This window comes from Phaethon aethereus (genome assembly GCF_964289735.1).
Source record: "Phaethon aethereus genome assembly, chromosome: Z".
Taxonomy (NCBI): Eukaryota; Metazoa; Chordata; class Aves; order Phaethontiformes; family Phaethontidae; genus Phaethon; species Phaethon aethereus.
This window is the reverse complement of record NC_138577.1, coordinates 32,908,108-33,052,286: the sequence shown is the minus strand read 5'-3', so window position 1 is coordinate 33,052,286 and position 144,179 is coordinate 32,908,108. Positions and strand designations below refer to the sequence as shown.

Genomic DNA, 144,179 nt, shown 5'->3' with positions numbered 1-144,179 from the left:
AGCTCCCTGCCACATAATGCTATGGATACTAAAATTTACATGGAAATATTAGATAAATCTGTGCTGTACAAAACTACTGAGGATTACTGTCCTGGTTTCAGCTGGGATAGTGTTAATTTTCTTCCTAATAGCTGGCATAGTGCTGTGTTTTGGATTTAGTATGAGATAATGTTGATAACACACTCATGTATTTAGTTGTTGCTAAGTAGTTATAGTGCTCATACTCAGTCAAAGACTTCTCAGCTCCCCATGCCCTGCCAGTGGGGAGGTACACAAGAATCGGGGAAGGGGCACAGCCAGGACAGCTGACCCAGCCTGGCCAAAGGGATATTCCCTACCGTATGATGTCATGCTCAGTGAATAAAATTGGAGTTGGCTGGAGGGCAGGAATCATGGCTCAGGTACTGGCCACTAGTCGACAATTGTTGAGCAATTGTTGCGTTGTACATCACTTGTTTGTGTATTCCTAGTAGTAGCAGTGGTAGTAGTAGTATTTCCTTTGCTGTCCTATCAAACTGTTTTTGTCTTAACCTGTGAGGTATTTTTTTCTGGTTCTCTCCCCCATCCCACCTTGTGGTTGAGGGGGGTGAGCGAACGGCTGCGTGGTGCTTAGTTGCCAGCTGGGTCTAAACCATGACAATTACCAAATGCTTAAAAATGGTCCCTTGCTCACGAAGTTACCAAGCTGCATCTAGTCAGAAACTGAGAATCACTTTATGCCTAATCTATTCTTAATCTTCAACATCCCCTTTTGGCCTGAGCCAATATAGCTATTTTTGTAGTGTGAGTAACTTTCAAGGAACACTGCGTAAGAATTTTAGGGTCCTCAACATCTGAGCATTTATAAACATTCACGGCTCCAGCACTGCAGGCATTTTTGCCAAAATGGGGCACATGCTTCCTTGTGAAGCCATCTTAACAGGCAAGTATATCTTATTAAAGCATATTTCCCCTTAGAAGTTTTGTGACAAACTTGGAGTAATCATGCAGTGCATGGAGGACATAGAATCTGGCTGAGGGAGGGAAACATTCCTAACCTTTTTCTTGTTTTTTCTTGTTTTTTCATGAACACTAAATTCTGAGCAGGCACGTTGTACAAAATGCAGAAGACCAAAAAAAAAATGACACAGGAAGCAGTTTTGTTCTAAGAGGGAAAATGTGAGCTAAAGATAGCTAAAGATGTATTATACTTACATTTATCTTCCCTGTGCACAGCTGGGAAAGATGAGGTTTAATGGAACCCAGACCACTAGAAGCCATCCAGTACAAAGCAGCAGTCACTAGTCCCGTGATTTGCCCCAGTGTGGTACATGATGTCAGGAAGACCTAAAAGACTGCAGGCAGGTGGGGGAAAGAAGCTGTCAGAGCCTTGTAAAGATCAGAAGCAAAATCATTCTGCTGCCCTGTGTCTGGCTCAAACTTCAGACTAACATGTGGCACTGGACACATTTGCATGACAGACATAGCTAGACAGATTAATCAGTTGCACAAGGTCTCAGACAACATCCTGAAAATCTTAAAACTCAGCCACCAGAGAGGGAGGAATGCCTTGTGGCTGAGGTCTGTATGAAGGAATCTGGTTTTCATTCCCACCGTTTCTGGGTGACCTTGAGCAAGTTGCTTGATCTTGCTGTGCCCCTGTTTTCTCAGTTGTCAAAAGCAGCCAATACTTTCAAAGGTCATGAATTTTGTGAGGTTGAAGACATTAATACTTGTATTAGCACTCAGATACTATAAGAAAATACAGAAACTAGATCAAGCTGTAGCCATGTCTTCTTATGTTGCTGGGCTCAAGTGGCATGGTCATAATTTGTTTTGAGGCACTGAAGAACACAAGAAAGGATGCAACACTCAGGCTAAATAAGCCTGCCTAGACAGACTGATACTGATATTACTGCACTCTGCATGGACATGCCTGGGCAAGGGATTATGATTTCTGCCACAAGACAGATGATAGAAGAAATCCTGCTACTTACCAGGCAGCACCCAGACTAAAACAGGCATGATAAAATCTACTACTTCCTGACACCACCCAGCACCCTTCACCTTCATTAGGCAAACTCTGCCCCAGGAGGAGTATAAATCAGGCCCTACTGCTCACACGACTTAAATGAACAGTCTTTTCCCTGACCACAAATACATCTTTTATGTCACAGCTGAGGATTAAGCCTCCAGTCTCTTTTAATGGTCACAGTGTTACATGCAACTCCAAAATGAAGTCACTATTTCACTTGTGTGATTAATTAATAAGGTAGTTACCTCCAGGAGCCCTACAAATTTGAAATCAGTGCAGCTACATACTATAGGGGATTGCTGGGGTGCCTGAACAGAGTAGAAGAAAGCGTAGACGTTGCAAAGGGTGGGCATGTTGTTTCTGACAATATGCTCAGCTTTCTTCTCTCCTTCCCTTGCAAGTGAAAGTTTACTACAAGCATGTAATGAGAAAAAACTAAGCTACAAAACCACCCAGGATCTCTTTTTCTCCTCACTATTGAGTCCGGGTAAATGGTAAGGTTTTCATGTCGTCACTTTCCCCCCTTGCCCCTGAAACTAACCTTGTAAAAGAAGGGATGAAAAACCTGTAGGGCCCTTTCTGTTGCGCCTGGCCACACACAAGATCCCTCAGAGAATGTAAAGCCATGACTGGAAGCATTAGGATTCTGCCTAGCGGCCCACTGCCTCCTACCTCCAACCTTTCCCATGGCAGCTGCAATGGATGCCCTGTGAGACAGGGACTTCAATCACAAAAGCCACAACGCTGTCATCTTTGCTTGGTGCGTGCATCAGCAAGAGCAGACAGCTCTGCCAGTAGTATCATCCCCCTTACGGTGAAATTTGCCAGCAAGAACATGCAGGCAAGAGTGAAACCTTTATCTTTGCAGCCAGATAGCTACAAAGGCACTTTCTGTGCACTGGGGGTGTTCCTCTATTCAAGCTCTACAAGTTCTCCAAGCTATTTCTGCTTTTATTCATGTCAAGGATTCAGAATATTTATCAGACAATAATAAAAATAAATTATATAAACCTTGTCTGACCGCTGGCATTTTAGGGTGCCATATAAACTTGTGAAGACTGATACTTGTGTTACTTGGCTTTCTTGTGTTCCATGCTCCAATCTGCTTTTTATAATGAGTTTATTATCTTAATTTGCTGCACATTGCAGAACAACTTGGTGATGGAACTAAGAAAAGTCTGTTGCTGCCATGAATACTAGTCTTCTTGTTTTCATGCACTCGTACATAAACCTCCCCAGATAACTGTATTCACTCTCTATTAGAGGCTGGGTGGACTCCCTGTGAGCTGGTGATACTTAGCACTTTGCAGAAACAGGTTCCCCAAGAAGACAAAAAAGGCAAGTATTAAGTTTTTCCATGCTTAGATAAAGAAGCGTGACTTGTTAGTGGGGGTTTGGTTTGGCTTTCCAGTACAAGCATGGTACTTTACCTTGGATTTGGACTTAGCAAAAAAAAAAAAAAAAAAAAAAAAACCACCACAAAAAACCACAAGAAGAAAAACACACTTGATATACACAAATACTTTGGCAAAACTACTTTTACCAAAGGCTGATATTGAGACAGGACCACCAACTAGACTACCTCGAAGTAGGAACTATTCAGCAAAATCAACTACATAAAACTAAATACAAAGTAGATCTTTAATAAATTGACAACAGATTAACTAGTATAATCTTGATTTGATTGTTGTATTAGAAGAAAGATGGAAAAAAACACAGAAATAAATTGGAATTTATGCTGAAACTTCCTTCACACAAGTGCCTTTGTACACAGCCAGGGAACAGGTACTTACTATGTTTGTCACACTTCTGGTCTTCATCTAACACTCAGACTGGCTCTGCTGATGCTCTCATGCTGCCACAGTTTCAAATACAAAGAGCCATGCTAATTTCTGCTGTTCAGACACAAATTCAAGAGGACGTCTTAATAAAATTCTCCCTTCTAACTTCATTAACATCATTTTAACAAAAGCCAGTCTAATGAATATGATCTATAACACGTTACAGACAAAGCGTATCAGGCTGGAAAAGAGGTGCTGAATGCTCTGAGCAGACAGTTTGAAGTAACAAAAATGAAGTATAGCATAAACAAATTACCTTATTCAGGTAATCCAGGCTTGTATGGGATATGAAACTCTTCCTTCACCTTCCAGTTCTATGTAAGTTCTTGAGTTGTGCTGCAAACCACCAGGTCATCTTACTCATTGTTCCTCGTATGCACAGTCTATCTGAACAAACCAATCTGTCTCAGTCAGGATGTGTAAGCTGTCAGATTTTATAAGAATACCCTCCTCTCCTCCCCAGAAGTCATTTGACTCCACCTACACTCAGAAAAACAAAGTTCTGTCCGGATTACAGATCAAAGAAAGCAAAATCAGGGATGGGTAGAGAGAAAGAGAGAAAGGAAGGGAAATTTGATAAGAAGTTAGCACTGTACTTGTACTAGAATTGGACTGCTGTCCACAGTTTTTATTGAACTCAACTACTGGGCCAGCAAGACAGTTCAGATGTTACAGACGACCACAGATTCCCTGGTGCTCTGGGGCAGTTATTGCCAATGTTTTTTCAAATACGAAATCCATTTGTGGCTTCTCTATGATTGTGCTGTTGGGCAGATGTTGGCTACAGCTGAGCATCGCATAGCCTGCAGCAACTACAGAAACAATAGGAAGCTTGAAAATGCTCTCCTGGTCCTGAGCCTGCAACATCGATGGTCAGAACTTTTCGCCATATCAGAGCAGTCCCTTTGTTGTGTGATTTGTTTTTTTAAGGGCCCTCAATTCCTTACATACTGCTGGATCTCGTAAAGCTTCTACCTCCCAGCTTCCACTGGCAGTTTATTGTAACTGATCCTGTGTTTACTAACAATTTGCCTTGCACTAAGCTTGCGGTGGCTATAACCTGCTATTGTAATAGTTGGAGGGAGGGTGGGTTGTTGCAGTAGCTTGTTGCTTTTTGTAACCTTTTCTATTTACGTGCTCGTATGCTTACCTTATGACTTGATCAGTAGTAGTAGTTTGTTTGTGCTAAGGGGAAGTATGGACACACGGGTTGGTCAGTTGACTTGCATAACTGAGAAAGAGACATATTTCATACTCTTCGGCATTTTTGAGGTGGGAAGTCAGCAAGTTTGTGTGGTTACATTCTAATTTCCTTTCACTGGGAGGATTCTCTAGGACTGTTCTGTAGGGCTGGAGAAGTCAAATGCATGGCAAAGAAAAATTATGAGGTAGTTTTTGAGGTGTATTTAAGTGTGCACTGCTGATAGAAAAGTTGCTACCATTCCTTCTTCACTTTCTTGCTACTCTATGGGCTTTTTATGCAGTGAACAAGACCAGTGAGCTGATCCAGCTGGGCAAAACACTACGCTGGGGCAGCTCCTCAAGTCAGAGAAATACGTTGTGTGCCTTCACAACGTAGAAGGCAGAAAAAAGTGGCGAGGAACAGAACTTGGCAGATGGGGCTGCTTAACCCAGAGGAGAATTTCACATGGCAATTGTAGCACAATCAGTATATTCACACACCCTGTGGAGCTGTGAGTCTAGAAACTCTGCCTTATAGACAAGGAAAGACAGGTGACTCCACTGGTGCCAACAAAGAACAATAACTGAACTGTGGACTTACTTTAAGACAAAGCATCATAGTAACTTGTCGGCAGCAACACTGCTCATGTCCCTCTTCTTCCTTCCTCCCCACGCTGGAGGGAGTTATGTGCTATGTTGCTGCACAGCTTCTGACTTGAGAAACCTGGGAGGCTGTGAGCTGAAAGATGTCTTTATGCCAGATTTTCTTACACCCTGATACATATAAACTGGATTGGTAGGTCTAGTTCTTTCAGAGGCTCATTGTCCCTCCTAACTCTGTAAGCCTGCATTGCCTTCCAGAGACCCACTGTGAAAAAAACAAACCGCGTAGCAATTTTATATGCATAGATGGATGACACTAAGCTATATTGTCCAGACAGATACACATATGACAGTGACTGTGATAAACAAGACTACACTTCTTACCCAGTCAGAGCTGTAATCCAGATGGAGACAAACAGCAATCCAAATGGATTTTGTTGATCATAGCAGCAATGGACAAGAAGACTCTCTGGACAACCTGTGCCAGTGTTGTACCACTCTTACTGTGATTTTTATGCCCTGATACCTAATTTGAATCTTCCTCGCTGTAGCTTATGGCTTTGGCCTTTTGCCCTTTTCCTGTGCCACTCAATGGAAAGCAAAAGACAATTCTTCATACGACCATTGCAGGTCTACAGAGGGTTTTTTAAGTCTGTCTTGTCAGTTGCACTAAATTTCCATTCAGGCCATTAGAAAACATGGAAATGTAGAAAATGAGGTATAATGGATAGCTTAGTGAATGAAGAATAGCTGCTTGAAACTGCCAAGCCTATGAACTGCTAAATAAGGATACACCATGTAATCAAAATCAGAAGATTTCCATTAATAGTTTGTATCTGCTTTTTTGTATCCATTTTAAATGCATGAGATGTGTTAGTACTTAGGAATCAGACCGTAACTCAGCAGTCAATGAGAAGCAGCCTTTAAAGATTAACAAACTCAAAGGGTTTTCTTGTATCTGGTAAAATATATGGAACAAGAGCAAGATTCTTTGTAGAAGAGTCTTGGAAAAACTTCCTTGCTATTTTTAGTTTGTTTTTCATGAAGAATTTTTCATTATTCCCGTACTGTGTTATTTTTTAGTCATGGAGGTTCAAATATATATACAAAATAATGATCTCTGGAATAGTTTGTTGGTCAGTTTTTTATTTTTTAATAAAAATTAACTGAAATTATTGGAGATTATGTGCAAAGGAATATTGTCATGTCCTCTCATGACTGTGGCTTAAAAAACGAATGGTCTTATTGATAGTACACTGAATGTTCACTTTCTACAGTACTTCTTACTACATATATTTAATCTTTAGTCATATCATTTAGTTCCTGTTATCTAGAACTACTATTATGAGTTACTACCATAGCAGCTTTTGCTCAGCTGATCTGGCCAAAATATTATTTTCACAATTTTCTGTCAATATATGGAATCTTTATCCCATACCTGAAGATTTGTACAGTACCTCTCCCTAATCGTGTCTTGTTTTTCTTCACATTTTCCATTTCAAAATTAAATCTAAGCCTCTCTCAATTCTCCTTAAGAAATAAGAAAAAAATGCAGATTGCACTTCTATACTTCTATACTATACTTCTATATTCTATACTACTTACATTGTTTCTTGTTTAGCATTGAAGCATTGTGGAACACTCTTAAGAGATTGTTCAGGCTTCCATTCAGACATTGGAGGAAAGAGTTTATTCCAGGTGGCAGGAAGAGTCACTTCTGTTCAGATCTAGTTTGTCAGCTCAGCTTTCACTAAGTCCAAGGGCTAGCTTGCACTTTAAGTGCTTGAGTAAGCACAAAATATGTTCATAGGTGGACTGCTACATGAAGTATTTGGTGTGAAGTGAGCCTGGAACATCTGTACTTCAGAGAATAACAGTGATTCATGATTAGGAAGAGATTATGCTTAAATTCCGTCCAATGAAGTCATAAAGAATTATTTAACTATTCAGGAGTTAGCTGTGTATTGGCATTTACTATTAGGCTATTACAAAATTGGCAATGGCTTAAACAGAGGCTGGCTATATAGGCTTTTTGAAATGCCTTTTTCTCAATAATCTCAAAACTACAATTAGTGACTGTGTTCTCTGCCACTGTACATGGTTTCAGCTCCATTGATTTCAAAGTTATTTTACCCCTTTTGCCACCAGAGAGTTGCGTCACTGATTTCTCAGTTGGAACAGGGCTGCTTTTGAAGACGATACACTATCTCTATCTACTGGCTTTTTATTATTATTGTAGTACATATAAGATGTGAGAAACAAGTCTCTGGAGTGTAGTTCTTTTTTAAATAAATGGCACAAATGTAAAAGGCCAGCCTGACATAAATACACAAAGAGCCTGGCAAAGTCTCCTAGCAGTCAGCTGCGCTTAGGTGGAAGAACAGACAGCTTATGAAACCATGACTCCTGCATTCAGCAGTCCTTGGTGGTGCTCATGCTTGTCCCTCTACCTGGAACTACCAGCTCTTATCAATGCACACTCTTTTTTACTGACCAAAGCTTTCTGAGAGCATTGTAGAAACAGATATTAAGCCAAGACAAAGTATTGCCATGTCACCTGATTTCTCACTTAAGAGAATATTTATCAAAATGACTGAAGCAAAATTACTTTATGTTTGGTTTGTGGTGTTAAATATTGCTGATGTAATATGGGTAGCCTGAACATGAATTGTCTGAGGACTGTGTGTAGGAGAGATGTTAGCATGGGAAAGGATTGGGAAACTATTATGGAAGAAATAAACAGGTTGACATTACTGCCAAAACAGCTGGTATGGGATGTTAAACCAAACTGCGTAAGAAATGTAGGTGAGTGTGGAGAGACTTGAGGTTTTGAAGGAAAAAAAAGAGATTAATCTTGACATGATTGGAGAAGGAGAACCAGGGAGGCGATTCAGTTGCATAATGTTGTTAGGCTGATGAAGGAAGTAATTTCTGTGCTTGTGTTTTGTGGAAATAGGATAGCTGGCAGTGATAGCTGGTAGATATCAGAGGGGCTAAAGAGCAGAAAGAGGTAGCAATCAAGCAATTAAGTGATGAGGGTTTGGCAGAAGCTGTCAGACTGTACAAGGTGACGTATTTAATAGATAAAGGGAGAATAAATGGCTTATATTTGAACTGGGTTCCAGTTATTCTATTATCACTTAACAAATTATTATTAAAGACTGACTTGACTGAACCTTTCCAGGCTGGGAGCAAAAGGAGGAAAAGCCTTCTGGCCTGAAATCACAGCAGGGGGTGCTGACCGGCCCCCTCCCCTCTCTCCAGGGTAACATCAAGCCCTGCCCTCCCTTTAATAGCAAAGGGAATGCTGAGCTTGCATGGAAAAGGGAGCAGAGTATCCACAGGAAAGAGGGTGACATACAGCCTGAATTGGCTGCAAAGGGAGGGTACATCTATCTGAAGAAAGGTGGTTTGTTTTTCAACAAGCAATAATCAGTTCATTTACTCTATGTAATTATTGGTTGTGATTACAGCTCCCATTACAAAATAATGGGAGGGTAATTAGGGTAAGAGAGGGAGCACAGAAAATGAGTACTGCTAAACAGGGAAGAGGCAAAAGCACTGCTTAAGCTTATCAAAAGAAAATGGTTAAGTACAGTGCTGATGCAAACAACAGACTATCTGCACCCTATCAATATAGAATCTGTAGGTGGTTCTTCCACTTGCAGTTCTGACATGAGTGACCAGGGTTTAATCATTCTGCTTTAATTATAGGATGATGGTGGAAATGCCCAATTCTTGGGTATGTCTGGAGTGTTGATGAGGCATCTTCTGTCCTTGTATCTTGCGAAAGAGATGGATGTGTTTGGCTAAAGGAGCCCAAGTGTCCTCTGGTTGATGTCTGAGAAAGTTTTTTTACAAGGATTCAGTTGAGAGCACAGACATTGAGGGATATAAGCACATTAGGCTCCCTGTGCTATTTTCTTAAACTAGACTACCATGCACAACGTCATCCATGGCTAGATGCTGTATTGTGGAGCTACATGATAAAGTGAGGCAATAAAGACCCAGAAGAAGAAATGCAAATTTCCTTGACAGCATGAAGTCTGCCTGCGTACAAGAGTTCTCAAAGTTAACAGCTGCTTATATCTGAGCTGAGTACAAGCTAAACAAGTCTGCCCTGTATTTTTACAAGGGTGGATTCTTGCACTGAGTTTTTACAACATTCTTCCTGGTTTCATTTTTAAGACTAGGAGATAGCTACAGATAATGAAGAAGGAACACCTGTTGATTCAGAACAATACTGAATGCTTATACCAAGTTTGCAAGGCAAATGTTTTTAAGCTTGCAGTATACAGGATCAGAGGCAGGTCATAGTTAAGGCATAGGGACTGGACTATGGGTAGTAATGACCAAAAAAACCCCTTGAAGACAGAGTAGAAAACTGATTCAGTATGAGCTTCCAGTTACAACACTGTGGCTGCAGGAGTGAGGTGATTGGTGAGTATGTGATCGAAGAGAGGATAGATCCAATGCCTGAGGGAGGAGTGAAGATCCAGCTCCATTGCAGCAGGAGGGCTCAGACGCTCAGTGGTCCAACACTGGCTTCAGTGCAGGGAAGCAAGATTTTTTCAAACCCACAGATGTCACCAGGGAAGGCTGACACAATAGCCCCTGGAAACTCGGGATGTAAAATTTGGTTTCTCTTTCTCATAGGGTTTCCTGCTGAGTTCCAACTTCAGTGAAAGCTGGTATGGAAGATCCTGCCTGTCAGAGAAGCTATGGGACACTAAGTGGATGGCTGGAACATGCTGTAGTGACAGAAACATATTCCCAAGACAGTTGGACAGAGCTGACACTTCAGAGCTGCGGCAGCATGCTTGTGTGAAAGCAAACAAACAGCTCTGCCCCCCTGCAGGGTAGCGATTATTTTACCTTTGTATTCAGCACTGGTATCAGCAGTGGAATACTACTTCTCCTTTTGGTTCAGCAATGCAGGAAAGTTACTGAAAAAAATGGAAATCACTAGAGAACAGTTAGGAGGAGGATGAAAGAACTGGAAAATTAATGGCTTATGAAGTTTGAGCTTGAAGGCAAATGTAAGAGGAGTCTTGATCATGATGTATTAATACCCACAGTGGGCCAGAAATCTTGTAACAAAGAGATTTTCAATTTATTGCTCAATGATATAACACAATCCAGTGGATGGAAAACTGAAGGTAAAACATTAGTACCACAAATAAGTTACATTTGAATAAGAAAGATGACTGACTATGGGAAAAATTTACCAATTATTTGATAGATGCTTCATCATTATTTACTTTTAATCAAAAATAATTGCTTTTCTGAAGGCAGTGTTTTAGCTCTCTTACCCTAAATAGCTAATGGTGGCCTTAACTTATAAAACATTCATATTTGTATTTATTTGTTAAGCAAGAATGTCACCTTCCTATCATTTAACTTAGTTTTGCTACTAAGTTAGACTACAAAGCAGGCCCATAGTCCCTGTGGATGAGAAACTGGATTTTTCCTTCCTCTGCTTAAAACATAGTTTACAAGTATAATTCATGCTCAGTGAACAAGGGATTTCCCTCTGTTGTGAACTGACAAAATGAAGCAGCGTGGACTGCAAGATACTAGGTTAAGCATCAGCCTTCTTGACATAAAGTCAAACTGAATCTATGCTGAATCATTTGTTTGGAAATTAGATCCAATTATCATAAATTGATCATTCCAGACTAACAGAGCAATAAAGGGCACTGTATTTGTTGATGTATTTGACCCTGACATTCCAGTCAAGTCAAAACGTGTATGCATTATACTTCCAGCTTAATTCACATTGCACAGTGCCCTCCCAAGTTCTGTGCTCAGAACAGATGATAAAAGGGCTGTCGGTATTCCAAACATCAGAAGTCTTTCTGATCTAAAGCAGAAAGTTGCTTCTGAATTTCGAATTGAGAGAATACTAAAAATTGTTCTGACCTGTAGAGTACAACTGTCACCCCAAAATCAGCACAGTCAGGTCTTTTTCTTAACTGAGGGCTTTTGAAAGCTCAAATGAACGAATGAAAGGGAAAAGACCGTTAAGAAAATAATTAAATTCTTTTACAGCTCTAAACCTCAAGTAAGCATACAGCCAAAATAAATGAATGATGTGTAGCGCGTATTTTCTCAAATTGTGTATTACCCTCCAGATCAAGAATGTAGGGCCTGTTCTAACATAGTGAAATTGAAATGCAGCAAAATGTGTTGGTGGGTAAGAACTGCCCCTGCATAAAGCTGCTTAGGTGAGTTTTTCGGGAGTGGTGGCTCCCAGTACTTTAGCACTGATGGTATTATACATGAAATCAAAATAAAAGATGAAAGTCCATACTTGATTCCTTGCTTGACTTCTCTGTACAACTTTAAGACCTACTTAGGAATTTCAAAGGAGAAATGCAGATTTACACTGAGTATCTGGCCACATCTTTCTTTATTATGTATATTAGTAACACTACTTTACCATCATACAGATTATTAATATGACGTTTTCAAAGGGCAGCTTCCTTTCTATCATATGGGGGGTGGGACTTACATTTAATTAGCTTTTGTTACTTGTGTTGCAAGCATTTCACTGGACTAAATATGCACTTATATTTTTAAGAAAACATTTACATTGGAATTTTTCATAGTAGAGCTGTTTCTAATATAAAATCTACTTTTGAGAACAAAATCTGGGGGTATGTTTGTCTACTTGTGAAGAGGGAGGTAACACGGGTAACTGAAACAAAAGCAGGAAGGAAGAAAAATTGAACAAAACAATAAAACAAACCTCTCAGCCTATAACTATATTACCAAGTCTTAAATGTAGTAGCATGATCTGGAGTTCTAAGTCATAAACTGCAAGCAATAATCTTGTCTGTATTGGGGGTGCAGTGAATCAAATGAGAAAACTCACTAAGCCAGAATATGGAAATTTACTAAAGCACATCTGAGGTATGCAGAAGGCATAGTCATCCCGTTTTAGTGCACCACTGCTTCAGACTTTTTCATCCCAAAGGGTATTGCAACTGCTGTTAGAAAACTTCCCTGCAGCAACACAGAGGCAGGGTAGAAAGCAGCAATGCCCAGTGTTCATCTGCAACACTAGGTATGTTGAAACAGCCATTTCTCTGGATCATGTCACTGCATATTTTGTTTCCAGGTTATGTCACAGAGCACAAGAGAAAAGTATCTTTTAGAGTATCTTCAGGAGTAGCCCGTTGCGAAGCAGTATGACAAAGACAGGAAAAACGACCATCGAAGAGCTCTGCCCTGTCACTCAAAGGCACTGCCAGTGCAGGTGGAAGCGTGCTGCCCTGCAGAGAAGGAAGTGGAGCGCTGCAGGGGTGACGGCCTGTGTCACAGCTCAGGCCCCCATCCCCACGGGTGTTCCTCTTGGCGTGGCTTCACTGGAAGCCACTAGTCACTAGCATCTGCAAGAATTACTGCACTTCACCACGGGCTACCGGAGCTCCAGGCAGGGCAGTACCACAGCTATGAAATGCCAAAAATATAATGCAGTGAGGGGAAAAAAAAAAGAATAATAAAGCAACCCCGGGCACCGCCGGTGCTGTGACTCCATGCTTGCGAGGCTTCACCACCCTGCTGTCTGTGTGGTGGTTCGTGGCACTCTTTACTGCTCCCCACCGACACCACGGTTACTTCTGCACACCGTCCTTTGTGTTTCAGTAGTAACAAAAAAAGGAAAATAAAACCGCCGTGAAAACACGACGACTTGTACATCTCTGTGAGTGAGGCGACGCTATCCACAAAGGACGGGGTGACCCTCGGTCAGGAGGGTCGCCTGTGGCGGGACAGAGGGCTGCACCGCTACCGGGCCGCTGCCCTCCACCGGCAACCGCCGCCGAGGGCTGCCCGGCCTCGCTGGTGTGGCCGAACGCACGCCCGGCCCGGCAAGGCGAGAAGCGACCGTTAGCGCCACGAAGGACAAACGCGCAGCGCGTACGACTGTTCCCAGCGGGCGGGTAAGCGCGCGGGCGCTGAAGGGGCCCTGCCCTCGCCCCGTCATTCACCGGGGACACGCCCCCGCCCTCTGGCTCCGCCGTATCCGGGCGCGGGCGGGGGGGAGGAGGGGGCGCAGGTTTTTTGATCCTCGTCCGTTTCCGTATCGTTTGTCTGCGCGGCGGAGCTCGCGCCGGCAGCGGGTGCTGAGCGGGCGGCCCATGGAGAGGAGTGCGGCGGCGCCTCTGTGGCGGCTCCGCGCGACCGGCGGCCACCGGGACCGGGACCGATGCCACCCGCCGCCGCGGGAGGACAGCGACCGCGACATGGGCGGGAAAAAGCGGGGCGGGCCGCCGCGGCGGAGGGTGCTGCCGCTGCCCGAGGCGCAGGGGGCGTCGCTGGTGCTGCTGTACCTGCTGGGGCTGCGGGCGCTGGTGTACATCTCGCACCGGCAGCTGCTGAGCCAGCCGTCCCCCGCCGGGCCCCGCGACTTCAGCGCCCCCCGCGCCAGGTACGGCGGGCGGGGCAGGGCGGGGCGGGGGCTGCCCCTCGTGCCCGGGCCGTGGCGGTGGAGCCGTGAGACCTTCCCGGGTCACGCCAGCCGCCGGGCAGAGTCCGCCCGGCCTCGCCCCGAGGGCGGCGGTAGCTGCAATTGCTGTTTGCTTTCCGCAGGGGCCGCGGCGGGAGAGCCTGGCCCCGCCGCCGAGCGGGCGCACGGACGAGCCCGCCCCTGCGGCGTCCAGTTGGTAGGGTGTGGGCAGCGGGGGTTGCGCTCTGGGCGCCCCGCCGGCTGGCTGCGCCGGTGGGGCCTCTCCCGTCAGTGCGTGGGTCAGCGCCCCTTGCAGAGTGCTTGGGTCTTCCCCGGCCCTGGCAAGAGCTCAGAGCACGCCCGGACGCTTGCGGAAAGTAGGTAAAAACAGTGCAAGGGCTCCGGATCTGGTAGTGGCTGCCTCTTGAAGGTGCTGTTTCGGGCTGTTAAAAGACTGCATCTTCCATAGTTTAATTCTCGTAGTATTATAAAGTACTTACTGTCTGGGAATGTTTCTTTGCAAATACTTAGTTGGTGTAAATCTTGTTTCTTCAGACATTCACAGAAGAGCATGTATACATATACAGAACCTTGCTGAAGAGAAAATCTTTAGCTTCTCCATTCACCCTTTTGTTTCTTTTTGGATTGAGATGTTCAAAACAAAACGAAAGTAGTTTGGTTTAGTATCATCATAGATGGGATGAGGAGCCCTGAGTAAAGATCAGTACTATATGCCCATTGCCATAATGATTTTCGGCATCTTGACTACAGTTACGATCTAGTTGGCTTTAGTCTGTTCCACTTACTGTGGATTTTGAAGTAGAACAACGTACAAAAATGTTATGGTTGTAAGTTGCATACCAAATGTTGAATGCGTTGATGCTGAATGTGTAATTTATCTCTTACAGGGTATATCTTGACAACATAACAGCAATTGGGCCCAGAACAGTTGGAAGTCCAGAAAATGAAGTTCTTGCAGTTAACTACCTCTTAGAGCAAATTAGGGCAATAGAAAAAGAAAGCACAGATGCTCACAAGATATCTGTAGACATACAGAGGCCCACGGGCTCCTTCAGCATTGACTTTTTAGGAGGCTTTACTAGTTACTATGCAAACATAACCAATGTCGTAGTGAAGCTGGAACCCCGAAATGGAGCTGAGCATGCAGTGTTATCCAATTGTCACTTTGATTCTGTACCAAATACCCCGGGTAGGTCCATGTGTTCATTCTGTGTTTCTATATATTATATGAACCACAGAGCTTGGCTTGCTGTCTTTTCATACCAAACAGGCTTATAGCCACATGCTAGAATACTGCATATGTCATCTAGTCAGCTTGATTTCAGTGAGATTCAGTATTTAGAGTGACAGGTTGGTCCTATTCAAGTCAGGATTTCACTCTCACTTTCTGGTAGTCAGCAAATTACAGATACTATATTTAGATCTCTAGAAAGTTTGGTTATATCTGCCTTTCTTATAATTCTCTGCTTATACGTGTAGCTCATGTGCTGCTTCCACCTGTTGTTCAGGTCTTTCCATATTCTGTACTGATTCAATCCTGGCTTGCCCTTCACAGGATGCTTTGTGCCAGAGACTGTTCCCACCTCCACTAACTAGTCTGTGTTTTCCCCTCCCTTGCTGGTATGCTACTTCAACGCAAATTTTTAGTGTGATATCCTTAAGCTATGCCAATTTTTTTTTTCTTTCTCCATTCAAAGCTTCTCAAAAGACTGTAGTGATCAAAGGTTAAGGACCGTTGTTGCCTTGGTAGTGTGTGCATTTCTCTTACTGCTACTTTCACTGTCACTGTTGCGCACTCTGTTATTCTTGTCCCTCTGCATTTTTGTAAGTCTTATCATGTTAGATAATTATTGCAGCGAGGGTGTAAACAGCTTTGTAAATATATGGTTTTAACAGTGCCAGGAAGGTAGGGAACTGAAACCGCACGAAAACATTTGTTGTAACACTCAGCCACAGGTGTGTACTTGTTATTGCAGTTGAAAAATACCTACAGATTTCAGTTGCCAACAGCACAGCTTTTACTGAAGTGTCTTCATTCACTCCTTACACGATATTTTATTTTGGGGGTTAAACTTTCTGTTCTTCAGCGCATGCAAATAGTCTTCATTGTTAAGAAAAGGCTGAGTATTAGCTAGAGAAACAAAGCACTTGCTGTACTCTTTGTGCCTTTTTCTGTCAATCAGTAGTATACAGAACTTCTCAATCATATTTAGGCAAGATGAGTTTCCAAATTAAGCTTAATAATTTCATGATTATTACACATGCTCTGTGATTTAGGTACTGCAGAGATGCTAATTGCTGTATTTATAGTCTAAATATGGCTGCCTAGACTTAGAAAGAATACTTTCCAAGCATAATACAGTGATTATTGAAAACTGTCTTTAAATTGGTGCCCTATGTGCATTGTGTCTCCACATCTATGGCTTGTAACACAGGATTATGTCTACATAATTTATTTTCTTTACAGTTTACTCAGTAACATATTTTGCTGACTTTGCATAGAGGTGCCAAAAATATTAGTAATTTTTATAGGATTGTACAGAAATTTATGGAGGAGCTAGAAATCATCCTGTATGCTTGCCTTTAATCACGAAGCAGCCTAACCCTTTACTGCATTTTCATTTTCTTAGTGTGAAACTTGCACATAGCCTAACCAAGAACCTTTTGTTTTCTAGTCCCCTGTATTTCTGTCAGTTACTTGCTTACAGCTTTTTTTCATTACGAGAAATGTGTTATTTAATCAGAATCAGCAGGACTCAGTGACCAGTGAGTAATGTATTTGAAAATCAGATAATAAAACATAATTGCTTATGCATACAAAATGAGTAAAGCAAAACTGTAAACCACTAGAGCTTCAGTGTTAGAAAGCTTGAGTTACTTGCGAAGGAAAAACATAAACTGTAAACTCTTAAAACATGCCTCTTCTTCTAATGTTACTAATTTTCAGTTTATGTGGCCTGTTTGATTCTTTTCTAATAAACCTGAAGGGCAGAAACATCCTTGAACTTATCATCACAGACATAGCTGATAATGTGGTTTTCTTAGGTTACTGATATTTGCCATAAAATCATCAGTTTTGCTGTAGATGAAGTATTTGAGGATGCTACTTTCTCTGTGAGCTTGTATTGTAGTCTATGGCTACATGGCTGGTTTAATCAGATGTAAATCTGTATGTCTGTTGAACCCAAACTTTTATTTTTCTTAGCTTCACAGTGAGGCAGACGAGTGATTAATCTCACTGAAAACTGTAATCACTTCTCTGAGTTTTCAACACAGCATGAGTTAGATAAAAGAACTCAGTGTGGCTAGGAGTAGACTACTGATACATTCAGGTAGCAATGTAAACAGAGCTTTAAATCAGATATTGGGGAGGGCTTTTTAGAAAACTTTTGGCAGAACAAGGCATTAATTTCTCAGAAATATAGTAGAGAACAATGGATTGCAAAAGTTTTTGTTTTATTTATTCTGAAGTACAGAAGCTAAGGCTAAAATTTAGGCTGATATTTGTGTTTGTATCAGGAATATGCCCTTTTTACGGAAGGAGCAAATATGTCTGAATCTTTCTAAGTTACAAGCTTTGGAAAAGCTGCTTTTTTTAATGTGTGAATTAAAACAGTTTTAGCAGCTAATGAGACTGCCCTAATGGCATGCTGAGGCCTGACCACACGTTATCTCAGTGCATGTCAGCATCATATATGCAGCTCGGGCCTAAAGGAATAAGGATGAATTTTTCTGTGTTTGCTTCCAAATGGTATTGTTCAAAATGGGGTAGGGAGATGCTACAGCTTGCACCAAAGTGAGGGAAATGCGGCAATGGGAGACCTTGGCTAAAAGATGGATGCTTAATCAAGATTAAAAAAATGGCAGGGTGTGGGAGGAGGTGTGAGGAAGTGAGAGTAAGTCTAGAATAGTGTTGGATGATGAACTCAATGGAAAAGACTGCCAAGCTCAGAGCAAAGGGGTTTTCAGCAAAGAAGGGTTGTGCAAAGCATCTGATCATGAAACTACTGTATTATAATGTATACTTTCACTTTAAGAATGTTTTAGAGGTGTGAATTCTGGTGATTCCTTTGCTTTATTTTGCAGTCTTGGCCTTATGTTAGTTTGAGGTTTTGTCCACTTAACTTGAATGCATTGTAGCAGTGTAGAATGCTTTAGGGTGACTTGTGTGGGAATGTTTGTTATTAAAAATTTGAGTATGCTGTAAGTGAAAATTTCGTTCTTTTTTATTTGTATTGTTCTTGGAAAAATACATAATGATCACTTGCCTGCTTAGTAACATCATTAGTCTACTTTCCTTGAACAGTACTATTTGATCTGGTACGTTGTACTTCACTTCCTCAATTTTTGAGCATTATTTTTCTTTTGGTCCTTGCTTTTAACTAGTAGAGACACAGGGTACAAGCAGTAGCAGAAAATATACCACAGCTTGACATAACCTCAGTCAGATTAAGTGACTGAAATAGAATAAAGCTTTTTTTGTTCTCTGGTCTTTGTTGCAATTCTATGTGTTTGTTGTAAGACATACTATTCTGCTGATTATTTTAAGGTGCCAGTGATGATGCTGTTAGCTGTGCAGTGATGCTTGAAATACTTAACACACTTTCAAAATCATCAGAGCCCCTGCAGCATGCTGTCATATTCTTATTTAATGGTGCGGAAGAAAATATTTTGCAGGTGAGAATGTGCCAGAATTAAAAAATACACATCAAAGACTCTGATGAAGGAAAGAATAACTGCAGATACGGCTTGTATTTAATCTGTTGCAATATTAGTTAAATGTCAGTCTTAACATTCTGAGGAAAATGTATTTGACTTCAAAGAGAAAAATACACTTAGATTAAGAATATTGTCTGTATTTTGATTAGAAGACTTAGATTTTCTGCATCTGTGTTGTGATCTGACTGCCTAGTCTGGTCTTGAGTTATGATCATACGTGATGGAAAATAACATTGAGGCTGGTTTGGAAGATGTTTGACCTATTTTTTTAAATTTTTTTTTTTTATTTCCCATCAAGGCTAGTCACGGCTTCATTACACAACATGAGTGGGCCAAGTCAATTAGAGCTTTTATTAACCTGGAGGCAGCAGGTGTAGGAGGAAAAGAACTTGTTTTTCAAACAGGTATGAGCTTGCATTGTGTCCAGTTTCTACACTAGGGTAATTTGATAAAAAACAATGTAGACTTGAAGGAATATCTAAAGTGACTCATAAGCAAAAGACAGGAGAACCTTTATGCCTCTTTCCCAACTGTGTGCTGCAAGTAGGTTGCTCTCCATCTTTAGATACATGCAGGCTAAAGCACTGCCACAGAAGTTGACTTGTAGGTGGGAAGCCTGTGTAGAACAGAATTTAAAAAGCTGTATTTCCTTTTTACATCAAGGTAATAAGGAGAAAAACAGATTTTGGTATCTCACGTATCTTGCATACTCATACTGTCATATGCTTTATCTAATTTTCAGAGCAGTTCCTTCAAAATCTTTGCAGGGAGATGTTGGCATTAGAACTTCATCTCCTGCTCAGGAAGCAGCAAAACTTCTGTGTTTTGCAGGCTACAGTTAAACTTCTGCTCCATCCTAGTTGGACTGCAGACTTCCTTCTACTTCTGGAGCTGCTTAATTGTTTACTTGCATTGAATGTTTTAGTGGAGAGACTTTCCTCTAAACAACAATTTTCAGGTGTGATGGGTAGATGATAAATTGGAAACTCTGTTAAAGGTTGTGACTTCTTCATTAGTGTTGCGTCTTTTTTGGGAGATGGCTTACCTACTCTGCCACTGAATGCTCAAGGCATCAGTGGTGTTTTTTTTTTTTCTTGCAAGTGTAACCAAATCTTTTTCTCAAGTGTGAGGCATTCCACCAACACAAATGCACTTGTATATACCCTGTGGGGCAACAGCGTTAAAACTCTAGTGAGTTCCTTTGCGTTATTTGTTACTATAAGGATACGTATCTTAACTGAAGTTCAAAAAGTATTTGTTGTGAACTTTCTGCTCATTTTTTTGTTAGGACCTGAGAATCCATGGTTGGTACAAGCATATGTAGTTGCAGCCAAACATCCGTTTGCCTCTGTGGTGGCACAGGAAATATTTCAGAGTGGTATTATCCCAGCAGATACAGACTTCCGTATCTACAGGGACTTTGGCAATGTTCCAGGTATGCTATCAGAAGACATGTCAATGTGCATTATGCAGCCATTTATCTTAAGTTTATAATTCAGTGAGTGTTCTGCGATTTACTACGTGAAAGTCCTCAAATTTGGTTTGTCTTTCAGTTTGGGAGCAAATTTTCCTGCTTTTTTTCTAAGGCAAGAGCCTTTAGATTTAGTTTGTCATGTAGGTTGTTAAGGATGTTAGACAGACTGCTGTTCCCCAGAAAGAAACTACATGGTATAAAAGTTTCCTGAAAATCAGGAAAACACTCCAGTAATTAACAGTACACTATTAAATATTCTGTTTTGAAACATTTTGGTAATGATGCTGATAAACTGCTTGCAGGAATTAAATGTCTGTACCTAATGGATAAACCAAAAATCACCTTTTTTAAAGACAGTGACTTAGTAACTAATGCAATTTCATTAACCTTTTTTTTTGTTGTTGTTATAATCAAGCACAGGACAACAGTTTTTGATTTTGCTAATCTGTTTACAGTTTGATATCCATTCTGCAGGCCATGACCAGTGGATACACATTTTTGTGGAACACACAATGCAAACACAATTCAAAGGAATATAAACTTCTGTGAAATCCTTGCTGTCTGGCACACGTTGTCATTGGAGTCACTTTCAAGAAAAGTGATGTTTCTGAATTGATTCTTGGAACAAAACATGTTGACATATTGTGAATTGTTCCAAAGTATGCTTCTAGCCTGAAAATAAAGTAGCTGATTTTGTATAATCTGTTCTTTATTTGTTCATAATTGTTCCTGAATCCTAAATGGTAAATGAATTTTCACTGACCTCTGTTTTTTCTAAACAAAGAGAAATGAAATAATTGAGTTAAAGAACTAGTTTGTTCTTCTTTGTCCACTGGTAGAATTTAGGTCTGATTTGTTTAACCTTTGCAAAATTGTGAGGATTCAAATTGCAGACATCAGCTTTTTGCATATGCAGCTGAGGGGGTGTGTGTTTGGGATACAGTGAATGTATAATTAATCTTGCAGAAAACCTTTTTTTTGTTAATATTTTTTGTTTATTTTTACAAATTATTTGGACTTTAAGAATTTTCAGACTGGCTATTTGAAAAGCTGTTTACAAATTACAGGTAAAAAGAACAAGCCTAGTATTTCTAGAAGCTGTTTCTAAAGCTCCACGGTGCTGCTTTTTATTTTCAATGTGGATCTCTGTTTTACTAGTAAGTGTTTAGAAAGCACCTTGTTCATTCTTTCTGAAGCTGACATGATTAAGAATTTTCATGTGTTTCTTCAGTAGAGATCAGTTTGTGTATAGATGTCACGCAAATCAATACATAGGACAGATACTATAAAATGTTTTTAAAGTATCCTTTTTCAACTACACGTGGAATCCCAGTTAGTGTTCCTTCTACAAAGCAGACTATTTTGTTCATCTTTAAGGACAGTGAGTGGGATACATAGTAGAGCAATGTTTTGTGTGAAATACATCTGAGGCTTTCAAATTGTGTTTTGAGGTTTTAGATTCACATAATTTCAAACATGCTTTTTCTCTCTCTGTAGGAATAGATTTGGCTTTTATTGAAAATGGCTACATTTATCATACAGAATATGACACATCAGACAGAATTTTAACAGATTCCATTCAGAGAGCAGGTTGGTATTTCAAGAATATGGTAATTTACTCAAGAGTAGTGTTGTAGCTGCTCTTTCATTTTGCTGTAAGACTAGCATGGCAAGAAATTAATAATTTTAATAACATATTTAGAACATGCTAGACTTGTTCTAAAGAACAAAGAATTAACTGAATGCCTTTAAAATACAAAGGAAATATGTTTGGTCAACTTGGGAAGATAAACTTTATCAGCATCCAGTGATGTTAATTTGAAAGTAACTGTGGAATCTGATTAAGGTTATAATCTAGCCATTGATACCTGATTGTTCAGCGTTCTGCTTTGCTTTTTTCTCAGTAAGTCCCCTTATTGATTCATATTCATCATGAGAGGCTTATGGTTAAGTTGGCAGTACAGAGACTGATCTGCCAACAGCGGTTTTTATTTCAGAGTGTTTCTCAGACAAACTTATGTGGTAGCACACAGGCTGTGGATAAACAGGATTTATTTTCAACTAACAGTCTGTGCTCACAGCAGGCTATTTGACATACTGCAGTAAAGAAAATTACGGTAAGACCTTTAGTTTCCCAGGAAAAACTAATATAATCCTAAGTGCCTCCAGGATTTTGGCCATTTTCCTCTTTAAGCTTGTACAGAAGCCAGTTTAGATGACCAGCATGAATAAGAGTTTTAAACATTTTCTTGTACCAGTGCAGTTGCAAAACAAAGTCTTCTAAATTCCCATTGGAAAGATGATTTTATCGGTCATGGTGATTACATAGAACCTCTCTTGCTAAATGTATCACGGCTTAAAAAAAAAAACCCAACAAACTTTTCAGCTGGTAAGCACTTTTACAGGTCAAGTAAAAGCAAAATGAAAGTTGAGAACAATCATTCTCATTTGATTACATGTGTTTTGGCTGTACTGTGGGAAAGGAAAAGGTGGCTGGTACCTGTGGACTACGAAGGAAAATAGCCTCCTTGTCTCTTACCTTACAGTCATCTTGGGAAGGAAAGGCAGGTAATTCGTAGTCATTTGAAACATGCAGGTGTTAACTAGTGGAAAGGAGAAGAGGAGGAAGATTAGGAAACCCTAACCCAGTAAAGTCCTGTTCTTTAATATCATACCTGAAGAAGGGCTTACGGGCTGAAAGCTTGACTACTCCCTTCATTGCAACAGTGTTTAAATACATGAAGCTTCTCAAGTATGCTTATTTTAGTGGCAGCTGTATAGATTAACTCATGAAAATACTATGCTGTGCATACCATCAAATACCTATTTCAGAATAATCAATTGTATATTCATATCTTTGAGGACATTTTAATACTATTTTAATTTTAGGAACACTGATATTTGAAAGAATGCTGTGTGTCAATTCATCAACCCTGATGTAGTTGCTTTGTGTATGTGCTTCTTTAATAGGTGACAATATTCTAGCTATCCTAAAATACCTAGCAACATCAGATAAGTTGGCTAATTCCTTTGAGTATCGACATGGAAATGTTGTGTTCTTTGATGTACTTGGTTTATTTGTCCTGGCTTATCCTGCTCGTGTTGGCACCATCATGAACTACATGACAGCAGCAGTCGCTTTTCTTTATTTAAGCAAGAAACAATTACAGCCCAAAACCAGAGGTAAGTCTAGCTCTTAAAAAAAAAAAAAAAATCAATCTCATTACTCTTTAACAAATAGCAATTAGTAAGTGAAGAAGTGTTCAGGCATTAAGGCATCTTTTTAGATAAACTTCAGAAATAAATTTTAGGTGTGCAGCATGCCGTAGGAGTTGCTTTGTGTTTAAATCTCTTAACTGTGAATAATTATGTTGAAGAAAGACTATGGTAGGCCTAGATGTCCAGCATTTATGAATCCAAATTACCTCTCTTATCTTTTCATGAAGATTAAAATTAAATCTTTTAAAGATCTGAAAATGGGGAAAAAAATTAAATTTGCTTAGTATCTATATAAGTTCTTTGTTCTGCTAGCACAAGTAGGGCTTCGCAGTCACGTTTCTTTAACACCTGTCCATAGGCAGGCTCAAATAAGAAAACAACAAAGGGGGAAAAAGATAACAAAGATTAATAAAGGTGTAATAAAATATTAACAAAGCTTAATAAAGGCTGTAAACCGACTTAAATCTTCTAGTTAGACCTTTTCAGGTATGTGTAGGAACATACTTGTTTGCTTTTTAAAAAAAAAAAATCAAACCAAAACAAACACTCCTACCCTGACCCCTCCCAATCCAGGAAACATTTTTGGAACACGAAAAAGTTACAAGAAAAGCAACTCTGTTTTCTCTTTTGGTTTGGGGGTTTTTTGAGACTTCATGGATAGTAGAGTGGCTCCCCAGGTTCCCTAGAGAAATATTCACTATTGGTAACATGGTAATCTGCAAAATGTACTGTGGGAATAAATCTTGCAATGGGGAAGACTGCACAAAGACTTGCAAAGAAATAAGCTAAGCGGTTTAGACCATGCTGTTAAGAATCTTCAGAGTGGACTCCTCATGCAGTTTTATTTTGGTTATTACTGTGGGGTAATTACAGTCTGGATGATAGTCTAGTCTGCAGTAGAATACATGACTGTTGAATTAAACTTCTTTTTTCTTCATAGCTGTTCATAACCTGAAGGAATTCTTTACTGCGTTAGGCTTAACGCTGTTAAGTTGGGTCTGCGCACTGGTGACAGTCCTTGTAGTGGCAGTGTTCATCTCTGTCATTGGACGGTCTCTTTCTTGGTACACCCATTTCTATGTTTCTGTGTTTCTGTATGGCACTGCAGCTGCTGCTAAGCTCATTCTTGTGCATACGCTAGCCAAGAAGTTCTTCTACAAGGTAAGCTTGACTTCGTTGATGATGTTGACTGGTAATGTAGTGTTTAATCTGTGGAAGACTTAATTTTTGAGTTGATTAAAAAGATGCAAAAAGTTTTCTGTATTGGACAGAAGTATTTAAAATGCTTTAAAAACTGCTTCATTTAAGCATAGGGATTGCTCTACTAAATCAGGGAGTGAAGAACTTCGTGATTTAGGGCTTTCTCCTTGCGAATGACCTTTAGCAGCTGCTTCAGTAAAACAAGGCAAAAGCCTAGTAGAATACGGTATAAGGTACTGTTTCTTTTCCTCTCTACACCTTTCTTTCTGGCCATCACTTCAGTGATAAGAGAGCAGAGCAACAGCTGGAGAATTGAGGCTTTTGATACCTTTCAATGTTCTCTATAACTACAGAATCTACATATATGTTTGAATGTCCTTCGAATCTTGCCAGGTTCTTGCCTGTGAATGTACTCATATGGCAGGTTCCCTAAATTTAATATTTTATTTTGGTATGGTACCTTCTTATGTATTTTTTTATATTTTTGTTCTTTATTTAATCTAATTTATCATTCACATTTTATTGTAAAACTTGGAATTCCAGTTCTCTCTTTTTTTTTTTCTGTCCTTTCATTATGCATGTTGTTTTGGTGATGTCGTTTGTATTCATAACCTTGTAAGCAAGTACTGTGATTTTTTTTTTTTTCAGGTGGTTCATGCGAGAGCTTTTTTCTTACATCTGTCAGAATTTCTAGTTCTGTCATGCCTGTTCTAATAGAGAAACCTGTGCGTACAAAGCTTTCTAAATGAAGCTGTTGTAAAAATTTCATTAGTCACCCTTCCCTCGTATGATTATCCTGATTGTTAGTTGTTTTGACAACAGCTGGAGATGGAACAGAGCTCTTGATAGTCCATCTTCTTTTGTGCAATAGGTAAAGGTCATTTAGGCCCCTGCAAGGCTTGGTGAGGATTTGGTGTGTGTTACCTTTCCATTGATGTCATTTGTCGTGATTACTGTCTACATTTTTTGCTTAGAATTCTTTTTCATGGATTATCCAAGATGATTTAACTTGCCTAATAATGTCATAACTATAGCTCATAACAATCCCATGTGTTTAGATGATAGTTTTATAGCTTTGTATTAAAAACAAATAGGGCCTTGAGGTGGTGCCTTGAGGTATCTGACAGATGATGCTGTTCCAGGGCAGAAGTCAGCTACTTGAGCCTCTTAGGCTTAGGCTTTAGGCACAGTAATATTCAGTCATTCAGCTTCCTGTTACTTACCTTCTCGGCCATTTGTACAAGCTTTGGGCAAGGGAGTTCAGGAAACCTAAGTTGTTAGCCAAATCCAGCTTCATCCAAGTGTTTGAAGAAGCGTTAAGAACTTACTGAAATTTGATTTTTATGGCAAGTTCTGAGTGGATCCATCATGTCTTTATCTGGGAGTGGATTTTTTAATAGTTTGGGGAAGAAGAGTGTTAACTGGTACATGTATGTTAACAAATACATGTTTGTGATGTAGTCCTTTTGTGGAAAAGATGAGCCATTTATAAAACAGATGCGATGTTAGCTTTTCTAGTCTTCTGGAAGAGCTGACCCGAGAGCGTACTTTCACTAACTGTTCAGTTGTTCCAGGTTCTGGATCTACTTCTTGCTTGCTGATTGTCTGATCAGCAGATCAACCAACTCGATATCATGAGTCTCTTAATTATCTTTCATGCTGTAGCTTGCCAACCCATACAGTTTATGCTGCCTCTGTAACTTATATTGTACTTAGAGTTGCATAAAACTTTTGGAAGCTGATCTCTCACTTGGCTATCGTGGGCAATACCTGGGTGTTTTCTGTTAGTAGCTCAAGAACTTGTGAATTAATAAGCTTTATGTTTTTTGAAACGGGTTTGTCAACTCATGCTTCTTTAACCCCTATTTGTTTGTTTTTTTTTTTTCTTCTCAGCCTGACACTGTACTAGGTGCTTTCTGATAGCCATTGTTCATGTAAGCAGTCCTTCTTGCGACTAGCAGGATTCACAATTAAGAATCTTGCACTACAAGCAGCTTTGCCCATGTAACTTCAAAAAAACCCACAAAAACAAATAGCATTTTTGCTGGTTAAACTTCCTTCTTTATTGAAAATATGTCAGATATTAGCTGACCCATGCAAGTCTTTTTTTTCAAAACAAATAATACATTTAAAAAAGCAGACTTCTGAAGAGACAGCTGTTGCATGACATATAAAGGCACCAGTATAATATTTGTATGCTAGTAACAGTGCTTGTATAAGAAGTGTGTTAACAGCTGCTGTTCAAAAACAGGTTTAGATTCTCAGGAGGTATACATAACTTTTTTTCTATGCTTCACAAATACCAATGCCTTTTATAAAAAGGCCCTATTCGCCTGTGTACCTGAAACATTAGCTTTCTATCTTCCTGGTATTATCATTTGTACATTGTTCCTCCCTCTACCTCAGTCCACGTAATCTCTTTTCCAAGCTATGTCAGAGCAGATTTAAAAAATAAAAGTATACTGTCATGGATGAGAATGGTGAGATGATGCTTGTCAAATTTGTTTTGTCCAAGGAAAACAATTATATACAAGAAATAACGATTCTTCTGTATGTTCTCATGGGATGTGATACATGGAATATGCTCAGTAACTACTGTGTTTGGGTTTTTTTTTTTACAGAATGTGAATGAGCAGTACCTGGGAGACACTTTTTTTGATGCCTCGTTGATGATTTGGTCTCTAGCATTAACTATGATTACTCTGATGGGCCTTTGTTCAGCATTCATTTGTACATTATGGGTAGCATTTCCTTTAATCACTAAGCTGATGATCCATAAAGAATTCAGCCAAAAAGGTATGAGTTTTGAGATGGGGAGGCTGTATTTTGAAACATCTGCCCCTATTATTGTATATTGAGTGTTTTCCTCAAAACTATTATTTAAGCAGAAAACATCCCAAACTTCGAATTTGAATAGTCAAAGTAACCATGTGACATTCTTGTAACAAGAAAAAGTGTTTTGAACTAAAGGCAGTTTGAAAGTATGGAGACGCTCTTTAAAAAAATATTACACTGAAAAACTTCCTGTGCCTCAGGCTAAAAAGAACAATACTATGCAAGGTTATTAATAAGTGACCAGATACTTTGATGGACAGTAAACATTGTTAAAAATACTGTAATATTTAAACAGTGTTTGGAACAGAACACATGTTTAATTTTTTTTTCTTTAATACAAGAGTAGTTTTGTGGTATTTTTGAAAGAGTTAATATTGGCATTGGCTATGCAAAATAAGATCCCCTTTCCATATCCATGTTAGGGATGAGGACCAGTATTGTGTATTGGGCCTTGCAACAGTACATGGATATATTAGTAAAGCTGTGGGTTTATGTCCTTTTAAGTTTTTATGGTTTTTATCATTTGTTTTTTTCTGTCCCCTGTAGGTGCCACAATGAAATTTGTCATGATGTACATGCTGGGAATGTTTGTTCCCTATCTATATATGATGTATCTTAGTTGGACGGTATTTGAAATGTTTACACCTATCATGGGACGAAGTGGTTCAGAAATTCTACCAGATGCAGTGTTGGCAGGATTTATTGTGGTCGCTACTGTGATTCTGTCATCCTATTTTGTAAGTAGAATTTGTAAATGTTGTTTAAAACTTTTAAACTTTCTCTAGAGTTTATAATCAATGTTTTTCTAAATTAGTATTTGAAATGAATGATAATTTGACAATATCTTAAATGTTACAGGAAATTTCTAGGAAACATGTCAAAGTTTCCATGCTTTCTGTTAGTCAAAGAAAAGCCATTGAAGCAGGGGTTAAGAAAATATATCTGCTCTATGATGATGTAGTAAAGATTTGTGTAAAATATGCAATTTAATGCTGATGTTTGAACAGCCATTCATTGTAGGTGAAGTATAGTGTGTAGCTGAACAATATATATACTACACTTCAAAACAAATTCTCAGTCTTTTTTTTCCTGCTGCCTTTGCTACAAAGGTTCTAGGTTTGTGTTGGCAGAACTTTTTAATAATAGGAAATTTTTCAAGCTCTGGGAAGTACTCGCTTTATTCCTTCGGGTTTTAAATGCTGAGATTAGAGAGAAGTGTCTTGTGTCAGATAGTACTTGCAATGATATCTTTTTAATGTACTTTCAATTCCATAATTGGATTTTAGAGTTACAGGAATAGTGTCTTATTTCTTAAGTCTTGCAGTTTTATAACTGGGCTGTCTTTTTATTCTCTAGATTAACTTCATTTACCTCGTCAAAAGTACAAAAACAACGCTACTAACATTAACTACTGTGTGTATAGTCACTCTGATTCTCGTTTGTAGTGGAACCTTCTTTCCTTACAGTTCTGATGCAGCTAATCCAAAGCCTAAGCGAGTCTTTCTCCAGGTAAGAAAAGCCTTGCATATGGTATTGCCTTTGTTGGCTGCAAGAGTGTTTGGATTTTTCAAAACTTAACACCTGCCTCCTGCCCCAAAAAGAGTAACCTTCCCTCTCTTGCTTTATTTAAAAGCTGTAATGATTATTCCTGGTTTGGGAAGAATTGCTCATGTTTCCCTTGTTCAGTCTCTGTGTTCAGTTCATCTGTGTCAGAAGAGCAGGGTTTTTTTAGGGGGTTGTAAGTGTGAGAATTGAGTAAGCAATGATAATTTAAAAACTGAACATTATGGGAGATGAGCAAATACTTACAGGCATAGTCATCTTCTGAATGTAGGTGTTTGTGGTATGTTTCTTTTATCAGAGTAATGTATTATATATATTCATACTCAGGTATGTGTTCAGTGCATTCTAAAAATGCAGTAGACCTTAAGAATTGACGTGGAGGATATTTCAGAATCACTTATGACTCTTGTGAACTGCACAGGCTCCATCATCTTTCTGTGTATCTTTCCTCCCCCCCGCCTTTTCTAGCACACGAGCAGAAGATTTCATGATCTAGGTGGAAATGTGGTTAAAAGTGACTCTGGTATATGGATTAATGGATTTGATTATAATGGAATATCTCACATAACTTCCCATGTACCTGAAATAAATGACACCATTAGAACTCCATGTGAGGAGCAGGCTCCTTTCTGTGGCCTTCCTTGGATTCTGCCAGTGCACTTCATGTTCCGGTTGGTGTGAACGCCGCTTCACTTGAGCGCTTACTGCCAAAGCACGTTGGTCATTTATGCAATCTTGCTTATGTAAGGGAAGAAAAAGTAAGGCTAATCTTGGTCTAAAAGTAAATAATCCTTCCAATTCAGAAGACACTTAAAACTTCTGTCTAGATGCAATGTCTTCTGCCAGAATCTCTGGAAGAGATTGCTGGGTCTGCTGCGGGAGCTGTAGAGGTTATGTGTGGAAAATCAGTGTTGGCACCAGTGGAGAAAAAGGTGAATGAGGGAGCTTGTAAATGGCAGTTCAGAGCAGCACTGTGTATGTTCCCTTCTTCCCCCGCTCACCCCAGCTGACAGCAGAGGAAGTCTAGAGTAGCAGTTCCCCACAGAAGAAAACTAGCTGCTGTGACTATTATACCCCAAAGAGTCTTGTGAGCAAAAGGGTAGCAGTTTAAACATGCAAATATTCTTACTTATTTTATTGTTTTGTAAATCAAGGCAGATGAAGGTAATGAATGAACACACTGGTGACTATTTTCCTATTAATATGGCCTTTAAATATTTGTCTGGCCACAAGCTGCTGATTTTACCTGCTTTCTGCTAGAATCGGTAGTAGCTTTTGAATATTTATTTAGTAGCAGCACAGTCAGCTATATGATACAAAAATGTCTTCTTGGCTTCTCATATTTAGTGTTGCATGGACAATAAGTTAAGACTTTCCTTTTTTTTTTTTTAAATACAGGAAAAACTGGTATCTTCCTGCTCCAGAAATTTTTCCAAGAAGCCCCATTCACTTTAAAGTTCTGTCCAAGGAGCTGATGCCCTGGAACTCTGTGAGGTTAAGCTTTGAAGTATCTGGTGAGTGACTGAAACTTCTGGTTTGTGATTTGTATTTATTTTTATACCCATAATAAATCAGGTTTTGACTTCAGCACTGCAGGTTCTAGTACCATTCCCAAGATAGTGGGCTTTAAGATTAGTGAATTAATTGAGTTTCATAACACATTAGAAGCTGTGGGTGTTGTGTTGCAGTTATTTGGGGGACTGGTAACCTTGTCTATTTTGAGTAAGACTTGGTTGTTTTATGGCAAGTCCTTTCTTAAAGTCCATTTTATAGCTCTGTGCCTCTCCTGCGTGATTACCTCATTTATCTCACTGCTTGGAAATAACTGAAGCTTCTTCTGTAGAGAAAACAGTTGCATCATGTTTTGGAAGACACGAATAGCAATAGACAGATAACATGCTACTACATAGGAAGATAGATGGTTATTCTACCTACACCTGTTGACTAAATCTAGATACATATCCTTGTCTCGCAGGTCCAAGTCACATGTCTCTCTACGTTCGGCCACGTGAAGGGTCAACTCTGTCCACCTGGTCTCTCGGGGATGGTGTGCCAGTTCCTAGCTTAGGGGGAGACTACTTTGTGTTTTACTCCCATGGTCTGCAGGCTACACCGTGGCACTTCTGGGTGGAACTGACAGTGAGTATGCCACTGCTGAAAACCCGGTGATCCCTGGGTCTGCCCTGTTGTCACCAGTTGTGCATTCTTATGTGAAAAATGTCATAATAACTTTCTTAAGCTTTGCTTTATTTGATAGATCCTAATTTATAATAAATAATGTAGCTTCACTCTTTTAGTTTGTTCGCCAGCTTTATATATCAGCTCACATATATTTTTGATGCTTAGTCCATTAACTGGCCAAACAGACAAAGGAAGAATATTTTCCATGTCTCCATGGTCCTAGGTTGTAAGTTTGGATTTCTCTGAACTTAACCTCATAGTTCTTGAAGTTTTATCTTTATTACTGCTATTTCAGACTTCTTTTTCCTGTTCTGAGTAGTTTTCTTTTCATGTATTTTGTTTGCTTAGTTTTAGGAAATTACAGGGAATCCTTGGTGGGAAACTTACCTGTCTTGAAGCTGAAGAGAATTGTAAAAGCTTTGGTTTCTAAATTTTCTTTTACAGTATTTTCAGCTGGAAGCAAGGTTTCCAGCATTGCTGTTCCAGTGGGATTTATGATCCAGCCATCCCACCCCCATTAACTTGCCAATGAACTTTTTGCAGATCTATGTTTTCTATAGGTTTAAAAGTGTTTATAGGTTTAACTCAAACATTCTTTGAGTAAATATTACAAGAACCTTTGAAAGTTCAGAAAGTCCCCTATTCCTTCCTGGATCAGTCAGTCTAAACACTTGATCCTCTAAAGGTACTTGATGAAGGCAGACAGGAATCTGTAGTGTGACAAGCTTTGCAAGAGTGATAGTGGCAAAGCTAGGCAGAAAAGTCTTTTCATCCTAAGGATTCATAATAGAAGGATCAATATAAATACTCTGTTGGAGTCCATGTCTTGGTTTGTCAGCAAAACCAACAGATAGAAACATTGAAGTTAGAGTATGTGCAAGCTATGTAACGTCAGACGCACAAGTTCAATACAAATTGAACTCAAAATGTAATCAGGTTGACATTTTTGAAGATAGGGTGTGTTTTAACATATAGGACAAACAGCTGCAGGATGAAGTTTCTTGCATACATGTTAAGTCTGTAGAAAAGTACATCTGTATTGACCTTACTTTTAAAAGCCATAAACAGTCATAAAGACTGTGTTGCCCTTTTCTCACTTTCAGGCCCCAGAAAAGCACGCTGATGGAATAGTCTCCCTTGCCGTAGCAGCACATTACTTTTTTGGGGAAGATCAAAAGTCACCTCAACTCTATGCCTTACTGGAGAGGTTTCCAAACTGGACGTTTTCTTCTGGTTGGTCCTGCACTTATGACCTTTTTGTCTTTTAACGTTGAAAGTAATGCAGCGCTAATAGGGTAATCTCTCTGACACAGAATGCTGTTGTAGCAAACACTTTCCAACACTATGCCATGCCCGATGCCAGAGACTTTCATGGGAATTTATAGTATTTTGGCAACAAATAGTGGTTCTTTGGCAGTTTGGCTATTATAAAGACTACTGCTTTCTTGGGGATATAGTGATACTTTGTGTCAATGTGAATACAGTTCACCTTCCACTGAAATGGCAGTTCGACTAGTGCATTTCCTAAAATTAAAACTGCATTTGAACTAATGTTAGCACAATATGATGGCAATTGTAATGAAATGGCCTCATGAAATTATTTTGATGTTATGTAAAATATGACTGTACTTCGCAGACATGTGGGGATTATCACCTGCCGATCGTATCCGTCCTATTAAAGTAAGACCTTCAGCTAAAAGATGCTTGTTCACTTGGGGGGCGGGGCAGAGGTGGCAAAGTCCTAAACATTTTGTCACTGGTTGAGGTGACTGAAAGCTATGATGCTTGTGTAGGTTGCATTCCCAGTCCTTGGCAAATGCACAATGCAGAAAAATTGATATTATGATGCAATGTGGTAATTACTTATCTAGATTGTCTTTTCCAAATAATATGTTTCTGTTAAAAACTCATTTCCTACCCTTTTGCCTGTCTCTTCAGTGTTAAAACTTGAGTGGGTAAGTCTGACATTTTTTTGTTCCTGTTGGGATCTTTGAGTATCAGCGTATAAGCGTGTGACTTGCTCTTACGTATATGAGAGTGCTAAGTCCCCACTCCTTTATGTAGATGTCTTATAATTAATCTACTCTAAATTTCAAGTATCTTCTAATTTATTAGAATTGGCTAACTTTTGGTATCTCCTCTGGAGAAACTTTTGGTAATGTGACACTATTGCACTTTGCTAATGTATTTAACAGTTTCTTAAAATATGGCTTTCCATAAGGAAAAATACCAAGAAGAGTCATCTTTAAAAAGATATCTAATATCTCTGGATTCCTCTTGTTTTATTTCCACAGGATGGGTTTTATAAATGACTTGTGAGTGATTTAGAATATCTTCCAGTTTTCATTGACAAGCTTTGAGTTCAGAATCCACTGACCTCTTTGGATTTTTTCAGTGCAATGTGTAATAGTTGCTGTTAGTTTCTGAAATTCGAAGAACTCTGTGTACCTGAAGAAGCTTCCTCATGCTTTTTTCCAAACTGTATGTAAAACATTCTGTGACATAATACCATGCTACAGATTGTACAGATTAGTATTTTGTTCATCTCATTGCTTGCAAAGCAGATTTTGTGAATGCTTCATCATTTTAAGTAAAAACATTCTAGTATTGGGAAGTTTGCAGGGCATGTGAAAGAAAATTTTGTGACACTTTAATTTGTGTGAGCTGTGATGACAGCAACTCACCGATCGTGTGGTTTTTACTTCAAATTGTTCTATAGTTTTGTATGATAGTGGCAAGAACCAGTTTCATTTGTTGCAAGGTACATTTGTGAAAATTGTCACCTGACTCATGGACTAGGGTGAGAGGTTTAATTACTGTAATCGTAATGAACTGGCCATCAGTATCATAAAAACCAGTGAGTCCTCCTACATTAACATGTGCATTAATCATCAGTCACTTGATTGCATCTGATTTGAAACTACAATCTCTTGTAGCGTACAATATTACGCATCTAATGTTTCTTTAAAAAGTGGTATTAATGATTTGGAGAACAGAGTTTTAGTTCATAACTCTGTGTCTTGAATCTCAACAAATGTTTTGTACTGTACTCTAGCTGATGCACAGCTAGTTAACTAAAGCTGCACTGACATTTACAGTCTTCCTTAGTTTTGATTTTTATTTTGTTTTGCCTCTAATTTAAAGCTTTGAAGAAGTGCTCTGTGGAGACTTTGTACTGGGAGCCAAAAATATAAAAATGCTTGTTAGCAATATCTGAAACTTCAGTGAAGCAATAACTCTCACCAACTCAGGATTTAACCTTTATTAAATTTAATTATGAGGGATGTCTAGTTTGTTGTAAATTTCTGTCTCTGTAAATAAAAGCAAAACTTAATTAGTGAAAGTTGATTTTCAGCATGATTAAAGGCATATTTGTTGTTTTTATTCACTGCACTAATGTTTTATTTAATCTGTGGGTAGAAATACTGCTAAGTAATGCTGGAGTTAGACAGCTAGAGTTAGAGCTATGTGGGAGATACACATGGCCAAAGAATGTAGAAATTATCTGAACTGAGAAATGTTAAAATGAGGGCCCTGGCTGGGTGCCTGGAAAGGAAGGTTCTTCTTGAAGCAAGATGTGGTATGGAAGAGTCACTGGTAGCAAAACTGATAGTTGAGAGCAAATTTACTGTTGATCACAGGCAGAAGAACAGGATGGAAGATTTTGCCAACTCTTTCAGTGTCCATCTGCTTCCCCATTCAGTGCAAGCCCATTAGTCTTCTGCTACTGTGGTTTATTTCTCCTAAAAAGTATTGTGAGTCCTATTCTGTGAAATACACAAAAAGCAAGCAGCTGCTAATTTTAAGGATAGAAGGGCATGGGAGTAGAAAAAGTGTATTCCTAGTGGGGTAGTGAGCAGCTGGTTGATGTTAATCTGAAACAATTTACATGCACAGCCTTTTCTAAATTGCTTTACTCTTCCTTAATGCTAGAGTTCTTCCCTGACTTTTGGTGGCTTTGAGAACCTGTTATGCTCTCTATGAACATACGTAGTACTCTGTTACTTATCTTGTAATGATGAAAGAGCTTTAGAAGTATTTTATCAATTTAAGCAGGTGATTGCAAAGGAGGCCTGTACATGTTGTAGTTAGTCTAATGCAGCATTAGAGTGTGTCACCATACCTTCAGATGCCTGTCAAGTAGAAGTATGCATCTGAAGAAAGTAAGTGTTGGGATAGGTGCAATGAACAGGAGAATTTCAGCAATCATACACAAAGTGACAGACTGTTGAGCTGAGTGGAGCTTTTCTGTGTTAGCAAGACCTGTCTTTTAACACCTGTTCAATCTAGGTTGGGCTGCAAGCCTGTTGGAAAAAAACTAATCAAATAGACAAGATCTAACAAGTCTATACAGAGCTAATTGTAGCATATGGGACATAGCTGCTGAAGAGTTTGCCTTGGCATGGTAATGCTGTTCAGTACTTTTTTGCCTTGAGGGCTAAATCTCATCTGGTTCCTGATGAAAATCTGGAAGGAGCCTGCAGGATGACCCACCTTAACCACCCTTCAACCACATATCAAGTTCTAAAAAGTCATGCAAGATCAGTAACCCCTGCTGTCACAAAACTGTGTGGTTAGACAATGTGAAGTTGCATAAGTAAGCATGACTTGTTTTGAAGACAGAGTTTATAATGAGTTAATAGTTCAGCGATTTTGTTAATGGTATTTTCCTAGGGAACATCTGCTGTAGCAGGAGGTGCAAATCTTACCAAAGAGGTGTCCCTGCTTTGGGAGGAGAGAGGTCCAGGCCCATCAACCTGTCTGGTAGTTGGAGTTCTTGTCCATAAAATGCCAGGTTTATAGTCTTAGTCACACCTCGTGAAGTCAGTCAATTATTATACACTGATCAGCTCTTAGCAAGGGTTTGTCAGTTTTGGAGGGTTGGTGGTGCCTGATGAGTCAGCAGGGGCAGGGGAAGTGGGTGCAGATGTACAGAGGTCTTTGTGGCCTTGCTGTAGCAACATCAGGTGCTGAGACCTTTGCCTCACCTCAGGCATCACTTGACAACAACCAATCAGTTGCAAGACCACTGCCTGCAATGCATCAATGTTGTTGTTGAAGATAAGCAGTTGCTTATCTTCACTAGCTACTGACTCACAGTGCTTTGCAAGTCCAGCATCCCACAGTAGGCAAAACAAACTGGCTTTGGGGAAAATTAATTTATTTCCAATTAAAAATAAAGTAGGCTAGCAACAAACAAAAAGAAAAATAAAAACATCTTTCCCCAACCTCCCCTTTTTTTTACTCTTTGACCTCCTCTTCCACAATGGTGTAGAGATACTGGGAATGGTCAGTTCATAACAGTTCTCTCTGCTGCTCCTTCCTCCTTGCACTGTTCCCCTGCTCCAGTGTGGGGTCCTGCGCCTGGTATATATATATTCATTCATGAACAGTTCCAGTGTGGATCCTCTTGATGGGTAGTCCTTCAGGAACAGATGGTTCCAGCATGGGTCTCCCATAGGCTGCAGTTCCTGCCAGAAAACTTGCCCCTGCACAGAATCTCCATGGGCTGCAGGTTCCTTCAGGGCTCATCCACCTGCTCTGGTGTGGGGTCCTCTGTAGGCTTACAGCATGGATATCTGCTACAATGCGCTCCACAATGCAATTCAGGGGGACAGCCTGCTTCACCATGGTCTAAAAAGATTAAACTGCTAAACAACAGTAGCACAGTAGTAGGATACTAATGAGAATGTTTGTGTATCAGTTAATGTATGTGTTCACTTGTATGGATCCACAGGCTGCAGGGGACCTCTGCTCCAATGCCTGGAGCATCTCCTCCTCCTCCTCCATGGGCCTGGCTGGCTCACATGTTTTGGTTGGTTTTTTTTGCTCACTCATCTCTCTCTTAGCTGCTGCACAGCATTTTTTTATTCCTTGTTAAATATACTTCAGAGGAGGCACCCTGCTTGGCTTATGGGCTGTGCTGTGTCCTGTGTTTGGGGCTGTTGGAACTCGCTGTGTCTGACACAGGGGCAGCTGCTAGACTACTCACCAAGGCCACCCCTGCTGCTGCATCCTTCCTGCCTAAACCCAACATACATCTTTTCAAAACAATAGGTGGGTAACTTCAAAGATGGACTAATAAGGTAATGTTTAACCTAGAAGCTTGATACCTTCCTCCTGTAAAACAGGCCATAGGTGTATGATGTGTCAAATAAAAACAAGCTTCATGGGATAGTTTCTTTGAGAACTTTTTCTGACACAACATACTTGAATTCCACTAATTTACTGTCAATGGCTTGAAGTCAGACATAGTTACTTTGCACAGGAGTAACTTCAAGTAAAGTTGAATACATTTGTCTTTTAATAACAGGTATAACAGCAGTGAAATTGAAATACAAAATTATCACATAAGATTTGCATAGAGATAATTACTACTAAAGAAGTACAAATTCTAAAATTTCACAACGAAAAAGATTTAACTGCTAAACAACAGTAGCACAGTAGTAAGATACTAATATTAAGAATGTTACTATATCAGTTAATGTCCGTTTTTGTCTGTACAAATCCAAAACCTGAACAGCAGAAAGCAGATCAGGATGGGCTTGGCTTACATCATTACCACAGAACCACAGAAAAAGTATTAACTTGAAGCACAGTTTTTATTTCTTTTAACATAGATTAAGCAGTTTTTTAATCATAAAAAAAGCTTTAAGTATCCCCTTATAACAATAATGGATTTCAACATCAGATCACAACAGGCTTGTAGGTATGATAGACATTATCTGTAACCAGTAGCTACAATGCAGACTAAGCTTAATGCTGGGACTCTTGAATTGGATTTCCTTCCTGTAACTTCAGTATTCATTTCAACTCTTAAATGGAAATTCAACCTGCATTCACCAAAGTTTCCAGCTTTCCAAGTAAAACTCACAATTATTGCACTTGTACTGGTTGTATTGGCTTAGTAAAGCCATTCTAAAGCAACAGTTTAGTATTTGTACATTTTAAAAGCACTTCATCTTATCTACAAAGGAAATAAAGATGATAAAACCACAATTTATTTCAACTTAATTGTGAATATTCTTAATTTTTAGAGTTTAAATGGATGTGCATTTAGTAACTACACTAGAAAAGTGACAGATGCTGTAACTACCCTATGATGACTAGTTTGGTCCATGTCAGTAACCAAGTGATGTTATAAAAAATAAACTAGTTTATTTTGTATAAAATGAGTAATGTTGCATTTTTGTTCAGATTGCACAGTACAAACAAGCTAATATCTAAATTAATACTGTTACAGGTAGTTATTACATAGGGATAGCAGCTAGAAAAAATAAGTACCTCAAAAGCAACAGACTTCTGCAGCAAGCTTTCCATAACATTGTATGAAAGTTAAATATGTCTGAGTTACAAGTATGCATATTATAAAATGTTTGAAAAATGTTTAAGTGTGAGCTGTTAAACTAATTTTCCATAGCAAGAGTATTATGATGATTATTTACATTTTAAAAATCCATTTGTCAGAAAAGAATTTACAATGAAATAAATAACCTTCAGCCATCCCTTAAACCCAACTACAAGATTGGTAAGTGGCAGTAAAAAACAGGTAAGCCACCTTGTGTCAATGTTAGGTCAGTAAAGTATGCCTCATCCAGAAAGAAGTGCAACTCTGCTTTAACTTTACTAGTCATCTAGAAACATGCACATACATATAGGTACCTTCAAATATGGTACAACCTGGAGTATTTGTACAAGAGTATTCACAAAAACATACAATATATTTTACAGTCCTTTAATACAAAATATTGATATCAAACCAATTTGAACTGCATTGATTAGACATTTCTTAGGCAGGCAAGCTGCAAAGGATAACAGTTTTTAAATTTAATCCCCTCTTCACCTTTCAAACTCAAGGAAGAGATAAGTAGTTTCTTCAGAACATGTATTGTTGATGTATAGCTACTGATGAACATTAGCTGAACGTCTGTCCATGTCTCTCAGCACTATTAAGTATCAAACCCTAAAGCTGCAGTCTGAAGATTGCATAAAAAAAAAAAGAAATCATGCCTCCTTTTGAAATTATTAGATGAAACTGCTGCGTAGTTATCCCCACTAAAGATTTCAAAGGTTGAAATATATAAAAAAAAAGTTCAAATCCAAAACATGGAAGCAAGTCTAAGAGCTGGTTTGCTTCCTTTCACACCTGATGTTTGGGAAGTTGTGCATCTTCCTTTTAAGACACAATACAGTCATAACTGCCTTCTTGGAATGAATCCTCATCCTCTGTCTTAGACTTGTCCTCTTCATGCCTGCTTGCAGTACTGTTGCCAGCATCACTCTGAGGATTAGTGCCATGGCTAGATGAAGTCCTGCTTTCCTCAGCTCTCGGGTTTGCTTGTTCAGTTACCTTAGAAGGATTCACTGGCTGAAAAGCTTCAGGCTGTACTTGCTCTTCTGCTATTTCACTTAGTTTCTGGATCTGTGGTTTGATGATATTTAGAAATGGCTTGTACCCAGGGCTAGGAAAATAACGGTATAGAACACCATGAGTGAATTAAAAAAATAGTACTTCTGTCATATGCCTGAAAAGCAGCATTTCTTGGGAGATGTTTAATCCAAATTAAATTCTAAAAAGTCCCAGCATTAAATCCTAAATCCAGACACTTTTTTTTCTTAAATGGAGGGGAAAAAGGCAACCATAATCAAACAATAAAAGTTGGGGGGGGTTGGTTGTTTTGAATTTGATTTGTTTGGCTCTTTTTCTCCAGTTTGATCACAAGTGTATTACGTGACTCTCCTGAAATTTTCTGCGAAGTGCTCTTAAATAATTGTTTCAGCTAGGGCCGAGATAATCAGTTACCTAAAAAATATTTCTGAGTTATCTACTACTGGAATGAAAACAAAGGTGGAAAATAACACTTACCAATCTGTAGAAGCCCATTTGTCAACGGCATATAGGCCAGTCTTGATATTCTGACAGATTTCTCCATCAATATCAGAGGATTGCATTATACTGAAAACCTGGCTGATTACTGAAGATTCTCTGAGGATAAGGCCTATGATAATACACCAATCCAGACATCCTGCTTCCATGAAGATATGTAGCAAGTACCTATATGGAAAAACAGTCTACTTATTTTTCTACTCTGAAGACAAAATCCCACTGTGCTTCTGTAGACAGTGTTTCTTTCTCCTACTGCTACATACTAGTCATTTTAAGGTTCAAATGCAAAATTGCGTTACTTACCGCAGCTGGACCTGTGACTTGTGCGGCCCTTTAGTAGCCAGTTCTAGAGAGATATGTTCAAGCTCTGACTGAGTTAAACTTGGACTGGAGAAGTTTTCATCTACCATGGTCCAGTCACCATCCACCATAGAACTTGTTTCAGTCAGGTCTGTTGCTGAACCAATGCTGCATTCATCACCTATCAAAAACACCCAGAAACATAAGGGAAAAAGAAACTACTTGCTTGAGTAAGACTTGGAATTTCTGAACTACTTTCTATAGAAATTGACAAATTACACAGTAATGCTTTGTGGTGTATCACAGTGCCAAGAAGTTACTTCAGGCATACTGTCCATCCCACTTCAACATTCTTCTTGTCACACTATACGGTAAACTATTATTGCAGGAATGCAGTGGTTTTTCTGTCAAATAAAAATAATTCTGCAGAATAATAATCAATAAGGGATCCTAAAGATGTGTTGGCAATCTTTGTAAGAGCACAGTGACAGCCTCTTACATACTATAATCCTAGAATTAAGTCTGTAGGAAGGGTAGCAGTCTGTCTATAGATACTTTCTTAACCTTTAACTTTGTTAAAAATTAAGATGCAATAGCAAGTTCTTTTCTCCATACCAAGCATTCAGAATCTTCAGGGGTTTGTAATGTAAATATTTACCTGCACAAACTACATAAAGAAATAAGTGTTTCTAATAAAAATATGAAGAGTAGACATAGCTGCAGAATTTTCACAGCAACAGTAACAGCAAAGCTAAAACCATTATAGTGGTGAGTCATGAAGGCACCCACCCTCCAGAACACGTTTCATATTAGAAGTAGATGCATCTTTTCTGTGGAAAATGTTTAGGAAATCAGAAAGTTATTTTATTAGCTTCTTGCCCATAAATACCACTGCTGGATTAGTTATTTATGAAATTATTATTATTCGAATTCAGCTCACAATGCTTTAAAGACTATTAATTTACTTTCACTTTAGAAATAAACTGTTTCAAAATGCCTACCAAAGTTCATTAAGCTCAAAGGTCTTCATCCATCTCAGAAAAAAATGTGATACTTGTTTACAGAAACAGCGGTAATTGCAGACAGAAGCACAAGATAGTGCAATGCGAAGAGTAATAAATTCTCCCCATTTAAATTATGCTTTTTTTGAGAGTTCTATAACAAACTTACTTAAACCTAATGCATTCTTGCAGTCTCCAGAAGTAATAAACAAGAGAAACAGGAGCAAAAATGGAAAAAAGCAGTGCCCAAGCAGACAGAGAGAACGTCACTCTTTTTAAATTTTTTTAAAGACTGTTAACTTGTTGAATAGCAGCTCCAAGTACCCTGAATCTCACAGGAGGCCCTAGCATCTTGGGGAGAATGTCGTTCAAACTTAGGTGCTTAGGCCTTTCCCTAATGAAGTGGAAATCACATGATGTCGACACCGTTGAAAACGTTGCTGTATGCTTGAGGGCAAGGGGGAATTAAAAAAGAGAGATGAATGGTCAGACAAACATTTCCTGTCTCTGACTGTGTTCCAAAAAGATCCATAGCGAATAAAATTTCCCTTTGTATTTTTATAAGCTGATCATACATTTGAGCTTTTAGAAAAGCAATCTAAACAAAGACATAGGAAAAAAAAGAGCTATATGGGACTATAATTTCCTCAACTTCCTCAATAAAGAATGTATTTAATATCTTTCTCAAGAAATCCAAAAGCACAAAGTTCATGCAGTAAAACAGTGTCAACCTGCACAAGAGGCTGACCTGTGCAAGAGACAAACACAAAAACAACCCACTTAGAACACTTTTCCCAGCCAGACTGCAAAAATATTAAATTCCAAGTTACCACCACAGACAGGAACTTCAACAAAGATAAATTTCATATTCTACTGCAATTACTTAAACATGTAAGATACATACTTAAAGATGTATGATGTGGGCATTATCTGTCTGTTGCAAAAATTTCAGATCAATTTTCAACAAGCCTCCTTTTTGTTTTTCTGAGTTACAGTTATCTGCAGTTGAGAAGCAGCAATACAGCAGTAGCATGCAGATATCAAAATATAAGTGCATACTTCCAGGTGCATTTTTCCAACGAGCAGGCAGAAGGAAGAGTGACTAACCTTTACTTAGCAAAGGAGAAAGGAATGCATCTTGCATGTGTGGTCCATGGGATGAAACGGTGTCAATCTCTCTCTGGGAGGAGTTGATAGTGCCAAGCCAGCTGCGACTCCGAGGTGTGTTTGAAACCCCTGTGTCCATTTCCATGTTTACAAAGGTGTCTGCAGACTGAGATTTTAGCAGCTGCTCCCCCACAGCTAAAATAAAGAATCCATCAAAGGAAAGTCATGCAACCATCAAAAAGGAAATTTGCAAAGTTCTCTCCAGTTATTTCAGGAAGCTAAAACTTGTATCTAAGTCAACATTCAATTAGTTTGCTGAGGGACCACCAAAAGCAAGAGGATGCAGCAAGTTTAGGTATTTGAAGAATTTCTGATCAGCTTTTCATGTCAGTGCTAGCATAAAAGAAATATCAGCTGATAAAGTGATCAATAGCACTAAATAATGGTGCTGCTACTACCAAAAAGAGCAAGACTTGCAGTTAGTATCAACTTTACCCTAAGAAGAAAAACTAGTGAACTGAGATTAACAATACAAAGGAGGTTTATATCAAGTCCTCAAAATTCTTACCCTTTAACATAAAGCAAATTTCAAATATTAGGAACATAACTTTTTTTAAATATAAAAAAGCTAATCAAATCCTCATCTAAAGACTATGTAAGAATGTTGATTTTAGTAAATTTCTGTAGCAGAATTTACATCAAAGAGCAATATCCATGTTCAACTCAACATCTGCACAAGCGATACCTGGTTCAGTGCACCTGGGAAAGCAAGAAACCTCAACTGAAACAGCAGCGTAACCAGACTACACAAGAGATGCCATCTCCGCTAAACAGAATCCCACCAAAAAACACACCCTGTGTGAGAAAGCTGTGCAGGTGGCAAGCCTCAGCCTGTCCTTTGCTTGGTTGAACTGAGGAGGGACAGATTCAGACTGATGGGTGTAGGACTGCAGGAGAGAAACCTAGTCCAAATCAACTCAGATGTTACAGCACCTGTCTTGTACTTTCCATTCTTGAAAGGTGAATTAATGGACGAAGCTGGTATGACTGGAAATGGCCAGAGGAAATCCTTGTGTAACTTTTTCAAAGCGAACACAAAATCCTCCACACGGGCAGCTCTGGCTCGCTCCTTGCACAGCCAGCCGATCAGCTCAAAGCCTAACTGTGCAGCAAAGCAGCCAAGGTCTTTCAGCTTGATTTCTTCTAGCAGACGTCGAGCATGCCTCCAGAGCATCATGTCAATGTACATGTTCTCGGCACAGTCACTGTCTTTACTCCACCTATAGACAGACCAGAGAACCGTGACATTAAGACTGATAAAACAGAATTGCAAAGGCTGCTGGCCACAACCACAATACATCAAGTGATCAGAGTAGTAGTGGGAGCTTTCTATATACCAACAAAAGCTGTTTCCACCATTCCTTGCTATTTCTCTAAAAGATCCCACTGCCTCAACAGGTAAGTGAATTAAGGGAAGGAAGTTACAACAGCAGCAGTGTCCATAGAGTATTAAACTATTAGCAATGCAGAAAAAAAGGAGAAATGAAAGGCCACTGCAAAGTGACTTCTGAGAAAGAGGTTTAGAGAACAAGTCAAGTATTAGTCTAGGACCCTTCCTATCAAAACTCTTAAGACAGTATTCTCTATGAAAAATTACTAAATAAAAGCATTTGAATTTGTAATAAGATTGTTTTGAAGGCCTTATATAGGAAAAAAAAGATAATAATGAATCTCAGCTCAGTGTTTCTTCTGAACATTAATACTGATCAGCATGAATTCTGTACACAGCAGTTTAAGAGGGATTCACCCCAAGGTGTAAAAAGGCTCTGTTTACAGCCTAGCAACACACTACTAGGTAAGATGTGCACAGTAAGATGTGCACAGTATCACAATGCAACGTATACTATGATGCTGCAATACTGTGAGCTGTTCAAGACATATCTTTCAGTGAACCAGAACTTTCAAATATAAGGCATGGGATCTCAGTAGATATTCACACTACTACATACGCATCCAGTGGATTCAGAGGCTTTTGGTCAGCAATATGCATGTAAAGGTATCTGTCTATATATACACACACACACACATATTTACACGTGTGCAAATACATTCCACCAAGAACATACGACAGAGGCAGAGACATTACAAGAGTCAGGAAAAGACAAATGCAGAAGGATGTGGAGGGAGACTATGACAAATCTAACTCCATCATATAATGTACTTCTATAACTTAAATTGGTAAGAGTTAGTGGGGTACTTAAAGTGGGGAAGGAGAAGACATTACTACTAATTACCTTTTTCCAGATGGGCCAGAGGGCATACTCAGTGTTTTTGTCAAGTTAAATTTGCTATGGAGATTCTCTGCTGATTGGGATAAACTAATGCTGCGATGTCTGAAGAACTCAAAGCCACTACTTGAACTAGGTTCCTAAAACGAAGAAAACCCAAACATACAGTCAAAGGAGCAAACACACTGTGTAATAGCAAGATTAATCATATGAGGTTTGATGCACAAGATTTACTCTTTTCATCGCAAACCTGAGTTGTTGGTGTAGCTGGAGGTGTCTCTGTTTCTCCAGAGCCAATGGCTTTAAGAAATCTGATCATATGACGACAAAGATCCCACTTTCCCTGCTCTAAGGCAGTATTAAATAGGAGAGTAGCATGTTGTCTGCTAACTGCTGGAACTTCCATATTCTGCAAGTAACAAAGCATACTTAAGTCATTTGCTTTTGCCGTCGAGCAACAAAAGTCCTATTAAGGCAAGCCACATCGTGTCACCAGTATACCAGAGATCAGAAGAAGCAAATTTCATGCTATTATTTTCCTTTTTGAAACAGTAAACTACCTACCTAAATTGCATGATATTCCCCCCCCTTCATAACTGGACATAATCTCAACTGAAAATTATTGAATTAAAAATTTAACATGCATAACTTTGTTATGACAGTATTTTTAAAATACTACAACATTGGTAAACATCGCCTCTCTTGCAATTTATGAGGTAACATTACCTGCAGAATAATAAGATAAGAGGCAGCTGTGTCCAAGTCCTGGGCCATTAAGCACTCCTCAAATAAGTCCTTTGGGTTTCCAACAGCAGCAAAAAGGTAATTCCACAGGGCATATTCGGTCTTCCTAGCACAATGAACAACTGTCTGCAGGAAGAGGGGGAACTCCGTAATGAACTTCGCCACAGTGGGAAGCAGAGGGTCGGGAATGGGTTCCCGCGAGGTAGCTTCTTCTTCCAGCACTTCATGAAGCATCAGTTCTAGTACGTGAGGAAAGTATGGTAATGTGGCACAGGAGTGGGCCAAAAGCAAGGCTTGTTCACCGAGGTTCCTAACCAACAGCTGGCGTAAAATGTGATGGAGGTAGATCTGAGAGGTTCTCTCAACAATGCAGAAAGGAAAGAGAACCTCTAAGTGTTCTCTAGCACTGGTTTGAGTGTATAAACAGTCATAGAGCACAGTGTCATTAACAGCACCAAGAACCAAGGCATCTTCAAACAAAACAGCCAATGGGTATATGTTGATGTGGAAAGGCAGCATGATCCGTCTTGACAGAAAGGAATGTGGTTTTCGATGATCTCTTGGAAACAAGGGAAGCCAGACTTTCATACCAGCCCCACCACAGCTGAGCCACAGAGCCTCCAATAAGTGGCGTTTCTGTTTGTTGATCCTGCACGTAGTCCATACATTTTCAACAGATTGGGCTAGGACAACTGGAGCACAAAAAGGCAGCTATTTAAAAAAAAAAAATAAATCAGAATTCATTATTCCTTTTTTTTTTAACCCTCTTCACATGAACTCTTTTTTTTTTTTAGCTAAGAACCACTCTCTTCAAAACACATTATTCTCCTAACAAAGAAGAAACAATTCTGCTTATTATCCTTTAATTGCACCCTAGCACCCTGGAAAACACCAGTTATTACTTACATTAACTTAAAAGGCATTTCTTTCCTTTTTTTAACCTCCTTATACTTAGTCAGGAAGCCAGAGGGGTGAGAATAAGGTAGGAAAACAAAAAGCTGGTCCCTGCTTCTTCAGTTAGCCCAAGAGACCAACCTAGAACTGACAAAATTACTACAAACATCAAATTTGCTAGTGTTTGATTGAGCTGTAAACAACTCTTCATCTAAACTTTTCAGATTTCACTCTCCCAAAGTGCTTTTTTCATGTATAAGTGTTTTTCATCAGCACAGATAAATTGAAAAGTTCGGTCACTGATTTCTATTATTGTTGTTTTTAGGAACTTTGTAAACATACTCTGCAAAAAAGACAGCATTCCACAAATATACAGAAGGGTTTTAGATAAGACTGGAGATTTTGTCATTAGAGATACCAAATTTTTCACAGGACCTTTATTCTTAAAACTCCTGTCTTTCACTGCAATACAAGTACTAAACACAAGTAGTAAATACTTTAGTTAAACATTCACACAATTAAGTAGTAATGTTTCACAGATTCTTAAGAGGAAAAAAAACAAAACATGAGTGTTTACTTCCAGCTAACAATCCAGCCTGTAAGTGCCTTGCACTATAGACCTCTTTTCCTTATGCCTGGACCACTCCCTTACACAGCTTCTTCAGTCACTGACATCTTCAAAGCCATATACAATATTCCACATATATTTACTCACATGCTTCCTTTGATTAGGATTATTATCCTTATCTCGTATCTGGGGTCCAGATCGATCCCTTTGCAACATAATGAGTTGTCCCGCTAAGTTTAGCATAATACTTTCAGCTTCACAAGCCTACAGATAAAAAAGTATCATGCAAATTATTCAAGCTTTTTGATTGCATCATTTTACCCATAACCACAGTATCAACCCAGAATAAAAAGAGTAAATTAACTACACTGCCATACAGAGATGACTAACAACCAAATTCAATGCAGAAGGACTCGGAAAAATCAAGCAGAACTGAGTACCTAGAGATTGATTCATTTATGTAGTTCTTGTGCAAAGAAGTAAATACTGGATTTTTTTTTTGTTCACTAGACTCATTCCACATGTTTATTTGATATGGGCTTTTTCCAAATATGTCTGTTGGCATGAGCAAGCCACCAGTATTTAAAGAAAAATAAAGCTCTGTATTCTTATCAGTATCACCATGATATGATTGCCAGCATCTGACTGCAAAGACTAACAACTGGTACACTAGCCAAAAAGAGTTGAGCCAAAAAGAGTTTAGCCACACTTGTACAGAATCTTGAACTTATAGAAGCTGCAGTTAGAGAAAAATCTTTCTAGTTATGTATATCAAGAAAGCAAAGTATTCTTTCTAAAAATTTATTTCAGAACCGTTTCATTTTAATTTTAAACCAAGTCACTGGAGCTAATACCATGCTACGCATGAAATTCAGTTTTAAAATACACAGGTAGAGAGCCTGTACAGTAAGTCTGCAGCATCAGGGGTTAAAGTCATCAACAGGCAACAACACTGAAAAGGCTGACACACTGCTAAGTCAGACATATTGCTTTGTCTACAGTGCACTGTCATATTCAGTGCTAACATTAATACTTTTGTTTTGATCAGGACGATTGACAAAGTTTGAAGGTATGGGCTCTTACTTAGAAAGAAAAGGTGTAATATTTGTTCAGTCTGAAGCTAAGTTTAAAATATTACTAGTACTCTAAAAAGTTCAGTAGTTTTTTTCTCAAAATTAGGAAACACCGTAGGTCAGGTAGTTCAGGAATAAGGATGCTGTCTCACAGCAACAGGAAACTAGAAAACCACAAGCATGTTGCCTTTTAAGCCCTTGTCTAAGATCGTATCAAAGTCTCAGCTCACATGTTCAGCATTGTGGGACATTAAATTAGAATGAACTGAAGGAAGTAAGCACAAACCTGCAGGTTTTACATCTGTGCCATTGCTTTCATATCTGCCAGGGACTTTGGTATGTGGAGAAAAATACTCACCTTCACATGTCTACCGGCCTGCTTCACAGACAATGCAACTTCTGAACTATCTTAAGTTAGCTGCTCCAATGAGAAAATACGCTTCATACTGCAGCTACTCAAATAGTTAAGCTTAATTTGTTTACACCACAGACTACAAAAATCCAAGTTCTCTTTGCACAGTGCTTTCAGTGGCCTGAATCATTTCCTGGAGTTAAGAGAGGGCTTCACCTTCACACCTTAGTAATTGGCTGTTGGCCTGTCTCCTGATTTAACTAGTGGGAGAGATTATCCTACTTTATTTTAGAGCAGTAGGAAATGGACGAAAAGTAACCTCATAGAGTCATATGCCATCTTTTCCTTTTTTCTGTTTATTCCTTGAGTAATGGACCTGTTGCTGGAAGAAAAGTGCTTCCTAATGCCATGGACTGGCTCTGGTATTCAACTTTTAATACACAATAGAGAAACATACCCTTGACATAGTTACGTTTAATGTGTCCTCCAAGATTTGGCCCCACACTCAACAAGACAAGAGAAGATACGGAACAGAAGTAAGAGTTTGGAGTTTATTTCCACTGCCCCCCAATTTACACATAAAATGTCTATATAACAAGCATGAGAAAAAACATGTTCTGCATTTCAGCACATAGAAGAACCACTGATTTATGACTCATTTATCAGCCAGGTAACACTTGATGATTAAGCTAACAAATCCAGGCACCTATTTTTTTAAACTTTGAGCACTATAGACCTATTACCTGCTGAGGCATCTTCAAGGTGATGCCAGTCTCTGTCCTCACTGATGTCAATGTAACAGACACTACAAGAAAAGGATGAGGAATGTACCGAGACATGGACACTTCTTGAAGAACTTGGATACTGGCAGTAGGGTTAAGACTGAAAGGAAAGATGACTACATTTAGCAATTTTAGAATAATGTTTAATATAAAATTAGTATCTTGAAGTAAACCTAATGAAAATAAGCAACTTAACTTCAGCAAACGGCTTACTCTACAGACCAAAATTCCTTTCTTTTAACCAGGAATCCCACAGGTCCACATATCTACTCTACATAATGTTACCAAATAAACCTAAGCCTGGTTACTTTATCTTGATATTTAGGGGGAATACAGCTATGAGTGGATAAAAAAACCATCATCAGATACTTCAGATTAAGACTCTATTCACACTTCAGTAAGACAATTACAGGGTTTGGATTTTGTTGGGAGTTTTCTTTGGAAAGCATTGAAAATATTTTCCTCTGAAGTGGATCAACAGCTTGCTTTCTGCTAAAAAAAGGTCCCTTTTTGCTGAAACCAAGATACCATAACTTTCAGAAAAATCACCTGCTTAGGCACTTCAGAAACTATCTGGGAGTCTTCATCCACTTCTTTGGCTCACTGATCTTAACTGCCTGAAAGTATCTGGCTCTTATGCTGCTACTTCTTTTACACCAAAATAGCTCCCCACAACTACACCACAGAATAAACTTTTTCTCTCCATCTTTGCTACTCCACCACCACCCCCACCAATTCCTACTTCTAATGTCAGAAACATATTTTATTACATATATTCAGATATGTGGGTGCCTTTTAGTACCTTTTTCTTCTCTTTACAGTCAGTTTTCAAGTTCCTGTCAGCTACAACATGTTTGCACAGACAGCTGGAAACGCACATATCTCACTACCTCCACACCTAATATGCGTATCTGTGCACATGCAAGTGACAACACTCATGAACTATCACTTGTGCATACAGATAACACTTACCCATCTGTATTTTAAAAATCTGGCTCCACAAGTTATCAAACAACTTTATATTATCATAAGAATTTACTCAGACTGAGAACAGATTTACAAGTACATTACTGCAAAAGCATTTAAATACTGATACTCACCCTTCAGGCTTTCTCTCAATACTGTAAAGGCAAATGGAACAATCTGCTCTGAACAATATTACAATGTCCCGGAAGACACTTAGTAATAATGTGTCTGCTTGCACTTTGGTGATGTGTGCAAATGCATTGTCAAGATTAGACGTTCGCAGGTAGATTCTTAGCTACAAGGAAAAGGAGTAGTTTGTATACAGGTTCTGTTTACCAACAAACTAATAGTAATTCCATGTTCAATTATTTTCTTTTTTGTGGAATGGCTGTCAAGGATTTCTAGCAAGACACATTACTGGCTTTTTGCTTCATCAAATGTTTTATCCATTGCATGTTGCATCCAGAGTGGTTAAAGAACAGTACAGCCAAGTCTGAAGTATTGAACAACAAACATAAGGAAGGCATTTTATTCATTGGTTTTAAAAAGCAAAGAGTAAAGCTTTTCTGCCCATCTAATTTAAAACCTTACAAAAGCGTCCCAAAATACTGTAACTAGATACCTTAAAATAGGCTTCATGCTAACATGAAAAAATGCCACGAAGTTCTCAGAACAATGAGTAGATTCATGGTAGTCAGCAGAAAATAGTTTTCAATAGCAATAATAAACTTTTCTGCAAAGAATTATTTACATATTAATAAACAATTTCTGAACATGACCAAGCCACCTATGTATCAAACAGATCAGATATTCTAAACATGGTTTATTTACTTTCAAGAAAAATACCTCACCTCTTCCTGATGATCATTTAAATTATAACATGCAAGAACAATGAAGTCATTCCACCATGCTAAGCCACCTGTTACCATCATATTTTGCTCCTGAAAAGAAAAGAAAGAAGCAAATGACATATATATGTATTTTTATATACATACATACACACACACACGTACATTCTATGGGTAATTTCTGAAAACCATACATGACCTCTATAAGCTTTACTACTAGTGGCACAACAACCTATGTACATGAAGTTTTTGTTGTTTATAAAAAATGAAGTACTGAAGAGTAACATGTGAAGGACAAACATCATCCTACAAAATACAGCTCCACAGTTTCTTATGCTACTGGCATCCCTGCACTCTCTCAAATTAGCTTTCTGCTTCTGGACAGAATTCACAAGTTTGGCATCTAAAGTGACGTTTCACACAAACTCTCAGATAAGACATATGGGAGTAAGTGACTATATGCACTCAGATTTGGAAACCTTTTCATGATCAGACACAAATTATTGTGCCAAAGCCAAAAGATAAGTGTTTCAGCCATTTTTATTTCAGCATCCCTAATTCCTAGCGTGTCTACAAGTTGTTTATTTGAAAAACATATTTTTTAACTTTCTCCAAGAGTCACATTCCAACAAATACAACCTCCCCAGTATACCTAAATAAAATACCATAATCTCTCACCTGGGTAACGTTTCCAAACAGCTTCCATTTTTTGGTGAGTAAAGAATAATGTGCAAAACCAAACTTGCCAGCAACAGCTACATTCTGTCCAAGCTTGTCAATAGCTGAAAACTGTGCAAAGAGAAAAAACCCAGAACCTCAGGAGGGAACTTATTTAATTTATATATCCTATCCAAGTACGTCGCTACAAGGCAATATAATGTCAGAGTCAAAACTTGTAAAGTATCTTCATGTTTTCTACTTCACTGCCCAACACATATTCTTCATTCTGTAATTTAAAACAATGATTTCATCTCCCAGAGCTCATCCAACCCTAAGGCATAGTCATAAAAACCAATACTTTTAAAGCAGCAAGAACATATTCTGAAAATAACTCACCCTTATAGGCCAGTTGCTCTCTAGATATGTACTATGGATCTAAAAAAAAAAAAAAGAGAAAACCAAAACCACATAACTAAGCACCATCAAAGCAGTAATTAATTATAAAGTTCTAAAGGAATTTGTACAATGTCCATGTTTTTCCAAAACACTGGCTTAAAGGGTTTTAATAGTGGGAATTCTTTTTTAAATACAATTACTTTTTTTTCCTCCTCAAGAAAGTTACTGAAGCCTAAGTGTTAGCATGTTTTTAATACAAGAAATATAGAAACGCATTAACAACATAAACCAGCTAATACTACATTACGGATTAATAGTTAAAATTTGCTCTTCTCCCCCCTAAGTATTTCCATCAGAACCTTTCATGGGAACATACAAATTTTGATACACACAACATTCAGGAGGGACTTTCAGTGTTGGGATGAAATTTCTAATCCCATCAGAAATACACACCAGCACATCCAAAAGCCTTGTTACGAGAGCAACTGACTGGAACATGTCAAATTAAATCTTGATCCTGGATTTTTCATGTCACATGGGATGATACAAATCCAGGTTCAAATGCCAGTCCTTGGTCTGATACAAGGCAGTAAGTGCCCTCATTGCCCAGCCATTGGCTGTTCTCATGGGTATGTTGCTCCCCAAAATAATTCCAGTTGTGTAAGTTTTACTCCTACACAGAACGAGGACTTCCCCCTCCTATGCCAGTTTCAGAAGACAGACGAGTTACCTGCCCAGCTAAAGTGGAAATTCAACAGTATCTAGAACCTGACATAGACACCAAGAGTCAAACGCTCTTTAATAATGCCAATTCACGCACTATGTTAAAAACAAAATCTTGGGGACCTTTTAAAAACCCTTATTTAGAAAAATATCTACCAATTCAAGCATGGAAGATTAAAAGTTATTTAATTTTTCCTCTATATTACAGAGAAAACAGATGCGATTACCACCCCTGGAAATAACTCCCATTGCAAGCTTGATCTTGTGAAGTTTTAGTTACATGGTTAAATAGATTCCACCCAAGACTGCTTAAAAATACAGCCAAGGTCCGAAGGTGGTATTCATCAGTTGAATATGCTTAAAGAAATTTGCATAAATAACAGAACAAATGCCTAAAGGATTTCTTGCATGTGGCACTTATTCTCCCTTTCAAGGCATGGGAAGGTAATTTAACTCCTCCTTTCTGAAGTCAAAAAGACATTCAGATTTTTTTATTGCCTAGGATGCAAACTCATAGCCACCAGGTTGAGATGGCCAACATTCCTTTACCATTTGGCAGTAAGAAAAACCTGCACCAGGGGAAACCCAAGAGGGAATAAAAAGGCAATGATCTCATACTAGAGGAACAGGGTATGGCAGAGAGTGATGAGATCAGCTGCAAATTCCAGTCCTGTAAACTCCTGCAAGCTCAGAGCACATACATGCAACCAGCAATAATTACCTGTACAACATGCCAATGCCTGTGTCCTAGTAAAGTGCTTAAACCCTGAGAATCCAAACTGCCATCTGAAAATGGGCCTCTTTCCCTGGTAGGCTTATGTTCAGAGTGTGCTGAAGTATTTCTGGGACTCTGAGCCTGTGTTGCATCTCCACAGTTCAAATACAAGCGATCTTCTCCTTGAAGGAGGACTTGTTCCTGGTTACTCTACATTAAAAACAAAACAAAAAGCAACCTGCAACTCCATGTACAGAAAAAAAAGGAAAACACATGATCAACATATTAACAGGTTCTACATAAACAATAAGAAAAATAAGCATTAAGGCAGTTCTCAGGTTTTGTATCACTATGTGCTAGTAGGTTCTAATGTTACAGTACTGCATAGCAATATTTTCAAAGTTCCATTTTGAAGGCTCTGTGATAAAAAAGAAAGACCAATCTAGTGGCTGCAAAACCAAGTTAAAACCTGTTAAGAGAACAACTCAGAGGCCACCTGAAAACTGGAAATATGCTCTAAAATAAGAGTATTTATCAATTAAAAAAAACTTACCATACAAGGATTAACAGTGAGTGCACTCTTGATGAAATGAAACTGCAGAATACCAAATTGGCGAGCCACATTATTTGCATCTCTTTCAGGCTTCATGTTTGAAGAAGAATTCCCATCAATAACCCACAGATTATATCCTTCTGATCCCCAGGTCTGAATGTAAAAGAATAATAATAAATACCCCAAAAGAACACTATATATTCTCAGAAAACATGACTTACAGAAACTTACTTTAACTGATTTTATGATAGACATGAGCCTGGTAAAAAAAAACAGTTTGGTGTTCTAAAATATATTGTCATATGAATCATAAGTAACCCACAGGAGTAAAATCCCCAAGGAACAGTAAGAATCTAGCTTAAATTCTTTTCTTTTTCATGTAAAAAATGTTAATTAAATGAAATGTAACTATGCAAGACATCCACATAAGTAATGAACACTGTTTAGTTTGCAGCATAAAGCAGCTAACAAAAAAGCCACAGAATCAGGTATGAAAAAAATCAGCATCCCCAAAATTACATTGGTGGTTGTTCACTAAATTCAATGGTATCAGAATTTCAATCTTCAGGGTTTTTTAAAAGGTACATTGTACTGTCCTTGCAAATATGTACATCCAGTAGGGATGCATGTTTAAAATTGTCAATCTTCACAGCAACTAGGCTATACATAAATAAAATCACATTTTAAAGTATGGTTTGTAATTCATCATGGTTTGTAAAATAGGCCGCGAAAACTGTGCTTGATATTTATCAGCATCTACTGATTTGACAGACTAGCAGGATTTCATGTTAGTTAGTTTGTATTAAAACAACAGCAGTTAAGTTTCTCTTGAGTTCACATTCTGAGTTAAGGTATTTCAACAGCCAAAGGTAAGCTAGCAATTTTAGGGAAATAAGTAAGTGTACTGGGTTTGCATGGCAAGGTTCAGGTAGCAGGGGTGCTGCAGGGGTGGCTTCTGTGAGAAGCTGCTAGAAGCTTCCCCTGTGTCCAACACAGCCAGTGCCAGCCAGCTCCAAGACAGACCTGCTTCTGGTCAAGGCCGAGCCCATCAGCGACGATGGTTGTGCCTTTGGGAGAACATATTTAAGAAGGGGAAAAAACCTGCTGTGCAACAGCAGCTGGAAGACAGGAGTGAGAATGCGTAAAAGCAACAACTCTGCAGACACCCAGGTCAGTGCAGAAGGAGGGGGAGGAGGTGCTCCAGGCACTGGTGCGGATCTCCACCTGCAGCCCATGCAGGACCCCATGCCAGAGCAGGTGGATGTGCCTGAAGGAGGCTGCGACCCTGTGGGAAGCCTGCTCTGGAGCAAGCTCCTGGCAGGACCTGTGGAGAGAGGAGACCACACTGGAGCAAGTTTGCTGGCAGGACTTGTGACCCTGTGGGGGACACTGGAGCAGTCTGTTCCTGAAGGACGACACCCCACAGAAGGAACCCAGGCTGGAGCAGTTCATGAAGAACTGCAGACTGGGGGAAGGACTCATGTTGGAGAAGTTTGTGGAGGACTGTCTCCTGTGGGAGGGACCCCAGGCTGGAGCAGGGGAAGAGTGTGAGGAGTCCTCCCCCTGAGGGGGAAGGAGCAGCAGAGACAACGTGTGATGAACTGACCACAGCCCCCATTCCCCATCTCCCTGCACCCATTGGGGGAAGGAGGTAGAGAAAATTTGAGCATAATTGAGCCTGGGAAGAAGGGATGGGTGGGAGAAGGTGTTTTAAGATTTGGTTTTAGTTCTTACTATCCTACTTTGATTTGATTTGTAATAAAATTAAATAAATTTTCCCTGAGACAAGTCCGTTTTGCCCATGACTGTAACTGCTGAGTGATCTCTCCCTGTCCTTATCTCAACCCACCAGCCTTTCATTATACTCCCTCTCCCCTGTCCAGCTGAGGAGGGGAGTGATAGAGCATCTTTGGTGGGCACCTGGCGACCAGCCAGGGTAAACCCACCAGCCAAGTTTACAATTAGTGTTGTTATGCGTCTCATTGTACTCTGAAATACAGCACGAGATTAAAAAAAAAAAAAAGTTATATTAACGAAAATCAAAAGTGTTCATTCTTAATACTAAAACCAAAGCCAACAAAAAGCATGTCATACACACTTCATGATCAGGCATATACATGAAAAAAAAAAAATCATCAACTCTCCCCTTTTCCCTCCTCCTTCAATACACCACTGGTGTTAGGAAGCGTAGTAAAGGCATCTTACTCTTTAAAAGTAATAAAGCTATAAAAAGTCAGTTTGATTTTCTGAAAACCTGTTTTACTAAAAATAATTTAAAAAATTAACAGTCATCTTATCACAGTATTTTTACATTCATATTTACCATAGAACTGATCTTTAGAGGGTCCTTTTTGGCACCATCAGATTGATACCTTAAAAACAGAACAGAACGAGTTTGGAAATAACTTCAAAATAAGAAATTATCTTACTACCTTTGTATTGTCATATGGTTCTATATTGAACTTCACCTCAAACTATAAATCTTGTTTGATCCATGACACTGGCTAAAAGGCAAAGCAATTATCAGATCTCTAGCATAAACTGTTAGAACTGTGATTTCTGGATGTCAGCACATTTTCAGCAAATATAACCAGGCACTGAGGGAATTTTAATATTTGCCTGATAAAGCCTGCCTTTAGGGTAATTTGCCTTCGTGGCCAAAAGACCACTACAAAAAGAAATTAATGCATTTTAATTTATATTAAATGATCCTCTCCTAAATAATATTCAATGATTCCCGTATCTAAGGAATTATAATGGAAAAAGATTTGAAAAGCTAGGTCAGTGATTTAGTTTCTAATTAAATTATTTTAATTAGAAAAAGAAAAGTTTCTAATAAAACATTTTACAATTTCATCAAAGATACTCACGCAAAATCACCTCCTAAAGTACAGATAAGCTGAGCCCCAAAAACACTCCATAAGGACAAGCCTCCACATTCCCAGGTCACCATCACAACACAGCTATCAGGTGACCATCTGATTAGTTTAACAGGTCCTGTTTTATTCCAAATATCTGTTTAAAAAACAGACAATAAAATACCATGTGGAAAAACATCAAACGTCCTTCAACTGCTTTCACAATAGTAGAAGCAAAAATATATGGAAATAAATACTTGATTTTTTAATTAACTTCTTTGTTGCATTCATCAAACTGACCATCTCAAAAAGAATAAGCAGCAAATGAAGAATTCACTTTTTCTCTCCAATACATGTTTAGTTTCATAGGAAGCTAAGAATACATGAAAACAGGCCAGAAATACACTGTGCTATAACACAACCATAGAACTGCAATTTTGGTAAAATGATTTTTAGGACAAAAGAAGACTTTATAGTCACCCTTGAAACACCTTCCTTTGGCACTTAGCACAACTGTAAAACTCTGTTATTTACAGATACGATTTTTTTTCGTTGCTGAAACCCAATAGGAACACCTATTTTCAGTTGAGGATTTACCCATTTTATATGTTCCTTGCTCTCAAGCCCGCAATACTCATTACTGCTACATGAAAAATTCCACTAAGCTTTTGTTCACTGCAGTTCAGGCAGGGTGCTGGATTACTCAATTTTTTTTCTGTACCCTCCATGTCATTTTTTTCAAGTTAATTCACACCTCTATTATATTCATTATCAGTTTTAACAATAATCTCTCATTCTCAAGTGAGTAATGGAAAAGTAATCTCAGGACTACATGTGGGAATTACTAAGATCTGCAGCATCTAGAAAGGAACAAACAGTAGTTTGCAGAGATGCTGCTTCTAACTCAGGTTCAGAATTATTAAAAAACAAAACAAAAAAACCAGACCATCACATATGAAACATATCCAAAAGTCGGTTACAAGCAAGCAGCTGAAAGAACAAATGTGCAAGAGTAAATCACTACAAACATTCAAGAGTAAATACTAATCCCACCAGTGATAATGCAAACACCAAATAGTTGTTAACTAGCCAAGGATAAAAATTTTCTTAACACCTTAAAAGCAACTAGAAAATTCTAGCAATAAAAGTAGCTCACCAGGATATTGTTTTGGTGTCAGCTCCAATTTATGAGAAAACTGCATGGCGCCAGTGGTGGTATCTATCGTATAAACCTGCACAGAGCCGCTGGGAGAGATTACACATGCTTTAGACTACCGACAAACCATTTGGATTTCTCATCAGTTTCAAGTGGTTAATAAAAGCCGCTTTTTTTCTCACTAATAGCAAATTTATCTAGAACAAAACATTCAGCCAAGCAACACTCAAAGAACTTTGTAACACAAATTTATAAGATACTTTCCAGAAGGCAATGGAGGACCCAAAACACCAGTCCTGCAATAACCAATGCACTAAGACTATTTCTTTCTCTCAAAATACACATGCACACACAATCCACATATATTTACAGCTTCCAACTGCAAGACAATCCATAAGGGAAGTCAGTATTCACTCAGTGCTAAAGTTTCATCAGGAGTGTAGTAATGTATACCAGTATCAATTACAGTAACCATTCCTGTTTCAGAGGCAAACACCAACACTCTGCATTGTTACTACAACGCAGAATACTACTTAAGAAGATAGCTGAAGACTAAACCACCATCGAGTTTAAACATATTATAATAAATACATTATATATATTAAATATGTAAATATATAAAATATTTAATATATAGATATAGAAAATACACCTTAAAAAAAAGCTGCATTCTAGACCAGCTAAAGTGGTATCATATAGAAGGAACTGTCTTGTAAGTGAAACACCACAACTAAAAGGATTTTTACAACATTTAATTTATAAATATTCACTGTTAGTCAAACAGGCAACATTTTTCCTGACCAAATCAACACTTCACAAAGCATTTTCTCTGTTGGGTATAAGTGATGATTCTTGTCCAATATTACTACAATTAACTGCTTAAAACTGACTTTATAATCCTGCTTGGGAGATTAATTTGGACAGCAGCACTTTCCAAGGTCCAGCCACCTTTTTTTTTTTTTCCTCCCCAGAGCTGAAGAGCAAGCAACAATTTCAATTGCAGTTCAACCAGCAATAAATTTTTTCCTCTTCTCTCCTACCTTCTTGAGACAGCAGATTACACCACCTCTAGGAAGACTCACCATGTTCATCTTCACAGCTCTTGCAACACAACTTGGTAAGACGAAACTAGTACTTAAGATTTATAATGAAATCATTTCCCCCTCCTCATTGAACCAGCCTTACAAAACTTACTTGGCACATCCAAATGCTATTAGCCTGTATTTGTTATTTACTGCCACACAAGTTCCATCAATCACATCTTGAGCCCAAACACCATGGAGCTGCTGTAAAAGAGGAATTCACGGAGTTTTTGGTTAAACAGTGCTTTTATTGGTGATAAGTCAGCTTCTAACCATGTGCTACCCATGTACGCCATTACACATCTGCGAGTTGACCTTCATCACCTCAGGGAAATTTCAATTGCAAATGTCAAGATTAACTGATGCGGCTCAGATAAGTAAAACCCAGGACATGTAAAGCTGGTTTCATTGTTCTTAATAAAAACTACAAAAATATGCCAGTATGTCAGGCAATGGTTTATCAGAGCTCTGAATAACCAAAGTCAGTCAGTATCTACAAGGCAAGAATATCCTTGATACTGAATAAAAACCTGTAGATGGTACTATGGATAAAGACAAAACACAAACCAAGAAAATAAATTCCCATCTGCAACAGCTGAAATTGCAGCTATTGTAAATGTGAAGGTGTTTGGTACAGACTACCCAAATTCTTCTGGGTTTTCTGTAATTAAAATAGGGAGATCAAATGACATAATGCAGTACAGTTTGTAGGCTGAATTACAGGTAAGAAAACACCTAACTTTGAAAAGATTCCTTTAAAACAAATTCTGAATCTATTTTATGGTCCTTTGCCATACGAGAAACCACCTGTTATTACCCACTTAAAACTAGCAACATGAAGTCTGTTGCAGAGACAGTAAGAACACCTCAGAATGAAAATGACATTCTGAAGCAATAAACAAAAATTAAATCTACTATCAATTATGCCCCTCCCCCATAGACAGATACTAGCCCTAGAACAATCTAGTTCAAATTATGGTATGAAATATAGTCTTGTTCTTATGTTATCTGTTAAGCAGTTGCTAAATTTTAATTTCTTTGCAGCTGAACAGAATTTAAAGTAGAAAGCTAACTGAAATGAAGAGACCCTAACACATTTATTGTAGAGTGCATGGTAGAAATACTGAAGGAAATATACCTCAGCAGTGAATCTACTTGACATTGGTGTAATGAAACCCACTCTGCCATCGTTAAACACAACAGCAAAACCATCAAGTGTGGCACAGTATTCCATATCTCTGATGTAAACATCTTCAAAACCCAAAAATGAACCTGCTGAGAAAATATCAGTAATTTAAAAATATGTCAACACAGTGATATTGCAAGCTAACGGACTTTTCATTTTTCTCTGTGAAGTTGTAAGTAAACAACTAATTTAAATAGGCTATTTTGTTCATATTTACAAAAGGCACATTTTTCTCATCTCTTCTTGAGGACAGAGATAATATTTTACATTAGACAGTATTTTGCCAATGGTTAACTGTCATAAGCTATAAAAAAACCGCAAACCTACCCCGAGAAGACTGCAGATCCACAGAAAATGGAACTGTACATAGGTTGATGGCCTTCCTTCCATTGGTCATACCATCCCAGTGAACAAGATGGAGAAATCCATCAGCAGTAGCAACAAGTAGATCCTCTAACATGGACTGCAAACTAACAAATGTATTTGTCATTCTCTAAAAAACTGCATCTCAAATCAATGTCACAGAAAAATCAAATAATGTAACCAACACAGTAGTATTGCCTCTTGTATAAGCAACTATGTTGAGAAGTTAAATCAAGTAAGTTACAAACTAAGTGCCTAAGTCCTCTAGACAGTGAGGATACCAAGCTGACAAATATGGTTTATGTCTCTATTTTTTCCCAGGAATAAGAGTTCATGAACAGGTCTGCATTGTTAGAGTAATTGTTTAACTGTTGTATGAACTGCTGAAGATCATTTTAATACTTTTGACTACACATGAGACTGCTGTCAACAATCAACTACTCATCTATCCTAGATAATTACCAATATTGCCTATATATTCAAATAATCCACAACACTTTCTAACCTGTGGTCTAAGCAGAAATTAGAATTCTCCTAAATCCTTCCCCAAACACCTCCAAAATTCTGAAAACTAATCTAATTTAATCTATTAAATGTTAATCTATTTGCATGCAGGTAACAACCTGCAGCTTCTCAGGAAAGTTTCTTCTTGTGTATGCTGCATTTCTTCCAATATCCATTTTCTCCTATGGGGCCTCTTCCCAAATTGCACTTTGTTACATTTTACCTCAATGCTATACAGTTTCACCAACTTTTCACAAACACTCATTTAGCATGTTCAAAGCTTATTTATAGGGAAGGCAATCACCACAGAAAAAGGAACAGGTAAACAAAAAGTTTTTCCAGGACAAACAGGGACCCTCTGCGGGCAGCTGGAAAAATGTTGAAACGCTATGTACAGTTTTGCTTTTATGTACCCATGTCCCCAGGAAATCTCTAATCCATACTTTTGAGCCCAAGGACAAACACATTTTTAATACCATAATGTAATATTGAACATACATGTGCTATATACTTCTATATGCCAAAAATAACAGTATAGCCAAGCACAGAAAGAACGAACTCTTAAACAGCGATTGACTTTTTCACTTCCTTAGACTTACTATTCGGAACTTAGTATTAGTAACTATTAGTCTTTACTATCAATTAGTGTAAAAGGTTACTAGAAGGTTTTCTCCATCCAGTTTCCCCTTCACTTTTTAATAAGTAACTACTATATGCAGAAGACTTCTTAAGACATGATTAGGGAGCATACCTTGTGATAGATGCTTGCAAATCCAGCACTTTCTTCATTTCTAGATTTAATGACGGAGCACATTGATCCTCCTTATAATGTGGGGTCCCCTTCAGATGTGGGCTTCCTCTAAAATAAAAGACAAATACTACAACTGAAACAAGACGTCCCTCAAAGGAGGTAAGAGTTACTGACTTACATTCCCGTGGGGTTTTTTTCCCCCCTATATATATACACCAGACACTCACGTGCAACCTGTCACAAGCAGCACCTAGTATCTAGAACATAATTTGAGTGCAAAACATTTAGTCAGTCATATCATCCTATATACCTACAAAGAGTATGTGAGTAAAATAAGACAATGACCAGAGAATGAACATTACAACAGCTGCGTAGCCTCTCTTAATAATCCTAAAATGAGTGATATATATTAATGCAAATTCTGATTCAATAAAATGGTATTTAACTTGTTTCCATTAATGAAGTGTGTTGCATTTTTAATCTCCAATACATTCTTTGCCAAGATGCATTACAGATATTATAGACTGTAAAACATTCATGTTTTTTCAGTTCCTGTTGCCAGATCAATGTTTATACTATTAATTCATCATGCATAACCCAACAGATAGGCATTTATTACAGTAATTCATAAGAATATATCTCCCTATAGCAAATTATCAATAAACCAAAGACTCACTAAGAAAAGAGATGACTAAGCACTGATTCTCTTCTTTTAAACAGACCATTACACAGTATCAACTTCTACATGTAGAAAGCTTCTAAAATAAATTTTCATTTTCCTCATTTTAAATTACACATTTCATTGTCTAATGAAATGCAGCTATTTTAAAACTCAATAGAGCATCATTAAAGTATTCCTAATTTGTCTGGGTTATCAGATGTGTCATATGTTTCATTAACTTTTTTTTTTAAATGAAAACTGACCTACAATCATTAAATATTGTAACGTGTCATCCAGCTCATCCATGTCATGAGCATTATGCTAGAAAACAAAGCAAACTATGCATGAAACAGGTATTGCAGATAAGTTAGATTTCAGTATAACTTCATTAGGGAGAAACAACAGATATATACAGAATTCTATGTAATCTTTACCTGGATTTTAACTTACAAAACACTTATTTTACAGCAGGGTAGCAAATACAACTGCCTAAGACATGGCAGAAACCAAAGCAGCTGCAGTTTTAGGTAAGTTTGACACCACAAGGATACCTCAATTTCTTTCCTGCCTTGATTATCTCAGTTGGTATCAAGTACCTTAATTCCATTACCCACTTACAGCAAAATATAAAATTCATATCTGTTATTCTTTGATGGATACTACACCCTTTCTTATGCAGTAAGGACAAAGATATATGCTAGCTAAGCTAAGACCAAGGCAACCTTTGACATTCTGGAGTTAGCAGAGGGAAGTAGTAACATCTTTGCAGAACAAAACCATGGTGACCGTGAAGGACTAGAGTGGTACTATAAGGTTAGTTAATCTACCAACCACAGATGGTAACTTGTATAAACATTAAATTATTAAAATGTTTGTTTTGCATTTCAAAAGAAAATTAACTACAAAATACAGATGTCTTGGGAAAGAATAGCCCTTCATGTAAGCTAGCTATTATGGACTGACAGAAGACCTGAAATAATAAAAGGCGATTAGTTAATACTAGCATTGTGAGGTTGTGTTGGTTGTTTTTTTAAAACATAAATGAGACTGCATTTCTTGAACTTCATGAAGACAAATCCACCTGATTTAGCCTGTTATCTTTTAAAGTCAGGGATTGCACAGACAAAAAAATATATCATACAGGATTAATTCCTTCAAATCTGTCACTATCTGTAATGCAGCATCCTGGGGGTTGGAGAAACACATACAGGTCCAGACAGTACACTCCCAAGCAAGACCAAATGACTCTGGGTTATCAAGAATCAGTGGTACGACTGAATCTTCTATGCAAACGACTAAAATTGAGAGAAAAGGACTGTGTAATGCATAAACATTACTGTTATGTAAATACAACACACCATATAACAGCAGGTTGAGGGAGGTGATTCTGCCCCTCTACTCCGCTCTGGTGAGACCCCACCTGGAGTCCTGCCTCCAGCTCTGGAGCCCTCAGCACAGGAAAGACATGGACCTGCTGGAGCAGGTCCAGCGGAGGGCCACAAAAATGATCCGAGGGATGGAACACCTCTCCTGTGAAGAAAGGCTGAAAGAGTTGGGTTTGTTCAGCCTGGAGAAGAGAAGGCTCTGGGGAGACATTATTGCAGCCTTCCGGTACTTACAGGAGGCCTATAGGAAAGGTGGGGACAGACTTTTTAGCAGGGCCTGTTGTGACAGGTCAAGGAGTAATGGTTTTAAACTGAAAAGAGGACAGATTTAGATTAGATATAAGGAAGAAATTTTTCACAATGAGGGTGGTAAAACACTGGCACAGGTTGCCCAGAGAGGTGGCAGATGCCCCATCCCTGGAAACCTTCCAGGTCAGGTTGGACGGGGCTCTGAACAACGTAATCTAGTTGAAGATGTCCCTGTTCACTGTGGGGTTGGACTAGATGACCTTTAAAGGTCCCTTCCAACCCACATTATTCTATGATTCTCTGGTAACATGCCTGCTGTAACTGACTGAGGTACATAACCAAGTATAAACACTATAGTTTGTACTGTGCAGGAACACTAAACCAGAATGGGAACAACATGGTTTAAAAGACATCTTTTGCTGAAAGAGAAATTTCAATTTCCCATGTGGGTAGGCTTCTTTTCCTTTAAACGCCTTTGATAAAAATAGTTTGCAAGAATATATGAATATTTTCAGTTTCATGAGCTAGTTTCAGCAAATTCATTACCATCTGCAGAGTATATATTTTTCCACTGAGGCATTATGATCAGGACTGAAACTACAAAATGTCAGTATTTTGATTCATTGCCTGTGACTACATCAAATCTATTGATTCAAAAAGAAACTCTTACTATGGGTGCAATGGAGGGCACAATCAAAAGTACACTGCGTTCATACAGTCCACATCTGCATGGGTCAGCCTCACTATTTAAGTTTCTTTGACCTTTAAACGAAGAATGTGCACTGCTGACGGAAGCAGGAAAGAATGTTTGGTCTGGGTTGCCACATCAGCATCTGAACCGTTGTAGCCAAACTTTAAGTAACTCACTTTTGCAAAAGAACTGAGAGAAATGGACACATTCCAGTGAATAACCAGCTGCATGTCAAAACAAATACAATCACTTCTATTTATACAGCATCTGTTAATGTAACCAAACGTGTGAATAAGATCTCTTAACACTCAGGATTAAGAAAAATCTCCCCACTACCTCACAATCCAAGAAATCCCCAAACATGGAAAGATTAGGAATGCCAGGCTGTTTCTTTAAAGCTAGAATACAAGGTTTATGGGGAAATTTCAGATCTTGAATTGAAGATCAAGGTGTATTTTTTAAATCACTAGGTTCATTCTCAGTTCCCTATTTACCATGTGATCAGTGATAGGCTTGTTCACAGAAAACAGAGCACTATACGGTGTAAAAAAAAGTCTTTGAGATGTTGAGAGCCTGTGTAACTATCTCATGAATCACCTTTTTAAATAACAGTAAAGAGAAATGGTAAATATAAGTCTACCTTAAGGGCTTGACCTCTTTCTCCAAACTCCCGTTTTCTCAGCTTTCCCCATATTAACCTTCTCCTGCTTCCATTCTAACCTGATTTCCCCAAAATGAAAGAGGAGCCTATAAGTAAGTGAATTGCTAAAATTCTTAGCATGAAGACATAATTTTTTGTATTCATTTGATCTTCTTACAGGGGTAGAACAGGTTCTGGAAGTAACACTTCGATTCTGTTAGAAGAAAAAAACTGTAAGCTCAAACTATGATGCTAGGTGCAACAACGAGAAAACAGAGAAGTGTATTTAACCACACCCCCTTAAAAATCAACAAAAAACAACAAACCTTAAACATCCTAAACTCAAGAAAGAGGCAGCACCATGCAAAAGCATAGTCAGCTAGCATGCCCTGAACTGGGAGGAAGAATTTTCAAAATAATGTTCAGCTTTTCAAAATAATTTTCATTGTTTTCTGCTTATGACTGGAGAATTCTATTCCAGAGGTAGAAACAGCACTAGATTAGGATTTAAGTTACCACCTTACTATCTAGGGTAGTCATAGTAATACAGGTAGTTGTTATGGCTGGATAATAGTTTAGAAAAGTTCAGAGATGCTCTCAGCCAACAAATATTATGCTTCCAAAAAAAGTTAGCGTGGCTAATGGCAGATATCACATTAATTTTAAAAAACAAACAACAAACAAGTCAGTAGCATCCATTCCCACTGGTCAAATCACAGGTGCTTGGGAAGTAATGGAGACATTTTACTGAAAAAAAAAATGAAAGACTCCAAACTTGTTCATCAGTAAATATCTTTAAAACAAATAATTGATACTAACAAGGAAAAATATTTTTATACTACTTTGGGGCTATGATATTCTTAATTGCTGCTGCTAAAATGGTTTCCTCAGTAGTACTTTTTGGAAAATAAACAAACAAAAACAACAAAAAAACCCACTTTGATATTTCAACTATTAAGAGTATTATACATGTGAGAAAAACAGGGCAAACAATGTTTCTAAGTGAATTTACACCACCCAGAACTCTGCTTTGCTCTCCTTGAAGGCACAAAAGCAAAAAATTGACAGCAGCTATTATGGTTGCATTAGCACACATACACAATGTTTATTAACTGTTTTAAAAGGGTTAATGTAAAGACTTCAGTTAGTGAATTGTCTGTACAGCTGAGGACTTAATTTTTTTTTATACTTGATTCAAGAGCCTGCATCATAACCTCTAAACACGTGATTCTTCGCTAAAAATTCACTGCCCACCATGCTTTTTAGGAATGGTTCTCAAACAAGTAAAACAAGTTACAGTGAGAGCTTTGATTTCCATACAATTAGCACATTCTCGCTGCTAAACCTGCATCTCTCCACCGTGCACTGCTGGCAGCCACCAGCTGAAGATGAAATATGTCTGGCTGGATCCAAAGCTATACACACACAGACTGGCAAGAGCTGGACAAACGAAAATTTAAAGAGAGTTTATGGAAACAACTATAAAGAATAAGGATTGAGGAAAGTAATGCTTAATACAGCCTTTTGTACCCAATTGAGTAATATCAGGTTTCTGTGGTTTGAGAAGAGAAATAACTAGCTAGCATGTTAATCCAGTATTTATGTAAAAGAGCTGAATGATTTAACAAGTTATTATCCCAGTTGCAAACCTCTTGACATTTTAAACCTCCTGAACCACATCAAGCACTAGCAAGCGCCACAATGCTTAATAAAACTCTATAACTAACCTAGTTTTAAAAATACGTTTTCCAACCAATGCCAAAAACAACATACAGGGAACACCACACTGTTAAAAGTTTAGCACAAGATTAATTCCAAACAAAAAATATTTAGTAAGTTAATTAACTGTACACCTCATAATTTACCCTTGCAAAGTTTAAAGTTCAAACCCTTTGTACACACTAATCTTAAATCTGCTGAATCAGCAAAAAAAAAATCCCCACTGATGAGGTAATTTATGGCACCTATAAACCATCTTGCTAGAGAAAAGGAAAAAGCTTTGAAAAGTGCCAGGAAGAGTAGGACGTGAATACAGTAACCATAAGTTAATACAGATACATAAGCAACAATACAGCATTATAAAGTGGGATGTAAACACCAAATTGTTCATGTGCCCATATTGGTTAGAAAACAACTTCAATTTTTAAAGCATTTTCAGATACTTAAAAAAATCCATGGCATTGAGACCTCATTCTAAATTCACACAATACTCATTTCACTTCCCCCACCTCCCAAATGCAGGCACCACTTGAAGGATATGAAGAAATCTGAGGCAAAAGAATCTCCAATTACCACGTCTAGTTTATTACCCATGTAAAGTTTTTAGGTGTTGCCTTTTTTAAAAGGCAAAAATATCCTCAGCATGAAGTCACCACACGCTGTCTCTTTAAGTGACAAATCTTAAGTTACCCTCCTTGTCCAAACTCTGAACAGAAATAACTATCAGTTCAGTACAGGGAAGCCTCTAGTATGACGGTGTTATACATCTCTCCACTGTGAAACATTCCTTTGGAAACTCCTCAAAAAAATATTACTGTACCTTGCCACAGCTTAAAAAGCTATAAATTCGCTTGTATGCACTGCCATTTTTAAGTGTATCACAAGGCAGAGATCAATATTATTTTACCATTCTCTTACCTTACCATACATACATTTTCTTCACATTTTATCTTGTAATGACTTTAATAATATGGTGGTAAAATTAAACTGAACTAGTTGAAGCAGGACTTTGTACTTGTGCTCACTGCAGGGAAGCATCCAGAATGTGGGCTAATGGCCAATACCGATTGTCCTCCAAGTGTGCTCTGAGTTGGAGCAAAGTCTCTAAGAGAATAGTCTGCAGCTTCATTCCAGCTGTCTCAATTAAAAAAACCAAAAAGGCAAAAAGCAAAAAACCACACAATTACTGGTTTTTTCCCTAGTTTTAGCCTAACAAGTAAGCAGGACACTTTACTTTTTCATTAGGCATGAATGTCTGTTGACTCCTAGAACAGACTAGCAATTCCTAGCCAAATATCAACAGACCCAGAAATACTTCCCTCAGCAGAACAACTGCAATTCCTAACATTCCTAAAATATTATAACTTGAGAAAAAACTATCAATTTACTGCAGCAAAAATTTAAAAGCTTCCTTTTTTTATATATAAATGCAAATACTCAGAATTCATTATAGATTGCTGCACTTATGATATGAGCATTTGTTTTATCACATTAATTTAATATTAGATTTTACAAAAAATGTGCATAATGCTGAACAGGAAAGTTCCTTAATCCTTACCACATCTACATAACTATATTTTAAACTGATTAAACCTCTAAAGGCATAAAATACCTAGCGTTTAAAAAGAATTTCCCACTCAACCATCTTAAAGTATTTCATATATTTTGAATTTTCTAAGAGCTATGCCCTCAGATATTGACAGAATAAACTTAAAAGGTTTTGTGGGCTCCAGCCACAAATGTTGATAATCTTGAATTCCAGCACTTCGATTAAAACACTGAATTTCAGCATATAAAGACCATTACAACAGGCTGATACAAAAAGGAGGAAGTCAAGCCAAATGGGCATTTTTAAACAGGAAATCCATTTTCCTAGCCTCTGTTTCCGTCTGGTTTTAAACATACAATAGCAGTGGGCAAGGGGACTTCACTCAATCTTACTTTCCAAAATCTGGTTATTTCACACTATTAAAAGATTAGGGGAAGCTGAGACTCTTGCATTCAAACATGGGAGCTTAGCCTCAGCTCACACTTTAGCTCTTCTACTAAACCTGTGTTGATTAGATTGGGAGAGAAGACACAGACTTGGCCCTAAAAAAAAAATCTAAAAAAAAAATCATACTGTGATTAGATATAATACTGAGTTACAAACAGCAAAAGTGTTTCTGTCATTTACCATCCGGTTTTTGTTTGGTTGTTTTTTTTACCCTCGAGGCATTTCGTTCAATCTGTACCAGCAAAAAACTTTTGCAAGTGTAATTACAGTTTACACAATAACTGTATGCTAGAATAGTTTTGTTAACAGATCAAATACAGACAAGCTCTTCTGGATCATCTTGCTCAACAGCCATATATAGTAATAAGCCTGTGCAATAACAACTATAAACTGGAATGACTGTACTTTTTACTCCACAAACATCCCTCTCCCACACAGACAAATGATGAGTGATTTTTATTTTCAGCAACTTTTTTTGGTCCTCTTCCTCAGATCAAGTCTAAACCATTATCAAGCAAATTTTAAAGCAGTTATTTAAAAAATATCAATAACACATAAAGCTGTAACTTTACTGCAGCTACCAGTGTCCCAATATGGAAGACTGCAAAAACTATCTAAAGTCGAGAAAGTGGCTGTCTATCATATCTTATCAACTACTTTTCTGATTTTTTTTTTTTTTTTTACTTACGATAAAACATATACATTTCATTTAAATGAGAGCTAAGCTGACAGGAGAATTTAAACACAACCTTTCTCAATGTTTTCACTTGTACGGGATCAAACGTAGCCGCAAGCTCAACTTCAAACTAGAAACTCTTGCACCAGGATTTTGGTGCAGCTGAGGATGTTACTGGTTTGTACTCCCAGTGCATGATGCCTTCATTCTGCTGACCTGCACTGCTTAAGAATTCTGTTCAAGCTGAAGAGATTTTTCCTCTATTTTTGTTGTCACTACATTGAAATTTTATGTTTCTGTCAGAACTGTCCATTAAAGACATGATACTAGAGAACATGCTTTATTCTGCTTACAAAAAGTTAGTAGATATAGACAGTTCATCATCAAGAATTATTAATTATTTTAAAAGTAGAGTAAGACAGAACTTTTAGGACCACTAACAGAAGTGTGCTCACTAGCTAAAAAAAAAAAATCACACAATCAAAAACATACAACTGATGATATTCTAGAACATCTCTTAACTTTTTAGTATGTTGTGGAAGTGTCCAAAGAGAAAAACTGTAAAAAAACCCACTTTATCTCAAATATGCAGTGCGGAGACCCACCTTTGAAACTGTTGTCCACCCACTTCACTGTTTTTACTCATTTCCAGCAGCTGGCCTATCACACCACTAATGCAAGGACAGCCTGACATCTTTATACTCTCTGTAAAAATCACCACCCTCCCATTCACTTTGCCAAACATAGGTAAATAACCACCTAGGTCAGAGCTGGACAAGTTGTAATTAACATTTGCATGAGAGTTACAATGTTGCAAGCAATTGGTTTATCATGCAGCATCATACAAGAATTATCATACAAGTATCACTGAGCAGTCACTCCATGTTTTTGAACTTCCCAGTGCTGCTCCTCAGTGCTACTTCGAGGTCATCATTTTCTAATGCCAGCCTTTTATTATATGCCAACTTGCAAGCTAAGCTATTGGAATCCAGGGGAGGGAACAGGGAATAGTAAAGAAGGGAGATCAACAGGTTTAGTTTTCTCATCGGAGTAAGCAACCCAACTTTACTTAAGGCACATCTGCATAATCATTGCTGCCAATATAGAGGAAGAAGCCAAGTTACAGTAGGAGAAAACAGTGAGGTGTCATATTTGAGGCCTTTCACTGACTTTTAATGGCTTCAGAGTTAACAAAATTAATTTTTTATTGTGTTCAGTCCAGTAGAAATGAAATCCAAGTATTTCAGTGAAATACCGTCTCTGGAAAATGAACATATGCAAGAAGGAAGTTGTTTTAGTTCTGGGCTTTAGGCTTAGTGTGTCTGTTTGGTCACCTTGGGTTGGAGGCTTTTTTGGTCTTTTTTTCTTAGTATTTGATCTACAAAGTGAATTAGTGATACTGTCTACGGACAGGGCACTGTATCTGCACCAAAACAAGTTCATGCCACCATAGTTAATAGAATAATTTTATGTTAATCACAGCAGGCATAATCCACACACAAATGCTTGTGCCTTTCTTTTGATCTAACATAACCAGAACAGTAGTAAATTTAGGTAGGTTTTCAAAAGTAAGGGCTAAAAATAGACAGACTAGTAATCCCAGTAAATTCAGTGAGATCATTCATCTTCTTAAAGTTAAGCACATGCATTAGTCTTAGGAGACTGTGAGCAACCAATCGTAAACACTCTAGGGACAAACATCTTGTCTTATTCATGCACAGAATCCGCATTATACCATTTTGGGCTATGCAAATATATCTTAAAATCCTGATCATTCAACACACAGCTAACTGACTTTTTCATAAAACACACACTTTAAGGTTGACAACACAAATCAATTACTAATTTTTATATAAAAGCTAGACTGGTTAATCCCTAGTTGCTTAATAGATATTTTCAACCCTCCTACATGTGGCATGTCTAAACAAACTTTCCAAAGCTTCTTTTTTAACTCTTATTGCGTATTTTATACATATTTCCATATATTTTCAGATTTTGCCAATTAAAAAAAACATTTTCCAAATAGAACAAGGAGAACATACAATAAACTACTCTTTAGTCTTTTGCACTATGTACAGCTGAAGATATATTATCCCTTAATTTATATCAACAAGTTGCAGCAACATGTTGTCTTTTTTTTTCCCTGATTACAGTACGTCAGATATGAATAGTGTATTTCAAGCTGACTTTTCACATCTCAGAAAAGGCAAGTAATGTAATGTAATATAACTCGTCTACACTAGTATTAAGTTTTTGGAAAACAGACAAGTAAGCTGCAACAGTAAATCCCATTAATTCCAGAGCTTTCTGGGCTACTTCAGAGGCCAAAAGATGCATTTTAGTAGTAACACATACAAAATTTTGCACTCGATGAAGCAAGAATTCATTCTGAAATAATTTACTACCTACCATGTAATTTCTTCCTATAACTCTCAGTTCTTTACAAGTGCTTAAAATCTGGATGCTCATGAAGACCTGATTTTTTTTTTTTATCTCATGGTTTAACTGTTATGTTTTAAAAAAAAAAATCAAAATGTTTTCCTCTTACATGACATTATAGGTTATCCAATACTCTTCATAGCTGTCCATTTGGATACACCCACTGATCAACTTTAAGTCGTGTTAAGAACATGAAAAAAGCCCCACAAGTTTCTAGCCAATGAGAAATCAAGAGTGTTTTATTATTCCTGTGGTAAATTTGATCCAATCAACAACTGCAGTTTCTGCCTATCTAAACACACAGACACACATAAATACATCCCTTGAGGTTCTGTCCTAAATATTTTCCAATTTTGTCAAATTAGAAGTCCACTAAGTCAACCACAAATACATCAAACATACAGCCACGTTTTAACACATAAAAATGTATTGCATCTCACAAAAAAAATATGATAATGACAAGATAACACACTGCAGCTAAAATACTTGCATATTCTTACTAAAAATAGTTCCTATTCTTTCCAAAATACTGCGAATTTATTCCCCATTTGTTTCAAAAAAATCTCTAAGTTATTACAAAGTTGGGGGATGGAGAGGGATCTGCTAATAATTCCTAAGCAACATGACTTACTCAGCTGAGTTACTCAAAAAGGAATTATTAAAGCTTGTTACAGATCATGAATTCAACAGACTACCTCAAATTACAAAACTAGACAATTTTAACCTTGCTATTCAGGATTTTGTGAGCTTATAAGGTGGACTTACCTGCACACAGCAAACCAGTTAGACCAACTTCTCTTCTGCACTACCTCAATAGGAATGATGCTTCATATACTCATCAAGTTTTAAAACATACTTTGGAAGGAAATATTTTTTATCATAAAATCTGCTGAGGTCTTGTCTAGTCATATTTTTCCACACTGTGGGGATGCAAATAAAGTTTAAAATACTTACTTGGGATACACTGGCTCATAAAGATACTTGTCTCTTGCTGATGGGATTTCAAAAAATAAGATGTATCCATTTGCAGTCTGAAAGAAAAACACTGATAAGATATATATCTATCTGCATGAGTAAAAGCTATACAGACCATTGTGATTTCTATATATGTCTCATATATTGAACACAAATACACACTCATATCAAGTTTCAGCTATATTTAAAAACTGTGCATTGAAATTCATTCTAGGTAAAACCCGTACAAGCCCTTAAAGCTCACTGAATAGATCACTCGGCAGAAAAATGGAAAAACACCACTGTTGATGTATGTGACCAGCAGAATTTACCTCCGATTCACATAAATATATAAAACCTAGCAGCTACATCAGATACTTAGAACCTGGGCACCTAATTCCCATCAACAAAGAGACTTAATGCAAAAAGCATGTAGTAGAAGGTAGCAAGCCTTCAGAGCAACACCTCCATATTGAACACATACGGACACTACAGAGTGCAAAGAAGCTAGGCACCGCATGGATGATGCTGGTCATCCAGGTAGTTTTCAAAAAACCCTCATGTCATGCAGTATCTTTAGATACCACAACACCTTTCCAAAAATCTTCCGGTGTCTGAAAAAAATTCTACTACAATTCAATCCCAACTCATATTCTGTCATTCTGGAAGACTGACTTCTAACTATAACGTTATTTGGAGAACAAATATACATTATTTATTTATCAGATGTTCCAGTCATGACTAGAAGCTGATCCAATGTTTGTATAAGCACAAGAGAGGCAGATGACCAGTAAGGTTAGTTGTTCAAAGAAGTATGATTTGTTTAAAGCACAAATTTATCCTTCAAGTAAATCAGCACAGGCACTTTGGCTAAACAGTTTTTCCATCCGATCATTTTAATATGGGCTGGGCATGTACCCAAAGCACTATTACTGGAGACAAGAAGCACTGAAACGCGTGGTTTCAAGTTGCTTTGCAAGGCTGGTTTCCCCTTCTTTGAATAAGGGAAAAAGTAACACTCTTTTCAGTTTTTCAGTTCACACATGCCATGTTTTTCCCTAGCCAAACATTTTGCTTCATCATGAAAGAAATTTGTTTCAGCTTCAGAGTCGAAGAAACACGATTATTCTCATTCAAAGCCAGTATCTTTCTCATGCAAGAATAAAATCTGAACCACAATGGTGAGCTTGAGATGGGCTGAAAATAAATAGAAGCTTTTCTATGTGCAGTAATACCATGAGAAGGTATTATGTGGTAAAAGAAACGTGCTCATTTCTAACATCTTTACAGGTTCTTTTCATTACATCATTAAATATTTAACTTGTAAGTTATCTTACCCTGGAAGAAAGAGTAAAACAATACTGTGAAGAGTCTTTATACTGATATTAAGGTACAAAGGGCTTTACTGAACACTATTCAAAGCACAAAGTTGCTGTTGTTACAGGTTCATTTCTAAATAGAACCTCAAATTCCATGAAGAGATAGATGAAATGCAGAAGCATTCAACCACACACTTCTTGCAAATGGATCATATTCATTCACATATGTTTCTACATTGCTTTAGAAATGTCTGTTGCAATGAAACTTGCTAAAGTAACCACCACTGTCATCTGTTCCCTGATCATTCTCATCTCTGACAGTCAAAAGTATAAACATTCAGCACCTTGCACAAGATTTCACTACATAGTTTCTAGTACACTACAATGTCTAATACAGCTCTGCCTTAGCTATGGAAATACACACTGAAGAGCTGTCTGTATCAGAGGACAGCCTGTAGCTGTAGGGGAAGGATTAAAATGCCTTGTATACTTCTCTGTACTGAAGATCTTGACCCAATTCACAAGTTTAACTACTAGAATTAGCTAACTTGGGTATACGTACTAATCTAGACAAGATACGAAATATTTTCCAGTAACACTGGAAAGATTACAAATGGAGCAATATGAGAGAAGAAACTACAACACATCAGGGAAAAAAGAAAATCAGAGTATCTGCTAACAGTTTAGCAATAGAAGATGCTGGTAGTAAAAGTTAGAATTGGTAGGGGACGATGACAGTGTGAGAAATGCTGAACTTTAACTGCATACCATTAAGGCTACTTGAGGTATTTTATAAAGCCTTATATGCTAGACCAAAGTTTGCGTCCAGCACAAATAATAATTACCTCAAAGCATATGTTGCAAAGCGATTTATTTTCATAGAGATGCTCTGAACACTCTGGCATTCAGAAACAAAAAACACTGCATATCACTGCTTTAGTGGGTATTAAATCCAGACTAGCCTCCCCATCATTGTCATTAAAAAAAAAGTGTATGTAACACTTGGCTAATAAGTACATACTATGCCTTTTGTTCACCCTCTTGAAAACAAAGTACAACATAATTTTATTATTACATAAAACTACTACAGTCAAGAAACTCAAAAGCACAGGTAATAACAGGTGAGAAACTAAATCACCTAACTCAGCTTTCAAGCTAGTATTTTAGCTGTATCACAGGACTTCAGTAATTAACTGAAGTTAATACAGATCAACAAAATTAGTAGTACAAACTAATCTATATTAGATTCTGACATCATCTGCAAAAAAGAAAACTACCCATTTAGCTGCAGAAATACTTGAAAGTACAGTAACTGAACTGGCAGAAATTGAAGTTAGTCTGACCCTCAGCTGCACCATAAGGTCTCTTGAGCAAATGGATCCAAACATCACAGAAAAAAACAAAATATGTAAAGTAATTCAATATAACTATTAAAATATCTTCTGAAATACTGCATGAAGGTATGATTAAAATGTGTTTGGATAGTTTACTTGTGATGATATGCTGTATTATAAAATTGAAGAATTCTTTTTTATTTGTAGTAAATGTTACAGAAGACTCCTTTTTGCCTTTGCTGGTAACTATTAGCATTTGCTAATATAAAATGAAATATTGAAATATAATAATAATATTATATTGAAAATACAATCTGACACTAACAGAAATACTTTACTGCATTGATTCCATGAGATCCTTTCAGGTGATTTAAACATTCTAAACCAACTACTCAGAATAGTCGGCCCCTGCACTGCACACAAGAAAATGGGAGCACAGGAATTTTAGCTGATTTAGAGTTCTGATGATATTGGTAGAGACACGAACTATTCCATAAACCATCTGGTATTTTCCACTAAGATAACAATATCTGATTGGTTTAAAAACTACAAAGCATTACGCTTGTTAATTTAACCACAAAAGATGGTTTATATTAGGAAATTAAGCCGGTGTACCAACAAATACAGTAGCTGTTATCCAGTTTGTAATCCCACATAATCAACTTAATTATTTCATTATTTTCTTCTGCATCTTCTCACAAGAAAATCTTAAATACAATAGCCTTGATTTTAAAAGCTAGAAAAAGAAAATTCCACAACTTAACACCTGGTTCTAATGTAAGGCCTGACCAACAAGTCACCAACAGTATCATTGCATATTCTGACTCCTATAAACTCTACCCCACCTTTGCTTTGTCTACCTTGTACCTCAAATAAATTTTTATGCTAATGCTGAAATAGTAAGCACAGCACCAGCTACAAAGCAAGATTTTATTTCCATGTGAGACAAGATCTCATCTTTTCCTTTAAGACTCTTAACAGAAGAGTCTATGTATCACTGTCCCTTGTTTCTGTGCTCTCACTGCCTTCCTTTTTTTTTTTTAAACAGCAGAAGATACTGCACCTTAATAAAGCCACAGTTTTATCCTCTTAAGACCCACCTTTCTGAAACACCTGTAAACCCTATTTCATATAATCATAGAATGGTTTGGGTTGGAAGGGACCTTTAAAGGTCACGTAGTTCCAATCCCCTTGCCATGGGCAGGGCTGCCTCCCACGAGGCCAGGTTGCTCAAAGCCCCATCCAACCTGGCCTTGAACACTTCCAGGGAGGGGGCATCCACAACTTCCCATGTTCCAGTGCCTCACCATCCCCATAGTGAAGAACTTCATCTTTATACCTAATATAAATTTACCCTCTTTCAGTTTAAAGCCATCACCCCTTGTCCTAACACTACTTTTTACAGGGGCATGTAAGCCCCCTTTCTTGTAAGCCCCCTTTAAGCACTGAAAGGCTGCCATAAGGTCTCTCTGGAGCCTTCTCTTCTCCAGGCTGAACAACCACAACTCTCTCAGCCTGTCCTCACAGGAGAGGTGTTCCATGCCTCTGATCATTTTTGTGGCCCTCCTCTGGATCCTCTCCAGCAGGTCCATGTCTTTCCTGTGCTGAGGGCTCCAGAGCTGGATGCAGGACTCCATGTGGGGTCTCATCAGAGCAGAGTAGAGGGGCAGAATCACCTCCCTCAACCTGCTGGCCACACTTCTTTTGAGGCATCCCAGGATACAGTTGGCCTTCTTGGCTGCAAGCACACGCTGCCAGGTCACTTTGAGCTTCTCATCAACTAACAATTCCAAGCCCTCCTCCTCAGGGCTGCTCTCAATCCATTCTTCATAGCCTGTTTTCATGCTTGGGATTGCCCCAACCCTGCACTTGGCCTTGTTGTAACTTCATGTGGTCCGCATGGGCCCACCTCTCAAGCCTATCAAGGTCCCTCTAGATGGCATCCCTCCAGCATGTTGACCGCACCACACAGCTTGATGTCTTTGGCAAACTTGCTGAGGGTGCACTCAATCCCATATCCATGTCCTGGACAAAGTTGTTAAACTGGTCTCCACTTGGACATCGAGACATTGAGCACAACTCTTTGAGAGTGACCATCCAGCCAATTCCTTATGCACCAAGTGGTCCATCCATCATATCCATGTCCCTCCAATTTAGAGATGAGGATGTCATGCAGGACAGTGTCAAATGCTTTGCACAAATCCAGGTAGATGATGTCAGTTGCTCTTCCCTTATCTACCAATGCTGTAATCCCATTGTAGAAGGCCACCAAATTTGTCAGGCATGATTTGCCCTTGGTGACCACCAACACAGCTTCACTAATCACCTCCTTATCTTCCATGTGCCTTACCATAGTTTCCAGGAGGATCTGCTCCATAATCTGGCCAGGCATAGAGATGAAACTGACTGGCCTGTAGTTCCCTGGGTCTTTTTACCCTTTTTAAAAATGGGAGTTATGTTTCCCCTTTTCCAGTCAGTGGGAACTTCACCAGACTGCAACGACTTCTCAAATATGATGGATAGTGGCTTAGCAACTTCATCTGCCTCAGTTCCCTCAGGACCTGTGTATGCATCTCATCAGGTCCCATGGGCTTATGCACCTTGAGGTTCCTTAGATGGTCTGGAACCTGATCTCCTACTGTGTGCAGTTCTTCATTCTGCCAGTCCCTGCCTTTGCCAAGAGGCCAAAGTCTGCTATCCTGAAGCCCAGGGTAGTGAGCTTGCTGTGAACGCTCCTTGCTGCCCTAAGGATCCTGAACTCTACCATTTCATGGTCACTGTAGTTTCACATTCTGCAGCAGACCATCCTTGTTTGTGAAAACCAGGTCCAGCATAGCACCTCTCCTTGTTGGCTCCTCTGTCACTTGAAGGAAGTTATCACCAATGCATTCCAAGAACCTCCTGGATTGCTTATGCCCTACTGTGTTGCCCCTCCAACAGATAGTGGGGTAGCTGAAGTCCCCCATGAGGACCAGGGCTTGTGAATGTGAAGCTGCTCCTATCTGTCTACAGAGGACCTCATCCGCTTTGTTTTCTTAGTTGGGTGGCCTATAGCAGACCCCCACTATAATGTCACCTTTATCAAGCTAAGTATGCTTATGTCACCTAACTCCTCAACTGTTTCGTTGATTCACATGTCTTTAAATTCCCTTACTCTTTGTGACCAGATTACTAAAGTAATGAGATGTTGGATCAACCCTAGCCAATATATCTAAACGTTGTTTTAATACAAAGAACTGCAGTTCATTCTTCAGGGGGAAAAAATGAATGAAAATTACTAAAGAAAGCTTCTATTATCCAAAAAAACCTTGGTGCTATTACATATTTTCACAAGATAAAGATAAATTAAATGTATATACAATCTCCAAGTTTGTATAAGCACAGAAATTAGCAATACAAAACTTTCTTTGCAATAGTTTAACCACAGTTAGAAGAAAAACCCCTACTTACTGAAACAGCTATCATGGTGCTGTCAGGCCGCCATTCTGCTTGTTTATAAGGTCCAAACTGAGACGCTGCTTTTGATAGTTCCTTGTAGCTTACAATTAATACACTGGGCTGGAGGGAAAAAAAAAATAATTATATCTTGTATCTAGAAGGAATGGGATATTTGTTATATTGTGATATAACTGTAAACAACTCTGTTTCCTTAACAGCAACAACACATTCACGTTGAAAAGCGAGGTTGAAAAATTAGTGCATATTTGACAATGCATTACACAATGGTGCTTTTAATGCAGAACTCCTGCCACACTGTCATTCCTAATCTCACTCTTTAAAACCCATGACATTTAAATAGAGTATTTCATGTGCCCAGAAAGGAGTCATTACAGAATACAGAAGAAGAAGTTTCAATTTAGACAAAGAGTGACTGATGCTTAAGTTGAACAAAGGCATCTGAAACAGGCTCCTATAATGAACAGAACTGTCAAATTAACTAGGATTAAATATTCTGCACAGAGTATTTTGTACAATCCATTTGCTTTGTTTCTACTAAATGGATGGGCCATTGTATTAAATATAGAATGATAATCAGGAAGTCTGGTTTATATCTCTTCAAGAAAAGGTTGCCAGAAATTGTGCAGAAAATCTACCTCTACAGTTTGCTGAAATGATTTTGCATATGATAAGATGCAACCATTAGCACCTTTCCTCCTGGGAATGGAGAAGAGCTTTGGGGTCACAAAGCCCAGACAAAGCTACCATAGGCACTAAGTCTTCCTTCCCCTTCATGAAAGCAGTCGAGAGCTGTGACACAAAAACTTAACAGAAAGTTACCTTTCCTTGCTCCAGTGTTTAGAAACATTTCTTCCTCCTTAAATATATTTAAGAACTGTTTGTACTTTCTTGCTCTTGAACCAGTAATAGCTTTCAGCCTAGACAGGTATTCCCCCTTCTGCTGCCCTCCACCACTGGGACAAATATGTGCATATATGTTGGTTAGATGACACCTGTACTTCCTCAGTGTTCAGTTAAACTAACTTCAGTTAAACCACACTTAACAAAGGCTTCCCCACAACGTCATAACAGATGCTCTCCCTAGAGATTTGGAGACTGATCTTAAGGCATTTCTGTGCTTCACGCATTTTAGCAGCAGGCAACAAAAAGTATTAGAAGCTCATTAATGCACAATTTTCTTTCTATATTGCTACTCTTACAGAACATGACAGTATTTATACTGGAATTTCTTGTGATATTTATGCACCAGAAAGCTGCCATTACACTTTAGAACCTGTATAAAATTTATACAAACTAATTTCTAGACTGATCTCATTTTGTGTCTTATAGATGAGGACTAAAGGAATTAACATTAAGAGTGCAAGCAATCATTTTTATCTTTGTGCAGTTTAAGTAACTTCTTTTCTTATGAAAAAGCAGACCCACCTCTAATTCAATAGGTCACAAAGGCTACTTAGCTAATGGTTAAACCATAAATATTTCACTGATACAATATACTGCCACGTACTCCACAAACTCAAAATCATTATTTCCTATGTCAGGAAAACCTTAACATACAAACTTTATCCGCCTGTTAACAAGCTTCCCACAGAAGTGTGAACTGCTACAAGGTTAACAAAGCAAGAAGGGCTGCTTGCTACCCTGCTCTGCTCATGCAAGAGAAATGGTCATTTTACAGCTGAAGTCATTTATTACGTCTGACATGCCCAAAGGTGTATAATAGCACAGGAGTATGTTCTATAAACAGGAATATATCAGCCTAATTTTAATTACTTGCCCCAAGCACAGTAAGCCATTAAACACACATTTTAATAACAATAAGGGCCTAGGTTAGTACAATACTTTTCTTTGGTTAGGTTCAACTCATAGCCTGTACACAAACAGTAGGGATTTAGATTCTAAATGTAGTGACACAGAATTTTGCCTAAATCTTTACATTTGTTTCTGTTAGAAAAAACAACTCTCCATTGTTAGCGTCACGAAAACATGTTTTTTCCCTCTCCATACTTCTGCATGCAGCTACTAAAATTATAGAGAAATCTAGTTAAGCATAACTAACGAAACATGCACACTGTCTCAAATAAGCCAAGATATTGATCCTCCCTCTTTATAATGCTTAAAATCTGCTTCTTGTAAATATTAATGGTAGAGCCACAGCTTTTGGAGAAACTGGTGATTACGGAAACATAGCAAGTGACCTAACAAATAGAGTTAAGTTTAAAAAAAACTTAATTTGTTTACAGAACAAAAGTAAACATCTTCAGTTCTTAAGAAAGAAAGAACTGAGTAAGTAATTCTTTAATCAAACTGCAACTTAAAGCTAGCAAAAGCTTCCCAAAATAGATAAAAAGCATATCTCACATTTCACAACCTGCTGCAGAGAAAATCTAACATTTTGATATAGTACATTTTGCCTCTCTGGAGGAATGTAAGGTAAGGCAGAACAGAAGCTGCCACTTACAAACACAACAGCAGATGTACACAGGATAACAAAAATGGTGAAAAGAAAAAAAAAAAAGGGTTGAAAGATGACCTTAAAAAAAAAATTAGTAGTATCATTACCACAGAGTAAACAAATTCTCCAATGCTCTAGTTAATGCTACTGAAAAGAGAGCAACAGAACCTCTTGTTCCCACAGTCAAATATACTTTATCTCCTTCCCTTCTTATACACCATTCAGCTACCTTGGCTACCTTTTCACAAGAGCACTTTCCACACAAGCCCTTACTCCGAAATCTTCACACTTCTCAACAATGCCTTTTTTGCATAAAACATGCCTTTTTTACAGATGTGAGATTATGACAATGTTCGCAAGAGACAGCTGAAAGCAAACGTGTTTTAAATGACCAATACTGAAACTGAGGAATTGCACTATTTATAAAACAGTAGGGTAGCAAGCTAGCTTCATGAGCAAAGATACCTAACTCAAACTACTTTAAAACTCACTTTCGTTTCATTATCAGTTGTTGTTGTACAATAAGAATTCCTTTGGACTTTCCACTAAGACAGATGAGCTTTGCATCAATATCAAGACAAAATACCTAAGCAAACAATTTAAGAAAACACCATAAAACAACATGCAAAACCAAAACCATGGTGAAAACAGTTTAAAATTGTTACTATTTTACTTAATTCTACTGAACCAAATACACCATCTTTCTCTTTTCCTATTCTTAAGCAATCACTATGAGCAGCATAAGTAGTCTCAGACCTCTGAGCCATATAAAGTAGTTTTTACAAAGAAATCTATCAAGATATGCAAACCCTGCAGGCAAATACTCTCAGCAAGCTTCGACATAGGATATTACCACTTCACTCCTCTAAACACAAACAGTCCAGCACATTTGATGTAAATACAAATCAATTAGACATTTCATCCCTAAAGATGTGTGCTTTGAACAGGCAGTCTTTAAACAGGACAATAGTACAGCCCTAAAGAGCAGCCCTCGCAGGAGCAAGTGTCTGTCCTAATTGAGATGTTTAAAGGGCTTCGAAGAAAATGATACATTAACTAACTGGAGAGAGGTACAATCATTGTTTGACAGAATACAAAATAATGAAAAAAAAAGAGTTTTCCTTAATTTGGATTCTGTGGTTTGACTACTGCAAACAGTCAACATAGTGACAGACAAACTATCCATATAGTGCATTTAACACATTAAGTAGGTCAGCAAATACAATGGAAAACTACTGGACTAAGTTTAAGAAGTAAACACGTAACAGCATGTATGTGTTCAGATACTGAAACTTCTTAGTGCTCCTTTATTTTTAGTTGCTCTCTTACCATTAATTCACTTGAACCCAGAAAGAAAGAGAGCAAAACAGGAACACTGCCATGTATAGTCACCCAAAAGATTAGTAAAACTATGAAGTAAAACTCTTGCTCGGGCCTGTAGATGTTCCTGTACGACACCAGCAGCCCCATAATTTTTATGTAAAACAAAGAAGTAGTTATTAAAGCTGTACTAAATATGAACAGCAAAATCATATCCTTACCTACATTCTAAGAATGTTGCATCAAGCAGTTGATACAGTCATACTCAAATTTTTATGTAATGTAAAAAGTCATTTTTTTAAAATACTGATAAAGTTGCACTGAATCCAAATATTTCTGCCCAAATAACACCCAAGAACATTGAGAAGTTCTGAACTTTTTGCATGGCCTATCCATAGCCAACATGTTCAGCTCTGAACTCCACTTTTGATTTTTTTTTTTATTGTCACCATAAATCCAAAGTAACTGGAATTTTAAACCCAAGTAAATTTCACAATCCTTAGTATTTCCTTCTTTCTTTTAAAGGATTCTTTAAAATAGTGCCACCGATTCACTATTACTAATTTACTTTCCAAATAATTTTTTACATTTAATTATAGCTTTCAGATCCTTAATATCTGGAAGACTAGCAGTCTTCTCACAACTGTTACATCTAGGAAGAATATTCTTGTATTTGCTGAGAGCTTGCAAGAGTATTAGTAACTGACAACAAGGTATTATGTATGGGTTTGGGTTTTTTAATGGAACGTCAATATAAGAACCTGATGGTAGATGGCACGGCCGTAGATAAATGTCAAAATCCTAATACTCTCATCTCTAACAACTCAGTATTCTAGACATCAAAAATTAATCTCATTTAGAATCAACAGGCAATTTCTGTTTAGTTTTATAAAACAAATGCTTCAATGCTTTATTAAGCTGTAGGCATAAATCAAAAAACATGCTGTTCTGATGAGCTTAGGATCTAAGTGACAAAGACAAGGCTGGAAAAAACCAAAATAAAATCCTGGTGACACTGTGCACTTTGTCATTGAATGGTCTGTGCTCCACTTTAAAGGCTGAAGATTTGTAAGCTTATAAAGTAATAAACCACAAAGGTTAGATGAAGAAAAGCATGCATGCATGAGGAAAATTCATTAGTGAGTGAAAAAAAAAAAAGATAGACCACAAAAAGACATTTTGTCAGTAACAGAGATACAAGATAGTGATAAAACAATTTCTACAGGATTAATTATAAAAGCGTAACTCCTTTAATTCAGATTAAGCAGCTGGAAAGCTCAGAAACAGCAGACGATCCATCAACAAACACAGCAGACACAGTTCCCAATACTGTGCTTCACGTAAGCTACTGTGAAAGAGTTCAAAAAACCAAAGTGCATCAGAACTGTCAATCACTACCTCTGCCAAGTGAAAGTTTTCAGTTAGCCTACTTGCTCAGAAATGTTGCCAATAAGAAGGGACATATTCTATAGACCTTTGCTGGTCCTCAGCCCCATGAATTGCCAAGTGCTTAAATTTGGATTAAATGGAATTGTATGTGATGGAGAATAGACTCTCTAACCTCATCTCTGATCTCATACTGACAAACCACTCTCTTATATGCAACTAATTGTACAATCAAAACTCATAACCGAGGATGCTTTTCCCTTTATGCCAGTAATTCTGAGATGTCTTTCAGGGGTCATCTATTTTATATTAATACAGGAGATACTGAAAAATTGGTACGGTCTACTGAATATTCACATGATGATTTTACATTTCACATGAAAAATCCAGGTATTTCTTATTTATTTAATTATGTAACCACAAATACATCTTTATAATAGAAATAACATCACAACTATCACCGTTATCAACATACAAAAAGAAATGGCCTTCTCAGACAAATGTCTGATGGATATCAGTTAAGAGAGTAGCATCTCAGGGGTTAAATTACTAAGGAAAAAACACAGCATAAGAGGCAAGACATCTTAGTTTACATTGATGCTATCTGTGTCATATTGTTCGCACTAGACAACCATTTACACCATTATCAAGATGTCTGCTGTCAATTTTGCAATCAAATTTCACATAAAAATGCTACAGAAATTGTATCTAATCCTACCTAGGAAATGGCCATGTACAGTAATTCAGTAAGTTATTCTGCCTACAGTTCTAAGATGAAAGCAAAATCCTGAAAGCATGGTGAAAACATAATTATTTTTTTTTATTAAAGGTGGCCATTAAAAGAAGATTACAAAAACAACCGCATACAGACATAGCATACAGTCATAGCATACGGACATCACTTCTCTAAACAGAAGCACAGTCCCCTGTTTTGTCCTCTTTGTTTAAATAACATGTATGCTTAGATTTAAAGCACATACCAAGCTCAATTCTAATACTGCAACAGCTAGACAAAAAGCACATAAGAGTGAGTTATGAGAGCTCTCTGAACATAGACTTATTCAGCATTTAAAATGAATAGAGATTATGTGACAATCTAGGATTCTGACATGCATGCTTTCCCATAAGCTTATAGTTCATTTAGGTGATCTGATTCAACATCAGATCATCATTAGAAAAAACAGTAAAGTTTAAAAACAAGGGCAGATGTAAATCATAAACCCATAATCATGTAGGTAATTAAGTAATGCTCCTCAAAATGAGTAGTTGAGGCAAGCTACTCTTTGCTTCAGAGATCTTACAAAACTGGTTTTGACTGGCACAGTCATAGCAGATAGTCCAACAACCTCCAGGAGTTTTCATTAAATATTCAAGGACAGTACTTACTCCTGTCATTGCCACATCTGCTAAGATTAAAGAAAGGAAATACTGAACTATATTTATACATATAACTACGTCATCAGTCTATTCCTGTTGCTCACAATTCACTCTTCAACACTTACAGGGGGAACTCCACTCATCTATCACATCTCCTTCCTCAGTTGCATACACCTGCCCTTAACATCTAGAGCCCCATGGGTGAATATCTAGAATTCTCTGTACTGCCCCAAGCTCTTACTTCATGAGGTAATCAAACCAATTTAAAATTAAAAGCCACTACTGTTAAAGGAGTAACACCTTCAGCAAGCCAATTACAATGCTCCTTTGATACCTTCATGAGCGGAAATAAACAGGTTTCTATTTGTTCAGTAAACTGAACAACTCTGTAAAAGCCATCACTAGTCCACTGTAAGAGCCACTAAAATACAGGTGCAAGCAGGGAAGATCAAGACACTTAGGACTGCACAGATGCCTGGTGAAACCTCACCTTTAGTTTCCCACTAAATCTATTAAACATCAGTTGCCCCATTTTAGCATTTCAGAGAGTTTCTTCCGTGAATTAAAGTTTCTCATTTCCCACCTTCAAGCACTTAACACTACCAGGATGAAAAGAATGACAAGCTTTCCAATACAGTCAATGAAAACAGTTTCATTGGCTCTTACTGTCAAGGAATTTTCTGAGGTACCAAGACCGTAAATTTCTTCTGATTTAAGAAAAACTGGTCTCCAAAGTAGGATGCATTTAATACAAACCATTGGTGTGCAAAAAGAAAATATTTTTGTACCATTAATAAATGAAGTGGAGAATTTAAAATGTATTTATTTCAGCTTTACTTCATTCTTTTTCAAATTCTGTGTTGTGTATACTTAGTAACATGCATACTAGTAAAGTAGCACATGCATACAATTCATAAATAAATAAATGTATACATATTGAGGATGTGTGCTCAAAAATCTTTCACCAATACTGGTGCATGATCAAAACATTCAGGACCTTTCTATCCACAATACAATCCCTCCCTACAAAATAACATCTAAAATAGTCACGGACTTTTTGGCTCAAAAACGGTAACACAATTCCATCTGTTTTTACCCACAACACTTACTCCAGTTTCTAATCTTAACACCCATATTGTTTCCAAACCAGAAAACAAACCACACTTTGGGATAAACCTTCCTTAGTTCCATTAGTTCTTAGCACATTGTAGGTGAAAAGGAGCTTTAAACATTACCACCTCACTTGAAAAACACACATACCAAATGTAAATTCACATGCCTGGAGGTATTTCAAAGGTGCCTCTGTTGTTGAAAAATACAAAACAGAACTTCACCAGCTTCATCACCTCATTCTTACATGAAATCTTTCACATATAGTTGAGATAGTAATAAGCCTTAACAAGAATATCAGCCTGAAGGCTTTTCTACTTCCAGAAACTGCATTAGTTCAACCTGACCAGAACTTAGCCTTGTTCCAAAGAAGATACTTCTGACAAACCAAAAGTTTTCTAGAATGCAATCATTTTAGTTTGTTTTATAAAAGTCCAACATATGATTTTAAGCTTCACCTTCAAAACCAACCAAACAAAAACCAACCAAACAAAAAAACCCCCACCCCCAACCTCAGCCATATACCTAAAAATAATGTGAGAGATTCTCTTAAAAAGGCCTTTAACAGAAACCTTTGTCTTACAAGATTTTGCTAACAGCCAGGTGTCCACAGAGGTGGTGAGATTGTAACATACTTCTTAGTCTAAGATCAGTCAATGATCAAGCCCGGCAATGTCAGCACCTTCCTCAAAAGCACCCATTACATACTGAATTAAAGTGTATTTAAAAAAATTTAATATCCTGTAGGTTTGCTCAACTTTTCTGCATCGAGTGAATTCCTTTAGTGCTCTGCAGCCAGTTATACAACAATTAACATTTCAAAACAAGTCCAAGCACGTAAGTTAATGAACATCATCTTCAGGAAGAGACCATAAAGTAAACTACATTCTAGACAACAGGGCTCATCTTGAGAAGCATTCTACAGGCCGGTTCTTTTTTTATGTATTTTCCTGGAAGACAAGATCAGTTGTTGGACGGACTATAACTGTAGGTTTAAGAACTAGCAAGAGCTAGAAGAGTGCACTTTATCTACACTATGTGCTGCAAACCGAAGAAAACAGAGACCACATGATTATGCTCACACAGCATAGTTACTGGGCTTTTATGTCCTAATTGGATATTTGTTTAAGTTAAAAAAAAGCATCAGCACCCCACCCAGAAACTCACGAACAGCCATGCAGAGCGCAACACAATGTAAAGCGATAAAATCTCAGCATAACATAAAACAAGATTTTAAGGCTATGACTGTCATTTGATACCTTTCAGTATCAGCTTTCTAAAACTGGATTGTTAGTTTTCTCCTGTAAGATGAGACGAAGTCTATAAATTACCTGGAGTTGGAGATATTTATAGACAGATTTAGGGTCTAACCTAGGCAGTATTTAAAAGGACCCAGCGTCATCAAATCAAACTGACAAACAGCATTTTTGTTACCACACTAATTCAAAGTGAATTAAGACCAAGGCACTTCATGTCAGTTATTCACAGTCTCAAACTGGATGTTGCTAGAGCAGCAACTTCCATGCAAAAGCCATGACAATTCTTCTGTTTAGGGCCGCAAAACTTTTAAACTTTTTTATGAAAAGAAAAGCTTGTGAAGTTCTGTGTTGTATTACAAGGAACATTATGGTCTGTTCTGTGTTTTGTAAAAAACGTCTTTCATATCTCTTACATTCATATGTTCTTTTACACAAAACACAGGACATATGAAGGCAGAAGACATGAAGCATGTTTGCAAAAAAAAAACATTGCTACAAACAGTCTTTATATTAAGCTTATGCACTATTTAAAGTCAAAGTAAAAAAAAAAAGAATTTGTTAGAAGTCTCACTTTCAGGAATAACAGGTGTTAACTCCAAGTAGATTTATCTTACATATTTTCTTAACACTACATTGCTATCAGTAAACATCGTCGCTTAACTGCTCTAATTCACAAATAATGATGTGTTCTGTAAGCTAGAGCTTACAATCCTTGCAATCCTTACAATCCTTAAAGTTCCAAACTTTACAGCCCTTTCTGGAAGGAAAAAGCACCATTTTACAGATGAGAGGGCTTTTCAGCTGGGGGGAGCGGGGCCCGAGGGCCAACAGGAGGATGGATACTCACTCTGCAGAACCAGATGCTTAGCTGAGATGGGGACAGCACTGCGAAGAAAGCTCTCTGGGGATCCGTCTGGATGTGAAGAGGTTGCTCCAGGGACTCCAGAGGACACAGCAGTCTCTTAGGCCAGCCGCTGAGAAAATACATGGCTGTAGACTTCCCTCTTCCCGAGAAGGGGGCTCTCAGCTTACTCTAGCCTAGATGAGGGGCGGCGGGGACATTAGCCGAAGGAGAGAGGCAGGAGGGCTTGCTGCCGGCTCGACGGCCTCCGGACGACACGCTCTGACCACCGGCCCGGAGCCGACCATGCATAATCACCGACGAAGCGACGGGGCTCCTTGCCTCACCACCACCGCCCGCACCCGAAAGGGGGGCGGCTCAGGCCTCCCCGCCGCTGGGAGCCGCGGGCCGTAGCCCCCAGCCGCCACCGGTGCCCTCGCGCGGGCGTGGGGGCGGGGAGCGCCGCAGCCGCCGAGAGCAGAGGCGGAGGCGAGACCGGGGAGGGGCGAGAGCCAAGCGGACCGCGGGCTAAGGGAAGCGGCGGGGGAGACGGCCGGTCACTGCCCCAAGCGGGCCCGCGGGAGCTGCGGCGGCTGCAGCGGCGGCTCCTCCCTCCTGCGGGTGCCTCGTCCGCCCGCTCTCCGTGTCGCTGTCGTCGCCGCCGCCGAGGCCTCTGCCGCCATCTCCCTCCTCCTCCTCCTTTTCCCCCCGCTACGGCGTCTAAACGCCGCAGCCCCGAGCGCGACGGCGGGCCCGCGGCGGAGGAGGGGGGGGAGGGGGGGGAGGGGGGAGAGGGGCGGTGCCGGGCGCAGAGGCTCCCATTGGCCACGGCAGAGGGACCGCGCGGAAGTGACGTCAGAGGCGTTTACTCTCCCACCCCCGGCCCCGAGAGACTCCGTGTCAAGGTTCCGGGCGAAAAGGCGCGCGCAGGCGTAGGAGGCGGGGCGGGAATGGGCTCATAGGCGCATGCGCAGAAGGGTGGGGGCGGAAGTGCGGGAGGGGTGTTTCCCTCAAGGGTGCTGTCCGCTACTGCGCTGGGGGGGATGGTAGGGGGTCTGGTGGCGGTCTGCGCACGCGCACCTGGGTGTTGGGGTGGGGGCCTTTGGGCGACATGCTACCGCCCCTCTGTGACGGGTCGTGGGGCTGTCCCCCTCGCGAGTAGTCGGTGAGGGGCCAGGCCGCTCCTCCGCCGGCCCGCCGTCACAGCACGTGTCGGTAGAGGGGTAAAAACCGCTCCGGACAGGCAAGCCGCGAGGCTGCGGTGCTCTGGTAAGGCTCCCGCCGGCGGCGGTTGGGCTGCTCACGCCTCCCAGCCCTGGGAGGCCCGGGCCTGCGTCGGAGCTTTTGCACAAAGTAGGTCCCTTTCGCACCGGGACTGCCACCTGGGAGGTGAAGAGGTTGGGTAGTGACAGAGGGGTGCCAGGGAGGGCTGCTGTAGGTGATAGAGACAAGCCTGGGTGAGAAAGACCTGCAGGTTGCCAGCATGGACGTTGCCATTGAAGCTGTGTTTCGGGGACAAGATGAGCGCAGGCGCAGAGAACAAGTTGCTCACGCAGTGTGAGCAAACACTTCACCCGTGTAATGAGTTGGATCAAGGATCTGATAAATCTGGGGGACAAAAAAAACACAACCTTTTTTTTTTCTAGGCCATTTTTCAGTGAAGACCTGTTCTTTAATCTTGTTTCCATGATTGCCCAAATTATTCCACTCACACATTATAGGAGAGAGCAGGAGCATGTCATGTGGCAGATGAAAAGTAGAAACTAAAGCTATAGCTTTAGATGTGTGATTAAGGCTTGTTAGTGTCCTCTTGTAATTGGAAAATAAAAGGAAATGGGAGAGAACTAAAGATAGATGTCCACACCATTGCATAGGCAGTGTCTGTGTTGGAAACAAATAGCTACCAGTAGAAACAATGGAGAGGTTACTGAACCAGTCTGCCAGCACTGCTTTTTACAGGAGTTCTTCTGGACGGGGCTGTCTCGAAACAGGTCACTGCATGCAAGAACGTGGTCTGTCCCCACACCTAAGGCCTGCTCTCTGCTAACTTCTTTGTGGTAGTAAATTGTTGTTACCATATGAATGCTGTGTTCCAGCTGAAATATTTCTGTCTGAACACAAACACAAAAAGAGACATGAGTTATAGGATGTAGGTATTAGAATCCAGACACAAACGTAATATACCTTGAAAAAAATTGTAGTAAAGGAGCAAAATACCAAGATATTTCATACCCTAGACTTAAGTGGGCAACTTGGAAATGCCTTACCACCAAATTCCCTGCTGTCAGATAGATGCTAATCAGTGCTTCTGCTACAAACACCCTCCTTGCTTGAAGGTCTCCTCTGAACCCTTTTTGACCTGCTTTTTTGACAGGAAATAATATTCAGGAGGGTAGTAGCATCTCATTTATTAACTGCCCTTCTATTCCTCATATTATGAAATAAATGCCACAAAATATATCCTGAAGAATAGGTGTGGCTTTTAGAGTCATTCTTCTGGATTAATGATGTTTTGCCAAGTTCATCTAACTTGGTGAAAGCACAGAGAAGTTTCTCAAAGAAAATCCATGAAACAATAAGTAAGGGACCTGCATGTGTTTCATACTTCTTTTGTAGCTTCCTTAGTTAATGCTACAGCATCCTAACACTTGTATGTGTAAGAGGCAAACATGCTTCCAGCTTGTGCTATTCCTGCAGAACAATGCTTGCTGAGAGCAGCATTCATGAAGGAAACAGCTACTGTTGTTAATAGCAACTACACTGTGGGATTTTATTGTATCTGTATATTGTGCAAAAAGTAAAGAGACTGAAGTCATTGTACTGTTTGCATTGCTGCTGTTGTTGCTTTCTCTGTGGCGAGCCATGAGTCACATAACTGAAATTAGAAATAATGATGGTGCAGTGTTTTGTTAAAAAGTGTGACTCAAATTCCTCACATCAGTGATATGAATATGATCTAAACTGTGTCTTTTTGGAACATTTTTGCGGGCTGAATCAAGAACACGTTTAGATGCCTAGAATGGTAATTTGGTAATAACAGGCTTTTTTTAATCATAGGCCAGTTGTACTGGAGTACACAAACATAAGGACATTTCATAGTGTTGTGGTATAGGAATGTAACTCATAATATCCTGGGACTCAAAAGTTGTGTACAAATGAAATGCATGCAGGGGGTGAAGCTCACAGAGCTTCTTGAACAGATCTGGCAGTGGCTACCAAGGCACAATTACAAGATACAGCAGCAAGACTTTGATAACAAAGCTTGATAGAATTGTGAAAACCCTTTGTGCACAGAGATCCAGTTGTCAGTTGTGATGAAGTTCACCTAGTTGAAGATAAGGCTTGCTTACAGCTGCCTACTCAGTGGCAGTCAGTTGTTTGGAAATTGCACTCTTGAGATGGCTGTGTCCTGAAAAGGAAGAGCTCACACAGAACTGCGGGAACATCTAGGGACATTGAAATATCATAAGCCTAGATACGTAAGTCTCGATATTAGCAGGCTAGTGGAAGGAAGGAGGAAATGCTGCTGGTGGCAAAAGTAGATTCAGGATGAGTGCACTGCTGGAAGATAGGTATTCTGCACAGTTGCCACTGTTAGACTCCTGGCATTGATTTGCAGCTATTGCCATGAACTCTCACTTAGATGGTGCAGCTAGCTCTCATCTGATGTTATAGCTGCAGCTGTTGCATGAACAGTTATGGAGGGTCAGTCTTTGTATGTGAAATTTAAAAAATAAAGACCTCTCCCCCCACTATCATCACTACCAGCAACAAAGCTAAAAACCAAAAAAAACCTTAAGTCTAGACTGCTAGTGAGGCATGGTCATAGTCAATGTCATGAAGTTTTTGCCAGGCTGCTTAAAAATGCAGGCATTATGTTTTATAAACCACAAAAGTTATATGACAATGTGTGAGCATATGTGTTAGGTACATCAAAATATCTTTATTGAGTCATCTTGACTTCTTAAAACTGGTTATAGAACAAATGAGTCCTTTAACTTGCAGATTTCTGCTGCTGAAATGTGAAGATTGCCATAGGTTAGCCTGTTATTTAAACTGCCTGGTTTATTACTCATCCTTTGACTGACCAAAAATGGACTTTTTTGTTGAGAACAGATCCATAAAAATGGAACAGGGGCAAATACTGAAATTATTTTCCTATAGACCATTCACAGACATGATTTCAGAGAGTGAATTATAACGGTTGTTATCATCCTTAATGATGAAATCTAAAGAAATAAGAAAATATTAATATCAGAAATTTAAAAAAAACAGTAAAAGGGAAATTATTTGCTATAACACCACAGAAAAGTGCATTTTAAAAAGAAAAGAAAACAAAACAGTGGATTAAATGGAAGGCTAGTCAGCTGCAAAGCCATGAGTTTTAATAAAGCACAGAGAAAAATCACTCTTGAGTATTGCAGACAGTTTCTGAATTCAGCCAAGACAAATAGAAGGAGTATTCCTGTGAAATACTGCTAGAAAGAAGGGCAAGAACAGTTTATTCTATTGTTACTACATAATCAACGTCAGCAATCTGTGCTTATATGCAGTATATGACATGAAATACTGGGCCAATACTCATTTACAATATCTAGATGCCATAATTTTACCACACAAGACAATCATTCTGGAATAGACTAGTACAGTTCTTTTGGATTAATCATTCCGTTTATACTCACTGTCTGCATAAGGCTGGAGCAGTTCATGAAGAACTGGAGCCTGTGGGAAGGACTCACATTGGAGAAGTGTGTGGAGTACTGTCCCCTGCGGGAGGGACCCCACGCTGGCGCAGGGGCAGAGTGTGAGGAATCCATCCCCTGAGGAGAAAGGAGCAGCAGAGACATGTGGTGAACTGATCACAACCCCTATTCCCTGTCCCCCTATGTCACTTGGGGGGAAGAGGTAGACAAAATTGTTAGTGAAGTTGAGCCCAGAAACTAATTTCTCCAAGCTGAGTCTGTTTTGCCTATGACAGTAATTGCTGAATGATCTCTTCATCTCCTTATTTCAACCCACGAGCCTTTTGTTATACTTTCTCTCCCCTGTTCAGCTGAGGAGGGGAGTGATAGAGTGGCTTTGGTGGGCATCTGGTGTCCAGCCAGTGTCAACCCACCACGACTGTTTTCACCTTCTCACTGGACAATTTATGTAACTAATGAGCAGTATAAACCAGTAGTGTTAGAACTCAGTTTCCTGAGTTTTGCAATAGAGTTTGCAATAGTGTTTCTGTGGTTTTTTCAGTGGATGAATCAAACAACTGACACATTTTTATTCTGAATTTTGGAAATGTATATATTTTCAAAAGTGTCTTTCACCAAGCATTCAAGAACCCAAACCTAAAATTTGCAGGTAAATTAGTAAATTGGCTAGTGAATTTTGGAGTAGAAATACATGTGAATACAAATATTACAATGAAGTTGTTGTTATGATTTACTTAGGTCAGAAAACAGATGAATTTCATCCCAAAATACTTTCTTATGTTTCCTTGTCTCTGAGAAAACAGAAAGAGAAATCAAAGCAGAGCTCCTACCTGTACAGTAACAGCCATCCACAATATATATAGGCAAATACGGAGGGAGAAAAAGATCTGAAAGTTCTGAAAGCAGACAATATCACTTAATGGGTTAATCATTGTCAGTGGTAATAAATACCTGTGCCAATACCATGGGCTACCACATTTGCAGAAGATTTGGGTTCTTTGGAATAAAATCTGTGTAGAAACAACCCTGAGAAACTCAATTTTATTTTCATAGCTGCTATAAATTCAGTAGGGGGTTGTTTTTTTAAAAAATACTCTTCTAACTGCTATAAATTCAGGAGGGGGTTGTTTTTTTAAAAAATCCTCTTCTACATCAGTGAAAATATCCTTAGAAATACATTATCTTCTTTCAGACTTTTATTATCTGGGTTTCAGTGACTGATGAATATGTTTTTAGTTTTAGAAGTAGCCTGCCACTGAAGTATTTGCTTTGTGCACACAATTACTTTGCCAAAAGCCGTTGTGGTTTCTGAGTATGTCTAGAGAATTGCATTCCTTGAAGGTGTGTGATATTTGATACTAGGAAGCTGAAACATCCAGAATCACAAATAATTTTTAAAGTTTTGGCTTTAGGAAATAAGTTTATTCTTTTAGATTCTGGAATACACAGTGCAGTTTCAAGGTAACTACCAACATTATGACTGCAGATCAATTAATTGGATTGGATCACCTTTGATGAATAAAGAGGCAATATACAAACTTTCCAAGAGGGATTGTAGAAGGAGCTAGATGGCTCTGGTATGCATTCCCTAACAAAATTTTCAGTATAAACCAGTGCTGGAAAAACATTTTCTACTCACTGTAAACAAACTGACCAAAGAAATGTGCAAGCTGCCATGTGTGGAAGGAAATAATTAAGCTTTTTTGATGGCTGCATGTTTTTACCAAATAACACCCCCTACCTGAAGTATGGGGTATACGGTACAGTTACAGTATATTACACAGATACGGAATTGCAGACAAAATGGTTGGAGAGATAGGAGCTCTTGCATATGGAAGCATTGGCAGGTAGGATGACCTAGACTTGTAGTATGTTATGCTTTTTAAATTATTTAAATATTTAAATTATTTGTTTTACTAGGTGTTTCTGGAATTTTGCAAACATTTGCTGTGTTGTATCATCTGAAACTGAGAAAAGTGCACTTGAATTATATTGCTATACATATTATATTGATATGTGTTATCTATAACACTTATGTTATGAATACAGTGTTATCTATAATAGATCATGCCCTGACCTGCTGTTGAGATTGAAGAAGAATGTTTTCAATCTGAAGATGAACAGTAAAGGAGAACATACGTGTTGGAGGCAGGAGTCTGGTTTGGCAGGCTATTAGACATCATCTGCAGCATGGGACACCATCCGTACCCAAGAAGCAGGATCCTGACTTGAAGGTGTCAAGATGCAAAACACATTTTCAAGTATCTTCTTGAGCAGATATAAGGGACAAAGTAAAAGAAAAGAATAAAATAGAGGGATTTCTTCTATATGATTAGTTGATATTAACCTTAATTTCATTTTCTATGTCTTTTTATTGTAGGCAGTTCTTTGGACTGAGATGCATATTAAAGAAACTCTGACAGTGTATTAAGGTGCCTGTAGCACTTGCAGTGCCCTCTGCAGGCTTTTTTTTGGTAAGAGCTGTAGCAACTCCATTCTATTTTGATTATGTATTTATACTGGTTGAGCTAGGTTTTTTTAAATATTTTGCTAGCAGAGCATCATCTGAACTCTGGAATTCTATTCCAAAGCTGCTTGTAAACAAACATGGAATGCTGTAAGTGAACATCCACAAGGTGCTATGCAAACAAATTACACTTGTTTCAAGATCCTGGTTTCCTATCAGTTCGTGTGTTACAACCATACAGCATCCTGCTTAACAGGAATTCCAGTTCCCACCTCTATTCCCCTTAGGAGCTCATCTCTGTCTATACTGTCTATACTGACCTGGCTGTGTCTGAAAGAAACGGGTAATCAGTTCAGTTTTTAGTTCTTTGTCATGAGTGACTACACTAAAAATCAGCTTTTTTATAAGGGCCTTCTGTCAAATTCATCCTTGAAGTACAGTTGCAAGTACAACTGAAATTGTCACTGTCAGAGAAGTCATCGTTTTTGAGCTGTTTCCTGTTCAAGTGCAATGTAAAATAAATTATGTTTGAACTCTGCTTTTTTTTCTGTTTGTTAATGATTTATTGCGGGCTTAAAAAAAATTCCAGTTGCAGGACAAAACTTAGAAATCATTTATCTCTTGGTATATTACACAAAAACTGATTCCTTATTCCAAATCATCATTGATTAAATGGTAACCCATTCAATGCAAGAGTATCATCAGCATAAAGTGGAGCCTTTTCATTACTGTATTTATGAGTAAATTGCTCTTCTTCATGCTTATCCCCTGCTATCAAGCAAAATATGTTTTCCAATCAGGAGGCTCAGAGCAGTGAGGACAGTCACATGCCAAGAGTTTTGACTTCGGTCTGAGACCAAGCCGCAATATCTGTGTGGTCTCTGGGAAGTCACCTAAGTCTTTGTTGTTAAAATCTTGCTAATAATATGTAGCTCACCAAACTGTTATGTGTGTAAATTAGTTAAGGAGACAGATTCCAAGTTGTTTGTCAAGCAGAAGCTTGTAGTTACTTCAGCTGAAGGTCTGAAGGGGCAAAAGATATAACATCAGGACCAGCTGGGAATATACACATACACAAAAAGTGTGAATACTGTCAGTTATATTCTTAGGTGGACCTTACAAATATGAAATAATCTATCAGAAAAATAAACCCATTAAAGAAGAATGCATTAGAAAAAATATAGAGAGTTGGATGACTTTATCCACATTTAGAAAAATCTCTAACTATACTGTGGCCTGTTTAGAGGTTTGATGTTTTAAAATAAACACTGTGTGGAGCTGTAGAGCTGCTGCTTCTGGAGATGTAAATTAGATAACATCAAACCAGTAAATAAAAGGGGAAGTGCTATATGAGCTTTCAGGCTACACTCCGGTAGTCACATTTTTTCAGTCACTGAACCATGCCAACCTTTCAGCAGTTCCTTGACAGAGTTAAACAGACATTTTCCTAAATGTAATCAAAGCATTTGTTTTCAGTGATATGATTTTAAAAAAAGAAGATTTCAGCTTTTGTAGACCATACCCACAAAACTATTGAGTGGGAAGCAAACTGGTTGGAATGCTGTCAGAACAAAATACAGTTCTGTACACTGATGCTTACTTGTTTTGGTAAGCGTGTTATGTATCATTGGATGCCAGTTTTCCAGCTGCTTTATGACTTGGCTTAATACTTCCAGAAAATAAAGGACAATTTATGCAAAATAAGGACATGCTCAGGCAAAAATGTTTCCATTACTCATCTTTTTGGAATCATATGATGTAATATAGCACCAATTGTTCTTAAACAATCCTGGGAAACGTAGGTCTCAGAGTGACTGGCATATTTACAGTCTTATTAAGAATAATTACTAGGTTCTATTAAGAATACTATACTTCCATATTAAGAGTTATTTTTCTGTTTTACTTACGTAGGTCAACAAAAATTGGTGGCCAACCCCCAATATATTGAAATGACCTCTGTTACTGAAAATGTGCATGCCTGAGAGAGGACAGATGCAGCAAGATGTTTAGTCAGAAGACCGCAGTTTAGCAAGCATGTGCTTTAAGAGCGTCCGTGACTGACATTCTCTTCAGTGGTACTCAAAGACTTTAAACACTTTAGTACTTTTAGTGTGCCCTACTGTAAAGATGAGAGGTTTTTACACATTAAAAATCAGTTAATCATGTTTTTAATGCACTCTTAAACCAGGGCTACAGTATTGACTCTTAACACTTTTTTAATCATTGATGTTTTGCCCTAACAAATGCTAGCTCAATATTACTTTACTGATAGTAAGAGAACATTATTTTATCAGTGTGTAAGTTCAAGGTATTCTTGTCACTTGAACACTGTTGGCTGTTCTCAGCCTTTCATGTCAAAAAGGGCAGGAAGGTCAACAAGAATGATCAAAGGCCTCAGAACTGCAGGCTGCTGACTAGGGTCCGACCCAGGGTTAAGCTCAGTGAACAGGATGTGGAAAAATATTGTACATGACCTGAAAAGGACAGAAAATATGAATCTACATGAAAGATATGTGAGTGAGGGCATGTGTGTGTTTCACTGTTGACCTTCAAGACTGATCGGCCAGAGAGGAGGAACTGGATCAGGCCACCTGCATGACCATGCTGATACGAGTGTTGCTTGCGTTAAGTGGAAGTCGCAGAAGGAAGAGATGAGGGGGAAACATTGCAAAATCTAGGATCTTGTGTTCACTGTCCTTCCCAATATAAGACCTAGGGAATTATAGAATCCTAGAATCTTTGAGTTGGAAGGGACCTTTAAAGGTTATCTAGTACAACCCCCCCTGCAGTGAGTAGGGACATCTTCAACTAAATCGGGTTGCTGAGAGCCCTGTCCAGTCTCACCTTGAATGTTTCCAGGAATGGGTCCTCTACCACCTCTCTGGGCAACCTATACCTGTGTTTCACCACCCTCACTCTGAAAAATTTCTTCCTTAGATCTAGTCAAAACCTGCCCTCTTTTAGTTTAAAACCATTACCCTTTGTCCTATTGCAACAGGCCCTGCTAAAACAGAATCACAGTGATGGTGACTCCACCACCTCCCTGGGCAGCCTGTTCCAATGTTTGACCTCTCTGGGTAAAGAAATTTTTCCTACTATCCAGTCTAAACCTCCCTGGTGCAACTTGAGGCCATTTCCTCTCGTTTTATCGCTAGTTACTTGGGAGAAGGGACCAACACCCACCTCACCACAAACCCCCTGTCAGGTAGTTGTAGAGAGCAATGAGGTCCCTCCTCAGGCTCCTCTTCTGCAGACTAAATAACCCCAGTTCCCTCAGCCGTTCCTCAGATTTGTTCTCCAGACCCTTTATCCGTTTCGTTGCTCTTCTCTGGACACGCTCCAGCAACTCAACATCCTGCTTGTAGTGAGGGGCCCAAAACTGAACACAGGATTCGAGGTGCGGCCTCACCAGTGCCGAGTACAGGGGCACGATCACTCCCCGACTCCTGCTGGCCTCACTAGTGCTGATACAGGCCAGGATGTTGTTGGCTTTCTTGGCCACTTGGACACACTGCTGGCTCATGTTCAGCCGGCTGTCAAACAGTACCTCCAGGTCCTTTTCTGCCAGGCAGTTCTCCAGCCACTCCTCCCCAAGGCCTGTAGCTTTGCATGGGGTTGTTGTGACCAAAGTGCAGTACCCAACACTAGGTCTTATTATACTGTCCCCATCATTCTTATAAGCCCCTCTTAAGTACTGGAAGGCTGCAATAAGGTCTTCCGGAGCCGCCTTCTCTCCAGGCTGAACAATCACAACTCGCTCAGCCTGTCCTCACAGGAAAAGTGTTCCATTCTGCTGATCATTTCTGTGGCCCTCGTCTGGACCCTCTCCAACAGGTCCATGTCTTTCCTGTGCTGAGGGCTCCAGAGCTGGACGCAGGACTCCAGATAAGGTCTCACCAGAGCAGAGTAGAGGGGCAGAATCCCCTCCCTCAACCTGCTGGCCACGCTGCTTTGGATGCAGCCCAGGATATGGTTGGCCTTCTGGGCTGTGAGCACACATTGCCGGCTCATGTCCAGCTTTTCATCCACCAGCACCCCCAAGTCCTTTTCGGCAGGGCTGCTCTCAATCCCTTCATCCCCCAGCCTGTACTGATACCAGAGGTTGCCCTGACGCAGGTGCAGGACCCTGTGCTTGGCTTTGTTGAACCTCATGAGGTTCACACAGGCACATTCCTTGAGCTCATCCAGGTCCCTCAGGATGGCATCCTGTCCCTCAGGTGTGTCAACTGCACCACTCAACTTGGTCTCATCTGCAAACTTGCTGAGGGTGCACTTGATCCCACCATCTATGTTATTGATGAAGATAATAAACAGTACTGGTCCTAATACAGACTCCTGAGGGACACTACTCGTCACTGATCTCCATCTGGACATTGAGCTATTGACCACTACCCTCTGGATGAGACCATCCGACCAATTCCTCATCTACCCAACAGTTCAGCCATTAAATCCATCTCTTTCCAATGTAGAGAGAAGGATGTTGTGGGGGACTGTGTCAAAGACCTTACGGAAGTCCAGGTAGATGACATTTTTTCCCTTTTCCACTGATGTGATCATTCCATCATAGAGGGCCACTAGATTGGTCAGGCAGGACTTGCCCTTGGTGAAGCCATGCTGGCTGTCTCAAATCCCCTCCCTGTCCTCCATATGCCTCAGCGTAGCTTCTAGGACAATCTGTACCACAATTTTCCCAGGCACAGAGGTGAGGCTGATGGGTCTGTAGCTTCCAGGGCTCTCCTTGTTACCTTTTTAAAAAATGGGTGCAATGTTTCCCTTTTTCCAGTCACCAGGGACTTGACCTGACTGCCAGGACTTTTCAGATATTATCCTGTGAATATCCTGTGAAGCTTGCCTTTGGATAGATACTTAATAAACAGAAGGAGGAACTCAGTGAGTCCACTTCCTGAGTAAGCTGTTACGTTGCAGACACGTGTTTTCTTCCCATTATATGATTTTTTCGAAAATCAATGATCAGCCAGTATATATTGTTCCTCGAAGAGCATGAAGAAGCTTGTGGAAAAGATAAAAATCATAATTCCCAGAATCAAAATCACTCATATTTCTGTGTCACCTCCCTCCATTTGGGATACATGATACATAGTGCATGAGAGGTCCCCAGCATTAAATGAGGCAAAACTCTAATGCTTTGTCCACAGTATCCAATGATCGTCCTTTAGCTTTTACTCAGACAATATATTTCAAAATGCCATGTTTGTGTTCTTTGACAAATAGATAGAATTCTAATTAATCCCTATGGTAATAAAAATAAAGGAACCTTAGTGACTTACCAATTACAAATTCATTTTTAATAGATGGATTTGAAAAATGTTATTTTCTGTTTAATTCCTCTGATAGGTATTTGAGAGCTCATGGGAAGGCACACAGGAAAAGCTTCTCTTGCAGCCTTTGGTTTTTCATCTGGAAAAAATTACAAGCTTACAAGACTTGTAAGCAAGCATAGGAGATGCATAACTGAAGTCAGTGGAAAAATTAAGTGTATAGAGCTAGTCTTTGAAACTGTTCAGTTTTGTAGCTTCCATTGAACATGAAGGGACTTGCAAGAACTCGGTGCCCTTCAGGATTTAGCTCTGTGTATACATGGGAAAAACAGGCCATTACTCAGCAAAATCTGGACAAAAGCTAGATTTAACAGAAGTGCTTGTTCATGTGCACATGCTTGAGTCATGTACCATTCTTGGCCTTGTGAGAGTTCTGTCTTGTGATGCTCTTCCCTAAGTTTTATAACCATCCTTGAAATATTGGCATTTTATGCCTCCTTCCTTCCTACGCCCACTAAGAACTGGATTTCAAAATAATATGCCTCTTACTGAGACAGCAAAATAAAATGCCCATGTTACAGGCAGAATCCTGCACTATGTTGCAAATGTGGCTGCAAAGGTCTGAAGAGAAGTTTCCAAATGTGATGTGAAAATCTGAAGTAAGGAGCTGAAAACTGAGCTACCAGTAGAAGAATACAAGAGGTGCAGAAATACAGCAATTTGCACCAAGAAAAGGACATTACAATTTCATTATTGACAAAAAAGGAAGAACCACTTAACAATCTGTGTTTCAACATGTAAATGACAGGTAAAATATAAGCCTCCCTCATGTCAATAGCAATGGAAAGTACGACTGTTATGCCTGTTTGACAAGAGCTAGGTGCCATTAAAACTGTAAAAAGACTAGAGCTGGATTCCGAGTCTCTCTGTTACAGAATGCATACATGCTGCTAGTGCACAGCAGAATGTTTTTTTTTAAAAGGAGAAGAGAGAAAAACAGACCTTGCCTCAATGTTTCCTATGAGAAGCAACTCGTGCTGTTGTTCTCGGGGCATTCAGAAACAGCCCTCACACACACAGAATCACAGAATCAGTAAAGTTGGAAAAGACCTTGAAGATCATCAAGTCCAACCATCAACCCAACACCACCATGCCCACTAAACCATGTCCCAAAGTGTGACATCCACTTTTTTTTTTAATACTTCCAGTGATGGTGACGCAACCACCTCCCTGGGCAGCCTGTTCCAACGTTTGACCACTCTCTCTGTAAAGAAATTTTTCCTAACATCCAGCATCTCTGGACAGAGCACAGTGCTTAGGCATAAGACAGCTTGTCTGATGGCATTTATAGACTCTGACTTGAAATGGCACCTTAGTCAAATAGCATAAAATACTCCGATCTCTGTATTTGTAAAATAAAGCCATTAGTGACTTACCAGCAAAAAGGGATTATTGGAGACAATCAGGCAGACAGGGGTACCCTGCCTCAGCTGATGTTACTTACATAGGTAAAAATGTTAACCAATGTGTTGTTATTTTATTTTTGCTTTTTCTGTGGCTGTTGGCACAAACTCCTCAAGAGAAGTTTGGAATATGAAATATGCAAGGGATGAGGAGAGGAGCCAGACAGAAAATAGGACTGAAAACCATTAGCCTAGCATGCAAAGAAATCTTTACTCACTTGCTAACAAATTCCTGATGAGAAACCTTCATCGCAACCCTGTTGCTGTTTTGAGACACACAGTATGCCAGCATTATGTGCCCAAGAGCCAGACGGGTTAACTGAATAGCAACACAATTTGCTTAGCTATGAAACTATTTTATTTTCACATCCTCAGGGCTGCTTAGTAAAACGTGCTGCAGATTTTTAGTAGCCTATTCCCTGTTTTGGTGGGGGTCAGGCAGTATCATAGTTACCAGCTGTTGTGGTTTTTTAATAGTAGTTGCTTTGTTCTTGAATTTTGCCATGGTTTTTTCCTGTAAATTACGGGATCTTATTATGTGATCTTGTTTATAATTCTCCATTACTCTGTTTGTTATTAGGTATTTCTGTAGTACTTGAGCTGATCATTTACTCAACTGAAAATCACTTGGCTCCATACTATAATACCTTGTACAACGCTCTCTTTAAGTTAAAAGGGCTTGCCTGGGCATGGTTGTTCAGTAAAGGCAGAGCTAGTTCAAGGAAGGTCTATACTGCTTGCTATTGTGTTAGCAAAAATACTGATCTTCTGGTTCGCTGTGTTGTGAGAAGTTCCAAAGTCATGCCATGTAGCTGTCGGAAGCTGCCCTGAGATGGCATCTCATTAGATTTAACTAGTTTTGCTTTGAAAAAGAGAGAAGTGAATAGGTCACTAAAGCATGCAACCAATCCACCTAACTTGAGATAAGATCTGTTAGCAGCATTGTGGTCAGGTCAGCAGAGCTTTACTACAGAGAAGCTGGGACAACTTTTGTTTCTTGATCGCTCACATATTTTCAGGGAGAAAAGTCCATTTGACCAGCCACAGGGGTCAAGTCATGAGCTGTATTTCTGCTTGGAGTTTTCCAAATCTCTACTCAGAGCTCAGACTGTTCCTGCTTTCCTAAGTAAAAAATCATGCTGCTGTGCAGTGAAGAGCAAATGGAAGCTGATTGTCTTTTAATTTTTGTTAAGACAGTTATGTTTGAGTATGAATACAATAGCTCTATGCATCTATGCTTCCCTATTGAAAAAAAAAATTAATATTTAAAAATAGCAACATGCAGGGCTAAATACAACAGTTAAAGCAGAAGGAGCATAGATACTGCAGAAGTGGCTGTTCTAAGAATAGGAGTCACAGGAGATGTCCTGCTCTTGTACAGAGATGATTGCTATTAAAACTAGTAATAATGAACTCAGGATGTTTTACAGAAGGCAACGGACTCCTCGTTGCCAAGGGGCTGCATGCAACAGTAGGCTTTAGCTGCCGTGGCCAGCAGCTTTGATGATATTTAAGATCATCAAGTGCAACTGTCAACCCTTGTCGCAGCCTTCCAAAAGCCAGAGGAGGAACCTCTCTTTTCATGACGAGAAGTGGATTTTTAAAATCCTGTTAAAACACTAATAATAAGAAAAGCTCAACTTCAATCTACCAAAGTAGAAAAATTCAAAGAATTAGTCAGACAATACAAGCCAGATTCCTTAACTCATTCCAGTTTTGTTTCTCTTAGCTCCCTGTGGCTTTTTGGATGTAATTAATAATTTAAAAGACTTTCAGGGACGTTCATAGTCACAAGGAGGGGTTTAAACCAGGTAGTGTCACTTTTGCCCCCTACGCCGTGTTGCCACAGTCTAGCACGATTTGTTTCAAATGCTTTTGTAGCTGCTCTTCACAAGAGCATATCTTCATGGCAGAAAGCCCAATTCTGCAAAAAGCCACGCCACGTTGTGCCTGTGGTCAGCACACACACATTAGCTGCCAATGCCTGCAGAACTGGAGCAACAGGCAGGGCCATAACCCATACCTGTCCTTGTACACAAGTGCTCCCATTGTCAGGCAGCTATGAAGTGAAAGGCTGGCACAAAGCGAGCCTGAGCATCTACCTATACATGGGAATGACTAGCTCACAGCGGTCGCCACATAGGACTGAAGAATGGTTTACCTTGTTCCTTATTTCTGTTCTGAGACTTCTGGTTTCTAAATGAGCAGCAGGGCCCTTTACTAGAGCGTTACTTCATGACACTGCAAGATGAGAGCTGTTTCTCATGACAAGTAAGCTTTCAATATCTGAAAAAGCAGTGCACATGTTCTTATTCTCAGGGAAAAACCCAGGTTTGAACAAGAGTCTGGACAGACACCAAGGGTAAAACCTTTTTATTAAAACAGACTTTTTTTTTTGTTATAGGCCTAAGCAACCAGAGTGTCTGAGTAGGAACTCAGTGGTGGATAACTGCAGCTTGTTACTTTTGTTTCTTAAAGGTGGTTATGGAGGAAAATTAATACAGGCAACACTTACTGGGTGGGAAATGGTGTCTCAAAAGTTGTAACTCCAGGAAAGCTAATCTAGACCTCAGCATGTGGTAAAAAGGGTTTGTGTGATCTTTAAGACAGGAGCGCAGAATTGGAGAAGGTCTCATGATTACCATGTCCGACATCACAAGACCCAAGTCATACAAACCCTTCCATAAACTTCCTGAGCTCTAGCAGTAAACAAGTTTGGGTTTTGCTCTACCACTTTCACTGAAAAAGCTTCTTCTGAGCCTCCCTACTCTAAAACTCTGAAGAAGCCTAATCTCTACACTACATTTAGCACAGAACCACTTTATATCTTTGTTTCTATGCCACTTTTGGCTTTTAAACAACTGATTTCCATCCTGGTGGACTATTTCTCCAATAACCTAAATGAGATATTTTTCTTAACAGCAGTCCTGAGTTCCCTCTCAGGCAGGCAGGCAGGCAGGCAACATCCAAGGACTACTTGAGTACTACAAAGGGCAATGACAAAAAGGACAACTATGCAGGCTTGGACACAGGAAGCTTAATTATTTCAGTTATGATTTTGTTTTGAAATAACATATCAAGGAGCAAGACAGCAATGACTAGCTGAGCAGAGTTGGTTCATGCCCTGAAGTGGATTCCAGAGTCTGTCTTCTTCAAGACTGCCTTGACTGATGCAAGGAAATTTTTCACACCCTTGGGCTTTTTCCACCTTCCTGTCTTCTATGTGGGGTACAATTGTACAACTCAGTATTGTGGAAATCCTGGGAATACCTGACCCAACCAACTTCCTCCCAGTGGAGGCGACTGGTGTTCTGATCTTGGGTTCTCTTGCAGCAATGGTCATACACACTTTGAGTTTTGGGAAACAGAAGAACTTTGTAGAGGTGAAGTCTGAGGCTTGTTATAAAGAACCTGAACAATCCTTCATAAACTTTAACATTGGGCAATTAAAACAACTGATCCAGTGGTCTCTTCTGAAGTTAAACTGTTAAATATATGTCAACAGCAGAATGTATGGGAAGGTGGAAACAGTTCCCATTCACAGCATATACTAATCTTCATCCAGCTCTGTGAAATTTCTATTCACATGTAAATAAGCTTCTCAGCTGGGAATTGACCAGTTTCTCCATCTGTAAGTTTGCTGAGTCAGATTCTGCTCCTGGCTTTAAGCATTTAACTAGTCCAGAAGTAAGTTCTATCTCTGACATCTTCCCCAATATTTCAGCAAGTCTACACTCTGTGGTTTACATTTTGCTTCACAAGTCTTTAGGAGCATGAGGTATGTGCATGGCAAACATACAGAAAACCAAAGACTTTGCATGGAGGTCTAAATATGTTGCTTTCACTGAATAGATTTACAGCTGTCTTGCTGCCTCAGTTTCCTCACCAGTCTGAGACAGCTCCGTGGACTAGGGTTGCAATAGTTTGGGGATGTACAGAAGCATCCCTCAGCACTTCATGGCTTCTTATATGAACCAGTGAATTCTTCGAGCTCATAGTGCTTCATCTGACTTCACTATTCTTGCAAAAATTCTGTGTCCCTCTTAAAACAAAATTTGTTGACCTCCTGTTCCGTTTTCCCACCAAAAAGCTTCTCCTTTCTCAGTGACATTCTCAAGTTTTTATGTCTTTTCACTGATATCTGGCTTCTTTGTTCTGCCAGGTTTTAGTTTACTGCTCCACAAATACAAGGTGGAAAGAGTTATTTCACTGTTTGTCAGCTGAGCATTTTGGTATAGCTGTTGCCAAACTGCGGCATTGCTAAGACTGACCATTGTCTGTTTTAGATCTGGGAAGAGTATGTTCATCATATCACCTGAAAAAAGGTGGATTTCATACACAAATGCAGTCATCCAGTAGCAAAGCAATCTTCTTGCTAGCAACATTTCCATTGCAATTAGAACTCTACATTTCTGACTAGGTAGGTTTTCCACCTTGCCACAGAAAGCCCTGTCTTCACCAGCTGAGACTCATGTAATCATCTTGCCCCACTGCTTGAAAAACACGTGTATGTAAGGAAGGCACTTAAACCCACTCTTGAAATTTCTACTGCATATGGTTTGTTTTATTTCCTTATGTAAAGTGGTCTCTAACACAGACTTTGCATGAAAGACATTTCACTTCTCACTTGGAAAAGCCCATTAAGGAAAGAGGGTTGTGAGTAAACAAACCTCAGCTGCAGAAAAAGGGCAGTAAACATAAAAGCCCAAAGTAAATACATCTGAACTTGATGTTTCTTTCAAGTCAGCTTTTAACAATGTTTGAATGGTGCACTTACCTGTGTCAGCTACTTTTTACCATATGGCTGCATATTGAAGTTGAGTGAAATATTACAGTGCATTGGCTATAAAATAGTATTTCAGGGTACACTTGACAACATGCTGAAGAAAACCAGGATGTCTTGTCAAACTAGATGGCAGTCATTGATCTAGGGCTATATTTTCAGGCCATGCTTTCATCAGAGTGTAAGAAAAATCAAGTAATTACAAAGGATATGGAAACTAATTTGATCAACAAATATACAATCAAAGGTCACTTTGGGTTAGAAGAGACTTCTGCAGGTCACTTAGTTGACCCCCACCCCCACAGAAAGAAAAGCCAACTTTGAAGTTAGATCTGTTCCAGTAACAGTGATTCTTTACAGTATGGAGATGGTTTGTAAAATCTTTCTCCTTTGCCATTGTGTGAAGTAGGAAGATACTGGTTTTGGTGGCAAGCAGGATGTTTGTGTCAGGTGAAGGAAGAAATCCTGTAAGATGACTGCAGCATTTCTTAAGAAAGACATAGGGTTTTGTTCATTGGCAATCTAAACCTCTAAAAGGCATTTCCAGCTGCTCCCAGTAAGCCATGGTCAGAATCAGCTGGTAGTTCTCTGGTACGCAGACATAAGTCTTGTAAGACTTAGGTTTCAACTGGCCATTAGAAATCCCTCTTCCACTTCAGACTTTTTCCACAGATATTAACATTCTTGGTGTTAACTGTTGCTTTCAGCCGTGTTTGTGCTCATGGAAATCAAGTAAATGGAGTAGGTTTAGGCTGGTGCTAGCGTAAAAGTGAATGTGGTACAAAACAGAACTAATCTTACTCTCCTCTGTGCTCCTAATCACAGAGCAAGCTCAACTCACAGATACTAAAAGTGTTGCTTTGGTAGAAAAGCCCAGATGAACCTACTGCAAGCCCTTAAAACCTGTGGTAAATAGCAGAGGTGAGGAATGAGCAGGAAGACTAATCACCCAATTTGCCAGCTGCTACTGTGCTAAAATGGCAAATATTTCACTCATAGTAAAGCAGGTCAGAGGATTGCAAAAGTAGTGTTCGTTAGCCAGACAAGAAGAATTCAATACTTACAAACTATTTTTTTATACTTGCTTGTGAAAAATGGTTGTCATTAAAATTCAGTGACCTATGTTTTTGATTACTATAAATCAGTGAGTAGATTCTTTGCCTACAGACATTCCACCAACTTTAACTGAATCCATACATCTATACAGTACACTAAGATGCTGTTGCTTATGACATTCTCCGAGTTGGGACAAACATATGGAGACGAATAGAGGAGGTACATCTCAGAAAAGATAACAGAAGCTTCCTATGAAAGATATCCACTATGCCACTCTAAAATGCCAGTTGAGAGTGTAAGTAAGTTTTAAAGTCAATCCCTACAAACTAATCTTTATTTTACATATAAAACTATCTAGTATTTTGTGGTCTAATAATATCAGCTCTTGACCTACTGAAAACTTCAAAACTACCAAAAAAACCCAACTAAATCCTTCAAACATTTTGCAGGCACTTCATGTGTACCTGAAAACTCTTACTTCAGCTGTTACAAGACAACGGTATGTAAAACAGTAGCTGAAGCAGAAAGAACAGAGACTCATGTTATCACACACATATCATATGCTCAGTGGTTTACAGTAAAAAACAACTCATGCATGAATTCATAGACACATATAGACTGGTCAAGCTGCTGACAAGCTGACTTTCACACACTAAGATGTGACAATCATCCTGATTTACAGGATGTTGTGCAAAGCTGAGCTGCCTCTGCCTAGGGATGCCAGGTGAAACCTTCCAGTGTACAGACCACAAGGAGGGAAAGGGTTTGCTATGTCTGTAAAAATGGGCAGGACATGCTGCCCTCACCTGTTCTGCCCTGCCCACGCCAAGGCAGCATTTACTTAGCAGCATAAGGTAATGTCAGGATGACTTTCATTTCAGTAAGCAACAATGATAATCACCATAATCTAATTTCAAAGGCTGTGATGTACTATTTATGTTCATCTATATAAATTCCATTTGAATTACGTCCATTTTCCATGAGGAAAAAAGAAAGAGAAAATGCAAAATGAAGTCCTTCCAGAAACACAGTGGGTTAGATTTTTCACCGTGGCTGACAGAAAGGCTCATAGTTCCCAAATCTGGCACAGGGAGAAAGTGCTTGACCTTATGCACTGACCCTTAAGTATTGCTAGGTGGTGCAAGCCAGGGCAGACCCCAAGCTGCTACTGCATCTGAAGCTAAGCAATGCTTCAAGAAGCTGCCTCCGATTCTCTTACGTACACCTGATTTGCCATGTCAGCAAGGACATAGCAAGCCTGGGCAGATTTGTCTCAGATGAATCCAATGTCTACAAATGAGTATTTCAAGGTGCAATACATAGATCTTAAAGCAGAGATGATGACAGAGAGAGGTTTGGTTTTCTCTTCCGTAAGGAAAATCAACAGCAGCCCTGCTATTTAAAGTCAGTTGTTCTGGTGAAACAGAAGAGGATGTGAATGCTGTCTTTCTGGTCTTGTAGCAGCACTGTAGGAGGAATATATGATGGAGGAAATAGCTGCAGCATGACACTGGAGAAGCGGCTCCCACCTAAATCCAGAGCAAGTGCTATGGAGAAATCCTTAATGTTACTGATATGACATTTTTTGTGAAACAGATAGCACTCTTCCAAGAGCAATATAATGACAAAAGTAGTTTCCATGTGAACACCTTTCTTCAGTCTTGTTACACGTATCTCAGGAGAAAATGCAGCTCACAAGAGCCAGTGCTCTTTATCGATAATACAACAAATCCTACCCAATGCCCTTACTTCACTGTCTGATCACTCTCTAGGATGCAAAGTTGTTTCCTGTTGGGTTTTTTCCCAAAACTGGCACTGTAGAAGCTATGCCCAGGACACAATGTATTCAGAGTTGAATGAGGCATTTTTAGGCATTCCAGTAATAGGGAGTAAAACAGGTAAGTGCCTGGCATGGAAAAGACTCATCTTTTCCTCTGAGAGAAGCTTAAATTACTGTTTAAAAATAATCAGTGGAGAAATCTGGCTGAGCTTCATTTTCACTTTTGCTTCCAAATTCCTCCTAAAGAGAATTCTGTTGAGTAATCAGTTCAAATGTAAAACTTCTTCCTGTCATGTAGCATAGCATCACAGTTCATGGTTTTTTATCTGACCGACTTACGGGGTTTTACATAGACTATGCATTAAAATTCTCTTCTGTGACATAATATTGATTTACTGTTGGTGTTAGGGTTTGGTTTGTTTGGTTTTTTTTTTTGTCTGCCCTTTGATTTGACTTCAACCTCTTATTGCTTTTGTGAAACGAAGTATCTTCCATATATTGTCATGCTGGTGGGTACTTGCGGTAATTTCCGGTTCAATGTGTTGGAAAGTTTGGAAATGAGATGCAGGCATGTAATGATGTCTCTACCTGAAAGATGACTGTTTAGACATATTCAAATTCCCACAAGTTTGAGTCCAAGCACCATTCCTGAGACTGGAACAGCTAATAAAGGCGTTTTTAAAGAAAAATGCCTTGAGCAACAGTAAGTCGAAAAGTAAAGTATATGAAAGGCACTCAGATAACCTCTTCACAATGGTAAACCACATTTCATGACAGCATAATTCTCAGTAACTTCAAGAAATGGTAACTGAAGAGGCATAGCTTTCCATTGCTGCAGTGCCAATAAATCCCCATGAGTTCACTGTTCATCGCAAAGCTAAAGTGCTGTAACTTTCCTTTGAACTCCCCAAAAACAGATATAGAAAGTGCAAATTACGGCATGTGAGACAAAGGTTTTCACAGATCCACACTCCCACTGTCTTTTGAAGCCGTGGCAGTTGACAAGTATAAGGCCTCAGTTTGAGAGTCAAAGTGATCTCCTAAAAGAAAGAAAACAGAATAGTATTATTTTAAAAATCTGCAATAATTTAAGCAAATAAAGAGCCTGATTTTAACAACTGAGTGGTAACAAGTGAAAGCTCTATCTTCATTGTATGCAAGCTTTTCTGGGCTGTGCTGAAGTAACAACGGCTCCTTAAAGCTGCCATTAATTACAAAGACATCCTGTTGCAATCTTTCAGAAGGAAGAATTCTTTTTCTCTCTCTTACCTTTCTCTCTCTTACCCAAATTCTGAATTTTCTATTGCATCAAAGCTATCACTGACTATCAGCCATATAAATGAAATAACAAAACTGAAGTCTGGTTAGATAGCATCTGTGGGAAGGCTTGTCAGTAAAATCTGTGTATCTAAATAAAAGTTTGCAGAACTGGGACTTCAGTGATGAGGTCAAATGTCCTACATATTCAGTGCTGATACAGCTTGAGCTGTAAGTTAAAATGATAACATGAATAATCCTTGTTCCTATAACCAGGGCCATGTGGGTCATTTCCAAGGCTCTCTGGTAAGGTATCTGTGGTTTTTATGCTTCAACTACCTACTCATCATGGAAAAAAGGTTCTTTCCAGTGTTTCTTAAAAATATATGATGCTGAGAAGTATAAAAATTTGTCATATGACTTACTGCATGTTGCACAAAGATTTTCGGTCAGTAAAATGAAGAAGTAAAACAAAACCACAAAAAGCCGCTACCTCTCCTTTAATTTCTTCATTTCAGTAAGTGCAGAGAGGAGGTTAGGGCCTACAAAGTGAAAAAAATTTTACAACAGTAATACAAAAAGCCACAGGCAGCCACGCCATGCTCAGACGACGTGCACTGGAATTATGTCCGGACATGCACCAACGCTGTCCTCCAGATTGCTGCTTGCCTTGAGCTTTTTCTTCATTTGCATATGGCATAGTTCCACTGTAGTTTCACACCGTCACATGAAAAATAAGAAAGGGCCTTTGACTACAGCAAGTGCTGATTTCTGAAAGGTGAAAGTGTTTTTCTGAAAGTGTCATTTTGACTGTAGTATCTACCAGACCATTAAATCTACTATTTAATGGTAGATATCAAATAGTATTTACCATTTGATATCTAATCCACCTCTATCAAATCCAGGCGGTGGATTGGACTGCTACAGGTAAGATGCAAGCGCTGCAGTCTGAGGTGGTATGGGAATCAGTGAATTCCTGCCCTCTCCACCCAGTCCCTAGTTCTCATTTCCCCTGTGGAAGTTATTTTTCAAGCGTGTGACTTCTTGATGTATTTTTTTTAGCAGTGAAAAACAGGCGGCTTCTCAAGTCCATCCTGTCCTTGGAAGAGCCCAAAGCTGTCTGTGTGTCCAGAAGCTGCAATGTGTTGTTTCCCCAGGCCGCTCCGCCAGCCACATCACAGTTTTCCTCCAGTTTTGCTCCTTGCGGGACAGTCACTCGTATTCCTGGAGCACATCAGGCAGCCTCGGGGCTGGTCTCAATGGGCTGTGTTAGGGTCTGCTTGGACACCGAGGAATTGCCACCACACCTAACACTGGCCGCAGCCTCTCTCCTGACAATACATTAACCTATCAGACTTTTATTTATAGGTAACATAACTGATTTATATAAGTAGGTGCCTTAAGAACTTTCTTATCATATTGCTTTATAGTTTTCTACGGTGCTTTCTTTTTTTCAGTTCCATTTTTGTCCAGGACGGTTATAGCCATCCTGATGCTTTTTAGGCATTACCTTCCCTCTGCAATGTATAAACTCCTGGATGTCTAGGAAAGTCACATACTCATAACATGAGAAGTGTCTCAGTGGATAATCTAATATTCTAGGTAAATGAGGTATCATTTTTTTTGTTGTTAAAATCTGTGGCCTGAGCCAGAAGTATAAGAGACTATTACCACAAAAATCTTGATGCCTTCCAAAACAACCAGCTTTCTGTGTGCACCCTACTCAGCTGAGGCTACTAGAACTGCAGTTTGTACACAGAGGTGTATACTGAGCTACGTATGCAACCTATCTGTACCTCATTGAAAGGGAACAAACATTTATAAATTTTTACATCACCCGTGAGAAAGTCATAACGTTACATACTGCAGTTTTAGAAAACTGAAGAAAAATTTAATTTAAATTCAAAACTAGCCTCTACTTTGATGTAACATTATTTAAGTTGCCATCTACAGATTTGTAAAGATTTTAGCTGGAGGAAAGAAAAAACTGTAAGCATAAATATAGAAAACCCTATGACTTACTGTTTTCATCTTTCAGGTTAGGGTTCGGTTTTCTTTTCCTGTCTGTTAAAGTAAATACATACAAATTTAGCTTAAACATTTCTAGATTTGAAAGAAACAATACATTTCAACAAACTTTTACATTAAACTGACCTTTAAGCACATTTAAGTTTATTATTAACTCATACCAAACACATAAACTTCTCTACACTTCTTTTCTTTTAGAAATTTTGAATGAAATTCTGAACAACATTCTGAAGTCCTTCATAGCAAGACTTTCACTGAATGACAATGACTTTACTGGAGTCTATTCATAAGCAAGAAAAGACTGGAATAATAGCCTGTTTGCGTTATTACTTTTCCACTATTGCACTTGCAAACAAGGAAAGAAACCTTATTTGTAATAGTCCAGTACAGCATACCATTTTAATTGTACAGCCTTAATGGAGATCAAAAATGAAAGTTCTGTGTCATGTACTGTAACTACAATGTCTTTGTAGCCATGAAGAAAAATACCATTCGAACTATGTTTTTACAGCCCTCCTTAACCAAGCCAAAGCTTGTTTGGTGCTTTACAGAATAGTAGCCGGTCAGATTAAAAAATGTATCTTCCCATATACCTTCTCACATGTAAATCACAAGGCGAGGGAAATAAAACCCGAGTCAAATGATCGAAGATGTCATTTTAGAATAGAATGTATCTAGAAATAAAATGTGACCAAAGTCACACAAGCATGCCTAGAGTTACTAAAATTTCCAAAAGGTCGTTCATAGGGAAAATAAAAAAATAAGTTAAATGATCCACTATCTGAAGTAAAATGTACCTTTGTTGGGTTGCCCATTCTTGAATGATTTTCTCTTTTGAAAGATTATTAGCACAGAGGGAAGGACAGCTACCATCACACACGTGGGGATGATAAATAAGATCAAGGATTTTTGTCCACGATACTGTGTACTCATTAAAGCTGCCAAAAACATGAAAAGAAAGTAAATTTATAATTTACAAAACAGGCATAATTTTTGAAGTTATCAGTTCTGATTCTCCAAAGTCTTGCTCTGACTGAACAAAAAGATTCTTAAAATCTATCAACATAGATCTTTACACTCATTTTATGAATACTTTAATCTGCAATATTACTATAAGAAGCTTTACAAAAAATGATTCAAATCTCTCATTTGTATGGAATTTGAGTGAGCACTATGGCAATTTATCTGTATCCCATTTGAAGAACAAATAATTAGGAGTCTAGATCAGAGAAGACACCCATGCAGATTAAAGAATTTCCTCTGTACTGGCAGCCAAATAATGGGAGCTACCCTAAAATTAACATATACAGAAAAATGACAGACTGCCTGGCTGGAGTGTGAGCCAGCTGAGGCTTCAAATGCATTAAGTAGTACAGACTTGTTTCTTTTCCAGAGAATCAGTATTACACTGTTTCCTAGAACCAAATTCCCGTGATGGATCATAGGACACGCTGCGTGTAGACACGCTCTCTGTCTTGTACAAGTTCATGGTGATACAAACCTAAAGCAGAAATGTGAGCTGAAGTTTCTCCCTTCAGTTCTTTATTCCAGAACACACAGCTGTAGTTCTCACTCACATTTGGTTTGAACGTCAGGATGCTGGTGACATTGTAGAGGCCGTCTGCGGTCAGCGTATAGGTGGTATTTGCAGATCCACTGAGAGTGAGGTTCTTCTCGTTTTGCCAGGCCACCTCTGCCAGAGGAAAGCCTTCTGACTGGCACATAAAAACAAACTTGTCTTCACCTGGTTTTCTCATTACTTGAGTGTTTATTCGCTTGTAGGATGCTGCATAAGAAGTTGAGTGAAATTATTTTATGCAACAATAGTAAGTTTCCCATTTCACTTTCCCTCCTTCCCTTTAACGTCGTATTTTGTCTATGGCTATATCTGAGGTACACTTACTTGAAACGATGAAGGATGTTTTGTAGAACAATTCAATATTTGTTATTCCATTCTTCTTGTGCCTACACTGACATAACTTACTCCATTACTTTACACAAGGCAGCAGTTGACACTGAATTTGTAATTTATCAATAGGGAGGAAACAAGTGAAGTCTCATGGGATTCTATTTTCACTTTCTGAATACACCACTTCAAGGAAAAGGCTGTTTTTAATGTTTGTGTTACCACAGCTTATAAGCAAGCATGATATTTTCATCATATTAGAACAAAATGAACTTAGATGAGGACAGTTCAGAGGAACCAGTGTGGGTCTTAAATGGCTCTACCCATTTTTGTGTTTGACAAAGCTCGTTATTTAAATGCCTGTGTGGAAAATGAACGCTGCCTTGTATCACACGGACATACTGCAGTTAGTGGGAAACACCAGAGACCTTTCAAAGGAGTGTTCTATAATGCTATCCAGCCACGTATGCCTGTATTACTTAATGTCCATTTGGCTTTGATGAACACAGAAAATCACACGTCCTTGCTCTGGGAGCTGCAGTCACTTGGGGAATTCCCTGCCACTTGGGTAATTGCAGCACGGCTCATAAGTGCATTGAAACACCTCTGAGAAACTTCTGGGAATGGCCAGAGGTGGCCCAACAGGGCAGAGGGTCAAATGAGAGGCAAGGCGTGGGGTCACTGGAGAAGAGGGTGTGGGAAGAAGGAGGAGGGGTGAGGGATGGAGAGGGAGCCATCGCTCTCCCTCTCTGGCACAGCCTGCTCCTAGAGAAGCTCAGCTGGCCGCTGAACCAAAGACTAGCCGGCACTAAGACAATTGCTTTGGTTCATCTGGGGCCTGGGCACAGAGCCTTGCTGAGAGAATTAGCAACAAATTCCTCCAAATGAATCAATATCTACAAGCTAGGAATTTTGTAGAGACACTCTCAATGAATATATACTTACATTCAATTCAGTCACTAACCTTTTACTTCCAAAGTAATGTACTTGTAGTCCACACCCTGGTAGTCAATGAGGCAAAGGTATGACCCCGCATCTGTGATCTTCACGCTGGTGATCTGAAGGATAGCTCGTCCCAGTTTCAGTTCACTGTGCAGAAGTGTTGCTCTGCCTACGTAATCGTGATGTTGTGATGGAGGCAATGCCTTCCCATTGCGGAGTATGTACACCTCTTTTGATTTCGACTGGCCCTGCCGTTTTTGCTCCCAAACAACAGTCAGGAGTCCTAAGTTTAATGAGCCATTCACAGGGAATCTGCATTCCATGGTCACATTGCTCCCATACTCCACAATATACAGCTGTTGAGGAACTTCAAGTGTAAATAAAGCTACAGCAGGAGAAGAAAACAGTTTCATTTGTGGTATTAAGATATGTTCTGATTTTCCTTAAACTTGGGTGAAAACGTACTGGTTTGATTAAAAGTTTTAAGCATTTGTTGTCCCTATTCACACTAACATTTTTACCATGTCAGTAGTATTTATAGCAAGTCATCTATATTCTTTATTGATTACAGAGTCTGAAAGACAAGCAGAAAATGTGCAAGGGCTTTTTTCAGATTTTAGAAATAAAGCTGAGTCAGTGATTAAACAGGCAGCACTTCTGTGAAACTGTGATTGTATCTTGTACACCCTAGGATTCTATAAAAGCAACAGTTAATTATGGAAATAGTACATCTAATTTCATTATCCTTTACACAGAGAAAATACCGTGTTACCCCTGTGAAACATACAGAGTTGCACTGGATAAGCAGGTGTAACTTGGAAGAATTGCTACGTAGCAATTACAGTCTTCCACAAGCCTGGGACCACATACCATTTGATCCCATGCACCTTCTCAGATATATGCAACAGTATTACAGAAAGTTTATAAAAATAATTTTCTTAGCCATCTGACATTCATATTGTTACTAATATTTTACCATTTTAAAGTATCTTGGTAAAGGAGAGTATCACTGGAGGTGCTGAAGCCCTGGTACTGAGGGCATAGTGGTATTTGCTGCATTGGTCCTGCTGGTGGAATTGAAAGGCAGTTTCTCTCTCACCTGAAACCACGTAGAGCTGCGTTTCCAGCGACAGCACTGTGAGGATCTGGAACATTTTCTCAGGTGGATCTGAAACAAAAGTATGATTGCATCGGAACTTGCAACAACTGCCTTCTCCTGTTGAGATGGATTCGAGCCATGCTAGCCTTCAAAGCCCATCGCAGCTAAAAATTGCCAAAAATAAAAACAAACACTAGACTATCACTAGAAACAAGGAGAATCCCGATTAAAACAACCCATGCACACACATGGAACATGAACCACTGACCTGTACCAATGAAGGGAAAGAAAACATTTCCACAACTTCACCTGTGAGGCTTTCAGGATCTGTAGCTTGCCGATGGTCTTAAATAGTCTGACAGGGCAGTGCTTTTACAACCTCCCATTGAAACTCTACCCGTGAATAATAAAAATCAACTGCAGTTGGCTTCTCACATGTGGGAGAGCTTCACAAACATGCACAAACAGACTTTTTTACCTGCCTGCACTAAAACCTATCTAGTTTACAAGATCGCTAACCCTGATTTTGTTTCAGCTCTGCTTTGTGTACTTTTTTGAGGATACTTATTGTCCGAGTTCTTTAACCTCAAGACCAGCAGATACCTGGAACTCAGTGTGAGGTACTGGAAATCTTGGGGGGGTAAATTAAAGTTTGCTTCAGAATGGACTAGAATTTAAGACTAGCGCTGCTAATTCTTTCACTTTGCATCTTGCAATGCCTGAAATGTACAAAGTACCTTGTATTACTGACAGTAAACCAATAGCCCTGAAATAATGCAAAAGGAGAAACTCCAGTTTTATAGTATCTTCCTGTTCCAGTAACAAGCAAACTATTTTTCTTACTGTTGTATACAGATAAACATAACTAAAAAATAAAAAAAAATCAAGAACAAGGGACAACACATAACAAAACTAATGAGATAAGAAGGAATATTGACTTTGAATAAAACATGCGAACATACAGTATAATCTTAAAAATTGGTGAAGAGCCAGATATAAGCACAGGGAAGTAAAGAAGAGAAGGAGCAATTTTAGACTTCCCCAGAGCTAGACTTACAGGAGAAGATTTTTAATTTTACTTCCCCATTCATTTATGGCTCAGCTTGAAACATTCTGACTCTGACATTCTTCGGTGCTGCATTTTTCTGACTGCTTACACCTTTGAACCCTCAGTACCTCAGAAAGTCAGGCTCAAGCTTTATCAAAGTTAGCAGCCAAAATTAGAGGACTTCTGGAAATTTAGACCATAATCTTTTGATGTCACAGCTAAAGGTGACCTTTACATTACCAAAAAAGGTGGATATGCACACTACAGTAAGCAGACTTATTACATGTAAATGAAAACTAATTACCGTTATCAGAGGACTGACTGAGATGCCACTACTTAATGTGTGACAAATCTTAATTATTTCATTAATTATGAGAAAGGAGCTAATAAATAGTATCAGCATAAGTATCTCCACTTGGATGCAGAAAAAAAGATCCTGTAGTGCCCTGACAGGTAGGTTAAATTTCACTCATGCAGTCACCACAGTTAATACTATAAGGACATTTACTGTCCTCAGTCTCCTGCTATGTTCACTTCTGCACACAGCCTACCTAGAAGCAGGTGGACATAGAGGGAAGAACTGAACGAAGAGCGGAACAGTATTTCACATCAATGTTTAGATCTCTGGATGAGCCTCATGTTGGACTTTTGAGGTTATCTGCTCTCTTTTTATAGCTTGGGGCACATTGAGAATGCAGAGCATGTATCTTGGATAATGTAGGGGACAGGACTTTTTAAAATATACATATTACTGAGAGTAAAAGGACAGAACAAAAAATAAGGGGATACATAATCAAAGCCCCAGCAGATAGCAATCATCATTATTAAATATCGCGTAAGAGTAAATCTTGCCTGACCAGATGGATTAGGGCGAGGAAAACATGGCACATACCATAAATAAGTAGAAAACATTTTTGCTTGTGAACTGAAAGCAGAGTCATGGAATGCTTGTGGGGTTCAGCAAGGATCTGTATTAGGAGAATCACAGAACTATCAGCAAAGAACTGTATTAGAAGCCATCCTTCTGTATTTCCATGATCTTACTAGTGGACATCAACCTGTCATGCAACCTCAGTGCAATCTACCCATGCAAGTTGATCATGTGGGCTCTGCCAGGCATCCTGATGCGTTTCCATAAAGAAGGTCTGCACCAGCATCTGGAACTTGCAACATCTGGAAGGCCATTTCTTCTGAGCTTGCAGCACCAGCCGTTCATGCTGTTACAGAATAGCCCTCATTTTCTCCCTATCTTTTGTAAAACATATGCTGTGCCCTGCTATGCAGTAGTCTGTGTACACAACAACCCTAACAAGTTTGGGCACAGCACCGTGTTATTTTTCCTTTAAGCAAAAGGCCATTTCTAAAGCGTAGTCATCATCTGTCTGTTACAGCTTTATAGGGATATAACAAAGCAACACTACACCACAAAAATCAGCACTTAGTAGTTCTGGCAGGAAGGTCAGGAATTGAAATCCACATCTAAGAACATGGGGAAGTTGCATGACATTTCAACAGCAGTTCAGATCCTGTCAGTATATGAATTTCCCAGACCAACATGCAGAAGAAAAGCTAGTTTTCATACAGTGCTGGGTGATTATGAAAATGAAGCTGAATAAACCTTTGAGGATTGAGCTGATGAAAACCATAGCATCAGACGTCTAAAAATCATGATGGCTTTTTATGAGTTGTAATACTCCCATGTAGGTCCCCAGACTAAAATCTGAAGGGAAAAAATGAAAGCAAAGGCATGACAATATGAATGGAAAAAGGGAGGAATACAAGCTTCTCTTTTTGTACAGCTTTCTTATTTTCCTGTAAGTGCTAAGTTGAAACCCGTCCTTGACTCTCTTTGGCCCAAAAAGAACATATTCTGATAAGTTTTCTTAGTGAATGCTGAGTGAAATCTAGAGGGCAATGATTATAAATTACTAAAATTCCACCAAAGGTCAAAATTACTCTGTGTATAGTTTTCCTCCTTTTGATTCAGTTGATCATGTCTATGACTTTAGTCCTGGCCGCAGCTCACATACCCACAGGGATTATAACACTCATCTCAAAAAAAAAAAAAAAAAAAGGTAATTTTTGGCCAATGGAATGCACCAGTTCACGCAAAATCTCAAGGGGTTGCACAAAATTCTCCTGGTCAGGAGTCAAAAAGATGTTTCTTGTTCCTTCAGAAAATTTAGACTTGGCATTCCCATTCCAAACTGCACGAGCTGTATGCTCTAGGCCACAGTATTGTTTTCAACATATTATTCAATTTTCAACATGAATTATAGACTTCATTCAGTTCTACAGACATAAGTGGAGAGGTGCTTGTCCAGACAGAGCTGTATGTTGTAAGGATGCTCTCAGGTGGCAAAAGGGGAAAATCAAACTCTGCTATATGCTTCAACCATGGACTTCTTGAGCAAAAGCTGGGATACTTCTTTTAAGTAGCTGTGCTTTGTATAGATCTCTTTGGCATGTGTTTATTATTATGCCTACTGGATCTTATTTTCAGGGAACACACAGGTTGTGAACCACCGTGAGTTGACAAAGGAGTTTGGCACCAGTCTGGTCAGAAATGTTAGGACCAATTTGACCCCAGTTAGTGACAAGTCCCGCGATGTTGACAATGTTGAATAGTTTGCAAGAAGCAAAGGAACATGGAAATAACAGAGTATTTTGGAATCTACTCCTTAGTAATAAAGATTGAAAAACATCTGAATAATGTGAACTGTGAATTCAATTCTATTCCTTTCATCCGTGTATCTGAAAGATCATAGTGCTTTTCTTAGATAAAAGGAGCATCATAGTGTAAGACCTTAGTACAAAGACCCTCTGGCACCATCTTTGGTTTGTCACCTTGCTATGATTGTCCCTGCTCATTGCACGGGGCTTGGACTAGATGACCTTTAACGGTCCCTTCCAACCCAAACCATTCTGTGATTCTATGGTTGCTGCCAACACAAGAGTAACAAAGGACTCCGTGCAGGATGAAACTTCTTTATACTGTCCACTAGACGAACACGATCAGCGGCACAGTCACAGATTCAGGGACCTTATGGTCTAACAAATTGTGCATAACCCTTTCCTGGTAACATAATTGCAGCTACTAAAATATTTGTGAATGGACGATTAAGAAGAGTAAACACGTTTAGCATTTACATAATGACACTTAGCAGCAGTAAGCAAGGAGAATTTTGTAGACCAAAAGCAGACCTTCCACTAGAATAATCAGAGCTGTTAGAAAATCTATACAAGCTTCCAAGCACACTGGCTCTTCTCCAGGTTTAAAGCAGAAGTCAAACATACACAGAAGTTCACAATAATCAGTCAGACTTCAGTCTGAAAGATTAAAGGACTAAGGAAAGGGTACTTGGTCCTTTTAAAGTTAAATAGGTACTGTAGATAGACCCTTGTTTGTATTGTACTTCCCTGCAGACCAAGTTAGCACACTGTCAGCACTTACGATGTGATGATGCTCAGTTTTAGCAGGTATAACACAGGTGTTCTTAAAAAGTTTCTGGAAGACAGCGGGGACATTGCACTCCACAGCTGGGAGCTGGGAGGGGACGGTAACATCACCAGGCTGGCCAGTGATGTTACATCACCGGTGGCCTGTGTCCACTTCCACACGAACTGCCAACTGCACGTTGGCAAACGAGGTACTGCAGGTGGTCTGAGAGATTGGTGAGGAGCCCTGAGCTGATGGACTTTGTTACAGATTTGAAACAGTGATCTTGCCGTTGATCTGTTCATTCCTAAATTCAACGTTTTTGCTCTGCTGCTTGACAGGCTCCGTAACATTACAGAGATCAGCTCAGATCCCTCTTCCCCTATTCCCTCTCCTGCAGCCTTTGTGTTTTTGTACTGCAAAGTAGTAGTGCCTGCACAAAGAACAACGTGCTGCCCAGAAAGATAAACTCATCTGAATACGCGAAGCAAGCTGTGCTGATATGGCATCGGCTTGGCTCCTGTTGGACGAAGGAAAGGATCAGAGCAATAGCAGGCTAATGTGACTCATGCCTAAGTTAGTTTGTCTTTATGTAATTCAGATCTTCCTGCATGAAACTGAACTTTGTGCTCATTTTGTTGGAAAACAGATCATCTTCTCATCCATATATGTACACTGCAAGAGACTGAGGGGTCCCAGTCACCATTTGCTTCCTTTGTCTTTCTGTTACCGAAACTCCTTTGTCTTCTGTGCATCTCATGGTTTCAAAAGCTTCCTTCCAACACTCTCACGTGTGCAAAAAGACGCAACTTTTTCAGCCTCCTCATGAAATGACTAAACTGATTTTCCTTTCAGTGAAGGAGACAGGTTAAAAAAAAAAAAAAAGGCTAAAAAAAGTTTAAAGATCCTAGGTCAGAAAATAAAAAAAAAAGCAGTTTAAAGATCCTAGGTCAGAAAATAATAAAAAAAAAAGCAACAGTAGATCCTTGTACAAACTACACCTGGTCTATACCTCACCATCAGAAAGAAGATACATTGTTTCCATTTCAGGAATTTCATAAAAAAACCAGCAATGCATATTAACATTTGCTAAAAGTCCATTTCTCAGGCCTGCCTCAGTAAGCCTTGTGGACATAGTCTTCTGCCCTTGTTCTTTCCAACCCCCTTCACCCACACACCCTCTCACCTGCTGTTCCTTCTCTGCTGTTGCACCCTTATTGCAGTCCCTTGCTGTCCATCTCACTGTGCGGTCAAGCTACTGTTGGGTCCGTTCCTTCATATCCGATGTTCACATCGCCTGTGGCAGCCTGTTTGCCTCGTTTCAGTCTGCTCGCCATCTCACTTCGGCTTTCTGGTGAAGAGGTATCACTTCTCACTTCCTTCTTTGCTCACCTTTGCTGTGAATTTTCACTTTCCCTTCATTGACTAACTGTCACCTGTTGGATCTTTTTCACTGTCACTGTCAAATACAATAATTCTAACACAACCTCAAAGTATTTTTTTTTTTTTTACATACATGTTAGGATAAGATGGGGTTGAAATTTTGTTACAGAACATGCCATTAACTGCAGTAAAAATGCAGCTGTGTATGCCTTTCAGCTCTTAGCAGCACTGAACAATACAGGCTAATGCTTTGGTCTGATATACTGCAAATTTTCTTTCATATCTTCACCTTCTACAGAAAGAAAGACTTTCCAGAGAAGCACAAGAAATCCTCCTCTTCCTAGCCTGTGTCCCTCCTGGAAATGCAGAAAGTGAAAGTCCTCAGACTCGCTGTACAATCAAAACAACCTCCCATCTGCAGGTAAGGGTTTAATAACACGCAGAAGAAAGCAGGAAACATACAGATACGAATATATATAGATTTTTTTTTTCCCCTTAAAACTCTTACCTGAAATTCACAACAGCAACAGCCCAATGCATAAGCAGAAGGCGCTCGCTAGCACCACTCTTCTGCCTTTGCCTATGACAGACAGAAGGTTTTGAGTTGCAAGACAGGTTTGGCTTCTAAAACTCTTTATTCCCCAAGGTTTGAAGTAATATGGACCTGTGTTTTAGGATCTCTCACTTATCTGATCTCTGGTTCAGAATCAGAGTCCACTCCCTACAAATAATTCGAATTTAAAGAAGTCTTAAGAATATAGGAAAAAATCTGCAATCTATCAGTCAGAAGTACAGTAAATATAGATTTGCATTTTAGCAGTGTTATACTCACATCAGATCTTTATGCAGTCATTGGAAGAACCAGGTTCATGTAACAGCTACGATTTTCAAAGTTTTCCAAAGTAGCTCTATCCTATTCTGCCTGTTAGCAGAAACTATCCAGCTCCCATCATCAGTTTAAAACATGCACTGATAGCACAGCTTGTAGGCTGATCTTACTCAGGCTTTATGTTACAAAACAACTGACGGTGTTAAAAGGAAACCACCAAGATTCTTAGGAATTTGTGAGCAGTTCCAGTTTCATTTTGATGTTTCATGCTGAACATACTTAGAGTTCAGTGCTCTGCATTGCTGAGAACGTGCACCCAAACAAGTTTATTCAAAGTGTTCTGTAAAATTTATATGTTCAAATTCTGCTTTTAATTACACCAGTAATTTTTTGCTGGATTTATACCCATTTAGAGTGGCATACATATGAACTTGCATTTACCAAGACTGTTCTGCATTCATGGAACTATTGGGTTGCTTTTCTTCACTTCCATCAGGTTAATTTTAAAAGAATTCCTCGAGAAGTTACCTAACATTTGCAGAACACATTTCCTGTTCATTTTCATCTATATCCATATTATTACCAAAAAAAAAAACCCAAACCCCAAAACAAAACAAACCATAATGAGAGTAGTCAAACACTGTTGCCCAGCAAGGCTGTGAATCTCCATCCTTTGCAAATATATCAAAGTTGACAGGACAAAGCCTGGGCAGTTGGATTTAAGTTGGCTCTGCCTTGAGTGGAAGGTTGGACTAGGCGACTGCCAGAGCTCCTTTCCAACATAATAGTATTCTGTTCTGTTAAACAGCCTTATCAGTGGATGTCTCTGTGCATTTTACTGTTACTGGGTGCTATTCACTTCCATACTGCAGTTCATCACTCTGTCTTTTAATTTATGACCACATCATAAGTGGGAGACATAAAAGAGGATACAGTGGTCTCTTCCCAGGTTTCTTGGATGCACTAGTGCTACAGCTGGGGCACACACACTCTTTTGTCTCCAGTTAGTTCCTCATCACTTGGGAAAGCTGTGCTCTAGCTCTACACAAATAATGGTTGTAGCTTTAGTCCTGTGAATCCTGGCTGGTTTGGAACGATGTATGATGATTGCCAGCCTCACAGTTCCAGGCTGGCTCAGACCATGAAATAATGACTCCTGCTGCCTGGTGCAGAGCAAGCCATCTCGAAGAAATCACTATTTTTTCCTCAGCAAACTAATTCCTGGGTAGCCTGACCTCTTTCCAGAAGAACTCCAGTGACCTTTTTGGCAGCTGTCAGAAGTCAATGGTTTGGATGACTGGACACTTGAAGGACAGAGAAAAGTCCATAGGGTCAGAGTTGAGCTTGATCTATGATTTACAATTAAAACCAAGTTTGCCTGTTGTCCTAACACTTTCAGTAAAAGCAAAGGGGAAAAGATGGCAGCAAACTGACATCTCTGCTCTTTTTATAAGTGTGGGAAAGTGGGGGAATTGACTCTTCCTAAGGCACTTCTTCCTGACTGATGCTTATGCCTACTGTTTCTCCTAACTCCATCTTTGCCCTCCACCTGCCACCAACACTCAGAGGCCTTGCTTGCTTTATGGCCTTCCACATGAAGACAGGCAGCCTATTTAGGGAGAAGTATTTATGTGAACACACCTTGCAATTAATAAATTTTTTAAAGGATTTATTAATAGTAAAATAAAGGCAGAAAAATATGAATGATATGCAAGTCGTACAGAGCCCATAGGCACTCTGAGGTGGGAAAGGCAGGAGATAACCCTCTGCCAGAGACATTATGAAAGATGGATGTCCCAGCTGGAGTCATGGTGATTCCCAGCAAATGCCTTTGCAGAATACCAGTGTCCTACCAAGGAGTCTCTCTACCTGCATAAAGTCCTCAGGGAAGCCTTGTTTTGTTGATTGCTACGTTCCTTCTTCTCTTCTGATTAGCCCTTTGCTTGTCTCACCCATCCACAGCTTTCTCACTTCTTTGTTGCGGAATCTCTACCTTCCCTGCATCTAGGTGTCTAGTTTCTCTGCAGGTATTGAGACTTCTTCTGGAAGGAAAACAAGTGTTCCTTGTTCTCTTCCCACCTGACAGAAAAGGTACCCCAAAGTTACTTCATAGTCATCATCACCATCATCTGCTCATTCTGAGCCAGCTCTGGCTACAACAGGTTTTCTTCATGTGTTCCTGTTTTGGGACAATGAGACAGAAAGCTCAGTGCAATTGCCCGAGAGTCAGTGACCTGCCTTGGGCATCTCATGAACCCAGCAGAATATAGGACAGACTTGGCTGGGACAATCACCTAGATTGCAGGACCAGAAAAATAGGGGAGGGAGACAGGGAATCAGAGAGATGCTGCAAAATGAGAAGTCCCACTGTTAATGTCTGCAAAAGCAGAAGTTCCACTCTTAACACCTCTGCCATTTTGCCATTAGCCCATGCTTAGATGATGCACCATGGGTACATGTCACTCAAGGACGCTGAAGTTACTTTTTTGGCCAAAAGAGAAAAAGGCACACACATCCTGCATGCTGCTCCATGAAAAGTCCTGCAAGTCAATGGCAATGAGTCTGTTTTTCTTATTATTAGTTATTCTTTAACGTAATTATTATTAGTAATAGCATTCATATTCTACAAAATTAAATGCCTCATCACAAAACAGGCCACTAGACTGGTTCATAGTTACATTTTTCAAATGAATGAGTCCTGAACTCAAATACCAATAAGCCAATATATATTGTGCACATCTGCCAGGCTTTTCTGAGCACGTTCGGGCATCTAACAATGCTTGGCCATTAGGAAGCAAAATGCAGCTTACTGAAGCTGAGTCTCTCTAGCTTCCTGCTGGATTTCATTTTCCAGATATCCAAAAACACTGAAGTAGCATGCAAAAATTGTTAACTGAAGGAAAAAAAAGATTATTAGTAATATGGTCCTTAACTACTTTTTTTACGTTAGGATAGGAAGGATTTCCTCTCACCTAGTTCTCATAACCTAAATGTGTCATATTTTCAATTAGGTGTGTATTCTCCCTCTGTCACAAGGGGAAAGTAAGTGTGACCAATAAACTCACAGCACTGGAGGATGAACATGTGGGCCTGCCTCCCTGTATGGGTAAAAATGAAGCAGAGAGACTTACCTTATCCCAAAGCCTATTTCATAAAATTACTAAAATTACATTAGACAAGTTCTGGTTGGATTAGACATCTGGTTTGGATGTCAGAGAAATATAGAGTACAGCTTATTTAGAGATGACAGGTCTTTTTGCTTCATCTGTACATTCATATGTATGATGTACATTCATTCTTCCCCACACATCCTGCTTTTCTAATGAAGTAGCAAAATTTCAAGCTTCCTATCAACCACTCAGGAATTCAGGCACTGGCCTTTTGGATGGTAGGGTTCAGCTACAGAATTTTAAAATATATTTATATCCCCTCATTTCATTATCTTACTCATCTGGTCAACAGCACTGTCAAAAGTAACTTACCTTTTGTCCTGCTGGGAAAAGATAAATGTAACAGCTCTTGCTGTCCAGTGGAGCTTGATAAAGACAACAACTATTTCCATGGTACTAAGCATGCACTAACAGCACTGCCTTGCAAAGACTGATAATAACGAAAAGGAGTAGACTTTTCACTTTTACTTTAATATGCAAACAGCTGTTGCAGTCTCAAAGAGGAAGTAGAAAATTAAGAGGTTGTCTCAATGGGCAATCATTTATGTGGGGATACGAAACTACATTTGTGTGTTGAGGCAAGTCAGTGCTTTTTCTACAAATGGTCTTTGATATTTCCAATCTTGCACTCCAGGAATAATTAAAAATTGGCCATCACCTTTAGTGACACTCAGACTGTGGCCTCAAAAAGCATGCTGGGAAACAGGAGGGGATGTTCAAGTTCACGTAGCATCCTTGAAGAATCAAATGGCGAGAATCAGTATCAGAATATACGAGCTCTGCAATGAATTAGGGAAATCACTCTGTAGTAACTACTTTACTTAACTTAGGTCTACGAACTCCAAAATGGTTATGAGATGCATTTCTCTATCCTACTATGTAGGGCAGCTTGCTGAGATGTACTGAACACAACTTTATGTTAGCTAGGTCAAATACTGCCAGTGGTGAAGCCCTGGGCCAAGGGCTGCATTCACATCCTTAGGACTGCACAACAGACTCAGTTGTTTAAACTGAAAAATAAAAACTGAGTCCAATGAGACTCCAGATCCTCACTGTCTCTTCTTTGTTGGAGCCATGAGAGGGATGACATGGGTGTAGACACTATTCTACACCCAAATCTTAGATACCTGATTTTCCCAGAAAAAGCAAAAGTAGTGCTAATGCTACTTACTGACAAGTCAAAGAGAGCAGGAAAAAAAACAAGGAAAACAAAATGTATTTTATTCAAAAAATATAATTGTGAATAGCATTGTAATAAATAATTTCATCTGTGTATGAACCAAAAAAAAAAATCTATGCACCTAGCAAAATGTAACAAAGCAACAGCTTAAGAAATGGGATCCAGCAGCATGTTCCCTCAGCATTGCTTAAGTAATCACATGAGCACGTAATTCATGTCCTAGAAGTGAGAGGGCTCTCTTCCTTCTATTCCCAAGATAAACAAAAAGACAGTCCCAATGAAGAGTCATTCTTCCTGAATGTCCGAAGAGCTGCATTATCCCCAAATAGTAAATCAGAAGAGTAATGAGTAGTAATCAAGTAGTGCCAGCTATATCACAAGGAAATTAAATCCCCAAAACACTTTTCAGAGAAGGAGATCAAGGAGTTCAGTATTATCTAACAATTTCCAAACCATAGTTGCCAAGAGGGTTATGGCATCTATTTCAGGCTTAGCTGTGAGTATCTGGTATTTTAAGATCTGCAGTAAGGACGGAAAATGCCCTGTCTGTATGGCATCTTGTCTTGTTGCATCCTTATCTTTTATGAGGATAAGAGTATTGAAAAAATTCTTCACAAGCTGGAAAACAGAATCTCTGCAGGGAACTGAATGCTCAGGTGGAAGAAAGAAAACAAGAACAAAAAAAAAAAAGCCCAGAAAATGACCTATTCAAGAACTAGCTATGAAATTCATGATGGTCATAGACCTAAAGTGCTTTACCTTAAAGATTTTTTTAATGGAATGTGTTTTTGAAAGTGCATAAACTTGAGAAAGCAGAAACCTGAATATTTAAATAAATACCTCCATACCTAGTCACATATACAGAAGCCTGATTCCAAGGACTTTTTATGCTATAATAATTCTATTAACTTCACTGCAGTTTTTCCGGAGTTACAACGATATGGAAGAAGATTGCCATCACAGAATCAAAACAAAAAATTAATATCCCCCTTAGTAGGGAGAACACAGAACATCTGAGCTGTCAAACCTTCACCACAGAGAAAAAACTTCCCCTGCTTTCTCTAGGTCTCCTCAATTTGCATACCTGTAAAATGAAAAATTGTAAGAAAAAAATTATCAAATTACAAAATGATGAAGTCACAGAACATTTCATGGCTTTGGGAGTCTATCCTAGTGTTTGGAGGTACCAAAAGAAATTTCCTTCATTGTCAAAATTAAAGATCTAAAATGAAATTAATTAAAACCTCAAATAGAAAAAGAAGATGATCATGGCAGGAAATAAAGTGGTAGTTCAAACACGCTGGTTAGAAGTGCTCTTTAGCAAGTACAGTGAAATTGCTGTGGCTTAGGTCCCTCATTCTTTTAAGATCTTCTTTTAAAGTCTTTCAAATACATTCAGTGCTCTATCTGTCAGTATGCCTAGCAGTGTATCCCCAGGCCCTAACTCTTTGACTTAGAGATCCATACCTGCAGGACCAGAAGACTTACTTTTGTTTATGGTTACTACAGTAAAGTGTATCAGGGAGGGATTTGGTATGTAATTCATGTAAGTGCCTCAGAAGTAGCAAGTACATGAAAGAAAAACCTCAATAACTTCACCCTTCTGTCCCATACCACAGTATGTTTCACAGATTTCATGGATTTGGTCATTTAGTTTCTTGCTTTGCTGTGATAGAATCTCACAGCTCAAGACTTGCTTGAGTGGCTGTGATGGGTTAAGGTCTCCCTCCCCACTGCCATCACCACTCCTTCAGCTGTGCTGGCACAACTGTTTCTATAGCAAAAGTATGAGCTAGAAAAAAGACTAATTTGAGTTGTGATATAACTCCACATCACATTTTCCTTTGCATGGCTTTTCTTTTTATTTTTAAAACCAGGTTAATTATTTCACTCCCAGTACACAATGAGTTATGATAGTGAGTTTGTAAGACAGAGAATTGGAGGCTGTTCATCTCTTGAAGGCTCCATCTGTTGAAACAAAGGACTAAAGAAACCAGCCATGAATCAAGGCTCTGATGACCATGGATGATTTATGCTGTGTGCAATGTGCTTCTATTTTTCCCTTTATCATTTATACTTACATTTCAGCTCTTTGTCTTCAAAAGAAGCATCTCTGCAGGCATGTGTATCCTTATCTTTTGACAGCTCTTTAAACAAACAACATACATACAGGTAGCAGTCAGCATAGCTTGAACGTTTCATATTGTGATAAATCTTTGTTAAAAGCTGCTATATCAGGCCTATGTTTCTTAAACGCAGATCAGGAGAAGAGATTAATACCAAATGTTGTGTCCGTTTTGGGTGAGTATTCTCAATAGAGGTTTTCTTAGGAAAATCCCCAACTGCCAGTATGAACTAACTTTCACACAGCAGTTTAATTTGAAGTGGTCTCCAAATAAAACCGTATAACAAATTTAAAAAAAAAAAACCAACCATAAGCCATCATGAGAGGAAGCTAAAGGATTTTAACCTCTTCTTGCCCCCTGTAAATGTTCACTCTCTCCACTCTTTCCTGCATTTCTCACTGTCATGGTGGTACTGGCCATTGACCGAGCTTTGCTCATAGCAAATAGCATCAGTATCTCAACTGGAAGAGAAGGAAACTGTCAGGGAACCTAAAGCTTCTTCCTGTGTTTCTCTCAACAGGGCCAAACCCTCTGTCCTCCGTATTGTGACAGAGACGCTCAAATGCACACTATAATACTGCAGAAAACACAGGATCATGCCAGCGTGGCTCAAATTGCAGCACAGAGTCTGCACACCAGGATGTGCACCATCCTATCACAGACTTTCCAAACCACAGCACACTACTCTGTCCTTTTTTTGTGCACGTCAGGGCTCCATCTGCTCCTGGAACAAGTATTTCTTTCACGTTTTCCTTTCAAGAAGCTGACATTGTAATGAAAAGTCACTCTTCAAATGTAATTTACAGTTGTTACGTAAACTAAAAGTATGCAAAATGGAAGTTGAATGTAAATCTGCATTTGGTTGGCACTGTTACAACATAAATTCTCAAGCAATTGTTTCCACAAGAATCACACTGAGCTGTATTTATGCCATATTGCTGTTGATGAACTAGACACAGATGTTCTGTTGTCCTTATTTGCTCTAGCTGAAAGAAAATAGGAGAGAAAAATCAAAACCAAAACAAAATACTTACTTTAGATCTAGTGGGGGCTTAAACACACTGGTGGGAAAGTCACGTTTAACATAGTGTAATCATTGGTTTTCAAAACACTCCCTTTTTTCAAAAGACTTTAAAATAGATTCTTCAGTGCCCCCCATCTGTCAGTTTCCTTTCCAATCTCCTTTCCTCGTTCCTGAACCAGAACTCCACTAGTACTATACACTAACATAATGGAAAAGTACTTGTTCAAATGGTTTTCCATTGTATATTTTCACCTAGAATTTGAACATACTGGGCAACAGGGAACAAGGAGGAGACCACCTTCTCAGTGCTCTTTGAGGGGGAAAAATGCCCATGTTCCATGAAAGAATCACTTGTCTAGTCATCTAGGACAGCTTGGGTTTTAAAAGAAAAACCTATTGCTTCTACTTTAACTTCTGAATCAACTTGTAGTTTATGACACGCACATATATATAACATAATCATGATAATCACATAAATCATGACATGTATATACATTACCATTTATACACACAAATAATAAATATTACTCAAGCAACCTAGGAAACTTCTGACCTTCATTGAAATCCCCAGATGGGAATCTTCTGAGAAGTCACGGATTTTGCTGTCCCTTCTTCCACTTTCATGTTCTGCTCCTATTGTTATTATGTTCTTGGGACAAGTATATTCTTATACATGCATGGTTATCTACCGGCCTTCTGCAGCCTGTTAGCATCACCTGCAAGCCTGTAAAGCTTACGAACACTTCTCCCAGGACATGTTTCCATAGCACCAGTGCAAGAGATGAGTTTGTGACCAAAACACTGAATATCTACATTTTGTGCTATCTTGTATATATATTATGAAACTGGAACATGAACACTCAGTGTAGAGTTTGCATGTACATAGTTTTGTGTAATTTCCAGACAGAAAATAGGGCTGTTCCTGGTTTTCACTGTAGAAAAGAGAGCTGTCAGTCAGGAAAACCAACAGTTCTGCTATACTGCTTCAGAAAAGTACACCTGTCTCAGTGCAGTAGCTTTTAAGATACTACCTGAAAAGACAGTACAACTAGCCTTTGCATTAGTTCCAGCTGAGTTTCCTGCTAGCCACACACATTTACATCTCCGATAAAATTCAAGAATTTTCAGAGGAACATTTAGTCAGCTATCTTGTCTGGGTTTTTGGAGCATTTCTGGTAATAATTTATAGAGTCATGCCAGTATAATATTATAATGCTAACAGTACTGTATTAGCTTCAAGAGCTCTTGTACTTTTTCTCTGCAGATAACTTACAAAAAAAAAATTCAAAAAGTTATTTGTAAAAAAAGTAGCAGCTACGCATCAGCTAAAAAAATCCACAAATTTGTTATACAGAGGAAGAGTTCTGGCCAAACCCAGAATGTTCAGCAAAAACACTTTCCTTTCAACATTTTCAAATGAGTCCTATGGATGTTCTGAGACCTGCATGACTTTATTTCATTTGTTAAAATGAAGACTAAAAAATATAAATATGAATATAAAATTGTCACACACACCTACCTTCCCTCCAAGGAAAAAGAAAAACAGCCAGAAAAAGAAAAAAAAAAGTGACAGTACTTAGTTCAGGTTAAGCAACGTTTCAAACATTTTTTCCTTCAATTTGGGGGAAAACTGTATTCTTTTTATGCTCAGACACCCTAAAATTTTTTTCTCCAAGTTTTTTTTTGGTTAGCTAGCAGGTGAAAACAATGCCAATGCTTTAGCTCTTCAGCATACTGTGATGCTGAAAATGTCCAATTCAAGTCAGTGAAGTGAGCTGAAAAAGCTCAAAACTTAACACGGAAATTAATCAAGTGGTATGAAGCCACAGTGGGAATATTCCCTTTTGTGGAAAAAAAAAAATCTTTCAGACTCAAAACCTTAGACATATCACTTCAAATGTAGTCCACATGGTGTTTTAATCACAATAAAGATGTATGTACAATTAATAATTAGATCACTTAAAAAAACATGCAGTCCCAGTTCCATGACATTTTTCAGAGAACGCAGGGGAAAAAAAACCTCCAGTGCCCCATCTGCTCACAGCATTCTCGTCCCCAATCAAAAGGGAGAACACAGAATAGGAAACTTTCATTTTCAGTAGGTGCGTAAACTGTGTTTTGATGTTTGAATAGCTTAGACGCTAACCTTACTGCTCTGTGTCATTACCTGTAAGAAAATTAATACAGATGCATGGGTAAATGGTTTGTTAGGGGCTGACAACCTGTTCCACTTTGCTAACTTGCTAGAATTTAACTAAGTCAGATAAAGAAAAGGAAATAAACAATGTGGTAAAAAAATTAGTGGTTTCAGTAGGAAAGATCTAAGGCAGACTTTTATTATCTCATTCCACCTCTGCAAGGATAAATTAACAGAACAGATTGATAGTAACTGAGATATTCTGAAATAAATAATTTGAATACCTTTTCTTATGCCGAGCGTAAGTAGAAGCACTGATCCAAAGAAAGCAGTCACAATGAGAATCACTCCAACAAAGCGTCTGCTCTCAGTCCACAGAACACCATCAGCTGAATCTTCGAGAAAAACAAGTGGGTGAAAGACATTATGTAATTGCACAAGCTTCTCTCTTTCCCTTTAATTTTCACCATATTATTTTTGCTATGAGCAGTTCAGACATGATAACAGCATTTTAGACTGTGTCTAAGGTCAGGTGTTGATGGTGCACTTCACCATATCTCATTATCCCAAGGAAAAAAAAAGATAGAACATTTTCATATCTATCTTTGCTTCCTGCATTCCATGTGATAGTGCCTTTGATGCCCGTCACAAATCCTACTTGTCACCAAGGCACAAAGTGTTACGCCTAGCTTAGCTTCCTGTCAGGACTACAAGAAAGAACTGATTGAGAAAAAAGAACGGAGTCCCTCTCATCTGGTAAAGCTCTGAATGCAACGGGTAAGTGGCATCCTTGAATGCCAGAGGCATTTCTGGCTAAAACCAAACTTGCCTGCTCACCCCTCATTGAAAGGATGACTTGGCTTTCTCACTCTCAGCTGCCTGTTTCAACCCCTTGGCAGTCCCAAAAAGTGCGCCAGCACAGATGTTTTTAAAACTGCGTGGTGAACAGGACCAGGAAAACCACCTGATGAAGTAAGAGCCTGATAAACACAAATACTATTTTTGAATTGGATTGGTCTCCAGTTTGGTTGAAAGCTTGTGCAAGCATACCAGGGTACAATGCAGAAAATTAAGGGTAACCAAAAGCAAAAGCAGCAGGGGTGGTGCCTGGTGAAAAGGTCTAATGAGAAACTGTATTGGTATTCTCCATTCATGCATTCAATCTAGATTTTTTGAGAAAAAAAAATCTGTGTACAATTTGTTAAATTTAAATATGCTCAAAGCAAAGCCTGTAGTGGCAAGAAAAGACCATATTGTTCAAATTTATTTGGCAGTTATCATGAGCAAAACAGAACATTCTTTGAAGGCGTGTTTAATTTATGTGGGAGGGTTTCATTTCTAGGTTCCAAGCTATATGCTTTTCAAATAACAGAACTTTTTTTTTAACTCTCAGGCTCAATTTTCACATAGGTCATGCAAAATTCCTATCCTTGAATTCCGACCACATATGCATGATGAACATGTTAGTATGGTGAAAGTGTACACTAATAGAAAAACTTAACAACCCAGGTATTTGTTTTTAGCCTTTTCAAAATTAGATAGAAAAGAGAAACAAATCATGCCTAACTCAACTGGGACAAAATTACATAGTACCTTGCAGTGTATTACATAGAAATGTTACCTGCTATGTGTAAAATGGCAGATGTATTTTCTTGCAGCTCTTTATTCCAGAATATACAGTAGAAAATCTCATCAATCCTACTTTTGATTGTAAGGGTACTTGTCACATGATACAGCTGGTCACTTCCAGTTTCATAACTTGTGTTTGCCTTATCAGTCAAATCTTCATATTCCCTGTTTTGCCATATCACTTCAGCTTGTGGGTATCCTTCTGACCGACATGTCAATTTCCATTTATTGTCTCCTGTGCTCACCACTCCTTGGGTTATAGTTCTATAAGGAGCTAAACAAATGGAAGAAACTGCTTACTAGTACGAAGCTAGAAGAACAGTATATATTAGCAAAACACCTTTTCTTTATTCTCAGCCCCTGGGTCAAGTTTCTGCACATAAGCTTGAATTTTGTAAATAATACTCTTGACAGGAAAAGTAAATATAACTATTGCGTCTTTCCATGGTAACTGGAGGTACAGGATTTATTACGATTTTGGCACTGTTTCTTTAGAAAATTGCATTAGCATTTTGGTCTTTGTCCGGTCTAAATGGTTTTGCAACACCATTCCTCATGTCATTATGGGAAATAAAGGACAGAACATGGACTGAACCTAGACAGAAACACAATATTATACAGCTGTGCAAGGGCCATGAGGCAGCTCCTGTCTCTGGAGATGTTTCTTTAAATGCGAAGCCAGACGTGTCTTACTTCAGGGACTCCCCTGAAATCTTTTACACTATCAGATAGCATTGAATCTCCTGCAGTAGCGCACTCACCCTTAACTTTCAGATTGATTGTCTTGTAGTCGGCTCCCCCATAGCCAATAAGACAGCGGTAAAACCCTGCATCTCTGAGCTTCACATCAGTGATCTGAAGGAGAGACTGTCCCAAGTTCAGATTCTCTTTCAACAATTTTATTCTTCCCTTAAAGTCACTGTGCTGACTTTTGAAGTCTTCCTCTCCTTTGAGAAGTACATAAACCTGCTTCTTTAACTCATCTTTCTTTTCCCAGCTGACACTTAAATCTCTAAACTTTAATTTCCCATTCACTGGAAACTTGCATTCCATGGTCACATTGTTCCCATGTTCCACAGTGTAGAGTGACTGGGGAGCTTCAACTGTGAATAAAGCTGGAAAACAAAATTTGGAAGAAAACTTTATTTTCCAATTATAAGCCCAATCTTCAAAGTCATGTCTTACCATATACATAGGACATTTTAAGGACCAAAAGTATCTGCCCTGTTCAGCAAAGTTAAACATTTTTGCATGCACTTGCCCAAGTTTGGGACAAACTGGGCTATTTATACCTGCAGACACCTGCTTTGTGCACACATGCAGTGTGATGCTGTACTAAAAATAGGCGAATGTGTGTGCACAGCCCCTCAGCTGCTGCTTTCAGAACACTGCCATGGTACTGGCAACTGTTAGTGCCTTGGATGGGAATGTTCTGTTTATATAAGTGTCAATTGTTTTGACACACAATGTTAAAGAATACATGACAACTCCCAGGTTTGAAAGTGCCAATAAAACTTCTTGTGTAATCCAAAATGGTACTTTGTCTGAAATGGTGTCTACGCTGAAACACCGACAGGGATTTCAGCCTGACCCTGTATCAAAGCACATATATTAAGCACACATATCTAGTTTAATGCAAAAACATGGTAATACCTTTTTATTTAAAACGTTAAGAAAAAAAAACAAACTCTAGCACCTGAAGGAAAACTGAGGAATTAACATTTCCGTACATATACGTGGAAAGGAAACATACTTAAACAGTTCTACTGCTTCTTACCACTTAGGAAATGCCAGTAGAATAAAAATATATACAAAACCAAAGGCTTTTCCATGACGTAGATAGAACCTAAAATGATAAAATAATAGACAAATATAAACACCTGCTAATTTAGTAACTTGTACTGTAAAATACACTTCATAGCCACTCCACACAAAGAACTGGACAGAAGGCACTGAATTTTACTCTAGACAAAAACATGACAAAATTGCACTTTTAACTACAGTAGATGATCAGGTGGAAAGCTTCCTGCATGGGTCCAGGAAGAACACCTAATTTTATTTGCTTTAAACATTTGTCCTTGGTTATGGCAAAATACATGCTTCATCACTATCTGTCTATCAGTAAATAAATATGCACAAATACTCCATTGTTCTCCTAAACTGTAGCAGGGGTTGTTGCTCCTGCTAGGAGTAGAATGGAGGAGCTTCCTTATACACATTCAGTGGAAGAAATAGAACTTAGTTCTTCCCCACCTGTTTGGCTTACTTTAACATATTGTGAATGTACCCTGTTTTAGAACACCTGGTCTCACAGTATGTACCACTGGGCATGAAGTTACATACATTGTGAAGAGAATTCATATGGTAATTAATTACTTAATGAGCATTTACACAATAGTGCCTTTGTAAAATAGTGACAAAAACAGTCAGCCTTGCAAACAAAATCTGTTTTCTTGAATTTCTGTTGCTTTACCTCTGAACATGGAAATCATTTCAATTTTCCATCAGAAGTTTTTCCCCTCTTTATTGACATAGTTTTTATACTCCTACACAACACTTTAACATTATAAAAGACTGATTAATGTCAATTCATACACTTAACCTTCACACACCCACTACACTTTCTAAGTGTGTATTTTAAGTCACAGTAACACTAACATCAAACACTGCCATAATTTTTCAAATTACTCTCAAGAAAAATTCAAACTCATTGTAATGGAAGTCTTTCATGAGTACAGATAACTGTAGAATTTTATCTAAATAAAGTCCTCATTTTGGATACCGAAACAGACATAAAAATAAGGAAAGACTGCCTTCAAACTGTTTTCTAGAGGTAGTGAGGCAGCTGTAATACCTGTCAGGCTTCCTACCTGATGAAATCCTGTCTGGACTGCGACCCTTACCATTTTTGGTACGACGTTTTGTCTGTCTTTATCTGGTTGTCAGCTTTAAGATGATAATAAAGTAACAATATTGTCTTGATTCATAAGACACATGTGCCTTTACAGTGTTGTGGCTTAAGGAATTAGACTCCTCATAAGAATTTGATTCAAGCTACTTTCTTCCTCAGATTGCTGCTGCCTGATCCCAATAGTGGGTCTGCAAAAGGCAACACAGATGGAGCTGAGAAAGGAAGTCAATCTAATACATTGTTAGGCAAGCATGAAAAATTACAAAAGGATGTTCTGCTAATAGGGGCAGGAAAATACAAATAAGATCCTCAGGGTGAAAGATCTGTTTCATTGACAAATAAATACCAGGCTTCTTAATATGGTTAGGTACCAATTCATTTGTTAGCCACAAGTGATGTTCCTAAAAGCACTAGCAAACTGCTGCCTAATCCTGTGGGTTCCTAAGAGTTTGGTGACATGCATGCATGACAGTGCCTCCACCATGGTGCCACTGCCTGAGTAATGAGCAGTCCAGAGCACCAAGTAAGCTCCAGAGTAAAGCTTCTCAAACAAGCTAGAGGCACTCCAACCTCACAAGGGTGGTCTGATCACGTTTATTCTAGAGGCAAGCCTGCAGAAGAGCGAGACACTGAGACAGGTGGTTATAGGTGTGCACCTCTCTCTGCTCCCCATGCCAGAATGACCAGAGTTGTAACACACTCAGTCCCAAAATACTTTCTACTTTTTTCAAAGTGCAGGCTGTAGTGGAAGAGACTGCTCAGAACAAACAGCATGTGCACTACAGTCATGGAAAGATACCCATACCCATGCACGCAACCCATACCCACTTTTTTGTCAGGAAATCTGAATGCCAGTATGAACTCCAGGAATGGTGTTCTGATTAACTCCTGAAAGATGGATGGCAACAAGTAAGACTTTACAGTTCGAAGACCCATGCTTGTATCCTGCAATTGCTGAACTTTAATTTGCATCCTTTGTCCCACTGGAGAGGAAAACAAGCCTTACTACACAGAAAAGATGTATGACTATTACTTACAAAATTCCTCAAGACTGAGAAAGTCTGCTGCTGTACTCAATTTCTCACTTTTCAGAGAAAAAAAGTAGGTCCAGGTCAAATCCAGATGCGCATGGAAAAAACTGCTGCAATAACCATTACAGACCTTTCTCCTGTTTCACCCTGAGCAGAAGGATCCCCTGGCTGGATCAGTTGAAGCAGCTCAAGACCTAGATGCCAATCAAAGACCTTTACCAAAGCTGCAATCTTCTCACTATTTTTCTTACAGAAGCAACCACAATGCCCCTTTTCTCCTCCTGCTGGCTTCTGACATCTATGGCAAACACCGCTTTATAAAAGCAAAAAGATATTCACTGTGCAAAATGCTCTTCAGTATTGCTGCTGCATGTTTCCCTCACAATCAAATGAAGATGACAGGAAAAACAGAACTATTTGCCCAAAAACTTCTTGTGTCAGAACTTAAATGTTGATGTAAGTCCGCCTACTTCTTTAGGAAATTTCCCCATTATTGGAAAATTCCCCGCTAGGGAAAATTCTCTATTGCTAACACAGGTTCACTGTAATTAGAGAGAGAAATTTTATGAAACATGTCATCTGACCAAAGCTATGTGTGAGCAACAGTCCTTGGAACACCAGCAGCAAGGAGTCCTTGATCTACACAAACTCAGAGTCCCTACAGTATTAATCTGAAGCGGTGCCAAACATCTGCTAACAATGACTGGAAATTTCTATACAACCTACTCGTGTCCACAGAGGTCATGAGTAGGAATAATGGGAAGAGCATTGCCTGTCTCTGGCAAGAACAGATACTCTCTCTCCAAGATTTCAGCATGGTGAAGGCCCCTTGCCTTGCCACTGCATAGTGCAAGAAAGGTTAAGCCTATGCATTAGCTTAGCAAAAAATACAGAATGTCTTTTTCTTGATTCTAGAAGTCATTCAAGAATACAGAAAAAACACCCAAGTATTAGAAGCCAAAGGATGTACTCACATTAACTTGTGGACCGTAGTGGGATAACCTGGTCAACAACTTTAAACATATGTTTCAGTATAAGTTCATCCACTTATGTTGGTTTTGTATATCTCAAAAAAGAGTTGAGATTCTCAGAAGAGTTAAAATACTGTGAAATGACTCCTTAAAAGTTTGCAGGAAGTATTTTCTTCCTTCCATTTGCCAGCCTACTCACAGTATCTGTCACGGAACCAAAAACACATAATAGACAAAACTGGTAAGAGTTAACCTTTTTACTTGATGTGTGGGAGGAACATGAAGACAGCAGTATATAAAATAGCTGAACATGACATTTAGGTTCTAATAACCTGAAACTACCTTAGGAGGTTGAGGGGGTGGATTTCCGCAATAGGTGAGACTGATGAAGGTTAAATTCCACTTGATTTCTTCTTGTGCTGAAAAACGGGTTTAGTAATATTTTCTCAGGGGAAAAAAAACCCAAAACCCATGCAACAAACAGAAACTGGAACAAATTTGTCAAATACTGCCTGTTGAGACCACCGAAGCCATTGATGTAGCTAGCTTTCAATGTCATGAATTCAGTTTCCTCGTTCTGCTTGCCGTGAGGTCACAGGGGTGCTTCTTCCACATAATTAGTAGCAAAGAGAAGACCAGGATAGGCTTGCTTTTGTTTGCTTTTTGTTTGTTTAGAGATACATATATACATGCGCATCCATATATACACACGCACGTTTTACAGCGTAGTGACATCCGGCGGTTGGTAGGTTTCTGTTTGTTCGTTTGACCTCTGTTCTGCAGCAGGTTTTACAGACAAATCTCTCACTCTCGCCTGCCCCTGAGTTCCCCTAAGCAAGACACGCGACCGGGGCAGCTTCCGAGAGAAGGCACCCGGGAAGGTCCCGGCAGCGGCCTGTCCCACGAACGCGCCACGGCAGCGCCACGCCGGATCACCTGCTGCCGGCGGCGCCGCGCCCCGCGCCGCCACGAGCTCCGGGAGCCACCGCCTCCTGCTGGCCGGCCGCAGAACACCCGCTCCGCCAGCAGACCCTCCCGGCCGACCCCCAGCCCAGCTCCACCCTACCTGGCAGACCCTCGGGGCGCTGCGGGCCGCCTCCCCCAGCCACTCGGACTCTGCGGAGCGGGGTCGCCCTACCCCAGCTCGGCCCGGTTGGACCCGGTGCATTGGGCCCAGGGCCGGGCCGGGCTGGGCCGGGCCTTCCCCGCCCGCCCCCGCTACGGGTTCGTCGGCGGAGGCAGGGCCGGGAAGCCCTCCCGGCCGCGGCCCGCCGCGGAAGCCCGGCCAGAAAAGCCCCGGCGCCGCGCTCCCAGCCCCGCCTTTCCCCGCGCCTCGACCGGGGCAGGCGCGGCAGCGCGCCCGGGCGAGCTTTCCATTCCCGAAAGCCGGGCGCTCTCGGGAAACGAGAGCGAAAGCGGACATCACCGCCGCTCTCCCTGGCTTTCCTTCTCAGGAACGGGGGGGCACGGCGGGAGCGGCACGGCGCATCGCCCAGGCGGCGTGGCTGTTTGCTTTTGGTTTTGCGGTTTTTTTCTTTCTCAACAGGAAACGCTGTTTCATGGTGAAATGATCTCCTTCACTTCCCAGACGGATGGCTTTGCATGATGAAATCTATTTAGGTGGAGGAAGACTGGTGTCAAAGGACTGGAAATCTGGCTGATTATGCAGCAGCCGGGAGAGCGGTAAAATCCAGGAGCTATGTGCTGGTTCTCCACAAAGCAGCAACCCCGCTTTATTTAAATGTCGCCGTTCCCTGTCACTTAAAGATCCTGCTGAGGGATAAAACTCCGATTCAATAACCTGACAATACAATCTGATAATACTGTGTGGTATACAGTTTCTTTGCTGTGATAATGTTTCTTATGTTATGAAATGTAACTCTGACAAGATCTCTGCCATAACTTTCTCAAAAGAAAGCAACCCCAAAATAAGAATATTACTCAGGACATTAATCTACCAAAGAATCATTGTGAGAATGGTTTAATAGTGCATACATTTACAGGGTGAAATATAAAGCAAATTCAAAGCTGTAACTCAGGGCAGAGATGCTTATGGAAGGAGGGGAAAAGCACCCAGACCCCTATGCTCTCTGTGCCATGAGTATCAGGTACTGCCACCTGCAATACGTAGTTGATGTTTTTATGGGCCATAAGCCAGCAGGTGGTTGGGAAGCCAGCGGGATCTTTACCTGGAAGCCACCAGATTTTCTGGTGATGCATCACACTGCTGTGGAGATGCTTGGCAAAGATTGGTTTCACTGACTGACTTCGGTCCAAATCTTCTGAAACCATATAATATGAGCCTCTCAGAAAGGAAGATGTGGAATGTTAGGTTATGTGATAAAAGCTGCTCTGCACGCCCACAGAGAGGCAATGGTCGGGGGGGGACCCAAATAACACTCTGTCCCTGCTGCTCCCAGGCCCACCACAGGAGCTACGAGCCCATAAGGGACCCATCTCCACAAGCACAGAGGAACAGAGTGGCCCAAAGGAAGGTGGGAAGCCAAATAAAAGACACAGAGGAAGGGACACCCTGCCTGGGTGAGCCAACACCACAGCACCTTTCAGACCAAGGGAGCTGCTGCCTGGAGGTGTGCTGTGGGACACACGATGGGATGCAGGGGATGAGCATTGTGGTGTTGCACGGGGCTTATTATTGGATGCCTAGGGGAGGAACCAAAGGTGGGAAAAGTGATTTTGGGAGGAACAACTGTGAGGACCAGTTCCATATGAGTAGTTGCTGGTTGATGCACTTGTCTGGCCATGCCCTGAGCCCAGTTAGTGCAGTCTGTCCTCTTTTCTTGTTAAATTGCTTTCTGACTCTCTTAATGGCAGAGGGACTCTTTATTCAGGGTGCGTGTGTGTGCGTATATGGGGGTCTGAGTGCCAGCAACTGGAGTCAGACCATGGGTTGGAGGACACACATGTCCCATGGTACAGCAGACTAGAGACTGGAGTGAGTGGACTTCAGTGCCAGCGGCTGGAGCGAAACCTTGGCCATAGGGGCCCCTGTGTCTGCCGTGGCAGAGCTGGACTGGGACCATGGGCTGGAGGATGCCTGTGCCTGGGTGCTGGCAGTCGGGGATGCCTGAATGACACCAAGTGCCAGCCCCTGGGGTAGGACAGGGGAACAAAGGCCCACGTTCCCTGGGTGCAAAACCTGGAGCAAGGTGGCGGGGGGCAAAGATTCAGCAGGATGAGCTGGCA

At 39.2% G+C, this 144,179-nt stretch overlaps 4 protein-coding genes across 5 annotated transcripts; 1 reads left to right on the top strand and 3 right to left on the bottom strand.

Annotated features, from left to right (window-relative positions):
- Window positions 1–13,784: 13,784 nt before the first annotated feature.
- Window positions 13,785–32,572, top strand: ERMP1 (endoplasmic reticulum metallopeptidase 1; the record flags this gene model as incomplete). Its single annotated transcript, XM_082013260.1, has 15 exons — window positions 13,785–14,074; window positions 15,001–15,302; window positions 18,663–18,790; window positions 19,131–19,236; window positions 20,121–20,267; window positions 21,804–21,896; window positions 23,277–23,489; window positions 24,466–24,686; window positions 27,347–27,521; window positions 28,107–28,297; window positions 28,917–29,069; window positions 29,592–29,794; window positions 30,522–30,637; window positions 31,099–31,262; window positions 32,408–32,572. The coding sequence occupies 15 exons, from the start codon at window positions 13,785–13,787 to the stop codon at window positions 32,570–32,572; spliced, it is 2,667 nt and encodes an 888-aa protein (XP_081869386.1).
- A 6,487-nt stretch (window positions 32,573–39,059) lies between these two features.
- Window positions 39,060–89,478, bottom strand: RIC1 (RIC1 homolog, RAB6A GEF complex partner 1; the record flags this gene model as incomplete). Of its 2 annotated transcripts, none has more annotated exons than XM_082012882.1 (26): window positions 39,060–39,766; window positions 40,171–40,359; window positions 40,495–40,672; window positions 42,600–42,794; window positions 43,593–43,879; window positions 44,894–45,027; window positions 45,138–45,296; window positions 45,614–46,342; window positions 47,241–47,357; window positions 49,262–49,400; window positions 50,401–50,561; window positions 51,118–51,207; window positions 51,793–51,903; window positions 52,171–52,209; window positions 53,615–53,818; window positions 54,162–54,314; window positions 56,485–56,533; window positions 57,032–57,176; window positions 58,176–58,264; window positions 59,370–59,461; window positions 60,396–60,532; window positions 60,771–60,913; window positions 62,062–62,169; window positions 73,472–73,548; window positions 79,575–79,682; window positions 89,338–89,478. In XM_082012882.1, the coding sequence occupies 26 exons, from the start codon at window positions 89,476–89,478 to the stop codon at window positions 39,481–39,483; spliced, it is 4,260 nt and encodes a 1,419-aa protein (XP_081869008.1). In that variant the 3' UTR covers window positions 39,060–39,480. The 2 variants fall into 2 exon arrangements, with proteins under 2 accessions (XP_081869008.1, XP_081869007.1); XM_082012881.1 differs by having other exon boundaries at window positions 40,495–40,690; window positions 42,606–42,794.
- A 22,341-nt stretch (window positions 89,479–111,819) lies between these two features.
- LOC309415687 (programmed cell death 1 ligand 2-like) lies at window positions 111,820–118,149 on the bottom strand (the record flags this gene model as incomplete). Its single annotated transcript, XM_082013290.1, has 6 exons — window positions 111,820–111,902; window positions 114,142–114,183; window positions 114,945–115,085; window positions 115,649–115,933; window positions 117,018–117,380; window positions 118,095–118,149. 6 exons carry the CDS (start codon window positions 118,147–118,149, stop codon window positions 111,820–111,822), a joined length of 969 nt encoding a protein of 322 aa, XP_081869416.1.
- A 12,055-nt stretch (window positions 118,150–130,204) lies between these two features.
- Window positions 130,205–137,891, bottom strand: LOC309415686 (programmed cell death 1 ligand 1-like; the record flags this gene model as incomplete). Its single annotated transcript, XM_082013289.1, has 7 exons — window positions 130,205–130,227; window positions 131,225–131,290; window positions 134,445–134,460; window positions 134,626–134,825; window positions 136,052–136,333; window positions 136,821–137,174; window positions 137,837–137,891. 7 exons carry the CDS (start codon window positions 137,889–137,891, stop codon window positions 130,205–130,207), a joined length of 996 nt encoding a protein of 331 aa, XP_081869415.1.
- Between the last annotated feature and the right edge of the window lie 6,288 nt (window positions 137,892–144,179).